The sequence below is a fragment of the Zalophus californianus genome, chromosome 3 (assembly GCF_009762305.2).
Source record: "Zalophus californianus isolate mZalCal1 chromosome 3, mZalCal1.pri.v2, whole genome shotgun sequence".
NCBI classification, from domain to species: Eukaryota; Metazoa; Chordata; class Mammalia; order Carnivora; family Otariidae; genus Zalophus; species Zalophus californianus.
In genome coordinates, this window is record NC_045597.1 from 40,390,003 (window position 1) to 40,534,181 (window position 144,179).

The window sequence follows — 144,179 nt, forward strand, 5'->3', positions numbered from 1 at the left end:
GCAGTTGAATCAAACATTGAATAAAAATAATTATTCACCCCCATCAATTTGAATTTACCCCAGGTATGCAATTCTGGTTTAACATTTGAAAATCAATTAATGTAATCTACCACATATTCAGGTAAAAAATAAAAATCATATGATCATATCAGTAGATACAGAAAAAGCATTGGGCAAAATCTAACAATCATTAATGATAAAATTGTTGGTAAACTAGGAGAACTTCCTTAACTTGATAAAGAATACCTACAAAACCGTACAGATAATATCATAATTAATGGTAAAAAAATCAAAGTTTTCCCACTAACATAAGGAATAAGGCAAGGACATTGCATCTCACCATTTCTTTTCAACATCATACTGGAAGTCTTGGCAAATTCAATAAGGCAAGAGAAAGAAATAAAATATACACTGAGTGGGAAAGAAGAAATAAAACTGTCTTTGTTTATAGATAAAATGTTTCTCTATATAGAAAATCCAAGAGAATCAATTTAAAAACTCCTCATACTAATAAATGGTTACAGTACAGCTGCAGGAAAAAATATTCATAGACAAAAGTCCAATCACTTCCTGCATACCAGCAATTAACAAGTGGAATTTGAAATTGAAAACACAATAATGCTATTTACAGTGGCACTCCAAAAAATGAAATACTTAAGTATATATTTTTAAAAAATCACAGGATCTATATGAGGAAAACTATGAAACTCTGATGAGAATCAAAGAAGAATTAAATAAATGGAGAAATATTTCATGATTATCAATATGAAGACTTAACATGGTCAAGATGAAAGTTTTCCCAACTTGATCTATAGATTCAATGCAATTCCATTCAAAATCCTAGCAAGTTATTTTGTAAATATTGACAAACTGATTGTAAAATTTATATGGAGAGGCAAGACTCAGGACAGCCCAAACTATGAAAGGAGAAGAATAAAGGTGGAACAGTGATGCAACCCAACTTTAAGACTAATTATAAAGCTACAATAATGAGGAAAATGTGGTATTGCTAAAAGAATAAACAAATACACAATGCAACAGAGAGCCAAGAAATGGGTCCACATAAATATAGTCAACTGATCTTTAACAAAGGAGGAATAACAATACAATGGAGGAAGGATGATCTTTCCAACAAATGGTGCTAGAACAGCTGACATCCACAGGGAAAAAAAGTAAATCTAGACAGAGCTTTTGTATCTTTCATAAAAATTAACTCAAAATGAATCACAGAATTAAATGTAAAATCCCAGAACCTAAAACTCCTTCAGAAAACATAAGAGAAAATCTAGATGACCTGGAGTTTGGTGATGACTTTTTTTGGATATAACACCCAAAGCATGATCCATGAAAGAAAAATGGATAAGCGTTTGACTTCACTAAAATTAAAATGTTGAGCTCCATGAAAAATACTGTTAAGAAAATAAAAATACAAGCCACACTGGGAGAAAATATCTGCATAATATATATCTGATTAAGAACTGTTGTCCAAAATATTTCATGGTATTTTTCTTTTATCATCTGTGTTTTGTAACTCTGTATACGACCTATGATATTTACCTACCAGTTTGTGTACGATATATTTAATAAATACTGCATTTCCTGATTTGATGTTTTATGAGTGCTTTTTGATGAGAAAAATGAAACGGATGGATGATACACTGTGCCATAAAAGATAATGTCTTAGGTCTCCTGTGGAACCATTGCTTCAGTTACATCTAGACATTTCAGTAGTCAATTAATGACTGATAAAGCTAAAGATCAATAGCAGTAAGAATAGTACCACCAGATAATGTGTTAAATAAATGTTATTGCTAATTGTAAATGATGTTTATTACAGATCAAGACATAGAATTTAATGTGAAATGCTCACAAATGAAGCTCTGGATTAGGAAATTAGGAGGCATTCTTTCAATAATAAAGAAAATAATTAAAATAGATTTGTTAATGGATAGAAAACATATACAAGTCTATCATTAGGAGAGGAGCAGTGGCTAATAGTAAGTATTACAAATTAATGTAAAAATATTAATTTAAGCAAATATGACAATAAATTATTGCTTGGCAGTATTGATATAAATTTTTTTAATTAAAAACAACATTTTCTCCCTCCCTTCCTTCTTTCCTTCCTTCCTCTCTTTTGGATTCTTACACCATGATCTCTTAAAGAAAGTACCTGGGATACTCTACCACAAATGTTTATCTGTATACTCCAAGTGGAGAAAGTAAAAAAAATTAAGCATAACATATTTACCAACAGCATTATCTGTAAATATAAAATACTATTTGTAAATATATGTAACCATAAAATTTATGCTACTTGCATATTTAAGATGGACAATATTACATATAATTTGTTAAACATGATTTATTGCCCACAATTCAGAATCATAGTTATGTTGGAAGTACATTTAAGTATTTTCCTATCTGAAGAAAAGATAATAGACAAAATGAATTCTTTAAATCACTTCCTAATCTATAATTCTATTTAAATATCAATAAATAAACTAAATTAAAATCAGGCCATAATCATAAACTTCAGTTAGTTTATCTTTCCCCAGGCACTGTAATTGCCAGTAAAACCAATATCTTTGATTGTTTTAAATACAAATTAAAACAATATGCCTGAATATGATTATTAAACTAGAGTTTTTAAAAAGGCATCTGCAGTATGTGAAATTAAGTGATTTACCAATACAAAGGGATTTTTCTTTTCAACTGACGAAAGATCAGATTATAACACAGGTTGTTTAGAATAATGTGAATTTGAATTATCACTCTTAGTAGTTACCAAAGACCTTTCTGTACTTCCTTAGCTATCACAAAGCACATGTATCATATCAAATGCCACAAAAGCTAAATTGATCTTCTAAAGTTTCTATTATCTTCTACAATACAGCCATAATATAGAATGATTGATTTTTATTACATTAATTCAATGTAATGGCATTAAAGTTAAGTAAGCAGCCAGGATTAAAAAGGATAATTCTAACTCTTTCCTATTAACTTCAAGTATGTCATTTTTCTCTGTGATTGTTCAAAGTATGACTGATGAAGTCATTGAAAAGATCCTTTCTCTATGTAGACAATGAAACATAACAATGTAATGTTGAAATATAAAAGCTAGAAAGGGATTCTCCATAGAAAAAAAATAAGACAAACAGTAGAGTTTTAAGGTTTAATTTTAGGTACTATGAATGAACCATATGTTCTCATCTTCAGCATCTGCTAGTTATGGTGATCAGGTTAAGTATTTTTTCAATAAGTGAAAATATTTTGAATTGCTACTTTTTTAAGTAGGTGGAGGCCATGCAATAAACTAAAACTAAATGGAATGTGTTGTTGTTTTGCTTTGAAGATCTTGGTTAGGGATTCCTGAAATTTATAATTTATAGCTCATATTAAAAAAAATTAAGAATGCTCATAAACTTTGGAGTTCTTTAACATTTTCTAACCTATTCTAAGAGATGCTAAAAAAATGCTTAGGTTTAAAATACACATTTTCATTATGAACATTCAGCAATCAGAATAAAAGATCTTTTCAGACAACATCTATCACTGTGATTTAGTATTATACTAATCTGAGGTCATTCGAACTGCTAGGCATTAGAATGTGCTCTTTCTGACAGTGTAATTAAAGGAGTATGTTCACTTCTCTGATGCTTATAAGTTTACATTTATCATGACGCAGACCTGAAGAATTCTCCATTGATTTTTGGAACTAATGAATAAAGTGGATCTTCTTGAGTTTCCTACAGCTGATGAAAAAATTTCAGGGCAGTTGGAAACCTCCTGAAACATTTAAAATGTTCCAATGAATGGGAGATTGAAGACTATACCCCGACATCTGTGGAGGTTTCTTAGGACAGTTAGGAGGGGCTTCAGTGTAAATAAACAGGGATTGTGATGGTTGAAGAGGTCTTGCTTTATGGAGAGTTAGTATTTACGATGAACCATGCTTTTTGCTATGTGAACTATTCTATTCTTCAATGCCAATTGTGTAGAACTTAGTAAAATTTGGATTGAAAAGTGTTCTCAAAATTATATTTTTGGAAAATCTATGATTCGAAAGTTGCATCTCTGAGCACCAAGAAGTACATATGCATGGCAAAAACACATCTCTTTAATGATGCCTATAGGACAAAGATGGCAAACATTTTATATGTACATTACTTTACAGGCTAGTTATTGTAAAACTGCATATATTGTTTATGAATATGATTTTAGATAAGTAGAAGAGTATAAAATTGAGATAATGTTGCAGTATGATTATTTTAAGAAAACCTTAAGAGAGAGACAATGATATAAACTCTAGGGCTTTCTATCTTTTGGTGCACCTGTTGGAGAAACTTTATTTCCCATAAACTTACCTGTCTGCTCTTTTCCATATTATCACCAAAGCAGCTAGGCTCTAATAGAGAAAACTCTGTAACAGAGCAAATGGGTCCTATTCTAAATTTACCAGCCCCTACTTCAAAGTCTTCCTTATTATCATCCAGAAAGAAAGAGTTCTTACTTCTAACGATGATTTTAAATGTACTTAATTTTTCTTACAAGTGCAGATATATTACATGTTTGTTAGAAAGGATTAAAACGGCACAGAAACATATAAGAAATAGTGATTTAGCACTTATAATTTAGCACTTACACCATATGCAAGATCATGTCATAGCATGCCATAGGAGTTTAGGACAGTGGGGAACACGGGCATTCATCAAAACAATCACTTAAATGAATTTAAATTATGAACTATGATAAGTGTGTCAATAAGAGGTACTTGAGGGCGCCTGGGTGGCTCAGATGGTTAAGCGTCTGCCTTCGGCTCAGGTCATGATCCCAGGGTCCTGGGATCGAGTCCCGCATCAGGCTCCCTGCTCCTTGGGAGCCTGCTTCTCCCTCTGCTTCTCTCTCTCTCTCCCCCTCTCTCTCTCCCTCTGTCTGTCATGAATAAATAAATAAAATCTTAAAAAAAAAAAAAAAGAGGTACTTGATACTATGAAACCGGTTGGTCCCTGTTGGAGTTGACAAGGGAAATTCTCCAAAGAAATGAATGGCTTGCTGAGATATGAAAATGAAGAATAATTAAGTGCAGGGGTCCTCATGCAAACAGGCTCTGGAGTGTAAGGAGAAGAACCCATAAGGAAACAGTGTAAGGAAGACAGCAGGATGGGGACTAGAAAAGAAGGAGCTTGGTGAAATTTCATGAACCCTGTAGTGTTAGTCCAGGACCAGATGGCTTTGTTACACCAAATTATTCTTGTACACCTAATACAAGAAGAAAATTTTCACCTGTTCAAGATGGGGAAAGCTATGCTTCATACTGTGTTCTGATGCAATTGTGTTGACCTCTACCCCCTCAGCCCAATAAGGCTACCCTCTTGTGCTAAAACTAGTTGCAGTGCCGACTTGGGCAAAGTCAGCTACATTCAGATATCATCCATGATGCTTCTCTCCATTCAAATGTGGAATTTCATCCAACTTCTGGCTGCTTTTGCTGACACGCCTGTACTTTCAGTTTGTTTTTAAAATTGTTCCGCTTGGATTTTATCGTATTTTACCAGCAGGAAAGTAAGTGCAATAAATGAACAGATCTGTCTATCTATCTATCTATCTATCACCTACCTATCTATCATAAAATTTTCCCTCTTTACTCTTTTTTTAAAAGGCTTTCTCTTCTAGACCTTATAAATAACCAAGCTCAAATTCAGATCCAAGGATACATAATAACCATCAACATACAAAATTTTGTTTTTTAAATATAAATAAGAATGTCCTCATGATATTTGAATCACCTGAAATAAAATATCTGGTAATATTTGGAGCACCAGCCTGGCTCAATTGGAAGAGCATGCAAACTCTTGGTTTCGGGGTTGTGAGTTCGAGCCCCACATTGGGTGTAGAGATTACTTAAATAAAAACTTAAAAAAAAAGATAAACATTAGGGGTGCCTGGGTGGCTCATTCTGCTAAGTGTCTGATTCTTAGTTTTGGCTCAGGTCATAATCTCAGGGTTGTGAGACTGAGCCCTGAGTCAGGCTTTGTGCTGGGTACAAAGCCTGCTTAAGATTCTCTCTCTCCCTCTCCTTGTGCCCCTCCCCCCGCTCTCTCTCTCTCAAAAAAAAAAAAAAAATCTGGTGATATTTCTTCAATGAGATTGAATACATTAATTTCTGAAGTAAGCGGAAAGAACAGGAAATGGAAGGTAAAAACTAAAATAAGAATAACTCTTCAACTGATTAGCAAAGTACTTCTTTGCCAAGGAGCCAATCACTGTTTTTATATTGTAAGCTTCTTTCTACTAATTTTTGAAATTCCTTATTACCCTTATTCAGTCAAATATGTAAGTATTTAGTTAAAGGTGATTAACAAATGCATGAATAGCTGAGTGCTTTCTTTTCCTTCTCCTAATTCTGAGAGTAGAATTTACTTCTGTTTACTTCATGCTTTGCATATATACTCAAAAGATAAGTTTTTGGTTTATATTTAGGGATTTTTCACATACACCAGAAGAAATTTAGAGTAAACCTATACAGACCACCAAACTGAAAAATCATATTTACTTATGTTCTGGATTTCTGACCCTTATTTCATATGAATATCAGTGAGAACACAGTTTAAATTCCAGAGGAAAATAGTTGTAAATTTCTATTTCATTCAGAGTTCTCAGAATCTCCCAGAGTGTTTATATTTTCGTCAATACTGATCTATTCCTGGAATGTCTTCTTGAAGGCCCTGACATATGAATGATATTAGTCTGTTAATATTTTGTTTTTAACGAAAAGTGATATTAGTTATCTTTGCTATGTAGTAAAATACCACCAATTTTGTGGCTTAAAACAAAATTTAGATTCTGTGGGACAGAAGCTTGGACATTACTTGGCTGGATCCTCTACCCAGTGTCTTCACAAATCTTCAGTTGAAGGTGGTGCAATCTCATCTGAGGCTCAGAGTCCTCTCCCAAGTTCACTGGTTATTGTAAGTTTCTTGAAGTTGTGGGACTGAAGCTCTCAGCTTCTGGAGATCACCTGTTATTTCCTGCCACATGGCCTTCTCCACAACATGGCAGTTTGTTCTTTCAAGGTCAAGACGAGTGACTGCTGCTTCCGATCTTTTACCTCTAGAGTCCCTTTTACAGGGTGATTGTCTTACAACCACTACCAAAGATAATCTCTCTGTTGATTAACTCCGAGTCAACTGATGAGAGATCTTAATTACATCTGCAAAATCCATTTACCTTTGCCATGTAATGTAATTTAAGCGAAGGGGGGCTATGACATATTCACAGGTCTGTACTCCACAGAAGGGAATTATACAGGAAATGGACACCAGGGGGCAGAAATCTTGATGTCATCTTAGAATTCTGCCTACCATGTACGTTTAAAAGAAATTTTTTAAATGATACGATTAAGATTATTGTTTCAGGAAAGTGTGCAAATCAAAGTGTTTACTTTATAAGTGATTCACTGTTGTTTTTAGAATATGGTGGTCAATTAAATATTTAATATTTTTCATGTGAAATGACATGCGATTCCTCCAATAGATAAAATAAAGTGCAGGTTTAGGTGATGGGGGGGAATTAAGTCAAAACACTGCTTCCTCATACATGTTTCAATCTGTTAACAATTTGCCAAGGATTTTTAAAGCTTCTACATGAGAAGGAAGGTATTTATTGAATGCAGTTGGAATTAAATGCATTTAGATAAGCTGTGATTTATAATGTTACCAAAATCTCTTCCATTGTCTAGTAAGGAAATGCCTTAAAGTTGGAAGAAGAATCCTGAATTAACTTTTCTGTTACATGAAGTACACTTACTAGTCTCACCCTATTTAAACAGTATATAGGGAGCTCTATCGTTTGTCTTTCAATCCTTGGTCCAAGACTAAATATCAAGTAACTGATAAGGTTTATAGTTTTCTGGTTTATCATTGCCATTACCAAATTAAGTTTCATTGCTTAAGTGTACTTGGATCTGTTTGGCACTTTAGAACATGGTTAGGTTTCTTTTTCACAGATTTCAGTGTCTTAGAAGGGCTTATATTATTTAAACTATTTGTATGACTGAAGATACACTAATTTTATTTTATTTTTTTTTTTATTTTTTTTTTTATTTTTTTTAAAGATTTTATTTATTTATTTGACAGAGAGAGACACAGTGAGAGAAGGAACACAAGCAGGGAGAGTGGCAGAGGGAGAAGCAGGCTTCCCGCCGAGCAAGGAGCCCGATGTGGGGCTCGATCCCAGGACCCTGGGATCATGACCTGAGCCGAAGGCAGACGCTTAACGACTGAGCCACCCAGGCGCCCCCGAAGATACACTAATTTTAAATGTTCTTAAAATTTTAGAGAGATTAATACAGCTCAATTCTGCCATCACTGTTTTGTATTTTTTAAAGATGTCTTGATAGGTGCAAGTCGTAAAAGGAAAATTATGATACAGAAATGATCTGTAATAATATTCACTCCATTGTAAGAGTTCATCTTGCTAAACAGCTTCTCATTAAGTAAATCAAGCATTTGGGGGCATGACTATAATTATATGTTCCTTAATGTTAAATTTATTCAATATCTATTTTTCAATTAGCTGGATGGAATTTTGTCTTCCAATATTTAACATGCATATGGTGCATACTGCTGTGTGAAACCTAAATCCTTTGGTTTTGCTTTACATGATTAACATTTCACCCAGCTTAATCTGTATATTTGATTTTAAACTTCTGGGATGGTCTGTGATGCATGCTTGGAATGAAAAAACAACAGCCTCAACTCTGAGAAGATCATTCTGTTATGGTCTTACTAGCAGAACTGATCCATCTGCTCTCAACTTCTTGCACTCTACAATTCACTTGTATATGTGTCTGTGTGTGTTTCATTCACATTCTGGCTTCTGCAGAAAGCTTTGGTTACCTTTCAAACGCAGTAAGAGATGCCGTCAGTTTATTCATCTGTTCCTGCATGTAGAGGACCAAGAAAGAGACCAGAGAAAGTAATTACAAATTTCTATTTCTGAAAACTTCCTACAACTGTATTGAATGAAACAAAATCAAAATAAGGACAAAAACAGCCTCAAGTGTGGTGTTTTACAGTGGGTGGGTGGGGAGGCGGATTTAATGACCATACTGTGTAAGAGTATGTTTCATTAGGTGAAAATTTCAACACTACTCAAAAAGCTGCTTGTCTTTGCATTTATTCTTTATCTCTTCTTTTTCAAGTACTGCACAGGAACTGTGTGCCTGTTGCCAAAATATTCTACGCAATTTTTAAGCAAGAATAACCTGAAGTAACCAGCTTTTTAATTTAATTTTTAAGATTCTTCACTGCAAAGCTCACAAGGGAATAGAGTCCATGTTTCCAATAGTAAAACATGGGCTATTCTTAGGTATGTATTTTATTTCATCAATTCCCTGTCCCTCTCTCCCAAAGCCAGTTGCTAGTCCGGTTGAGAATATGGCATATACTAGCAGCCTATTTCCTTACAAAAAGTACATAATAACTTCCCACGAACTTGAAAACCAGCACACAGTCTTATAACTCCTGATGCTGATGATGAGTTGTTACTTTTTCAGCAACCATTACAAAGATTCTCAGTTTCTTCTGAACCAAGGCCATCCTCAGAAGTGGGTATAACATCACCATGGATGGTCTTGTGAGCATAAGATAATACACTTTGTTCATGGATTAGAAGATTTATTTTTCCATTCAACAGATATGTGTGCCACATGTACAGTGTATACATCACTATGTCAGTGTCTGGTGTTAAAAAAACAACGTTCAGTAAAAATATGTTCAGGAGCAATAGCTGTTATGGAAATGAAAATTAAAACCACAACAAGATATCACTATGTACCTATAAAAATGGCTTAAATGAAAAAAAAATGTGCTATCACAAAATTTTCTTTTGGGCTTAAAGACTCTGAACCCCAGAAAGCTAAAGGCAAAGTCCAAGGAGACAACTGCTCTTTCAGACTATATCATTCATTCAAACTAGCAAGTGGTGCTTGAGAGGCAGCAGCAGGGAGGCTGATTTAATCCAAAAGGGACTCTTTAATTTGAGAAAATGAGGAGTGACTTATTTTTTGCTTTGTTCCCTCTCAGTGGACTTTTTTTTTATTATTATGTTATGTTAATCACCATACATTACATCATTAGTTTTTGATGTAGTGTTCCATGATTCATTGTTTGCGTATAACACGCAGCGCTCCATGCAGAACGTCCCCTCCTTAATACCCATCACCAGGCTAACCCATCCCCCACCCCCCTCCTCTCTAGAACCCTCAGTTTGTTTCTCAGAGTCCATCATCTCTCATGGTTCCTCTCCCCCTCCAATCCCCCCCTTCATTCTTCCCCTCCTGCTATCATCTTCTTTTCTTTTTTTTTTTAACATATATTGAGGAGTGACTTTTAATGGAACATCAGCTTTCCTTCAGACATAAATATAAATGAGGTTAAAAGCAATACCAAGGTGAGCTATAGATAATATCTAAACATTTAGCATATCCCAGTTGTAGTTTATCACTTTAAACCTCACCGCTCAATTTTTAAATTATGTGCAAGGAAAAAAAATGTTATTCCAAAAGAATGAAAATACTCATGTACCACAGACTTAGCAGAAGAATAGTTAACATATCTGCAGTAGAAATTTGGCATAGACTTGTTATACAGTGACAATTATTATTTTGTGACCATGGGTTGCAGTGTGTTTACTTTAATACAAGCTTATGGATATGGACTACCTCTTAATCACACCCCATTATTGCATCTGTCTTCTTTGTAAACTTTTGTGTTTAATTCACAATGCAATACCAAATTGCAGGTCAATGTAATGGGTCTCAACTTTTTTCTTCATTCTTACCAATAATTATGTTGTAAATATGATCACATAATAAATAGAATGGTGTTCTTTAGCACCATCTAGCTTACTTTTTGAGCAAGTCACACAATGAAATTTATCTTCTATTACACTGGTAATGACAATTTTAGAGAGTATACCTATGAAGGTCTATGAAGATAGGTCAAAATGACTACAAGCATTAATGTCATGTAAAAAATTACTTTATGCACACTGTTGCTTTCTCATCGCATTAAGGGATTTGTCTTTATGTACTGTCACTATGTCTTAAGAAATCATTTTCTTTGTGCTAATTGCAAGAAGTGCTTCATTTAAGTGGGAACATTTCACTTAATTGCTCTTCAGGTGCTGAGAATCTTTAGAACTAGTGTATTTTTTATCAATGGAGATTGAGAGCACTTTATAAAAATAATTTATTAATTCTTACTTTATGTCATGAAATACAAGTTATTGACATTGCCTTGAGAGAAAAGAGCTAAGTCATATACGGAGTAGGGAAACAAAATTAATATGTTGACCTATATTTAGCTGATAAACACAGTTAATCATGGAAATTAACATCTATTGTTTACCAAATACCTCTAGGAGAAAATATTTTGATCAATTTCTGATTCTGATATACTAGGCTATTTTGATATATCCTAGCAGTTTGCATTTCTGTGCCATTTAAATTTATCTAATCTGCTTGAGGTTGCCACTCTTCAATTTCCTTTACAATAGCTGCAAGTTACCACCCAATTTATGCCTGTTTCCAGACCAGCAAATCTATTTAGGAGAAAGCACAGAACTCTGAGAAATGCAAGACATACACTAGTGTAATGTATTGTATAAAAACACTTTATGCGTGTTAGTTAAGAGAAACATTAAAGCAACTGGAATTTCAAAGGTAAGGTTTTAAAAAGTCAGTAATATGGATACTCAAGCAAATATCAAAATGTTTTAATATACTATATTTATAACTATATAATTTGGTTACCTAATGTTAGGTGAATGAAATAAAAGAGGTCTAAAATAATCCATCAGTATTAGAAGTTGCATAATATTTGTTAAGATGGGTACATTTTACAATTTTCTCATTGAAAAAAAATTATTCCTGATATGCCTGGCTTGAATTGAAACTTAGAATTAAATATAATGGTGTTAGTTTGGTTATCAAAATTATATAAAATTTTAAGGTATTAGAATAATTAATCTCCAGTCTTACTCATTCACTTACCCAATAAGTATTTATTGAATAAACATTATTTTACAGTCACTGTCCTAAATGAGAAGAATTTGGTGGTACTCAATGCAATTAAAGTCTCTGATCTTAAAGAGCTTCTGTGCTAATTGGGGGGTACAAAATATGTGTGTGCGTGCATATGCCCGTGTGTAAGTGTGATATGTGAAATAGTGTTAAGGGATGTACAGGAAATTTAACTGAAAGTGATAGTGACTTTTTTATTTTCTTAGATTGGATAGGCAAAGGAGTGACATTTAAGAAGAAATTTGCAGGTCAAAGAATCAACCATACAAAGAGGAGAAGGAAGAATATTCCAGGAAATTAGAACACCTATTAAAAGACTCTTAATGGCTAAAAGTTTATCATATTTGAAAAACTACAACTTCAGTGTGACCTTAACATAGTAGGTAAGATGAAAAGTGATGAGGTATACGACTGGGGCCAGACCTCATAAGGTTTTCTAAACTAGGGGAAGGAGTTTCAATCCTTCTTCCTCCCTTTCCCTTCCTCCCTCCCTCCTAATCCCAGTGGGAGTTCACAGTGGCTTTTATTAGGATCTTGGTAAAACATATGTAACAACAGGGACAGAGTCCATATATGTTTGCAAGTAGTATAAATGGGATTGTTTTATGAAATAAATTTCAGAATGTGTAGTTGGGAAAAGGAAAGTATCGAGGGGAATAAAATTACTTTAGGCTTGACAATTGCGTGTTAGTGTTTTCTTAACAACTGGATGCTGATGTTGCCTTTTACAAAATTGAGAGACTGCTAAGCATGTGATTTAAGTGATGGCAGAATCAAGATTTCTGTTTTGGCTTTTTCAGTTTTGAGATGTTTGTCTTGTTGAGGTGCAAGTAATTATTGATATGTATCTAGTGTTTGGACTAGAAGTCAGGGTAGGAAATATACCTTTAGGAAACATCTTCACATGCATGCACTTTTTTCTCCCAAGAAACAAACCCATAAGCCTACTTAAGATAGGTTCACTCACTGGTTTTATACGAGATGAGAAAGAAAAATCCTATTTTTTATTTTGTTTTGTTTTCTTTCCATTTAAAAATAGCATATTGATTATAGGAAATTTTAAAGCAAAGTAAGGAAAAAAGCAACAGTCTCGACAGGAATGAACATAACGATTAGTAATTTGTTGTATTTATTTATAGATTTTCGATAACAAATTATAAAGGCAAGAATGTTTACTTGGTAACATTGTTGCAACTAAAATATCACCAAACAACTTTAATATAATCAGGAAGTTATTTTTTGTTTTGGTAACTCTAACACTAGTTCTATTCAAGAGGCACACTTACCTCACTCATCATTTCCAAAATTCTGTCCCCCATGCTATTTTCTTTACAGGACTTCAGACTCAACAGCCCAGTACATGAGAGAAGCAGAAGTGAAATGTAGCTACTATGGATAATGTTTAGCTAGATGCAGTGTTCAGGAAAAGCATTACACAGAACAGAATATCCCAATCTGTTCCCCCTACCCAAACATTTAGCATTTTCTCTCCTTTCTCCTCTGTTTTGTAGGGGAGGCAGCTACTCTTCAGTACTTAATTTAATTTATAATATGTTGCTGATGGCCAGGCTTCCATATTTTCCCACATTATCCTCTTAGCATCTGCCCTTTTCATTCCTCGATCATTGTCTATAAGATTAAAAAGTCTTTATTCTGGAGCAAAGCCTTGTTTTTTACCCCATGCTCTGCCAACCTGGAAACAGCTCCAGTTTTATCTCATATTTATACAGAATGCCAAATCCTGTTCCCTTACTTGTCTCAGCTGGGGAGCCAAGAGTGCATAAAGCAGCTGGTGGCAAATGTGTATATAGCAAAGAGGTAGGGCAGACTCTCCTTCTGCAAAATTCAATGCTGTACTAAGATTTTTGCAGTTAGGAGTTCTTCCCTCTGGAGGAAACCAACACAATTGGCTCTGTTAAAACTCATTTACTATACACAACCTCTCCCAGATGGTAGCCTCTGACACCACAGAGTGCCCGAGGCAGAGTTGTGGTTGTAAAGATGTACCTATGAAAGTGATAGCGTAAGGAATACTTTTTTAACAAGCAGCTGGAAAAAGGCATTTAGGAGATGGAGACTTTGTCACTCTGCTCTTCAGACTCAGTGGTAATGCTGTTATGCTTTGCAGTTAGCATAAAAACTGAGGTGCTATTTTGCTCATTTGTACATGTGTTAGAGATCTATTTTAGGTTTTCATTGTTTTTCTATAAATGTGCAACATGCTTTTGAAGACAGAAATGCTACAAAACTTTGCATATTTTGTTCATAATGCAATCTTTTGTTTTGAGGAGATTTCTCTTTCTAAGCCTATGAATTTAGGTCACTTTGAAGTTGAATTCTCGTAGAAAGCCATTATCACATTGCCTATTGTCTTTCTTCTCGTATTTTAACCTTAAAGATTGAAGGTCACATTTACTGTGCATCTACAATGTTTTTGCTCATGCCTCTAAACTCCGTCTATATATTTTCTATTGATTTCAAAATTAAATCCAGACCTGGATGAGTGATATGGGACAAAAAAGGAGGGGGTGTTGAAATGAATAACTCAGTGTGCCATTCCATATTTGCAAAGAAATATATTAATAACAATCACACTTAAGGGGCGCCTGGGTGACTCAGTCATTAAGCATCTGCCTTCGGCTCAGGTCATGATCCCAGGGTCCTGGGATCGAGCCCCGCATCGGGCTCCATGCTCAGCGGGAAGCCTGCCTCTCCTTCTCCCACTCCCCCTGCTTGTGTTCCAGCTCTCACTATCTCTCTCTCTGTGTCAAATAAATAAATAAAATCTTTAAAATAAATAAATAAATAAATAAAATAACAATCACACTTAAGACTTTTTTTTCTTGATTTGGTAATATCTTGCTAATTGTTTTGTTCTTTTAAAATAAATAACTCTCTTTGTTCTTTTAAAATAAAAGAACTGTCTTTGTTCTTTTAAAATAAAGCTGAGTCCTTGGGATGCCTGGGTGGCTCAGCCGGTTAAGGGTCTGCCTTTGGCTCAGGTCATGATCTCAGGGTCCTGGGATTGAGCCCCACGTGGGGCTCCTTGCTCAGCGGGGGGCCTGCTTCTCCCTCTCCCTCTGCTGCTCCCCCTGCTTGTGCTCTCTCTCCCCCTCTCTCTCTGACAAACAAATAAATAAAATATTTAAAAAATAAATACAAATAAAACTGAGTCCCAGAGTAAGTTGCAGATTGATAGTTCACGTATAAAACATGATATAATCATTTTGATTTTTTTAAGTATCTCCCTCATCCAGAAGAGAATAGACTAAAACTAGCAGAATGTAAATTCTTAAGGAACTCAAAATAACTACATTGGGGAAACTAAATCAATTTTAAAATTGATCTTCTAGTGTATAATAGAATTTTTTATCATAGCTTGATTTTTTTTCTGGAATATCAGAGTTTTGAGATTAGGATGTCAAGATTTTGGGCAGATTGTAAAGTCAGTTCATAATGTAAGTGATTTGACAATTAGCTTTATGCATAATTATGTCATTTATTCACCCATTAAATGTACTGATGGTTTACTATGTGCTAGATACTGTTGAAATTGCAAGGGTACATTTTTTTTATAATGTTACGTTAATCACCATACATTACATCATTAGTTTTTGATGTAGTGTTCACCGATTCATTGTTTCTGTGTAACACCCACTGCTCCATTCAGTATGTGCCCTCTTTAATACAGCCAACAAGCACTCAAGTGAGACATTTTAAAAGTATGGCCCATTTGGCATAAAGTAAAAGTTGTGTGAAATAGCTAAAAATTTTAAAAATCAAAAGCCACCTAATCTCACTTTCACATAATATAGATAACAGAGAAACAAGAGAACTGATTCTATAATTTGCTAAGAAACTGACATTCCAGAAAGAGGCAAGAACTTATCAATGTAGAATAATATAAACAGAAAAAATGATTATAGCCAAGTTCTTCCAATTCTCGGTGACAGATTCATTTGATTTTGAATTGCATGGAAACTCTACATCCATCAATTTGCTTTTATTCAGAGATATTTCTGAGGGGGATTTTGCTAGACTGTTGTTCTGGAAATTAGTTTTCTGAGTTGCATATGCCAGAATGGCACTCCTGGAATTTGTTTTTAAGTGAATGCTTTTGAGATTATAAAGAAATACACAATATACACCATCAAAAAGTTATTTTCAATCAAATAATAAAATGTTTTTCATGTATATTTTATATCCCAACTTAATAATAAAATAATTTATATTTTCACCAGATGTCTTTATTATATCAGTCCAGATTTTTCTATTTCTCATGTGAGATCAGCACATTTCATATACTACACATTCGGGAAACAGTAGAGAAAAGTGAAAAATAAGAATTTACAAGCTTGTGATTGTTCCAACTAATAGGACCCTAGTAGATTGTTCAAATAGTAGCTTATCAAAGATAAGTTCAAAATATTTACAAAATTTACAAATTACTATAATGAATACACACTAATAATTAATTGTTTTAATTAAACATTGAATTTGTAAGGAATAACATTGAAATAAATTGAAAATTAAAAGAGACAATTTATGATGGGGTCTTACTTTTCAACAAAAAGAGCTGTGCTTTGACTAAAGTCAAAAACAAATCTATACTCTAAAATATTCTTTCAGCATATATCTGCATCTTTTTGTCTCTTCATTTCTCTTTATAAATATATTCAATTAAATCAATACAATAATTAAGTAATTAGTAAATTGATATTAAGACAATCCAAATATAGATAATATCTATAACTTTAAAAATCTGATATTGAATGGGCTTTATTTCATTTTTAGTGTCTTATTTTGTTGCAAAGTTTTATTTAAATTCTAATTAGTTAACATATAGTGTAATGTTGGTTTCAGAAGGGATGGGCTTTATTTTAAAATAATGTTTGTTGATCCTACAAATTATTACATCTACTTCTATTTTGTTTTATTTCTTTGAGGGTTCCCTTTAATAGTCTTTGATAAAATAACACATGCAGTAAGTTCTGCCACATTAATATAATGTCAGATTGAATGCAAAAATGAAAGCTCAAATACATTGAATAATTCTTTGTGGATCTTTAGCAAGGCAGTAACAGTGGTTTCCACATTTGAAATGCTAACAAATCAGGGTGTCTGGGTGGCTCAGTCAGTTAAGCATCAACTCTTGATCTCATCTCAGGTCATGATCCCAGGGTCGTGAGAGCGAGCCTTGTGTAATCTCACTGGGCTCATGCTCAGCAGGGAGTCTGCTTGAGATTCGCTCTCTCCCTCTGCCTCTGCCCCGCCTGGCCCTTCACTCTTGCACGTGCTCTCTCTCTCTCAAATAATAAATCAACAAATCTTTAAAAAAAGAAATACTGACAAATCACAAAAAGTCCCTTCATACACCTTATGATAAACTATTAGCTTAAATTCCACAGCATAATAAATACAAAAATAATTTGCCTATGCAAATAAATATGTGTTTTCTAATACTGATTAGTATATTATAAGATAAAACTCACAGATACATTTGTCATACTTTGAATTTTTGAAGAAGGATGCTGTAAATTGTGTGAGTTTTAAAAATCCATTTGATATATATTGAGGCCCTACGGATTGTCAGCCTTCTAATTAACTGCTGCCAAGACAAAATAATACCTAAAAACCCTAACTTTGCCAATTTTGAGTTCACAATAATTTATTTTATCATTTTACAGAGAGATAAACCAAAATCCAGCAGGATTAGTGCTTTGGAGAAACAGAGCACACAAGGTTTACAGACAGATGTAGGGAAGCCACAGGGACAGTAGCAGTGAGGGGAACTGTTGAATGGAGGAAGAGCCCTTATCATTATGAGGTCAAAAAGGGCAAGGAGAGGGTATGGTTGATGAAATCTAGAAAGAGAAAGTTGGAAAGGTCTTCAGATTGTGGCTATGGCCTTTGGCGGTGGGGCTCTGCTTGTATAAGGTGAACCCAAAGACAGGACACTGGAGAATGTAATAATGCAACCCCCCACTCCTCCCACCCTCTGATCGCCTTCTTGACTTCTGGTCTTACTCGTTGGCTTAAATCAACTGGAAGCAAGAAGGCATTGGGGACAAATTAAATACACTCAACAGCCAACATCCTGGGGCACTGAGCAAGGTATAGCAGGATGGAGAGTGAATCCAGATTGGCAAGCAAATGATATCCCACATCCTCCATTCTTTCCATTCTTTTTACCCGAAGCATACACCCCCTTTTTTACTTCGGGTGAAATACTGTGTTCCCAGTACCGTCTTTCATCCTCTATTATATATTCATAAGTGATATTAATTTGAACATACTCCTTCCAGAAACCTAAAATATTAGCTTTCCAGGGTTCTTCATATGAGGTAGTGGGAGGGGGTTGATAAAAATGAAATAATTTATTATTTCATAAAGCATATTGCCATAGTCCTCTCTTTTATATTTAGTCATAAGGCTTAATATTGTGATCATATTCACCATCTCCCTCCTCTATGTTCCCTTTAACTTCAGCTGGACAGGGTCTTCTACCTACCAACTCTCCACTCCCACATCATCTGAGTCCTTTGGGACCTTATCTTTATTGAGTTGAATCTTATTAGGACTACTGGGCAAGAAGAATTAAAAAACACCACAGTGAGTTATATTGGTTAGAACTTTTTTTTCATTGTCCCTAGTATGAAGAAATTTTTTTCCAAGTAGAATTGATATACAACCTTCTCCTATGCTGTAGGCTCAGTGGACAAGGACCCCCAAATGCCCAATGAGAGCCTTAGCTTCTATTTTGTCAGAAATGTGACTTACTTCTCTCAGAGAAGAATTCATCCTTCTGGCACTAGAACCTACCCCCATCAAGACCGTAGGGAGAAAAAAAAAAGATTTCCTTTAGTCAGATTATAGTTTTAATAGTGTAATGAGTCAATCCTTTTTTCCCTTGGTCTCTCTTCATTTTGTCTGTGGGATAGATGTCACCAGAAAGAGACCTTTGGTTTAAAAAAGCATACTGTCAGTGAGAATTCAAACTGATGCAGCCACTCTGGAAAACAGTATGGAGGTTTCTCAAAGAGGTAAAAAAAGAACCACCCTACCATCCAGCAATTGCACTACTTGGTATTTACCCAAAGGATACAAAAATACTGCTTCGAAGGGACACATGCACCCTGATGTTTATAGCAATATTATCTACAATAGCCAAATTATGGTAAGAGCCCAAATGTCCATGGACTGATGATGAATGCATAAAGAAAAGGTGGTGTATATATATATATAGATACACACACACACACACACACACACACACACACACACTAGAATATTACTCAGCCACAAAAATAAATGAATGAAATCTTTCCATTTGCACTGACATGGATGGAGCTAGACAGTGCTATGCTAAGCAAAATAAGTCAGTCAGAGAAACAAATACAGTATGATTTCACTCATATGTGGAATTTAAGAAATAAAACAAATGAACACAGACAGGGATAAAGAGAGGAAAACCAAGGAACCGACTCTCAACTATAGAGAACAAACTGATGGTTACCAGGAAGGGGTGGGGGGGGTGAAGGGGAGGTGGGGATGGGTAAAATAGGTGATGAATATTAAGGGGAGCTCTTGTGATGAGCACGGGTGTTGTATGGAAATGTTGAATCACTAAACTCTACATCTGAAACTAATATTACACTGTATATTAATTAATTGGAATTTAAATAAAAACTTAAAAAAATAAAATATATAAAAATATACTCTTATCATGTGGGACAGCATCTCAGTTATATGGTTTCTTAAATTAATATTGTTTGGCCATTTCACCAATGCCAGCTCCCTCTGATGATGGAGAATAGTCAGGCCAGTTAAATTGTGTGGGAATGAACCTATTTTCTTTTGCAGGATAGTCATGTTTGGATAAAGTCACCTCTGTAAAACACAGAAGTGATTAAAACACTTTTGTTTTGAAAGCATTCAATAACTTCTCATTTCCCCTAAAATAAAACTCAAACCTTTATTATGAAATATAAATTTCAAGCTTTAATTTTCCTTTTGTTTTTATTGTGTACTAACAATTTCTGGATTCTCAAATTAAAACTAGATTAAGCCACTTGCTCTTTATTTCTTTACTCTTTCAGACTTTTGTCTACAGTTCTGCATTTCTAAAAATATCCTAATTCACTATTTCTACTTATCCAACATTTATTATTAAAATTCAGCTCAAAAACCTAGCTGTTCTAAATTTGCTAGGACCTAAGGGCACTATATATATATTTTTATAAACTTATAAGTTTATAAACACACACACACACACACACACACACACATATATCCCCCCCCCCCCCCCCGCCGTGCCTTGTTTCTCTCTGTTGAAATATCTGAGAGCAGGGGCGCCTGGGTGGCTCAGTTGGTTAAGCCTCTGCCTTCGGCTCAGGTCATGATCCCAGGATCCTGGGATCAAGCCCAACAAGAGGCTCCCTGCTCAGCAGGGAGTCTGCTTCTCCCTCTCCCTCTGCCACTGCCTGTGCTCTCATTCTTTCTCTCTTTCTCTCTGTCAAAAAAATAAATAAAATCTCAAAATAAAAGAAATATCTGAGAGCAGTTAATATACATAGACTGTAACTCTATGTGACTCTGTGGCTCATTTCTGATTTTAAGCTCCTTGAAGCCAGAGATTACATTAGATAATTTTGTGAATCATGGTACCAAGCTTAATAGGTTTTCATCAGTTCTTTATTGAATTTGAATTAATGCAGAGTTTTATGTTAAGAAGAGTATGATAAAATCATAATGATAATAAGTCAATCATACTTTATGCTTGAGTTACAATTTGTTTTTCATCCTTTTTTTTGAGGAATCAATGTCATAAACAGAGCGCTTAAATTGTCCTATTTGTATTCCTGATGTTTTGTGAGGCATATTTTTTTTTTAAAGATTTATTTATTTATTTAAGAGAGAGAATGAGAGAGAGAGAACATGAGAGCGGGGAGGGTCAGAGGGAGAAGCAGACTCCCCGCTGAGCAGGGAGCCCGATGTGGGACTCGATCCCGGGACTCCCGGATCATGACCTGAGCCGAAGGCAGTTGCTTAACCAACTGAGCCACCCAGGCGCCCATGAGGCATATTTTTTTTTGCACATTTTTATTTTACTATGTTATGTTAGTCACCATACATTATATCATTAGTTTTTGATGTAGTGTTCCATGATTCATTGTTTGCATATAACACCCAGTGTTCCATTTTGTACGTGCCCTTTTTAATACCCATCATCAGGCTAACCTATGCCCCCAGCCCCCTCCCCTCTAGAACCCTCAGTTTGTTTCTTAGAGTCTAAAGTCTTCCATGGTTTGTCTCCCCCTCTGATTTCCCCCCATATTTGATGCTTCTCTGCTATCAATTTTTACTGAAGTGGCTATTCCAAGCAGAGAGGCAAAACATCTTCAAAGTCTCCTGCTGACTTAGTGAACAATGAAAATACTTTTACATAGGTTAGGGAGTACTTAGGACTTATTTGTTATCCATGATGATTAAATTAGTAAACATTTATTAAAATACTGAATAAACCAATACTTTAATAGGATAAAAGCATTTTACTGTAAGCATGTAAGATGGTTGCTACTTTTGTTGACTAAAGTAGGTGTAATCATTTAGTTCTACAATAGACTTTGCTAATTACAAAAGCGTGAAGAGTTTTAAAAATATTTTTAAAATTGAGATGACTGTACAAAAATGTTCATTTGTGTATATTTTCTCTAATTGTTTTATATTGTAAAATGTTCACCCAATAGTTATGTGAAGATGAATGCTGAAAATTTTAGTCCCAAAGACATTTTGAAAAATTCCTGATTATTTCCACTAGATAATAATAATTTGTCAAGAATAAATGCAAAATTGGATGGATATTATAGTTTTTACTAACGTTACATGAGACCATAATGTTCACAAATTTAAGGTAAAACAAAAACTTGTGATTTAAAATTATATTATTTTTTGTGTAATTTTTATCGTATTTTGAACTTTAATAATGTTCTTTGCTATCAATTTTGGCATGAAATATCGAGTTGATGTTGAGTATATTAAATTTTTGCATTGGAGGCACTTGGGTGGCTGTCAGTTCAGCATCTGCCTTCAGCTCAGGTCATGATCCCAGGGTTCTGAGATCGAGCCCCGCATCGGGCTCCCTGCTCAATGGGGAGTCTGCTTCTCCCTCCCTCTGCTCTTCCCCAGCTTGTGTGCAGTCTCACTCTCTCTTTCTTACTCTCTCTCTCAAATAAATAAATAAAATCTTTAAAAAAATAAATCTTTGCATTGAATCAATTTTTGAAAACTTAAGCTTAATATTAGTAAGTGTAAATGTGCTAAAATTAGGAAATTTGGCAATTTATATATATGTATATATCATGAAATTGTTCATTAGTTTGTCAATTTTTCACTCATTCAACAAATACTTAATATATTGACTATCCAACAGCATTGGAAGACTCTGAAAAACCAATGATAAACAAAACAAATACAAACACCCTGTCATGATGCTTAAAGTTAATCAGAATCTTAACAAATGACTATAGATAGATCATAGCTACTTACATGGATGGATGAAAAAACAGATAGATGGATAGATAGATGGATAGATAGACATAGATGTGTAGTTAGATTAATCAATGTAAGTAAACACTGAAGATAAATTTAAGTGAGTATAACAGGAATACCTCCTTGGAATCTGAGAGTCAAATTAAGTCTATTTGAAAATGAAAAACTTAATAGGAGGTCACCAAATGATGAACAGGGAAAGGAAGTTTATGGAAAGAGAAGAATGTTTGCTTTGGTGTGATGCATATTTCATTGTGTTCAAGAAATTTAAAAGAAAGAAAGAAAGAAAGAAAGTCCACAGTAAGTAGAACTGGCACATGAAGGGGAAAGCAACGGCAAGAGAGATGAGATTGGTGAATCAGGCGTAAATAGAAAATGCCACAGAAGTAGGGAGCAAACATGTAGGCTTTGTGAATAGCCTAATTACTATGGGAAATAATTGAATTGTTTGAATCACAGAGAAGTTGGAGTATTATGCTTATTGAAAAATCTCTCAGCTTTATGGAGAATGAATTGGAGGTGGGCCTTGGACCTGAGTAGAATGAGAGAAACATGTTGGGTTGTACTAGAATGATAACAGGCACCATGGAGAACAGTGAAGCTATGGATACGTATTTTAGATGTTAGATGTCTATAGGTTGGTGATATTTTAAAGACCAAAGTAGGAAGGAAATGAACATATAACATTATATCAAAGATAATCCCTAGCTTTTAGGAAGAATCAGCTTGTTAGATACAATGAAACTTATTGAAATGGAGACCATAGGTAGACTAAATTACTTTACTAAATCAGTGGAGGGCCAGGTGCAGAGTGGGGATGGAAGAGTGGTGGAGTGAGAAGTAAATCAGGCATTCATTTCTGAACACATAAATTTTAAAGTGGCTAAGAAATATGTGTACCACATGAATTATCAAGAATATATTTGAATATATGGGTCTGAAGTTTCATAGATAAAATAATATAAATTAAGAGATGATACCAGATGGTTTTTAAAATGCATAAATAAATTCACCTAGAAATAGAGTGAACATGACAAAACAAGAGAGTCTAAGTAGAGGAATTCCAGTATTGACACATCAGATTGAATAGCAATAGCTATGAAAGAAAACTGAGAAAAAATAAAAAGCATCTAATCTGATGGAGATTAAGGAAAGAGAATATTTCAAAAGAAATGTTCATTCAGTTGTGTTGAGTGTTGCTAAGATGTCAAACTAATTGGCTAAATATGCAAAGAAATGATTTCAATATTAAGATTACTGATTACTTTGTTTATATTCCAGACAATGACTTATACAATTTGCCTTCATGTATCATGCCTAGAATTAAAACTAAGGGGGATTTGAAATATTAATGAGTAACATTACATCAATAGATTTTTAGATAAAACCCTTAGAGAAGAATAAAATCGCATATGTGTTTTCTTGCGAAATGAAATTGATCTATAGCATTAATTAAATTTAGGAATTGTTTATATTTAATCAATCTTTACAGAGTGTTATCAAATTGTATGAACTTAGGAAAAGAAAGTAATACGTGGCATTGTTATCAATTCTATTAAATATGGTATAAAAACTGTTAGCTTTTGATGATAATATTTAGAGATAGCTAGTACAAGTGTTAATATTTGTACTAAATGGTTTATATCAAGTAAACTGAAATTTTTAAATGTGTAAGAATTAGACTTATGTTTATTAAGAATAAAAACTTGCATGACATTCAGAACAAAGAGAAATATTCTTTTCTCCATCATCCTTTCATGTTTTACTTCAAATGCATTGATGTTTAATAGCAATTACTTGAATCAAAGCAAAATTAATCCTTGTTTCATCTGTAGTTAAAAAACACCTATGCAGTTTTCACAGAATTCAAAGATAAACATACATGGGATTCTGTTTCCTACCCACTCCATTATTGCAGGATTCCCCAGAAAAGCTCCAGTCTTACAAAAGCAGCTGCTTGTATTTAGTGATAATCCTCTGTACTATTAGTTTTGTCTTTTGAGATAGGAAATTGATTACCTGACCTTAACATAATGAAGACTTTGCATGTGTCTTGCCTTCTGCCTCAGACAGTAAATTAGTTATATAAACAGTGAAAAATAATTAAGAATACAATGATGCTTTAGTTTGATTAGAAAAAAAATTAAGGAAATGAAAAATAGGCTTTTGTTTTTATTTTCCATAATATTTCTTAATTTTATTTACTTTTATTTATTATTCTTATTTTCCATAATAAATTACAAATTAAAATTCTACTGCCTTAAATAATGAATTTTATGGTGAGTTTTTGTAAGCACATCCATAAACATTTTAGCAGAGAGAGATGATGGATAAAGGAGTGACACTTAATAGAATTACCTATCAGGATGCCTGTGTTTCTATCCAAAGGGAGAAGTGCTTTTCAGCTTGGGTACCCCACAGAGTATGACAATACCCGTTCATAAACTGAACAAAACCGATCAGTTACAAAACACAAAGAATTGAACATCTTATCTTACACATACATGACTAGTTAGTACTGAGGAATTAAAAATTAGTCTGAATACCACTCTGAATAACAAATATTTTATGTGTATTTAATTTTCATTTATTTACAAAATAAAATTTATATTGTCCTCAAATATAGTAAACATTCAGCCATAACTGACAAATTCTATTTCTTGTCCTTACAATAAATTCTTAGCATCTCATAAAGTCTTATGTCACAGTATAAGATAAATTCTATTGAGAAAAACTGTATTGAGAAAAAAATCTGTATTTCCTTCTGCTAAGTACCTAGTGTTCTACTAGCCTTGACAACAACTTCAAGTTTTTTCTTGGATCCCAACAGAGATGCAAGTGGAAAAATAAAAACTTCATGAAGGCAGTACTATGATTGTGAATTCTTGGAGTGTGTGGAAAATAGACAGTATATTTAATATATTAACTATATTAAATATATAATATATTAAGTATATAATTAAATATATAGTAAATTAAATAAATATATATATACTATATGTTAAATACACAAACATACACACACACACACACACACACACAGACTGGTATATACTAGTTTGTTTCAAATGTGATTTGAAAATGTGATTTTTTTTTCCCTCCAAGTTTACCTTTTCTTTCAAAATGTAACCTTCCAAACATCCTAGAATTCTTTTTAAGTCTTCACTTTTTACCTGATGTAGGCCAGAGGCTTCACTTTCTCCTCCATCACTTTCAACAATACAAATCATGTCCCCAGTGCTCCTTAACCCTCTGGGTTCAGTAAAGCTTTATTTTAAGTTTCTGTAGATTGCTCTTAACTTCTAATTTGTTTAGATATGCACTTTAAAGGATGTTTGTCTTGTCCAGTATTTGCCTTATGCCAGTATTACTAGGTTTTTATTGTAATAGCATTTCTAAGCATGTAGCTTATTATATTTTTGAAATCAAAGTATCATAGCACTATGATATCTGTTAATAGATGTGGAAATTTTCCACATCATTTTTTTTAATTTAAAAATTATCTTGTTTCTCTTTATGCTTGTATTTCCTTCACTCATTTTAAGATAACATTTTTCTCTAAGTGTTGTGAAAAAGTAGCATTGAAGTTTTTATTCGATTGTTTTTAAAAGTTTGGATATATTGATCTGTTCATAATTTTGAATGTTGCCATCCATTAACATGGGCAATCTCTCCTTTAGTCGGATTCTTTTTAAAGTGATATTTGTAATTTCTTCATAAATGTCTACTAAAATTTGGTATTTTCTAAGAAGCTTATGTTATTGTTGATGGAAAATTTATCCTGTTGCTTATTTTTTTTTAGTTAATGTTTTTTATTAATCCCTATACAATTCCTTGTCTTCTGGTTTGTTGAAGCAATAGGTCAGACATTTACTACAATGATGTCTGTTAAAGTGGTTAGCCATAAAATCTTCAGCACCACATTCATCTGTAGGGCACTCCCCACAAAGACAACTGATTTTGCTATTCTCATCCACTTTAAAATATTTCAGAACAGCCACTTTAACCTTCTTTTTCTTATTCTTATTCTTGGGAGTGGTGTAAGACTTACTCTTCCTTTACTTGGCACCACGAAGTCTCAACACAAGATGAAGAGTGGACTCTTGGAATATTGCAGTCAGACAAAGTACATGTATCTTCCCATTGCTTACAAAAATCAGTCTCTGCTGATCAAGAGGAATTCCTTCCTTGTCCTGGATCTTGGCCTTTACCGTTTTCTATTGTACCTGGGGTTCAACCTCGGGAGTGATGGTCTTCCCCATAAGGGTTTTCACGAAAATCTGTATCTTGGTGGTGGTTCCACCACAGATGGTAGATCAGAAAGGGATTCTATTGTATTTTTTAAATTAGTTATTGCAATTTTATAAACTCAATGATCATTTGCATATGCTTATCCTCTATCCACAAATTTTAATTTTGATTTTAAAATACTTCTTGATATACTATTTAGGCAGTTATATTTTCTGCAAATGATATTTTCATTTCTTTCTTGCCAATAATCATGATCCTCATTTCCCTTTTCTTGTCTTACAGAATTAGCTAACTTCCAGTATAATGTGAAATGTCTGAGGTATAGTAATTTTTGTTCCCACTAAGCTGAATTGAAATGTTTCTAAAGTTTGATCACTATGGATGACCTTAACTCTACATTTTTAAGATCCCCTTTACTAAGCTAAGTTCCCTTCTATTCTTAGTTTTTAATGATGTATGTATTTTGGGGTGCTGGATGGCTCAGTCAGTTAAGCGTTCACTTTTGCTTTGGCTCAGGTCATGGTCTTGTGGTCATGAGATCTGGCCCCTAGTGGGGCTCTGTGCTTAGTGCAGAATCTGCTTCAGATCCTCTCTCCCTTTCCCTCTCCCTCTCCCGCCAGCTCCTGTGTGCTCTCTCTCAATCTCTCTCTCTCAAATAAATAAGTAAAATGTCTAAAAAAATAATAATAATAAAATGTATGTATTAAAAAATCATCTATACACTTAAACTTTAGTTATTTTTTACTTTGGTTTTTACCTTTATATGTTTTGTATTTATTCAGTTAATGTGGTATTTATTAATAAATGTTCTCATGTTTATCTAGAAAAAATACTGCTGAATGTGATATGGGTGGATTCTTAGAAAGCTAATAAATAACACCCTTTCCTTCATCTAAACAATTAGAAAAAACAATTTGGTTGATTGATGAGAAAGGAAGATCAAAGGAAATCAGATTATTATTTATATTCCCAAAAAAGACAGTGATAGGATACTGTGGCTTATTTTTCTTACCCATGTAGACTTGCTAATTCTTCTGTTCAAAATTAGATAGATTTCCTCTTGGGGTCATTCACACTGCTGGAAAATCCCAAGTCTTTCCATTAAGGTTCTGCTGTGGTAGGTAATCTTTGGGTTTTCCTTGTTTACTTTTTTTTCTTTAATTAGATTTCTAATTTGTCTTTCTATGTCTATTATTGTCACATTTATTTATGTATTTACATATTTAAATATATAAATATATCTTTATGAGAATGGAAATCTCTAGTTTATTTGTAGTATACATTTGCTTTATCTAGTAGGTTTTATTATATATTAATTCATTGAAATTCAGTTCTGTTTCAAAAGTATTCTGATTTCTATTGTAGACTATATATTTTTTCTATTTTTCTGTTCAAAAAAGACTATTTCTTTTTTTACTCTATTTGTGTGTAGATCAGATTAGTATGTCCTGGTAGTTTTAAAACTTTTTATTTATTATTAAGATGAGTATTTATTATTATATTTGTGGTTACAGAGTTTGTTCACTGATTCAAAAAATATTTATACATCACCCACTCTGTGCAAGATACTTTTCTAAGAACTAACACTACATCAGCGAATCAAACAGATACAAACCCATAATTTAATGGATTGCATATTCTAGGAAGAAATTTGGGAGGGGAAAGCAAGATAAAGAAGCAAAATTCATTGTATGATAAAATCTAAGAGAAAAAAAAAAGAGCCTATAGGGAAAAGGAATAAGAATATCAAGAATTATAATGGGTCCAAATGTTTATCCTGCTTACAGACCAACACATTAGCTCACCACAATATTATGGATATTGATTAAAGAGATGAGACTCCTGGGTCAGAGGTAAATGACATTATTACTGACGGGATAGCAAAAATCATGAACATTAGCATATTTGCCTCAGTTCTGCTTGAACCTGAGTCCCACAGGGGCAACACTGATAGGCCAAGAAAGATGCCTGTACCCACAGTTTGTTAAATTACAGAAGAGGAACCTGGAGCATAAAGAACCTGAATCTTTTATAATAGAGAGTAAAAATACCTGTCATTTGTTCTGAAGGAGACACAATATTTTCCAAGATTGTTCATCATACAAATATACCAGAAAGATAGTCCAAAAAAAAAGCCAAAACAAAACAGTTTGTGTCTTTGTTCACAAGACCTGCAGAAATGTAAAAGACTCAAGTGTCTCCCCGTAATATTCACCTCTTGCTTTTACAACATCTTGGCCTCAGTTTAATTTCCTCATGTGTAAACTGCTGTTGGGCATTCTGCATAATGTGACTAACAGTGGCTGAGATCAAATCTGTTCTATATGTCTCACAGGGAACTTAATTAAGGCTGTCCTCTACAGGACTCCAAGCAGCAGAATTTATCAGAGAACAGTTCACCAAGGGACCGTGTTTAAGCTCATTTCAGAGAAATCATCCTAGTCATGTGAGGGCTACAAGATCTACTAGTAATGTTTCTTTAAATATTTGCAAGTATTTCATGACCACTTGTAAGGTGTATGTCACGATTTAAGGAGGGAAATAAATTAATTCCTAGGGTTGAATCCAGAGCAGAAGCATAGTTCCCGAGGCCCATAGAAAGAAAGTGTTGGTTACAACTATTGGGGCCTTGAAAGTTGTACTTACATCTGCTAAGAGGCAGAAGTTGACAATACCTCCAACATAACCTCACAAATGAGTGGTAGGTCCGAGGGTTTCCGGTTCAATTGAATAATTGAGTTCAGTTCTTGTTTTTGGAGGGAAAGTTATTCCAACCTGCCTAACTTGCCCAAACCAACAACCAAATGGCGTTCCTTCAGCCCATGGAAGGACAGAGAAACAGCCAAGAGGATAGGAGTGAGAAAAACATCCTGAGGTATTGACAGGAATTTGTGGGGGACATACAGGATCCAGGGCCATCCCTTTTGTTTCTGACAGACACTTCAAAAGCTAAGGAAAAGAGTGATCAGATTGTGACAGGGTTTTTTTTGACTGCCAGAAAAAGTGAGCATTATAAGTATGCCCACATAATCCCAAGGAACTTTACTTAGTGCGCAGTCCTCTCTGAATTGTGTCAGCAATTACCATCTACCTCTGCTGGTAGAGGTTTGATAAAAATGCAGTCAGGACTGAGGCAGCTGAGGCTCTGACTTGCCCACTAACAGGGCATCATCTAAAGAATGAGATCTTAGGACATCAGAGATAGAGACACACATGCTAAATTCTGACTAACCTACTGGGGGGAAATTCCAAATAGAATTTGTCTCATTAACATTTCTCCACACGAAACTCTCCATTATCATGATAATACTCCCTGGTACTCACGGTAGAGTGAAGTTCAAACATGTAACTCATTAATTTCTGTTATGCCCTCAGATGTAGAAGCAACAATAGTTTATTGATTTGGCCTAAAGGATCTCCCATACAAGGTCATGTTAGTGCCCCTTTCCCACTGTGAAATTTGCCAAACCCCATCCACTGAATTTGGGCACCCCTACTGCCCGAGTATAAGGCAGGATTGTAACTTTGGTGCCTGCATCTAAGAGAGACACGGAAGTTTTATTTCTTCTCCCCCCCAAAGTTACTCACAATACACAGACCAATGTATATGGTTTTCAGTTTTTATTGTGAACAATGTGTCTTTGGCCGACCTCTAATCATCTCAAAGTATGTTAGATGTTAGATCAGGGTAGAGAGAGAGGGAGAGCTCAGGGTTGTAGAGAATGTGGTTCCTTACTCTTCTCTAGTTATCAAGGCCTTTGAGGCACAGTGGCATTCCAACATTCTAAGAACAAAGACTAACAACGAAAATTTGTTTATAGGTCCAGCGTCAGTATGATAAAGCATGGGAAAATGATGGATTTGAAACAAATAGAAACTAAATCAGTAAGTGACATGGCCCACTCTTTTGGCCACTCACCTCCCATATATACTATTCTTGAAACCTAGTAAGATGCAGCTATTTCTCTTTTAGATATGGTTTTACTTTCTTCCCAAAATACAGAGGCAGAAATTCTCAGTACTAATTGTATACATCTCCAGTTATATTAATTACTTAATTCCTGTCAAATTATTACTGATCATGGTGTTCAGTAGTACTTTAACAGAAATTTAGTAGAAATCAATAAGACTTAATTGTGGAAGTTAACAAAAATTATGTATGAAATAAAAATGGGGGGCACCTGGGTGACTCAGTTGGTTAAGCATCTGCCTTTGGCTCAGGTTGTGATCCTGGAGTCCCGGGATTGAGTCCCACTTTGGGCTCCCTGCTCAGCAGAGAGCCTGCTTCTCCTTCTGCCCCTCACCCCGTTCATGTGTGCTCTCTCTCTCTTGCTCTCAAATAAATAAATAAAATCTTAAAAAAAATAAAATAAAAATGGAAAGAAACACAAAGAACAAAATTGTATATATGCACACACATACATGTAAACATAACAAGCAAGGAGAAAATATGCAAAGCTACTAAGGTCATCATTGTGAGGCCATAGTCAACAGCTATGACTTCATTCTTCTACCATCCATTCCATATTTCCCTTGACACTGGTAAAATCTTCAAATGGTCTGAGTTCCTTACTTCGTTGAGTTACATAAATCTTCATTTTTGAATGGTGTGGCTTTCACAATTTCTGCCTCATTTTGGATTCTATAGCTTCCTGTTGATTTTTCCTATGGAAATGGAAGTACTAAGAAATGTCCTAAGAGAATCCCCTGGTCTCCAGACATTCTCTTTCTTGTATTCATCATACAGCTGTAATCCAATTTCTTTTGGGTAACCAAAACTAATCATTCTGTCCGGTAGAACTACCCCTTTTTTGACATGATGTTTTAGTGGCATAAGTATCCCAAAATGACTAGGTGCTGATCTCATCTTCCAAATCAATGGAACCATTGTTGTGTCCATTAGTGGAAGGACTACACAAGTGAGAAATAAGATATCCAAACTGTCAGGTAAAAGTCATTGGTATAGGAAGCAAAACTTTCCTGATTGGCTGATTAAGAATAATGGAAGACTTACATGTACTTCCATTCCTTGATTCCCAGACCCATGTATTCGGGTTATGGGGGGAGACTGCACCATATTATGGTCCTTCATTGAAAGCAAATCCTTATTTGATGGAGTCAAAGCTCCATCCATTCAGAGTGTTGTGTCCTGATAGGTGCCATAACTGAGTCTGAAGACATTCATTCGGAAGGTTCTGAGTAAGGGGATTTGTATTAAGATCAGTTAATTGAATGGGTGTGAACTCATTGTTTTATTTCCTTTTCAATAAAAGTAATTTCTTCATCAGAAACTGTACTCTGTATAGTATATAATGATAGATAAACATTCTGGATGTGCGTGGATGGTGGTGCCAGCAGAAACATTACAGGCAAAGAAGGCAAAACTGTATCCAGAAATTGTGTCAATTGTAGTGAAGACAAATCTCTGTCTCTTAATAATGGAAGATATCCAATGAAATCAGCTTGCCACAGATTGCTGGCTGGTTCTCTGGGTAATGGTTCTATATTATGGGTTCAATGTTGGACTCTGCTCTTGATCCGTAGCTGAACAGTAGTGGTAAGAGGTAAGTCTATGTTGTTAAACCCATTACTAGACTCCTTTCTGCCAATATGACCACTTTATTTATGAGCCAGTTGAACAAGTACTTAAGATATCTGGGGAAAGAGTATGACTCACATCCACAGAGCATATTATTTGTCTATATGATTACTAAAATCCTCTGATTAAGCAGATGCCCTTTGGTGGGCATTCAAATATCTTTAAAGTCTGTACCTTTTCTGAGAGATTCGTCTACATATCTGTTTTTTTTTTAATCCACATCTTTTCTCACATTCAAATGTGGTATAGGTTGCCTTCAATCCAAAAAGTTTACTATGCATTATGCTGCAAGGTATAGCAACTTTTCTTCACCTTAGAGGGGTTGTCTTGGCATGCTGCAGACCACTGAACCCCCAAAAACTTCATTTAAGTAGCAAGCCCCTAAGGTTTTGTTGTGTTTATCTCCTACCCCCTATTTCAAGGGTTGAAAAACTTTTTCTGCAAAGGACAATATAATAAATATTTTAAAATCTGTGGTAGGTATGATGTCTGTCACAACTACTCTGCTGCTCTAGTATAAAAATAACCAAAGACAATATGTAAACAAATGATCATAGTTTCGTCCCAGTAAAACTTTATTTCTAAGTTTGAGATTGTCCATCTCTCCTCCAGTTGGAATATGTCATACTAAGATATGACATATTCCATATCTTCTTACTCATTACTTCTTACTCATTAGATCTAATCAAAATGATGCCATTGGTAATGAGCAGTGGAATGTGAAAAAAAATAAAAGGAAAAAAATCAAAATATTTACAGACAATAGTAGGACAAAGAACAGAATTGACATTGCCCTGAGACAATTGTGAAGCCACACTGTTGGCCCTACTAGGTAAGGGAAAATTCCTTCTCATATTCTATATTGATATAGGGAAGCCAGTATTAGCCAAACCAATAGCTGCATACCAAGTGCCCGGGGTGAGGATTTGCCCAATAAAGGTATTACATCAAAACAGCAGTTGCAACTCAAGTTAAAACCAGAATAGGCTGGAAATAATACAGTTATTATTCAAGTACCCTCTGACTTGTGTGCAGACTAAACAGGTGACATACCTTGAATTTAATAATTGTTACTATGAATGATTTTTTAAATACATTTAAAAATTAAAATTAAAAAATGGCATTATCACCTGCAGTTTCACCAAGGACATGACAGTGCTTCTGTTTAATTATCTTGGTAGAGGGGAGACTAGGAGGAGTCTCATTATGATAGAAGATGACTATGACAGAGTTGAGGACAATGGACATACACTTGCAAGGCATGTGCCCCAGAAAAAAACTCATGACAGGTTTTCAAGTATAGAAAGGCAAGTTGCTGAGAAGAAACACCACGGCATGACACTTCTATTAGCAAGGAAGGCTGTATAATTCAGGGTCCAAAATCCTGAGGTTCATCTGGGTCCAAAGTTTCCATTCCAAGTTTCAGGGTCCCTCATTTTTCCTAACCTACACCCTATTTATCACATGAGAAACTTGAGGCTGTAAATCCAGCTGTCATTGCACACAATTAAATTTTTTTTTGAGATTTTATTTATTTATTTGAAAGAGAGAGTAAGAGCGAGCAAAAGCCAGCGAGAGAGAGAGAAAGAGAGAGCATGAGCAGGGGAAGCGGCAGGCAGAGGGCAGAGGAAGAAGCAGGCTCTCCACTGAGCGGGGAGCCTGATGCAGGGCTCGATCCCAGGACCCCGGGATCATGACCTGAGCCGAAGGCAGACACTTAACTGACTGAGCCACCCAGGCACCCCCACAATTAAATTTTGTATTTCTTTTTAACAATGTTGGTTCTGATGATACAAGAAGTAACAGATCATTTTATGGCTGTTATGGAAGTTCTGTAGTTTTCAGACTGATTTTAAACTGAGAGTTAAAGACTTGAGCTGGTCATTTTCTTTCTATAAGCGGTGCATTCAAAGGAATGCATGTAACACCACAGTCAGACAGTGGTCCGTAATTACCCCGGAAACAGTCAAGTGGAGCAGCCTCTTGGGCTCTCAAGGTACCTGTTTCTGTTAGAATTTTATCACGATCAACCCCATGTGATGACTTGATAAATGAGATGCCACTCCATGCTGTGCATTACTAGCTTCCCAGTGACCATTTACAAGGAGCTCAGCACTGCACTGAAACCCAATCCAACCCATTGTAGAGAGGCTGTGGGCCAGAATCACTCCTAGTGTCAACTCTGTATCAGTCAGATCCAATCGGGAGTCAGGAAAAGCTCTTATTTTGAGAAAGGGAATTTTAACAGAAACAGTGTTCAATTAGGCAAAGGTGGTTGACTACTTAAAGAGGTAAGGAAATACTCAGGAGATCTAAAATTAGTGAAGGCAAACACAAAGCTACTATCTATAGTCGAGTGATGACAAAGGAAGATGCCCACCCAAAGACAGATTCAAATTTCTTTGAAAAGGGTTAGACAGGGGCGCCTGGGTGGCTCAGATGGTTAAACTGCTGCCTTCTTCTCAGGTCATGATCCCAGGGTTGTGGGATCAAGTCCCGCATCGGGCTCCCTGCTCCTCAGGGAGCCTGCTTCTCCCTCTGCCTCTCTCTCTCTCTCTCGTGAATAAATGAATAAAATCTTAAAAAAAAAAAAAAGGGGTTAGACAAACTCAGAAGCCAACAGCCTTACTGGTGTCAAAGCAAGTTGCCTGAGAGGGCAAGCTGGAGCTACACTGTTGGAGTCACCCATGGTTGTCACAAGGTGTGGTCTAGAGACTTGGTGTGCCTGACCTGTACCTAGCGGTCACTAGGTGGGGAGAGTTAATGGAGCGCACTGCCACAGCTGCTATGGAAGTGGCTCCTTGCTAGGGAAACGCAGGTAGTAAGAAGCAGTTGTTAGGTACGGAAATAGTTGTCTCAGGGGTGGTAGAAACTTACTCATAGAAATAGCCCACTGACTGGGAGAGTGTGGCCTGAAGTGGTAGCAGGGATGCTCTTTACATCAGGTCCTAGGGGTAGGTAGACAAATGTCTCTTGACAGCTTGACTAAAACCTGCCATTATAGCATCCTCGTGTTGGGAGAGTCTGTGAGGTCTACTAATATTGTTGGGAAAATATAACTGAAAACTAAATCTCCTGCTACTCGAGAAAACCTCTTTACAAAAGGAGAAGAGAAATAAAGCCAGTTTTATTATTGAAAGAGTATGAAACCATCATGTGATGTGCATCACAGGCATTTCCTAAATAGATTGCAAAAAAAACCACTACGAAATCTTACCATTGTACATAGCCAAGTGATATATTTTATACATTTTCAGGATAAATAATAACTAATCCTTGATTAAGAGGACTGTACGGCACCATTTGTTACATATAGCTCATCCTAAATCACCTGGTAATTGGAGTAGCCACTTGTTTTGCTAAATGCTTTTAAAAGAAAAAAAAAATATTTCTTGTATCTTTACGACAGGAGAAAGGCTAGGTTTGGAGCTTGGAGCCAGGAAAGTGGGAGACAGGGCTGACATCTTGCATTTCAAGAGATGGCCCCCAAGCCTTGACAGGCTCCCCAGTTCCTGGGATACTCTTTCACCCATTGCATAGATTTACTTACAGTTCAAAGAGGCAAAGAAAGAACGTATGTTTTCTAAAGTAAACACTTCAAAAAGGGGAGGAAGTTGGAAGTCTCTTCCCTTATTTTTAGCAAGGAGAATTAAACTTCCATTTGCAATATGTGTTTGTTCTTACAATATGAGCATCAATGGGTCTCAGCAACCATGCTTAATAAAGGAAGCCTGGAAGCAGGACCACAACTGGGAAAGGAAGTGGCGTCCTACCTTGGTCTCCTTCCAGTGTCCCTAGAGTGCTCTCTCTTGACAAAGCTGAACATGTTTGCTAGCTGTAAAGAAGAGATTTTTAGGAAGAGGGTATTGCTCTAGACAAAGAAGGGTTGATTAGGAGCTGAGGGACGATAAATTGATAACCTTGCCCACATCCTATACACACTTTGCTTACTCTACTTTTTATGTCTAAAATCCCAAGATATTACATCATAAAAGCATATAGATATATAAATTATTACTCTTTATTGCGACAAGGGCCCCATGTGGGACCCCACTGTTGTGTGGTACTATCATTTAATCTATCGATGGATAATAAGTTGTATCCACAATGCACAGTTTAAAACTGCAAACACTACTGCAACAAGATATACTTGCATATGTGTATTTTTGGATTTTTGCCCGTGTATTTTAGAATAGATTTCTTGAAATGAGATCTCAGTGTAAAAGGGGAAACGCATATGTAATTTGCCAAATTCCCTTCCATAAGGTTGTACCATTTTGCTTTCCCAACAAAAATGTGAGTTCTTGCTTCTCTGTAGCCTTGGCAACCAAGTATTTTTGCAAACTTCTGAATGTTTGCCAATCATATAGATAGGATATGGTGTATAAGCAAAGCTGTAATTTGCATTTGTATTTAGTTATATCGTTTAATCCTCTCTTTTAGAGAGTTTATTGTCTTTACTCTTAAAGTAAAAGAAGTGAACTTAGAATTTGAATTTGGAATGCTACCCTAAGCAGTCTTCTTTTAATCTCCTAGACATATGGATCTTTTTTTTAATATTGATTCAAACACAATAAGGCATTTATTAATGAGTAAGATATACTTCAGAAACATGCATTGTTTCTGGAAACATGGTTATTATATAAAGAATTAATATAGAAACAATTTATTAATAGATTTAAGGGGATTGGCAAAGTAAGCTGAGAACTCCTTATAAAAAGTAGGAAGATAAATATTAGAAAAACCGCCTAAGACACGTGGAAAAACAAAAACAGATACCTGTGAATCTTGGAGAGAAAAAAAAATGTGAAGTTCAAATGAGAAGTCAGAGGAGGTACAGTAATATTGCTGATTAGATCTGTCTTAAGGTAAGACGCATTACTTGTTCTAGAAAAAGTAGAAGAGGACAAGATACAGATCTTTCTTCAAAAAAGCATCTCTACAATAAGTTTCAACAGTTACATTTACATTTAGAAATACAAGTTAAGAACTATTTTCATAAGGAAAAAACAAAACACACCACAACAAAACAAATCTCCACTCAAGCATTTCAATCTTAATGCCACCCAATCATAACCAAACATTTTGGACTAGTTTGTTTGTTTGTTTCTTTGTTTTTTGCACGATTAATTTAATGGTCTGTTTCTTCTTCTCCATTTCCCCACAAAAGACTACTATTTTTAAAACTTACTTTTACTAGGGTATTTATACTCCATTTAATTTTTAGAAATAACTGGCTTTGACTACAAATATCCGCTATATCGTTATGATGGCAAACTCATGGAAATCAAATCTAGTTTATGTGAGCTTATATTTGTTCACTTAACTACCAAATTGACCTGGGCAATAACCAATCCCACTTTTGTTTGGTGAAAATGCATAGAATATATATGAGTGAAGTAGTGTGCATTAGGGTGGGTGAGGTGTAAGAGAAGTGTTTATAAATTCTACAACAAAAAAAAAAAAAAAGAAAATTTAGTTAGATTTAATAGAAGCTGACATACTTCAGGTGTTTTTTAACCCCATCACTTTTTATGTGGGTGTGACTCTCAGACAATATCTCTGAAAGTATTGTTTCTTTTCCAAATTCATTCACCTCAGTCTCAGCAGAATAACTTAATTAATACACAAAGTATGAAAATAGTGTCCCTCATATTTATAAATAAATGAATTTTAAATACTTATGTACCTTGGGTCATCATCCTCTCAACCAAAATTTTAATTTGCATTTGACTTAAACACAGTTGTTTTTCAATGAGTTTCAGAAACATCAACTTCATACATACAGAAAAAAAAATGTAAACTGATTTCTCCATGTGAAAAAGATTGGAGTTTTTATTTAAAACAAACAATATTGGGACACCTGGGTGGCTCAGTCGATTAAGCGTCTGCCTTCGGCTCAGGTCATGATCCCAGAGTCCTGTGATCCAGTCCCACATCAGGCTCCCTGTTCAGTGGGGAGCTTGCTTCTCCCTCTGCCTGCCATTCCCCCTGCTTGTGCTCTCTCTGTCTCTCTCTCTCTCTCTCTCTGACAAATAAAAAAATTAATTAAATCTTTTAAAAAATAAAACAAACAATATAAATTTGTCAGTGTAATTTGATGGCCGCTTTAAAAAGCAGATGTAATCTTAGGCTTAAGTTATACAAGAATAAAATATAGATCTAGGGAGGAGATAGCCTCATTACATAGTTTGATGGTTAGAATTTATCTAGAGATGATATAGAAAAGCCCACATACAGTCTCATTGTAATTATACATGCAAAGAGTTCACTACCAATGTTAATTTGAGATGGTGAGGACATAAAAATACTTTCACTTGTGACCTTCAAGTACTCACTCTAAATCAGGTATCAGTAAATATAGACAGGTCTCAGAGATTATACCAGATGTAAGAGGTTCTAAAAATTTACAAACAGTGATGAAATGAATGAATTAGTAAGAATTTGCACTTAAAACATGAAAAATGGGAGGTTTCTAAATGACATTAGAAAAATGATATCTGCTCAATATAACCTTTTGCAAATATTTAAAACAATATTAGAATTAAGACTGACAATCTTTGTGGTAGACTGTGTTTATTAAATGAGAGTGGATTGGCCATCCCATTTGTTCCTTCTTGCTGTTAGCCAAGAGATGGATGGTCCTTTGCTTGAGGTAGAGGATATAAGAATCTACAAGGCACGGTTCCTGCTCCCCAATTTACATCAATCCATTTTTGTTAAAACAATTTTGGTACGTTTTTCAGTAAGTTAACCAGATGATTTTCACTGGTTCTTTGTTTTTTTTTTCTTCTTAAGAATACTCCTTCCCCAACACACACACACACATACACACACACACGTACACATATGCACAGAGCCATGAGTTTGTAATTGTTAACTTTCTTGACACTTAACATATATTTCACCCGGATAGCATAAATTTAGATTGAATTTCCAGTGTAGAGTTTTTCCGATTTGTAAGCACTTTTATTTCCTTGTTTTTACCTTGTTCCTTTTAAGAGTATGTCACTATCATATGACCTCACTGATATGAGGAATTCTTAATCTCAGGAAACAAACTGAGGGTTGCTGGAGTGGTGGGGGTGGGAGGGATGGGGTGGCTGGGTGATAGACATTGGGGAAGGTGTGTGCTATGGTGAGCACTGTGAATTGTGCAAGACTGTTGAATCACAGACCTGCACGTCTGAAAAAAATAATACATTATATGTTAAAAAAATGAAGAAGAAGAAGAAGATAGTAGGAAGGGAAAATGAAGGGGGCAAATCGGAGGGGGAGACGAACCATGAGAGACTATGTACTCTGAAAAACAAACTGAGGGTTTTAGAGGGGAGGGGGATGGGGGGATGGGTTAGCCCGGTAATGGGTATTAAAGAGGGCATGTACCGCATGGAGCACTGGGTGTTATATGCAAACAATGAATCATGGAACACTACATCAAAAAGTAATGATGTAATGTGGGGTGATTAGCATAATGTAATAAAAAAAGAGTATGTCAAATACCATATATATAGATTTTGTCCATGTTGAAACTCTACTAGCATGGCTAAGACATACTAAATTCCTCTATCACTTTACAAATTCTGGCGTGTGTTTGTTTTTCTATTCGTAGTTTACCTGGGGAGATACAGATAACATTTATGATCTTTACTTGCTCATATGAGAATTGCTGCTGTTAAAATACCCTGAAAACAGCATTTCAAATTAAGCCAAAAATGATTTGCCCCATGCTGTTGTCATCTTGTGTGAGACTTAAACAAGAAACAACTGTGAAATAAAAGCTACTAGTAATGCCCAGAAAACTGAAGTGAAACATAAAGAAACTCAACCATGACGGGATAGTTCATTTTCTTTCCCCATGCTTCTACTAAATGAAAAGGAGATGATAATGTGTGACATAAAGTTGAAAGAGATCACAAAACAACAGATATTAATTCTAAATATAGTAAGAATGTATAAAATGGATCATTTCTCTAGTAGTTTGGTCTTCATATAATTAAATGACTATGCACTACTGGTGTATTAAATGGTGATCCATTGAATGTGATATTCTTTAAAATTAGAAGAAATGACTTCTGAATAATTGAGTTTTTTACAACATGAGTATCAATATTGGAAGAGTTATTTCATATTCTGCTTGTTTCAATTAAAATTACTGCATATTTATTACTGGACCAAGAACACTAGTTTTTAGAGTAATATTTTTCCAAGTCTTTGACTGCTATAGGGGCCATTTTCTTGACAAGTTTTGCTCTATTTTCTAGGTTTTAAACCTCTAGACCCTGCGGTCATGTTAATGCGGTACCTGGTGGAGTAGAAAGAAACTGAACATACTTCAAATCAACTACACTTCAACACAGTGTTCTCTTAAGTTACATGAAGCATGATGAAAATTGTTAATGTATGTGAAATCATTAGTTCCATTTCCAACATTATCCTATTTAAAAGAATCAAATACAATTTGTAATTAACATGGGACTATCAATGAAGTTGTCATTTGGAAGGGTGATTATTAGCCATTAAAAAGTGAAAAAATCTATTTACTCTCACATCTGATATCCTGTGTGGGCATTTTGAAAAGTGCAATAGTATTTGAAGCCATGTTTCAACTCAGAATTCATGTGTTAATAACCCTGTGCTACAATAGCAATTCAGAATAGTTCTATAAAAATCAATTTACAGTTAAATTTATATTTAATATTCACTCTGTGATTTTCTCTTATGAAGTTCTTAGGAAATCTTACTCAAGTTGCACTTTGTTTAATGGAGAGTGAAGCACACATCTGTTTGTACTATTAGCTTATTATTAGGTGAACCATGAGCTTTTAAATTAGTGGCCCCAATATCTAACATTTTAGTATATAATGTTATATAAAAACAAATGAGAATTTTATGGATTTTCTGTTTTTAAACATTTCTTAATATGTGATTGATTCCAAAATTAATTTAGGCTTTTTTAACAATTAATAAAATGTGGCATAGGAACTATGCTTTCAAAGCTCGTTGGGTGTTATTACACTATTCTATCAATTGCATTTTTTATGCATATGTATTATTGAATTTGAGCCTTTTAAAAACTTTATTAAGTTAGTACTATATGCTTAGACAGGAGACACGCCAAAGAAATCTTCCCTGAGCTCCAAATGTTAGTAATGACAAAGTCAGGATTCTTTAAAGCAGGCTTGTCTGGCTCTAAATGCGTTATTCTTTGCACTGTGAGGGAGTATTTATTATTTAAAGCTGGCTCTGGAACCTTTTATAACATTTAGTCAATTAAATCTAAATCAGTAGGGTAATATGTTAAACACATAACAGGAGGGTATTTAGTCTAACTGAAGTACAAGAAGGGAACGTTTTGACAAAGTCAATATATTTACAAACACAATAATCTCTCATAATCTTTAGCCTTAAAACTTTCCTCTTATTATGTGTTTGGTTTTCTTTTTATTCTGATACTACAAATATAGATTACCAAAGCTTTGTTTCCAAATAGTGTTTACAAATTAGTTGAAATCATTAAATTAATAATTTTAATATACTTACTTGCTAATGTCTGTGCTAACCCATATATTTCTTCCTAAGACAAGTAAAAATGTTATAGCATTTTCAAGGTTAGAAGCTTTCAGAGAAAAGAAGTTTTCCATCTGTATTTTTTATGATGATATTAGTTGATCTACGTCTGGTATCTCTAACAGATATGCCCTGTAGGGACCAGATTCAATTGAAAGAAGCGGGGGGGGTTGGACATGAGAAATAAATGGAAGACATTGATAATCAATCATGGAGTTCTTTCCTACTTAGTGTGGACAAGACCTCAAAATCCTTCTCAACAAGTACTCCGGGAAGCCACTACCAATTGATCAGAGTTGGCATGTCAGTTGAAACCTATTTACCATCCCTGCCCTCAATTCCATTCATAACACAGTTGCCAAACTTGTCTTTCTAACATTTCATTCCCCTACTAAAATCCATCGTTGACTTGACATTCCCTTTAAAATGAAACACAAACTCTTGAATATAGCATAAAATGGTAACACAGCTTCTGCTTATTTCTTCAGCCACGACGCCAATCCTACTCTCCCAAATACACCTCAACACAGACACATGTATATACCCTTTCTCTCACTCTCTCACACACACAGTGCATTCCCAAATAGACACACACATACACACATATACCACCACATACTTTAACATACACTTACAGACAGACACATAAAGAGACACACATTTGCACTCAACTCAAATAAGAAAATTAAAAGATTATTCCAAATCTTTCAAAAGTTGCATATTTTTTTGTCTCTATTTCACTCCCCATCATCCTTCACACTTTTTGAATTGTGTAATCCCTACTTAGCCTTTCTGACAAATCTCTTCCTTGATTATTGGGCTGAGTTCTGTGTCCAAGATGCCTCTTTTATATTGCTTTTTAGAAAACCATTAGCACTCAGTATTTACTATTGTCATCATATTGACTAGATTGCATTTATTAATATTGGTTTAATTGTCTATATAGACTGAACATATGTGAGAGTAATATGGGATAATTACTTGTTTTCTAATGCATAGAATTTGTATACCATATAATAAACATTCAACAGTTATTTGTATTAATTGAACATATATTGTTTCACTATTTTATAATTTATATACTAATACATATTTATCGCATTATATGTGTTACTATTATAAGTGTTTTGTACGTACTAATTCACTTAACCCTCACAATAGCCTTTGACTTAAAGACTACATTCCAGCTATAGAGATGAGAAACTTGATGTCTTTATTCAATTTTCCCCAAAGGAGACTGGGATGAGGATTATTAAGCAAATGATTTATCTAGAAAGTACTCCCAGGAGAAACCAGAAGGAAATAGAGGAAGCAGGTTGGGAAGGTAAAGAAGCCAAGTAAGGTGTAATTTCTAGCTAAGCGTGACCTTATCCCAGGGGGAAGTTCTAGAATATAAATTAGGCCTTATATATTGTCCTGAAGGCAAATGAGCTGAATTTTTACCCTACTGCATCAGTTAGTCCTTGGCTAACAATACCCCAGGCAGTTATAAGCTTCCAGGCACGTCCTCTCTCTCTACCTACAGTCAAAACAGCTTTAGATGCAAATGGGAGTCTTTTGAGTAGAGTTCCTAATGTTGCAGTTTGAAGCCAGTAACACATAGGTGAAGCTGGAATGAACAAAACAGTTAAAGGGATCTAGATCCAAGGAATCCTGGATGGGTTCCTACAGGCTTCATTATAAGGAAATTAAATAACTTGCCCAAGTTCTCCCAGTTAGACAGTAGAGCTGGAATTGGAATGCTGAGCTTCCTGTTCTCAATTCTGTGTCCTTAACTACTGTACTATACTGTTATTCTTCCTTTATGTTAATTTAGAACTTTAATCATTCAGCCTGGTTTCTACCCAATTGACTAAACTATCAGCTAAAATATGCTACACTCTAAAGTCTGACCAAATCATTCTTTGAGGTTTATATTTTGCAGGGTACAATGTGTATTTTGGTAAGAGTAGGGGCTTTGGGATCAGACAGTTCTGGGTTATAATCCTTGATCCACTCTGTATTATTCAGGGTCTCCAGAGAAACAGAATCAATAGCATGCGTGTATATACAAAGATTTATTTTAAGGAACTGATCCACATGGTTATGAAGGCTAGCAACTCCAAAATATGCAGGGTAGCCTGAAAAACTGGAAGAGCTGATGTTACAGTCCTGGCCTAAGTGTCATCTGTGGGTAGAATTCCCAGTTGCTCGGAGGAACTCAGTCTTTGTTCTAGTGAGACCCTCAACTGACTGGATGAGTCCCAACCAAATTACAGAGGGCAATCTGCTTTACAGACAGCTCACAGATTTAAATGCTAATATTCACCCCAAACCATCCTCACAGAAACATCCAGAAATGTGATGTTTCATCAAATGCCTGGGCATCATGGCTCAGTCAAATTGACACAAAATATTAACCATCACACACACTTTTATAACTACCTTTAAGAAACTTACTAATTTCTCAAACTGAGTTTCCTCTTATATTTTTTTCTTGTTTTCTTTATCTTCTACTTGTTTTCTTTATCTTCTTATCATCATTAGTAATGACAACATTGTTAGTTCAAGCCAAGAATTAAATGGCATAGAATGAGAATAGGACAAAGCACCTAGCAATGTAGCCCATAATATATATTCCGTAAATGGCAGTATTTACAGAAAACAGGTCTAATTACTTCATTTTTCTCCCTCAAAATTTGTGGGTTTGGAGATTCAAAGCTTGAAAAGGTACATGTTAATGATTAGCTTGTTTGAATGATTATAACGGATCAGAGCATACGATTGTTCCTTTTATACTGCCCATTTCTTTGCCTTTGTAGAAAAAGGAGAAAAAAATACATAATGTTAAGAATCTTAAAAATAATGGTATCGTGAATAAAAGACTTTAATTTTCAAAAAAATAAGAATGTTCCCCTGCTGAAAATGACTCATTTATAATAATCTAAGTTTCAGGAATATATTAGCTGTCTCAGAACCCTTAAGAAATGTTTAATGCAGTATTGCTTTCCAAGTGTTAAATTGTTTTTACTTTTTCTTTTTTGGTGACTGTTAGAAAAGAAACTGAATATCTTATATTATCCAATGTCTACTACACACAGAATGGACAATGCAGAAATGTTTGCTTATAGTATATTGAAAGCAATATTACATTAAAGTTTCTTAAGTTTTATATTCTCATGATGAAGTGAGACTTACAAAAAATAAAAAATGCACACAACACACTATAAAATCAGCCCATCAGACAGGAATTAAAAAGGGGATTCAATAGACAATTAATAATGAGTGTGAGAGGCAGCAAATCAAGGTGATGGGAGGTAAGGACTGACTTACTGTAGAGACCCAATCATGACCCAAAGGAATGGAAGAAGTTGATCACCCAAGAACTAGGAGATAAGTTTTTAGACATAAGGGAAATCAAATACAAAACACCTGAAATAGGAAAGAAGATAGCATGATATAGAGTCTCAGAGAACCAATGATGCTAGAACATAGTGAGCTGGGGAGAGTAAAGTAACATTAGAGAAGCAGAGGTAGACCAGACAAGAATTGGCCCAATTGTCCACTTTATTCTAAGGTTTTTTTAAAATTTTTTTATTGTTATGTTAATCACCATACATTACATCATTAGTTCTTGATTTAGTGTTCCATGATTCATTGTTTGTGCATAACACCCAGTGCTCCACATAGAACGTGCCCTCCTTAATACCCATCACCTGGCTAACCCATCCCCCCATGCCCCTCCCCTCTAGAACACTCAGTTTGTTTTTCAGAGTCCATCGTCTCTCTTGGTTCGTCTCCCCCTCTGACTTACTCCCCTTCATTCTTCCCCTCCTGCTATCTTCTTCTTTTTCTTTTTTCTTAACATATATTGCATTATTTGTTTCAGAAGTACAGATCTGTGATTCAACAGTCTTGCACAATTCACAGCGTTCACCATAGCACATACCCTCCCCAATGTCTATCACCCAGCCACCCCATCCCTCACAACCCCTACCCCTCATCAACACTCAGTTTCTTTCCTGAGATTAAGAATTCCTCATATCAGTGAGGTCATATGATACATGTCTTTCTCTGATTGATTTATTTCACTCAGCATAACACCCTCCAGTTCCATCCACATTGTTGCAAATGGCAAGATCTCATTCCTTTTGATGGCTGCATAATATTCCATTGTGTATATATACCACTTCTTCTTTATCCATTCATCTGTCGATGGACATCTTGGCACTTTCCACAGTTTGGCTATTGTGGACATTGCTGCTATAAACATCGGGGTGCACGTACCCCTTCGGATCCCTACATTTGTATCTATGTGGTAAATACCCAGTAGTGTAATTGCTGGATCGTATGGTAGCTCTACTTTCAACTGTTTGAGGAACCTCCATACTGTTTTCCAGAGTGGTTGCACCAGCTTGCATTCCCACCAACAGTGTAGGAGGGGTCCCCTTTCTCCACATCCCTACCAACATCTGTTGTTTCCTGACTTGTGAATTTTAGCCATTCTGACTGGTGTGAGGTGGTATCTCATGGAGGTTTTGATTTGGATTTCCCTGATGCCGAGAGATGTTGAGCACTTTTTCATGTGTCTGTGGGCCATTTGGATGTCTTCTTTGGAAAAATGTCTGTTCCTGTCTTCTGCCCATTTCTTGATTGGATTATTTGTTCTTTGGGTGTTGAGTTTGATAAGTTCTTTATAGATTTTGGATACTAGCCCTTTATCTGATATGTCATTTGCAAATATTTTCTCCCATTCTGTTGGTTGTCTTTTGGTTTTGTGGACTGTTTCTTTTGCTGTGCAAAAGCTTTTCATCTTGATGAAATCCTAATAGTTCATTTTTGCCCTTGCTTCCCTTGCTTTTGACGATGTTTCTAGGAAGAAGTTGCTGTGGCTGAAGTTGAAGAGGTTGCTACCTGTGTTCTCCTTTAGGATTTTGATGGGCTCCTGTCTCATGTTTAGGTCTTTCAACCATTTGGAGTCTATTTTTGTGTGTGGTGTAAGGAAATGGTCCAGTTTCATTCTTCTGCATGTGGCTGTCCAATTTTCCCAACACCATTTGTTGAAGAGACTGTCCTTTTGCCATTGGACATTCTTTCTTGCTTTGTCAAAGATGAGTTGACCATAGAGTTGAGGGTCCATTTCTGGGCTCTCTATTCTGTTCCATGTGTTCTATGTGTCTGTTTTTGTGCCAGTACAATACTGTCTTGATGATGACAGCTTTGTTAGAGAGCTGGAAGTCTGGAATTTTGATGCCGCCAGCTTCTTTTCTTTTCTTTTTCAACATTCCTCTGGCTATTCGGGGGTCTCTTCTGGTTCCATACAAATTTTAGGATTATTTGTTCCATTTCTTTGAAAAAAGTGGATGGTATTTTGATGGGGATTGCATTGAATGTGTAGATTGCTCTAGGTAGCACTGACATCTTCACAATGTTTGTTCTTCCAATCCATGAGCATGGAACATTTTTCTATTTCTTGTGTCTTCTTCAATTTCTTTCATGAGTATTTTATAGTTTTCCGAGTACAGATCCTTTGCCTCTTTGGTTAAATTTATTCCTAGGTATCTTATGGTTTTGGGTGCAGTTGTAAATGGGATTGACTCCTTAATTTCTCTCTCTTCTGTCTTGTTGTTGGTGTATAGGAATGCCACTGATTTCTGTGCATTGATTTTATAGCCTGCTACTTGACTGAATTCCTGTATGAGTTCTAGCAGTTTTGGGGTGGAGTCTTTTGGGTTTTCTACATACAGTATCCTATCATCTGCAAAGAATGAGAGTTTGACTTCCTCTTTGCCGATTTGGATGCCTTTGATTTCTTTTTGTTGTCTGATTGCTGTGGCTAGGACTTCTAATACTATGTTGAATAACAGTGGTGATAGTGGACATCCCTGCCACGTTGCTGACTCTAGGGGAAAAGCTCTGAGCTTTCCCCATTGAGAATGATATTGGCTGTACGTTTTTCATAGATGGCTTTTATGATATTGAGGTATGTACCCTCTATCCCTATACTCTGAAGAGTTTTGATCAAGAAAGGATGCTGTACTTTGCCAAATGCTTTTTCTGCATCTATTGAGAGGATCATATGATTCTTGTTCTTTCTTTTGTTAATGTATCGTATAACGTTGATTGATTTGCAGATGTTGAACCAGCCTGGCAGCCCAGGGATAAATCCCACTTGGTCATGGTGACTAATCCTTTTAATGTACTGTTGGACCCTATTGGCTAGTATTTTGGTGAGAATTTTTGCATCCATGTTCATCAAGGATCTTGGTCTGTAGTTCTCCTTTTTGATGGGGTCTTTGTCTGGTTTGGGGATCAAGGTAATGCTGGTATCATAAAATGAGTTTGGAAATTTTCCTTCCATTTCTATTTTTTGGAACAGTTTCAGGAGAATAGGTATTAATTCTTTAAATGCCTGATAGAATTCCCCTGGGAAGCCATCTGGCCCTGGGCTTTTGTTTGTTGGGAGATTTTGGATGACTGCTTCAATTTCCTTAGTGGTTATAGGTCTGTTCAGGTTTTCTATTTCTTCCTGGTTCAATTTTGGTAGTTGATACATCTCTAGGAATGCACCCATTTCTTCCAGGTTATCTAATTTGCTGGCATACAGTTGCTCATGATATGTTCTTATAATTGTTTGTATTTCTTTGGTGTTGGTTGTGATCTCTCCTCTTTCATTCATGATTTTGTTGATTTGGGTCATTTCTCTTTTCTTTTTGATAAGTCTGGCCAGGGGTTTATCAATCTTGTTAATTCTTTCAAAGAACCAGCTTCTAGTTTCGTTGGTCTGCTCTACTGTTTTTTTGGTTTCTATTTCATTGATTTCTGCTCTGATCTTTATTATTTCTCTTCTCCTGCTGGGTTTAGGCTCTATTTGCTGTTCTTTCTCCAACTCCTTTAGGTGTAGTGTTAGGTTGTGTATTTGAGACCTTTCTTGTTTCTTGAGAAAGGCTTGTATTGCTATATACTTTCCTCTCAGGACTGCCTTTGCTGTATCCCAAAGATTTTGAACAGTTGTGTTTTCATTTTCATTGGTTTCCATGATTTTTTTTAGTTCTTCTTTAATTTCCTGGTTGACCCATTCATTCCTTAGTAGGATGCTCTTTAGCCTCCATGTATTTGAGTTCTCTCCAACTTTCCTCTTGTGATTGAGTTCTAGTTTCAAAGCATTGTGGTCTGAAAATATGCAGGGAATAATGCCAATCTTTTGGTACTGGTTGAGACCTGATTTGTGACCTAGGATGTGATCAATTCTGGAGAGTGTTCCATGGGTACTAGAGAAGAATGTGAATTCCGTTGCTTTGGGATGGAATGTTCTGAATATGTCTGTGAAGTCCATTTGGTCCAGTGTGTCATTTAAAGTCTTTATTTCCTTGTTGATCTTTTGCTTAGATGATCTGTCCATTTCAGTCAAGGGGGTGTTAAAGTCCCCCACTATTATTGTATTGCTGTCAAAGTGTTTCTTTGCTTTTGTTATTAATTGCCTTATATAATTGGCTGCTCCCATGTTCGGGGCATAGATATTTATAATTGTTAGATCTTCTTGTTGGATAGACCCTTTAAGTAGGATAGAGTGTCCTTCCCCATCTCTTATTACAGTCTTTGGTTTAAAATCTAATTTGTCTGATATAAGGATTGCCACCCCAGCTTTCTTTTGGTGTCCATTAGCATGGTAAATGGTATTCCACCCCCTCACTTTCAATCTGGGGGTGTCTTTGGGTCTCAAATGAGTCTTTTTCAGATAGCATATCGATGGGTCTTGTTTTTTAATCCAATCTGAAAGCCTGTGTCTTTTGATTGGGGCATTTTGTCCATTTACATTCAGGGTAACTATTGAAAGGTATGAATTTAGTGCCATTGTATTGCCCGTCAGGTGACTGTTACTATATATTGTCTTTGTTCCTTTCTGATCTGTGCTGCTTTTAGTCTCTCTCTTTGCTTAGAGGACGCCTTTCAATATTTCTTGGAGGGCTGGTTTCGTGTTTGCAAATTCCTTTAGTTTTTGTTTGTCCTGGAAGCTTTTTATCTCTCCTTCAATTTTCAATGAGAGCCTAGCTGGATATAGTATTCTTGGCTACTTATTTTTCTCATGTAGTGCTTTGAAGGTATCATGCCAGTCCTTTCTGGCCTGCCATGTCTCTGTGGATAGGTCTGTTGCCAATCTAATATTTCTACCATTGTAGGTTACATATCTCTTCTCCCTAGGTGCTTTCAGGATTTTCTCTTTGTCTCTGAGACTCGTAAGTTTTACTATTAGATGTCGGGGTGTTGACATATTTTTATTGATTTTGAGAGGGGTTCTCTGTGCCTCCTGGATTTTGATGCCTGTTTCCTTCCTCACATTAGGGAATTTCTCTGCTATTATTTGCTCCAATATACCTTCTGCCCCTCTCTCTCTTTCTTCTTCTTTTTCTGGGATCCCAATTATTCTAATGTTGTTTCGTCTTATCGTATCGCTTATCTCTCGAATTCTGCCCTTGTGATCCTGTAGTTGTTTCTCTCTCTTTTTCTCAGCCTCTTTATTTTCCATCTTTTGGTCTTCTATATTGCTGATTCTCTCTTCTGCCTCATTTATCCTAACAGTTAGTGCCCCCATTTTGATTGCACCTCATTAATAGCCTTTTTGATTTCGATTTAGATTTTAGTTATTTTATTTCTCCCAAAAGGGTTTCTCTAATAACTTCCACGCTTTTTTCAAGCCCAGCTAGTATCTTTAAAGTCATGATTCTGAACTCTAGGTCCAACATCGTACTAATGTCCGTATTGAGTAGGTCCCTGGCTGATGGTACTATCTCTTGTTCTTTTTGCTGAGGTGATTTTTTTCGTCTTGTCATTTTGTCCAGAGGAGAACAGATGAATGAGAGAACAAAATGCTAACAGGTTAACAATGCCCCCAGCAAATATACTCTATACAAATCAGAAAAGACCTGAAACCAGGGGAAAAGAAAGGGAAAGAAAGAAAAAAGAAAGAGAAAAGAAAGAAAGAAAAAAAACAAAAAGAAAAAGATTAAAAACAAAAACAGAACAATACAAAAAAAACGAATATGATCAAATATGATCAGGCTAGTGCATAGATCAATGCCACACACTAGATTTTGGGTGTATTTTGGTCTGTGAGAAAAAAGTGCCTCCTAAAATTTTAAAGGAAGAAAGACTTATATATGTACAAAATAAGGGTTGGTAGAATGAACGGATGGAAGATGACTGTAAAGATGAAAATTATAAAAGATTTTATAAAAGGAATTGATACGATAAGTTGTTTGAAAAAAGAAAGAAGAAGATTAAAAAAAAAAAGGGAGAGACTGTGATCAGGCAGGAGACTAGAATAAAGCCATACACTAGTGATTTTGGGTATATTTTGATCTGTTAGAAGAAACTGTATCTCAAAATTTTAAAGAGAGAATAACTTATATATATATATATATGCCAAAAATAAGGGCAACTACTATGAAGGGATAAAATATGACTCTAAAATGAAAAATAAAAAAAATGTTTTCTTAAAAAGAGGGATTGATAAGATGTTGGTTGAAAAAGGGAAAAAGAGAAATTAAAAAAACAGTTAAAAAATTAACTTTGAAAAACTAATGAATCATGGTAAAAAAAGCCATGAATTCTATGTGCAGTATTCCCCTAGCGCTGGAGCTCTCCCGTTCTCCTTGATTGGTAAACTTGGTCTTGGCTTGCTGGCTATTCGTGCTGATCTTCTGGGGGAGGGGCCTGTTGCCATGGTTCCCAAATGTCTTTGCCGGAGGCGGAATTGCCCCGCCCTTGTCGGTCCCAGCTAAGCAAGCTGCTCGGGTTTGCTCTCAGGAGCTTTTGTTCCCTGCAAGCTTTCCGTAAGGCCTTGGAGGATGACAGTGAAAATGGCGGCCTCCCAATCTCCACCCCAGAGGAGGCAAGAACTCGGGGCTCCACTCCCCAGTGTGCCCCCAGAGAAAAGCAGCCAGTCACTCCCGTGTCCCCGGTCTCTGGCCGCACTCCGTGCTCACCCGGCCTGTGACCGAGTGTTTCTATCTCTGGCACCCGACCCCGTGTGGAGTCTCCAAACCCAGCAGATCTCTGCGGTGTGCTCCCGCTCTGCTCCTCCCGGGGGGAGGAAAGGGAGTCTCCCTGGATCTGCCGCTTGTTGGGTCCCTGCTGGAGGGGCAGTGTCCCGAGTGGGCTGCGGATCACAGTTTATGGCCACCCCGAGCTGAGAGCCCGCGCCTCAGCTCCGTCTCTGCAGCCGGCTTCCCCGCTCCGATACCTGGGAGCTCTGCCGCACTCAGGCACCCCCGGTCTTTCTGTGACCCCGAGGGTCCTGAGACCACACTGTCCCACAAGGGTTCCACCTCCCGCTTAGCCACTGGAGCGACGTCCCTCCGCGGAGCCGACTTATAAAAGTTCTGATTTTGTGCTCCGCGGCTCTATCACTTGCCAGAAGCGGCCGATGGAGGCCCCCTCCCCCGCCGTCTCTCCTCCCGAATATCGCCTCGGATTCACTTCTCTGCACGTCCTACCTTCCAGTAAGTGGTCGCTTCTCTGTTCAGAGAGTTGTTGCTACTCTCCTCTTCGATCTCCTGTTGAGTTCGTAGGTGTTCAGAATGGTTTGATCCCTATTCAGCTGAATTCCTGAGACCAGAGGAAATCCAGGTCTCCTACTCCTCCGCCATCTTGCTCCGCCCCCCACTTTATTCTAAGTTAATGAGAGCTAGGTGGTCGCAGATCAAGAGTGAAAGTATAATGTAAGTTTTGAGAACCAAGGCGGAGCATGGGAGTATGCAATTTAGAACACTGAAATGAAAATAGGAATCCATTTGACAAAAAGGAAAACAAAAAAACAGGTGTTCAAGATTTTTGTTAGAGGCAAAAGCATAGAGGGATGTTAGGTGTAATGGAATAACTTTTTTAAAATTAAGGGAATTTAGTTCTAGAATCATGGTATTAAATACATAAATCACATGGTGTCATGGCCACACATTCTATCTCCACTACTACAAGTTGGTGGAGATATGACTTAGTGATCTCCTCTTTGGTTTTTCCTAGAACGGTGAAAGAAACACACACTCCCCTTCTCTGACTCACAGCACAATTCCCAATCTCCCTATAGGTATTATCATGACAAAGAAGCCCTCTTTCATAAATAAGAAGCCTTTCCTTATTTTGGTAGCTCTTCCAGCCACATAGTTTCCATAGCAAATTTGTGCTAAAATCAAGTTCTTTATTCACAATTCTTTGACTTTGTCAATCTCTCTAATCCATTTATCTCACCATTGGGTCAATATTTATGAAGACATCCTGTCTTCACTTCTTTCCATAACTCACTTAAATTTTATAATCCATCATAAGTAGTGTTAAATCCTTTCTACTTAACTTATTCCCCTAACACACTTTAATCACAATTGTTTGCTTAATTGTTTAATTTCCTTGACTCTATGCTTCTTGACCTCAAGGATATTGCTTATTTACTTGACAGTTCTTTCTTTAGCACTAAGAAGGCACTATCTATATTTATACTTATATCTTTGTACTAATGTTATAACTGAGTCCAATGATTTATTGATATAGCCAACTTGCCCAGTAAAAAATATCTAATCAATAAGAAGCAGTGTATTATAACAAAAAACAATGATTTAAGAACCTGTTCTGGGGCAAAAAAAAAAAAGGTTATACACATATCTATCTCCTAATTTCCAGGCATACAAAAAATAGGCAAAGTGGAGAAACAAGTTATAAACTAGTAAGTAGACAGATAATACATACATTGCTAATAGTCCCTTTTAGCACTGTAGCTATAAAAACCTAAATAGCAAATAATTCAATTTCAAATTAGTGATGGTATATTTTTATTATGTTCTTTATCAAATTGCTATAGAGAGAAAGATTCTATTAGAACAAAAACTAACATGCTTGCTGCAGCAGCACATACATTAAAATTGGAACTATACAGAGATTTGTAAGGCCCTTGGACAAGGATGACAAACAAATCCCTGAAGTGCTTCATATTAAAAAAAATAACTTATGAAATGTCAATTTAACTTTTATATTAATTTAATCAGATTTGGGGTGACATATTTTATTTTGGTTTTTATTTTGTAGCCAAGACTACAGTGATTTTAAAATATCATTGGTATAATTGATCCCTTTTTTCTGTGTAACTTCACAATGAAATACATAGTATTCTATATTTCAAGACAGAATGATGAAATTCAGTCTCTCAGATGACTGATGAATTCAGGCTGGGAGTTTGATTATCTTATTATTTTGGTCTCATATATATATATTGACATATTATGTGTATATATATAATAGATATATGATTAAATAATATATATTATTACTAAGGAATTTATTTGTGCTTGAATCTTATCCTTTTCTAAAATCCCTTCTGAGACAACTGAAGAATAGCTTTATCAACACTGAACAGACTCTTCAATGACATGTTTGAAATTTGTTGTAGTATTTACAAATAAAAATTTCTCTTTAGTATGTGTGTCATGGGTAATGAATATGACCACTTTCTATGTTTTAGCAAAAGAAATGTATTACAGTTAAAGAGAATCATAATTTCTGGGACCAATAACATGCCATTTTCTCTTATCTTTTGTTATTTAAAAGGATTTACAGAAGACAGAGCTGAGGTTAATAAGACATTTCATAACCCAATGTATTCATTATTCATTGCTGTGTAACAAATTGTCCCCAAACTTAGCAGCTGAAAGCACAGACCACCTATTATCTCATAGTTTCTGTAGGGCAGAAATTTGGGAACAATATAGTTGGATGAATTTAACTAAGGGTATTTCACAAAGCTTCAATCATGATGTTATCTGAGACTACAGTCATTTCAGGCTCATGTGGAGGAGAAACTGCTTCTAAGCACACTTATGTGGCTGTTGCCATAAGACAAGTCCTTACCATGTGGTTATTTCCACAGGAATACAGACACTGTGATAACCTTTCTTTTTCCAAAGCAAAGTAAGATATAGAGACAATTAAAGCTAGAGCAAGAGAGAAACAAGAAAGAATTCCCAAGATAGAAGACTCTTTTTAAAACCTAATACCAGATGTGACATCCCATTATTTCTGCCATATTTTGTTCATTAGAAGCAAGTAAAAAAAGAAAAATATATATAGCCCACATTTAGTGAAGGAAATTATACCAGAGCATTAACCAGGAGTCAAAGTTCATTGGGGGCCATCCTAGAGCCTGCCAACCGGAGTCTTTCCTCAGGTAACCAATGAGTCATCTTTCTACTATGCAAATGTATTCTATCCCCTCCAAATTACCTTGAGTTTCATCCTTATAGCATCATTTCAAAGTCCATAAACCCAACATCTAAATAAGGTCTAGATACAAATAAAGCAACCCAAATGTAGTTGCTTACGTACAGCACCTCAAGTGGGACCTCTCCAAATCTATGGATCTGAGAAAGTACAGAGAGAAGTAACCTGCCTCCTTTTCCCCAACGAACACCCAACATATAATACCAGGATAGGCCGAGGGTGGCCACTACAAGTATTCTCATTCAAAAAAAAAAGAAAAATTGGGAGGACAAAGGAAGAAACTAGTTGATAGTAATTATAACATCCAATTGGACAAATATTGGCAGTTCTGTGAGTAGGTCTCAGGCCAGGGAATATTTTTCTATGAATTTCAATTCTGCCCTCAGTGTTCTTGGTACCATCCTCTTAGTCATGTTCCCTTTTTTTTTCCTTTTTTCATGAAACATAACATGCATCTGCAATGATAGAGTAGGCAGTTAGCTAGATATGAGTGGGGAACAGGTGTTTTATGACTGTTAAAAAGTTTCAAACAGCTGGGAGAGACCTCGGGGAACACACATGCACTCTCCCCTATGCCCAGTGCCCTACAGTAATCTATAGCTTCATTGTATTATATTTACTTCGAGCTTTTGACCCCCCATTGTGGAGGATGGCTGCCATGACATTTCCAACAAGCAGCATATGGGGCCAAAAACTCCCTAATACCAGACAGTGGGAGGAGTCCCTTAGATGACTGGAGGCAACCTTAGTCAGAGACTGCCCTGGCTATGACCCACAACCTATCCAAACATGAAAAGAAAAGATGACCCCGGCCCCCATGCTGTTGCCACCTCTGGGCTTGCCTGCACTCCCACCTTCAGAGTGTACTCTTGCTTTGAGAGTTGTAAATGTTTACTTACTTAAGAGTTTGGCTCTGAATTCTTTCTTGGCTGATCTCAAGAACTGAGGCCATGGAACAGGATTTGCTACTGACACAGCTGAATAGATCTCTCTGTGTCCTTCTTGCTAATACAGTATTGGGGATCCAAAGGTCTCTCCTAATTTTGTACAATCTCTGACTCTCAGTCCAAGCCGGTGATGTTTTTGCCCCTCAAATACCAAATCAGTATCTTAACCTTCTACCTTAGCCCACTAGAAAAAAGGAGCAAACTAAGCTTAAAAATAGCAGAAAGAATGAAATAATAAACAGGCTCTTCACTTTAAATGTACGTAGTGTGAGGGCGCCTGGGTGGCTCAGTTGGTTAAGCGACTCCCTTCGGCTCAGGTCATGATCCTGGAGAACCGGGATCAAGTCCCGCGTCGGGCTCCTTGCTCAGCGGGGAGAGTCTGCTTCTCCCTCTGACCCTCCCCCCCTCATGTGCTTTCTCTCTCGCTCATTCTCGCTCTCTCAAATAAATAAATAAAATCTTTAAAAAAAATAAAATAAGTGTATGTAGTGTGATTGTAAATTATATCTCAATATAGCTGTTGTGTAAAAAATTTCAATCAGATGTAATTTGTGTTTTAAAAAATGAAAGTAATTTCAACATGTTAATGATCACAGATTTTTTCACTTTAATCCTCTTACTTATTTAGAAAATAAATTTGAAAACTTTTCAAAACTCTTAGCCAATAGCAAGTATAAGGATGTGTCTGTGAGGAGAGATTGGTGATGGTGATAGGTCTCCATATTGGTTAACAAAATTGTGTCTATATTTGTCCCAATAATACAACATCCAGATATTTGGACAAAAAATGGGCCTACTTTCTTCAGCCCAATACCCCTTTTCTCCCCCCTCCCTTGCATTGATTGGTTATTTTTATATAATCTCTTCCAAACCACAATCCTGGTCCAGTACTAAGCTGCCCTCTTGCACTAAAGTACAGTGATTATGCTGTGGCTTTATTTCTCCTCTGCACCCTTCTAAGAGAAGGCAACTCCACTAACATTCTAGATATTGACTCCAAAGTATGAAGGAGAGCTAGAAATAGCTGCTAAAAGACTCCAAGGCAGGAAGGAATTAATAAATCACATATGAAAAAAAATCACATATGAACCAAGAGACTGAAATTTTAGAAAGTGAGATGAGAGGGAAAATGGGGAATGAGAATCAATAATTCTGTCTTCAAAAGTAGGTTCACCTGTGAATGGGTGTGTGTTTTGGATTGCAAGGGGGTGGTAGTAGGAACATGATGATAATTACCTCGTGTGATGCTTAATTTTATGTGCCAACTTGAATAGGTTAAGGGATGCCCAATAGCCAGTAAGTTCTGGGTGTGTCTATGAAAGTATTTCTGGAAGAGATCGGCATTTGTATTAGTAGACTGAGTGAGGAAGGTCTGCCTTTACAACGTGAGTATCCTCCAGTCCACTGAAGGCTGAAAAGAACAGAAGAGGAGGAAGGACAAATTCTCTCTTCTTCCTCTCCCCTCCTGAGCTGAAATGACCATCTTATTCTGCCTCAGAGCTATGGTTCTTAGCCTTCAGACTCTAAGACTTAGACCAGAGGCCCTCTGTTCTTAGGCTTTTTTTTGGTCTCAGACTGGCTTTAACCATCTGTCCTGGTTCTCAGGTCTTCAGGCCCCAGATGAATTACTCCACTGGTTTTCTTTGTTCTCCAGTTTACAGCTAGACCTCTCCACCTCCATACCATGTGAACCAATTCCCATAATATCACTCCCCTTATATGTATTTTTATATATCCCCTTGGTTCTGTGTCTCTGGAGAACCCTGACTAATACACTTGGCAATATCTGAGAATCTACTAACAATAAGAAAGTTTGGAATACTAAAAATTCAATAAAACGAGATAAGAAAAACTGAAATTTTGGTTTAGTTATACAAAGGCAACATAGATCATAATCACTTATTTGAAATGCTTATCATTTTTTTTCTAATTACTCTATAATATATTTAGGGCTGTGAATATCAATATGTGTCAAGTTTTTTGTATAGTTGAATAAAAAGCATACTTTGTTCATTTTACCAAGTTTGCCGCTCAGTTTGTTGTGATTTTCTATCTACAATTGAAAAACTTAGAGAAGACATTGTTTTCAGTCTTATATTTTTTAAGAGGGCAAAATCTGAGTTGAACTGCGTATTTTTCCATTAATATTAGATCACTCCTCTCTTAATGCACAGTTTTCAATAAAATGTTCAGCCTTTTAAAATATGCATTGTTTTATTGTATGGTTTTGTTTCAGATAAGCTATTATTCAAAGCATACCCTATTAAGCATAATTCTTTGTAACTTCAGTTGCCTCTCATATGAAAGAGCTCATTCATCCTCCAAGAAATGACTTAGTACTTATTGCATGTTAAGCATTGTGTTAGATTCAACCAGCTGCTGGGAAAAGACAAAGGCATTGCCCTGAGGTAAAAGACCTTACCAGGTAATGTGCCTCATCTTTAAACCCTCTCTCTCTTTGAAAGAACTCAAAGTGCTTTCTTCCAATTTTGTATCATGGCTGGATTTTTGACTGACAGTTTAGAGAAGGTCCTAAAGACATTATTAATAATAAAATAGTTTCATCTTTATTCAGTTCTGATCAGGTACTAGTCACCAAAGCTAAATACTTTTCCTTTATCATGACGGAAGCATCATGTCCATAATGGCAGTATGAGTTGGGCTCTACTTTTTAATCACTGTTTTAAAGATTTTTTTTCTAACATCCAGAACTGTAAGAGAATAAATTTTTGTCATTTTAAAATAAATAAATAAATAAAATAAAGATGAAATGAGTAAATATTAATTTATAATGATGTCATATGTTCAATGTAAAGACACTAAGTGACTCGGGGCTCAAGAACAACATCATTTTGATTAGAAAATTCATACTTCTAACTAGTTAAACAACTGCTTGTAATTGTTTCTACATCCTTGTGTTCATCTGTTAGACACCATCGGTTTATTATTATTGTTTTAATATTAATGGTTCATTTTTTATTTTTTTTAAAGATTTTTATTTATGTATTTATTTGAGACAGAGAGAATGAGAGAGAGAGAGAGATAGCACATGAGAGGGGGGAGGGTCAGAGGGAGAAGCAGACTCTCCGCCGAGCAGGGATCCTGACACGGGACTCGATTCCGGGACTCCAGGATCATGACCTGAGCCGAAGGCAGTCGCTTAACCAACCGAGCCACCCAGGCGCCCTTAACGGTTCATTCAAATGTACGTTTAAGACTATTTTTTTAAATGTATGCCACTTTGATATATATTTTTTAAATGAAAGATGTATAAATATGATAATACTACATTTAATCAATTTCTAGAATAAGGAACAAAGTGATCTAAAGTCGAATAAAACTTCTAGGTGTGAAACATGAACCTTGCAAGAAATTTCTCTGCATTCTTTCTCTCTCTCATTTATTTTATTTTTATCTCTTGTTCTTTTAGATATTTAGTCCTGACTATCCTAGCATATATATACCTGCAAAATATATGATTAAAACTCAAGTGTTAATCATTATGTTAGGGCCTACCTGCTAAGTACTAAGATAACTGTGGTTCGACTCAGTTTCTTAAATGTTGTATATTTAATGAGTTTTTGTTAGTGGTAGGAACAGTATTAGCAGCACATGTGTATGCACAGGGTGATGGTGGCAGTAGAGGGTAGAATAGTTACAGTCTCCTTTTGTCCTGTATTTCTGTTCTTCAGTCGTTAGTTGTCATTGCACAATCATGCTTAATTCTCTTGAAGAGCTGTTCTTTTCACGAATGTTCCCATGGAATGTAAAATCTGGCTTCTAAAAGAAAGGAACGTTTTGCAGAAGAAACAAACATAGGTGTAACATCCGATAACACAGACATAAATATATATGTATATATGTAACATAATATATAATCTATATAACAGATATAAATATGTAATAGTTTTTATTCAGAGACATAATTAGTTAAAGCAATAACTCTTCACAACAGTGGTAGAGGACAGATATCCCCTTTAAAAATAATGAGTGGTAAGATGCTTTGGAAAGTATGAAGCTAGTTTTGTTTTATCTGTGATTTTTGCCTTTTTTAATTCTATGAGATCATGCTATATTCTTGGGGAAAAATGATTTTACTCCTCTAGATTTCATTTCACCTTCTAATTATGTGGTAAATTTTGAATGAGGTATTTAATGTAGTATCTGAATAGAGCTCTGGTCTATAAGAGAACTAGATGGAAACCAAAAATCATCCTACAAATGCTGCATAAATAATTCATTATCAGGACTTAAAAAAGCAAAGAAAGTTGCTGGTAAGTTTTTTGTAATAATTATCAGAAGAACTGATGATTGGAAAAAAACTTTCTAAAAATGTAGGACACCACAACCTAAATCTTTTCATGGAGGTAGTCGCTGGCAAAGCAAAAGAATAATTGCAAAGAAAAGTATGCTGGAGGACAATGGAAGAAAGTGGAAAGGCTATCATATGAAGTAGAACAATTGGAAAGTATGTTTGATTTTAGCTTAAAGAAAGGCAAGGAATAGTAACAAAGCTAGAGAAAATGGTGAGACATTCATAGCATCGTGGTTAAACAAAGTTAGAAAGCATGGAAAGAATTGAGGAATGTTAGAGGGGGTCTGAGAAAAATTATGGTGATAAATGAATAAAAAATGAAGGATTTTAAAATTGAATGTGAATAAGATTATGAGTGATACTAAAACACAAGGGAGAACTACATTGCAAATAACACTTATTAAAAATAAGGATTATTTAAATTTATTAAAATTGTTGACCAATCTATTTTAGATTAAAGAACGTATACAGAGTTACTAAGTATCACTTATGAATATCATTAAAACTCTTCAAACACGTGGATTTGAATTTACTCATGAAGTTGGCAATATTTAGTTCCTTACATATTGTTATCATTAAATGGTTGTTTCTCTAAGTGAGCACAGTTAATCAAGATTGAAAAATTTACTTTTAAAAGGATTTATATAATTTAAAATGGATTTTTTTTTATTTAAAAAAATGCCTTTGGGGGTACCTGGGTGGCTCAGTCCGTTAAGCATCCAACTCTTGATTTTGTCTCAGACCATGATCTGAAATCATGTTGTGAGATCAAGCCCTTCATTAGGCTCTACATTAAGTAAGGAGACTGCTTAAGATTCTCTCCCTCTTCCTTGGCCCCTCCACCTCTTAAAAAAAAAAAAAAAGCCTTTTATGTTGAAGTTATTCAAAGTCATTTGATTTGTCAAAGAAAATTTGGTTGGCCCCTCAAAAAGTATGAGCAAAATACTTTTTTTTCCTTCTCAATCTTCATGGATATTTCTAACAGCATGTGAAAACACATTCTTCTTTAATCCTTACTTTGCTGGGTTTGAGAGACTTGACATTTTTCTCAACATTCAAAAAATACATGGGGAGGAAAGACTTTTTTTTTAAGAGAAAGTTGAAAATGTTATGAGGATTTGGTTGATCCTACTCTGATAAAGCATTATAAATATCCAATGGCAGCCAGCAGAAGTTGTGGTCAAGTTAACAGAAACAAACAAACAAACAAAAACTTTCTTTCTTCCAACTGTCTTGAAATCCCAGTTGTCTAATTGATATATATTTTCATGATCAAATCATCTCACTTGAAATGTCATAAGCAAAGGCACAGATGAAGTACTGTTATGTTATTTGTGGATAACTTGTTTACAATGATTTTATTTTCCTTCTAATCACTGATGTAATTAATGTAGTATATATGACTCCAGCCCATGATAAATAGAAATGTAAAGTTCTGTGGTGAAATTTCATGACAGTTTCCAGCTATGAGGCAGTCATCTGACGGATGATGGATCACATAGATGCTTATGTATGTATTTGGAATATCATGAAAATGAGCACACAGAATGGAATATCCACTCAGGGTAGACATTAGTAAAAATAATTAAAGCATTTTATGAAAGTGTTTTATCATTTACAAATCTATAAAATATCATGCCTACAGTCATATCCTTTATGTTCATTCCCTGACTCCCAAATATATCAGAACTTTTTGCTTTACATATCACCTGAAAATTCATCTTCTTTCTTCTCTCTATTTAACTTTAAAAGATGCCAAAGAGAAAGAGTAAAAGATCGTGGCTTAAATTTTCAGGAGTAAATATTTATTCTTTGAAATTATATTTACCCCTTGACGATCATTTGCTATTTTGGTGCGTGATTGTGTTAGCAGAAAATCAGGCCAAATGAGAGCCAAATTGATGACTTTTTTGTATACACTTGATCAAATTTGATAAAAAGTGAAACACAAAACATGGAAATTTAGGCCCAAGCCTGCCTATGTAGACAGTGAAAAATTACTGAAGACTAAAGCCTTTTGAAGCATTATATGTATTAAATACTCACTATGACAATGTGTCCACAGTCACTGTCACCTTTATTTCAGAATTAAGCATAAAATATTTTTGTGCTATATTTTCCCCCAAATTTCTTAAGAACAACTGCTAAAGTCTGGACTATTTGGTTTAGGTTTTGCTATTTAATGCACTGATTTCTATAAAATGTACTTCAAAGTCAAATGAAAACTTTGAAATTATCTCAGTAGAGAAGCGATATATAACAATACTTGAGAATCGGTACATTTTGGATATCGGTCTCTTATTAAAATCCAGATTCTCATTTATAGCTGTCAGTGTGGTTTCTGTACATGTAACTTGCTGGCAGTGAACTTATGTTACAGAGAGAAAGATTCTCAGGTTGAAAGTTAGCATTTGCAGCTTTGCTCAGGCTTTTTTTTTTTCTCCCCTCTTAACAAGCCATCTGTATAGTCTCATAATTACATCACTAGCAGTGACATCCTTTAAATTTTGATTACTCATGGTTTTGAAATATGCTTAAAATGAAAGTAAAGAGTATAAAGCAAAACTAGACAGAAAACACAGAGAGTAAAAACAACTAATTGGATGTAAACTTAAAATTTAGGCATGAAATAGCAACAGTGACAAAAGTAAATGGGGGGCACCAGGGTGGCTCAGTTGGTTAAGCCTCCGACTCTTGGTTTTGGCTCAGATCATGATCTTATGGGTGATGAGATTGAGCCCCACACTGGACTCAACTCAGCTTGAAGATTCTCTCCCTCTGCCCCTCCCCGCACTCACTGGTGTTCTCTCTGTCTCTCTCAAATTAATAAATATATCTTAAAAAGAAAATAAAAGCAAAAGGAAGACTACAATTGGAAACATTTATCAGCTATTTTAAAATACATAATGATAAGTGATTTTATACACATCTGGAGTCAACTTTGTTTTCAAGCTGCCATTGTAACTCTTCAATAAGAATCTAAGATGTGCATGGGATACCTTGTAACAATGTCACTGGAATAATATACATGTATTAAGCACTTACTGTGTTGCCTTCACTATTCTAATTTTATAAACATTATTAAATCTACTTGTTAGAGTAAAGGCAGAACTTGGCTGAGGTACAGCTTACAGCAGATTCTCTGGGTCCAAAGACCTATCCATTATTCATTTCCCTGGTTGCCAAATGTATAAATATAATGGAAATATTTGGGAGTTGGCAGAATTCCTAAACTGATTACTTGGCAGATGGTATAAGGATTTTTGCAACAAGGAAGGCAACATGGAAGTCTCTGATACTTCTCTCACCCTGGTCAGAATATTTAACAAAAAAATAAAAATATATATCCTTGGATGAATGACAGTGATTATTGCCATCCTTGAATACCTATTGGATGCAGGGTTCATATTCCCCATCAGACCTCATTTAGTCATTATCTGTTCCCCCAGAAAACAAGATGGATACTAGAAGATTACAGTGGATTTCAGGAAAGTCAACCAAGTAGTAATTCTAATTGCAGTTGCAGTGATAAATGTATTATCTTTTCTAGAACAGAATAACATGGCTACAGGTGTGGGTAAGAGGCCATTAATCAAACAAATATGTTCTCTAATATTCCATAAGGAAGGACAAGAGCAGTTTTCATTAACAAAAGACAGACAATAGTATTCGTTGATAGTATTGCCCAAGGGCTGTGTTTTCTGCCCCATCCTCTGCAAATTATCATACAAAGGGATGCAAACCATCTGGATATTCTGATGGTACCATGTTCATTGGCAATAAGCAAAAGTGAAAAGTAGCCTTGGAAGCCTTGTTAAAAAGACATGTGCTCTATAGAATGAGAAATAAAAATGAAAAGGTTCAGTATAATGTCCTATCATGGAAGTATTTAGAGGTTAGTGGTTTAGGCCATGCCAGGCAGTCACTGCTGGTGAGGTTATAGAATTAGGAATATTATACATTGTCAGTGGGAATGCAAGTTGGTGCAACCACCCTGAAAAATGGTTAAAGTTTATAAAGTTTATAAAGATAAATATGCTTACTGAATGGCATGGAACTCTCACTCCTGGGTATTCTCTCTAGAGAGATGGAAATACATATTTATACAAAGACTTAGACACAAATCTTTAGAGCAACTCTTTAATAACTATAATAAAATACACTGGAAATTACCCAAATGTCCTTCAGTTGGTGAATGGGTAAACAAACTGATATACACACATGCAATATTATGATTTATAAGAAATATATATTTGGTCATTCAGATGACCAAAATATATTTTTCATGTGTATTTGGTCTTTGTCCATAGTTCCTGTCCCACAGTACCTAAAACACTTAGAATTTCCTATAATAAGGGCCATAAATGTGTCTTTTGTTTTATTAATAAAGGTGACTTTTGGACCCCACCCAAAGTCAGGGGCTGATTGCCAGGAGGACCAAACATGTATTTAGAAGATTGAAATTTTCAGTTCTACATTCCTACTTCCAGGGAGGGGAGTAGGTCTGGAAGTTCAATCAGCCAATGGCCAAGGACTTAGTCAATCATACCTATGCAATGAAGCCCCTATAAAAATGCAAGAGGATGGGGTTCAGAGAGCTTCCAGGTTGGTAAACATGTGGAGATTAGGAAGGGTGGTACATGTGGAGAAGGCCGAGGAGCTCCAAGCCTTTACCCCATACCTTGCCCTATGTATCTTTTCATCTGGCTGTTGATTCATCATCTTTATCATATCTTTTAATAAACTGATAAATATGTTTCCCTGAGTTCTATGAGCTGCTCTAGCAAATTAATCAAACATAAGGAAGAGGTTTGTGGAATCTCCAATCTGTAGCCAGTCAATCATAAGCACAGGTAAGAACTGGGAGCTTGCAACTGGTGTCTGAAGTGGCGGTGGGGGCAGTCTTGTAGGACTCAAGTTTTAACCTACTGAATCTAATACTATCTCTGGGTAGATAATGTCAGAATCGAGTTGGATTCTCGGACACCTCACTGATGTCCAAGAATTGCTCGGGGTGTGTGTGGGGATCCCCTATTCCCTGCCTACTATGTTGAAATTGGTCTGGGAACTTTAAAACGACACACAATAGAACGTTTCTTGGCATTTAATAAAATGACTATGCAACAACTTGGATAATCTCAAAGGCATTATCCTGAGTGAAGGAAGGCAATTTCAAAAGGTTATATGCTGTATGATTCCATTTATAGGACATTGTCAAAAAGATAAACCTATGGTGATGGAGAACAGATAAGTGGTTGCTAGAGATTAATCTGGATCAAGGGAGACTGCTGTAAAGGAATATAGCATGAGGGAATTTTGATTGACTGATGAATATTTTATGTATCCTGACTTTGATGTTTATTGCACAAATACTAAAATTTGTAGACATATACGTCAAAAAGTCAAATTAACAATTTAAAATATGTTTATTGTAATAAAAATAAATTGCAAATTTTCCTCCAACCAGTAAGAATTTAGCACAAATCTGAACGTCCTCTTTGGCTTCTAGAGATAGGGTACTCCACACATAGGAAAACTGTTCTGACCTATCTACAAAGTGATAAGCAAAACTGCCAACTGAGTTCTACCTATCCCAGGAAAGTTCACTGGAGGAAGGCTGTGTTGTGATCCAAGCAACCATTCCTCTTGAGCTATATAACCTGGCACAATTTGAGGTTAGGTGCCTTAAAGTGTGAAGCACTTAGAAGGTTAGGATATAACCTTCTAGTGTAAATGGTAAGATAACTTGTAGAATTTATGGCAAGCCTCAGTAGAAAAATCACAGTGAAAATTCTTAGGCTTATGGAGCTAGGCAATGCAATTTGAGTAGTAGAGAGTTAAGCACCTTTTAAAAACACGAGTTGGCCTGATATTGGGTTCTGGTAGAGAGAGTGAGCTTGACAGGAGGACATCAAATAATCATGCATCCCAAACTGCCTATGATGAACAGGGCTGTTTAGACCCTAGAGTCATAAAGTTGGAATAGCCCAGCAACAATCAATAGGCAAATAGAAGTGGTATTATCAGGATCAGGCGTGAGCAGCAAGTATCACATGCCAGCAGTATGGACAAGTAGTCCAGACACTTAGGCCATTCACCAATATTGCATCAACACTTCTTCCAACAGTTTATGACTGGATCAATGTGTGTGTGTGTGTGTGTGCGTGTGTGTGTGTGTGTGTGTGTGTGTGTGTGTGTCTAGTTTAGGTTTTAGGAGAATGTTGACCTCATTGCATGAGTTAGGAAATATTTCCTCTCCTATTTTCTGGAAAGGTTTCTACAGAAGTGTTATTTTTTTTTCCTTAAGTGTTTGGTAAAATCTACTAGTAAAAGAATCTTGGCTCCAAATTTTCTTTTTCAGAAAGCTTTTTAACTACAAATGTAATTTCTTTTATAAATATAGAACAATTCAGATCATTCAGTTATTCTTGGGTTAGTTCTGTTAGTGCGTCACTTTCAAGGAACTGACCCATTTGTTCTATGTGTAGAATTTATGGATATAAAGTTGTTCGTAACATATTCCTATATTACTTTTAATGTCTGTGGAAGCAGGAGTGATGCAATGTCCTCTGTTTCATTTCTAATATTGGCAATTATGTTTTTTCCTTTATTGGTTAGCATGGAAAGAGATTTTTAGTAATCTATATAGTCTAAAATTACAAGGTTTTTGGGATTTTTCAGGCAATAACGTTAACTTTCAACTATAAAGTGGGCATCAAAAAATGCCATTTCCTTAACAGTGGTAAACAATGAGTAAATAAAATTACATGTTTTTTTTTCTGTATGACTAGCTAAACACAAATTAATGGAACACTTATGACTATGGGTATCTTCTTTTTTGAGAGTATTCAAATTTTATCTGCGGTGTTGTGCATGTTGGGATGTCCCAACTTCCTCTGTTATATGACTAAAATATCATATAGGCAGAACAAGTGCCTATTTTCCCATGAATTCAATGGCAAATTTATGGAAATAGCCCAGAAAAAAAGTGCTCTGACAAATCTCAACTCACTGGCTGATTGTAGTAAAGGGAGTTCTGTGGCATTATCTGAAGGATAATGCCAGTTGTCTGCTATGTTCAGATTAGATTTCCACAGTATTTTATTTCTTCCTGTAAAATGTGGTTTCTACATCAATATCATGAATTTGTCCTTCATCTGAATTCTTGCATGCTTGGGCTCTGTGAGATTTGTGTCTCCTTTTTAACATCTGTCTACTCATATCCTTGTGGGCATGCCCTAATTCAAACCTCTTACTTTCAAATTGCATGCTAATGTAAACCGTATCAATCAACCTCTATTGTTCCCTTGGTGAATCTGCTTACATTTTCAGGTCATACGTGTACAACCGCACTTTAATTATCAATTTAGTTGCCACTGGCCTGTCTCATAAGGCCCGTTTCTTCTGTGTTTAGTGCAAGGATTGACTGACAGCAAGATCAATGGGAAATAGTAAATCAATTCCGTAGTCTTTGTAAAATGCCCTTATTTAGGATTGAAAGCATATTTTCTAGTGACTCTCACAAAGAGAAAGTCTTACTATTAGAAATAAATCACTGTGACTTTTCCATTATTTTTGATTTTGAAATATATGAATAAAATTGCAATAGGTAGAATCTTTGCTCTGTCCCTCTGTCTTAGTATCTTCTCTCCTGACCTCAGCCCGGCCCTCCCCCTTCTCCAACCTCTCCCCATTTGTCCCTTCCTTCTCCCTCTCATGTCCTCCTTGCTCCCTCTAAAGGGTGATTGAGATATCTATTCTTCTTTCAACAAAATGGAAAATATATGATTACAGTTATTAGCACAGCATTTCTTTTCATTCTGTTTCAAATCAAAATGATAAATTCAAGATTTTGAGAGAATATAGAATTTTATGGTCATTTAAAAATATAGGCATTGGAAATAAATATTTTGTATATAGACTCCATTTATACAGGTAAACTGCTAAAATGATGGTTTAGAATTATTTATCTGGTGATTACTTGTCTTTAAATCTGATTCAATATGATACACAACTTCTTAATACCTTAAAAACTCAAAGTTTTAAAAGTACTTTATGGTTATTATGAGATCATATTTTTAGTTATTCAGCTATTCCCATTCAATACTTACATGCAAAGAGAATAAATTTTTCCCCTAGAGAAATTAATCAATATCCCAAATTTTTGTGGAAGAAATTATATGACATACACCTTAAATCTTGCAAATAAACAGGTGGGTTTTTTTGGGTTTTGTTTGTTTATTGTCTTTTTTTTTTATCTCAACTGCATAAAGTGAACATGGCAGTCTGACTGGCTGGCACTTGTGTTTTGATTATCTCCTTTTCACCCTGCTGATGAGGGAGGGATTCCTGCCCTAGAATAAGGGGATGGCCAAGCTCATGACACCCACCACTGGTCAGAGGATATTGACAGCAGTTTATTTATCTTTCTTTTTAAGATTTTATTTATTTATTTGAGAGAGAGAGAGAACACAAGAAAGGGCAGAGGAAGAGGGAGAAGTAGACTCCCTGCTGAGCAGGGAGCCCAATGCGGGACTTGATCCCAGGACCCCCGGATCATGACCTGAGCCGAAGGCAGATGCTTAACTGACTGAGCCACCCAGGCTCCCCTACAGCAATTTATTTAGCCACATGTTCTCACAGCTCAGGGTGGAGGACACCACCTACCATGTACTCTGGAACAGAATGAACAGGCAGGAGCTGGGGGAGGAGGCTTTACAGGAACCAAAAGTAAGGTGCTTCCTGCTTCCCATGGGAAGATGTGGTTGACTTTGAATAATTCAGCAGGCTGGCTGGGACTGGAAACCTGCTATTCAGCAGTAAGCCGGCGCCATGCCTGATCCCCATTATGAGAAGGATTATTTGGCGAGGGGTCCTTATTCACAAGAGTTCAGTGGGAGAGGGAAACATGGGCTCTGCTCTTCAAGGCTCTCCAGCTTTCAGATGTCAAGGCAAGAGATAATATTGAATCTTGATTTCCAACCTTCACCACAACTTGTAATATGGAGAGAGAGATCAAGAAAGATTTATATTTTTATTGAAAATATGTAACTTTTTTCCTTTCAAAATCATATCAGTTGCCTTCTTGACTGAAAATTTAGGAAATAGTAAAGATACACTTCTTGCCATCTCACTTTTTCCAACGTTGGGTATTTGTTAAAAATACATTTGTGTATCGTTTTGAGCTTAACAACATACACATTCTGGGGTTTTTATTTGTCCATAATTCTGTTTAACCTCAGTTGTATATTTAAATAAATGCAAAGTGGGGCGCCTGGCTGGCTCAGTTAGTTAAGCAACTGCCTTCGGCTCAGGTCATGATCCTGGAGTCCTGGAATCGAGTCCCGCATCGGGCTCCCTGCTCAGCGAGGAGCCTGCTTCTCCCTCTAACCCTTCGCCCTCTCATGTACTCTCTCTCTCTCATTCTCGCTCTCTCAAATAAATAAATAAAATCTTTAAAAATAAATAAATAAATGCAAAGATCACAATTGATTTTTTTTTACCAGTGCTTGTATATTAAGCAATTCTTCATTTTGATTATTACTTTCTTGTCTAGATAGCATCTCTGCATTGTGTTGTGTTTTGTTTTGGTTTTCTTCCAAGAAAGTTTTCTGGGTGCTCTAATTCCTTGACTCTTATGTCCTTCAGTCTGTCTTAGTTTATGTTAATGCACATATTTTTCTATATACATTAATTTTTCCCACCCCCTTTCTTGCAATATGTTCTGCCATCAAGAATTCATTTCTTTTAATTTTCCTAGCAACAGGTGGTATTTTTCTCAGCAATGGGTGTTCTGAGGCTGCTCATCTCACTCCATCCAACCTGACCGGCCTTTAGGCCTGCTGTGTGGCTGTTTTTCCTTATTTTCTTTGCCTTTCCCTCCCTTCCTTCCCTCCTTCCTTCCTTCCTTCCTTCCTTCCTTCCTTCCTTCCTTCCTTCCTTCCTTCCTTCCTTCTTTCCTTTTTTTTAAATAAAGAAAGCATTGTTTGGGTTCTTTCTTGATTTACCCATTCTTACACATTGACTGAAGAATTTTTTAACCTTGTTTTCAATACCGCCCACCTAAAAAACCTTTTTATACCTTTTCTCCCCCTAATCTCCCTCTCATACAGAATTTTAGTACTACAGATTACAGTGCTTTTTGATCATAAGGGTAATGTTTTTTCCTATGCCAAGAACTAGTTTTCACCACCTTGGAAATGATATTGTCCCACTGAAAATTATTGCTCGGTTAGAGAGCAATAATTCCAGAACCTTCTGGAGAAAGGAAGAATGAGTTAATTTGATTAATACATTAAAAAATAATTATATACAATGATTCTATTTGTATTAGTTTAAAAATCCCTATTCCTTCCACCCCCAAGAAAAAGAAAAAAAACATTACTTAACTATCTGAACAATTTAAGGAAATCTTTAAAAAAATAAAAAGGACAAAGAAACACAAAATTCAATAAAGGGCAGGGGAAAGGAAAAGGAATGTGAGATATTTGTGGCCAAGCAGGTAGTTTCAAAACTATTGGTTGTGCTCTATTTCTTAGTCTGGCAGACTGGTTATACGCTGTTCATTTTATCATTAATCTTTATGCCATTTAGGTTGTTAAAATGTCAAAAAGGGAGTTCCACATTTGTTCTGTGACTTCAGTCTGGCCTCTGCCTCCTTCTTTCTGCTGTGCTTGCTTAATTTCAGATTGTTATTCAATTGCTATGCACACCTACATCCTTACCATTTGCTAAACCATGAAGCCACTTCCATACTGGCACATATTTGCTGCCGTGAGTTCCTGGGTTCCCTCTCACCCTGTGGTTGTCCCACCCCCCCCATCAAGATACCACACCCTTTCCAAATCTAGCACTTAAATGGTTAATACTTGGCATAAGAGAGGGTCTCCTTGACCCCGTTCTGGGACTAGAACAATATCTATTCTGATTAACTGGTAATATTGCTAGTCTGATTGCTAATTATGCTAAACATTATTTTGGTTTATATCCATGTCACCAGCTGTGTCCATGATGCCAAATTTATGGGTCATTTTGTTTCCCCCATCTAACTTTCCTTTATGATAGTATCACAAGTGGTTGCCTCCTCTGTCTTGAAGGTATCTGCCTTCTAAGCTCTATTACACCACACCCTTCTGAGTTTTCTTTGAGACTTTTCAATAGTTTGTCTTTTTCTTGAACTCCAAACTTTGAGTTTCCTCATGACATACATTAATAGTATTAACTATTTATCTGCCATTCATAATATATATAACAACTACATTCCCTTTCATTCATTCATACAATATTCACAAAACAAGTATTTATAAGCTGCACCAGGTGCTGAACTAAACAAAATTGGCACTGCCCCTTTCAGTCTGAGGGTGTAGTGAGGGAGAAGGGCAAATAAGAATAAATCTTATAAATAAAAATGGTGAAGGCTGCTGTAAAGATCTGGGTTCTGTGAAAGATATAAATTGAAAAGGACAATTTTAGATAGGCGTCAATGATGGATTCAATATTAAAGTTATTATTTAATTCAATATGTTGCTTAGTTTATTTATTTCTATATGCATATGCCCTGACATTTATAGTTATGACATAACCAGTGCATTAAGTGATCATATCATGTGGATTTTTTTAAATGTTTATTTATTTAATAATAATTATTTATTTATTTGAGAGACAGATCATGTGCATCCTGGGCAGAGCGGGGAGCAGAGGGAAAGACGACGAGGGAGAGAGAGAATTTTAAGTAGGCTCCACACCCAGCCTGGAGCATAACTCAGGGCCGAACTTGTGATCCTGAGACCAAGACCTGAGCCGAGGTCAAGTCTTACGCTTAATCGACTCTACCACCCAGGAGCCCCATATTTATGTAGTCTTTTAAAGTTGTTTAGTTTTTATTAGTTTCTTCCTGCTTTTCTCCTACACTTCCTTTGCTTTGATTATCATCTGCCCTTCATCTATGACTTTGTGTCTCCTTTCACATCTTTGTCTGTGCTTTTACCATATCTACACTTATGTCTCACTGTTTTTATTTATTTATTTTTTTAGAGAAGGAGAGATGGGGGAGGGGCAGAGAGAGAGGGAGAAAATCTTAAGCAACCTCCATGCCCAGTTCAGGGCCCTTCATGGGGCTTGATCACATGACCCTGAGATCATGACCCAAGGTGAAATCAAGAGTCACACTCTTAACTGACTGAGCCACCCAGGCTCCCTTATATCACACTTTTAAAAAAATATTTATCATATTATTTTCAGTAGTCTAAATCTAGGTTAAAAAATAACTTGGAAAAACCTCTCTAGCTTAAATGGCGTAAGTCTAACACGTGCATTTTAATGAACATGCAATATTCCATGGGATGAAAAAATGTCAGTCATTTCTCTATTGATGTGCACAAACTTTCAGTTCTTGTGTATAAGAAAAACTGGTGTATCAAACATATTTATAATGAAGCTTATGTATCAGTGCTTTTATTTATTTTGAGATCTATCTGCAGAGGGTTCTTTTGGGTGTTTTTTTTTTTTAAATTTTAGTTTCTTATTTGAGAGAGAGTGAGCAAGAGAGCTCACGAGCAGGGGCAGAGGGAGAGAGGGCAAAGCAGACTCCACTGCTGAGCAGGGAGCCCAACAGGGAGCAGGGAGCCCAGCCCAGGACCCTGGGATCATGACCTGAACCAAGGTAGCCACTTAACCAACTGAACCACCCAGGCGGCCCTCCACAGAGGTTTTTGATCCATCAATGTGTGTATGTCTTTGTGTTTTAAATAGATATCGCCAATGTCCTTTATAAAAGAGCTGGGACGTGACATGTGTTCACCAGTAGAAGAACAGTCCCTGAACATCTTTAAGAAAAGTCTTTACCGGCCTTTTCTAGTCTGTTTGGTCCCAGACTAATAAGACACCTAATGTTGCCATACCCCATAGTGTCATTTCTATATTTACAAGAATGAAATGTGGGACCTTTTCCTTTTGGTGTCTATGACAATTGTCCATTCTGTAAATCACATAACATATTTTTTTCTCCAGATGAATTGATTCGTAGTCTCCTTTACTCATAGTATTGGATGGGGTAGGCATTTACATTTGTATGATGTCAACAGGCCATAGATGTTGATAAACAATTTCTGTCCCTTCAGCTGCCACCAAGGAAAAGAGGAAATGAGAGTGGAAGCAAGATAGAGAAGTCAAATGATTTTCCACAATTGTCTTGATTCCTGTCTTCCTAACCACCTCAAATCAGAACAAAAACCTCTCCTAAAATAATAAAACTCATTTTCCAAAATTTGGTGGCTAAGAGAAAAGGTCAGCTTCTTTTCCAATGTAGATTCCGTAGTAGCCGGAATTAAAGAAAATGCTTTTTTATGACCTAGACATATGGTATAGATTAGGAAATGGATAGAAATTGGTTCTGATTGGCTGGCTAATATTCTAATGAGATAGATTAATCAATGTAAACCACATAGCTCAGTTAAAGCTGCCTTTCAAATTGCCAATTTCATTTTCTTCCAGCAGAGAAAATGCCAATCTTTTCCTATGTAGTGAAATTGTCTTGTTATAACAATGAAGAAACTCCAGAGTTACTGTTATTGTGGAACATCTGGTACCTACAAGATGTGGCTCCTCAGAGAAAACCACATCGCTGGAAAATAAGAACTTGCTCAACCTAGTCGTATTTCATGTTTTGTTACACTCTAGAGTATGGCTGCCTCATAATACAGTAATCACTTTCCTTCAGCACCATAAATGAAGCCACAGATGCTACAATTTGCTCTAATTGGAGCAGCTTACCATAAATAAATAATCAAAATAACAATATATGCATAAAATATATGCAAGTTTTAAAGGTTGGATTGAAAAAAATTATAAAATGATTACCTAAATACCATGCTTATCACATTTATTCTTTAAGAAATAGGGAGATAGTCTGGATTTTTCTCCTGAACCTCATTATTTTTCCAAACTGTATCATTTATTTCAAAATTTATCCCAACAATGAAATTACAACAGATCTGGAAGTGTAGCAACCTCTTTTATATGATTGTCAACTGCCTAATTTATCACATTTGACTAATTTATCAGGAATCAGATTTATGATTTGACGTCACAACAATTTAATGGTTTGCCATGTTTCTATTTTGAATAAATGTTAAACTTATTCTTATATATGGTATTGTCTTCTATTCCTACAAACATTTCTTTTTTGTATTGATTCTATACTCCTAAAAAATAATCAAATTTTATTTTGTTGAGCTCAACATTGAAACAGATAAATACAATTGATCCTGTATTTTGTTTAGTAAATTCTTCTAGAGCTTAAAATAAATATTTTTTGCATTCTTTGCTCACATAACCTTGTCAGTTTGTTTAGAAGCACAAAGCCATTAAGAGTAAGATAGTAAGCAGTTTGGATATCATGCATCAATGATGAGTTGTTTTTGTGTGTGAGAAAAACAGTGTTTGAGAATATTTAGGATATAGATCATATCTGATTTGTTTAAATCTAATAGAATCTCTTAGAATAATAACATGTAAAATCTAAAATGTTCAAATACCATTTGAGAACTTTTTAAAAACGTAATTATGTTTCTCAATGTAATGACATAAACTTTCCCTTGGCTGGAATGCATGAAGAAAAATCCTAGAGTTGAAGTAGCAATAAAATGGTAATAGAAATGTTTGTTGTTGTGGTTGTTGTTTTTAATTTCCATTATCAGTAGATTTTTATTTTTCACTTGAGTGTTTGGCCACCAACATACAAACAAGTGTCAAAATATTGTGTATGTGTAATTGGTAAAGATTTGGCACTAGTACTTAATAGGCTATATACATATATACATATATATATATATATTGCATTTGGCACTTCTAAGCCTTATGTTGTGCTTATGTGCTTGTCTTGTTTTTCTTTTTCTTTTTTTTTTTTCTTTTAGGCCAATAGCTTTGAGAGCCTAAGCCTTAAAGAGTAGTAAAACCTATCTTGAATGAGTTCCCAAGGACCTAAAAATTGTAAGAACCATTGTGAATGCAACATAGTCTATCATTTTTCTGTTGTTTCTTGATTAGTAACATCAGCAGCATGGTTATATGTTTATACAAAATTATAGTTGAGAAATAAACTTGAATAGCTTTAAATTTTGGAAAAACACCATGCATTGATAGTTCTATAAAATATACATACAGATTAAAAAAAAACTTTCCACAAAGTCTATTAGGCACTGTTCCCAGAATTAGCATATGTCTACTACTTCCTAATTTATTCCGTACTAAAAGTTTTCTATATTCCAAAAGACAAATGACCAATTAGTCATTTAGGTATACTCCCAATTGCATTATTGTCTTAATATCTGTCTGTGTGAAACATAGTAACTAAAACTTATTTTTGATATATTTTTCTGCATTTTGACAGTGTGATAGGTGAATCACACAAACTAAGTAACCTTTGAAATATTATGGATAGAAAAATGGTTTAATCTTTGATTTTTCTAAAATAAAATCTGAAACAATATACTTACTCATTTTAATTTTCCAATAATTTGCCTTACTTTTCTTCACTTTTAGAATTACATGTAATCTTATTAAACCTAAATTAAATAAAATATTTGAAGATCTACAAAATCCAGCATACACTCTAATTCAGTTCCAATTAAAACAGTGTTCTCTTTATGCATGGAAGAAAACAGTGTGTTCATCTTAGTTACTTATCCATTAAGATTTGGTCTGTGTCATTAAGACTCCTTCAAAGCAAGGGTATAATTCTTTCAACTGATGAAGCAGATGTCACATTAAAAGAATGTGAAATTTGTGTCATCATTTTATTGACTCAGAGCTTATGAAAATTCAGCGAGTTATTGTATTGCTCACAAATGTCTTCTTTCTGCAGTTATGACAGACATAAATTAGCAAGGCCAGGACAAAGTAGAGCAAGTCATGATCATTTTAAATTAAAACATTCTAAATATTTCTGTACTAAAAATTTCCAACTACAATCCAGTGGAAAGATTTTATGCCTGAAAGGTGACATCCGATTGTGACGAGAATATGGATTATGTACGATTTAGTCTCTAGGGCCCAGTCTGCCTTTCCTACCATCTGATTAGTATAGACAGGTTTTCAAGGAAGGGAAAAATGCAAAGTGAGCTTTATTTAAGTTTTAATGAAATCGTTTGCTCCTCCTAGCAGTTTTCTATCATATTAGCAATGTTTCTTCATAATGCATGAATATTAAATTTATCTAACACAGTACAAAATTATCTTATTAAGAACTCCCATCTTATAATAGTGGGAAAGAGAACTAATGCAATAGAGCACTAATTCAATTTCATCAAAGTCACTGATACAGAAAAGCAGCTCATTTTTCTCCACAGATGTCAAAAATATTTACCATGCTTCATTTCTAAGTATTTCTCCTATAAAACTGAAAATATTATTCTAGCTCATTGTATGACAGACTACGGACCTAGCTATAGTCTAGCGAGATAGGCCAGTACAGACTTAGCTCTGATTAAGAGGGTAGCTGTTTATTTAATGATCCAAGGAATATGTAAAAGGGAGACAAATCTGGAGAATGAAGAGTGACATGAAATTATTCAATGGAAGTTTTGCAATGGGTTTGGAATATTTGGAAATGGTTAATTTTGCTACCTCAGGGAATGAGAGAAATGAAACATAAGAATTCCAAAGATAAATTTGTTTTATAATTGCACTGGAGATATGGCTGTAAAAGTAGAGGTCATGGGTATATGCATGTCCATATTGCTACAGGGATGTACATTTCTCAACTAGTCCTCAACATTACTCCTACTCTATTTCTGTTTAGTTGGATAGTCTGCATAAAGAATTCCATACATGCCCTTTATCTCCAGCTTACAAAGTTATTTCTGCTAAATAAGAAGGTCTTATTCAACCCCAAATAAATGTCTTTCCTCATTCAAAATTCTGCTGAAAACTTTATTTTTTCCCTAAATATAGTTTTTACACAAGAATGGAGGCCCTATGTATTTTCTAGGAAGCCAATGGGTTCTGTATATACTGGGCTACAGACAAAACAAAGGGAAAGGATTAATATAACTTGATTATGGAAATAATATGCCTTGATTATGAAAGTGTTATCTGTAAATACACCAAGGATAAAATGAATTTCAGAATTAAATCAGATCAGCTTTAGCAATATGTGAGAAAATTATGTAAGGTATGTTTTACCTGGTTTTACCTGTCTCAACTACTATAGTTGAAGATGTATCAAATGTGTCATTTTTCTTTATTAAATATTTTAAAAATTTACCACCTTCCATTTCCTCCACTTTACATCACATTTCAACTTCCTTTAATTTTTCTATTCATATCCAAAGCCCAGTTTAAATGTTATATATTTTTTTAAAGATATTATTTATTTATTTAAGAGAGAGCATTAGTTGGGGAGAGAGACAGAGGGAGAGGGAAACAAGCAGACTTCCTGCTGAGCAGGCACTGCCTCCCTCCAATGCGGGGTTCCATCCTGGACCCTGAGACCATGACCTGAGCCAAAGGCAGACACGCTTAACTGACTGAACCACCCAGGTGTCCCACTGTTATCTTCTTAATATATCATTTTGAAAATCCAAGGTTGAATAGTATTCTCAATGTACAAATAGCTCCATTATGATCGATACTACTTTATATTATAGTTATTTATTTATGACTGTTTCTCTCCCATTAAAATGCATTTCTGTGAGGTAATAAATGTTTTTCCTATTCTCTAACCAAAAGTATCCGGCAGAGTGTCTGACACATAATACATATTCATTAATTGCTTTAATTTTATTTTAATTGGCAACAAGCATTCGTTCAGCCTTATTTCAACAGGAAACTAATTTCTGGGATGCCTGGATGGCTCAGTTGGCTAAGCACCTACCTTCAGCTCAGGTCATGTTCCCAGGGCCCTGGGATCGAGTCCCACATCGGGCTCCTTGCTCAGCAGGGAGCCTGCTTCTCCCTCTACCTGCCGCTCCCCCTGCTTGCGCTCTCTCTCTTTCACTCTGTCTCTAACAAATAAATAATTTTTTTAAAAAATCTTAAAAAAGAAAACTAATTTCTAATGTAACCTTTACTATTGTAAATATCTGTGTGGTACTAAAATAAAACGGATTATTCATCTTTTTAAATGTTTTTCTCTTTACCTTCTGGTTATCCCATATGATGCCCTTTTAACATTCCACATTTGCTTTCTCCAAGGCTGGGCTCAAAATAAATGGACATAAAACCACTATTCCTATTTAGTTTTACATCTCTGTACATCTTGCAAAAGACTTAATACGATGGCATGCACACAAGGGTGGTAATAAACACCTGCTTACTGAAGAAAGGCTCACTTAGTGTTTGCTTATGGAGATTTGCATTTAATAAGACATTTAAAGCAAAAAAATATGAAATAAGAACTGACATTTCAATTGCGTAGACTAATACTCTATGTAAGGAAGAATCCATGATTTAATCATTTGGGGCCTCAAATAAATTTGAATCTATGTTAAATCAGGATTAAAGAGATTAAATTGTATTTAGCTTTTTACTCTATATGTGTGTGTATGTATATATATGTTTATATATATATATATATATTTTTTTTTTTTTTTTACACTAGTAATCTTACAATTGACTGCTGGTCATGCATGTCTTGTTTTATTTTATGAGTTTATTGCACCCTTCCTAATGATGAAATACTCAATGTTTTATTGAGAAAAAGTGGATAAAGTAAACTTTTCACAAGAAGTTATTCCTAAAACACCTAGGATAATGGGGAAAAAAATTGTGAAAGTTTTTTAGATGTTAACAGAGAGAGGAAAGGAGACTTATTAGGAAATTTCTATTTTAAGTAAGAAAAATAACTCTCACCCATTCTTTCTAGGCATTTTCTCTGAACTGTACTCTTTATCCACATATTCTTTGACCAAGAAAATAGACTAAAATATTACTGAGGCTTTTTATGCCTTAGACTAAGAAATATTGGTTTTACCCCGCTGATTCTCTTTTAAGTTTAAATATGCTGATTTTTACTGGGACATGTGAAAATGAAGGTAGAAGAACTCTCATTCTGTCTCTCCATACTTCACCAGCTCAAGAACTTCCTGTTAAATTAAGTAATGCCCATACTAAACTACAGATATTTTCCGAAGTCTAGATAACAGAGAAATTTTTAAAATTTATTTTAAGATGAAAGTAATTTTCATTTACAAATTTTAAGTTGACTCCACTTTGGAAAATTTAGACTTCCTCTTTTTTATTTAAATTCAACAAATATTCTTTGGTTTCTTTTGTTGTTTTTGTTGTTGTTGTTTTGTTTTTTTGTTAATCATGAATAAATCAGTTTTCAATAGCACAAAGTATACATACATGCCTGCTTCTCCCCTCAAACACTACAATCTGTTTGGCTGGAGATAAGACAAACATATAGCCCATATAAAATAAACATGTAAGTTTAATAAAATATATTACATAAACATAATTTAACACAATTGCTATTGTTTTGTAAATATCTTGATGCGGTAACTGTAAAATAATATTCTACCCTAACTTCCTTGAAAGGATAAGTCTCCTCCCTCCTCCTCCTCTCTTATCATCTTTTTTTTAAGTATTTTATTTATTTATTTGAGGGAGAGAATGAGATAGAGCATGATAGGCGGGAGGGTCTGAAGGAGAGGCAGACTCCCTGCTCAGCAGGGAGCCCGATGCGGGACTCGATCCCGGGACTCCACGATCGTGACCTGAGCTGAAGGGAGTCGCTTAACCAACTGAGCCACCTAGGCACCCCCACTCATACCATTCAAATTACAAGTTGTATCATACCGGTGAACTTATTTTTTTTCCACTATTTCAGCCCACTTAACTGAGTTTTGATTGAATTATTATTGTTATAGGAAAAGAAAAACAACCACCAGTTGCGAACAAAAGACGTGAATCTGCTACAACTTATTCACTCCATTTACTGTTGATGGCATTTTATATTATTTCCATATTTGGTTATTAAAAGCAAGTCATTTTGGACATTTATTACTTGTCTACTGGGGCACACATGTACAATTTTTCTGTTATAAATATGCAACAGCAGAATTGCTGAGGCATTAATAAAAAGACTGAGATTTTAATACGTTATGTTAACTTTTTTTTTTTAAGATCTTATTTATTTATTTTCAAGAGAGAGAGAAGAGCGTGAGCAGGGGGAGGAGCAGAGGTGGAAAAAAATCTCAAACAGACTCCACGCTGAGTGCAGAGCCTGACTGGGGGCTCAATCTCATGACTCTGAGATCTTGACCTGAGCAAAAACCAAGAGCCAGTCACATAACCGACTGAGCCACCCAGACGCCCAAAGTTATGTTAACTTATTTTCTAAAATAGTACTAAGTCTTTTTCTCACACAGAGTATAGATTTCCTGTTGCTTTACTTAGTATTTTCAGACTTTTACTTTTTACCAACTGAATAGATGTTTTATGTACCTTACTGATTGTTGATAAAATATTGAGTATTCCATTCAGCTGTTATTTATTATCTTTCCATAAAGTTGTATAGTATTTTACAGAAAGACCTTGCACTCCTTTTGGTTCTTGATTCAACTGTGGTTCAGACTGAAAACAGAAATACCCTATATAAAAAATAAATAGATTTAACGCAGGGAATTAGATACTTATCAAATTGTCTTATGGGCTGAAGGATTAAATTTTAAGAAAGCCTGTCACTGCATCTGCGGTTTGGGATATCAGGAAGCTGTTACTGCTGCTGTTGCCAAAGGAAAACCACACTGGACAAGTGTTGAAATAAATGCCAAATATGGAGATGCTCCTGCCCCAGGTGCCGCATCAGCAAACAGATTAGTGCTCCTGTCCCTTGACCAGAGACACAGGCAGCCAATCTCCAAGTGCCAAGCCAACTCTGTACTGTATAGTTACTTCTGTATCTTTTATTCTTTATTCTATAAAAGCTTTCTGCCCACTAGTTGATAAATTTAATCATCTAAGAAAGTCTGCTCTGTTTTTTCTGCCCCATAGACATGTCTGTTTTTAGTTTTCCCTCTGGTCTTTCTGCCAAGCTTCTCTATGGCAAATAAAGAAGGCATGGCTTTGTTTCTGGTGAAATAATTGGCCCCAAATGGAAAGCTTTTTAATATAGCCATAGGCCCTACCAGCCTAAGATTAATAATAAACTTTCGGGCACCTGGGTGGCTCAGTTGGTTAAGTGTCTGACTTAGGCTCATGTCATGGTCTCAGGGTCCTGGGATCGAGCCACACATCTGGCTCCCTGCTCAGCAGGGAGTCTGCTTGTCCCTCTGCCCTTCCCCCTGCTTGTGCTCTCTCTCTCTCTCAAGTAATAAATAAAATCTTTAAAAAAAAATAATAATAGGGTGCCTGGGTGGCTCAGATGGTTAAGCGTCTGCCTTCGGCTCGGGTCATGATCCCGGGGTCCTGGGATCAAGTCCTGCATCGGGCTCCCTGCTCCTTGGGAGCCTGCTTCTCCCTCTGCTTCTCTCTCTCTCTCTCCCTCTCTCTCTCTCTCCTCCTCTGTCTCTCATGAATAAATAACTAAAATCTTAAAAAATAATAATAATAATAATAAACTTTTTATTAGATGCCTGTAATATCATCTTTTAGTCTCTCTGCCTCTCCCTCATTAGGACCCAGCTTATAGATATGAAAAAAAACTTGAGAAATGCTGTTAAGGAAGATTCTGGCCCAATAAATATTAAAAGTATATTTAAAGAAGCAATCTATAAACAGAATGAACAAGTAGGTTTTGCGTGCAATCCAGTAGTTTGGAACATAGAAAATATCATAGGGAATATAGTCAGTGATATTGTGAACATAGCATAACATAGAGAGAAGTTGAATCGCTATGTTGTACACCTGAAACTAATATACCATCATGTGTCAAATATACTCAAAACAAATAAAAGCACATCCTGGATGGACCAAGAGGATATCATGCTAAGTGAAATAAGTCGGTCAGAGAAAGACAAATATCATATGATTTCACTCATGTGTGGAATTTAATAAGACAAATGAACAAAGAAAAAAAGACAAACAAAAAATGGACTCTTATAGAGAACAAAGTGGTGGTTGCCAGACGGAAGGTGGGGGGATGGGAAAATAGATAAAGGAGATTAGGGCCACACTCATCTTGATGAGCACTGAGTAATGTGTAGAATTGTGGAATCATTATATTTTATACCTGAAATTAATATAACATTGTATGTTAATTATACTTTGGTTAAAAAAAAAACACTAGGCCGCATTTGTCTACATACTATACTTTTAGTCTTATTATATCAATTATGTTGAACTTCATCTGATTCTCTGGGCTATGAGTTCATTCTCAACAGTCAAAATTTTAACGATAATTTTAGTTCCATTTGAATGTTACAGTAGATGAGACATTTATGGGGCAATAGGCACAGATATAAAATTGATATACTTGACAACTGTGGTTTATTTTAATTCCCCAATGAAAGATTGAGAGCCTGTTATAAACATTCTATGCGGTGTAGGAGATTTTTGAAAAATGGATATAATTTTTTACCATCATTCATTCTATCACTGCATATCAATATATTGGTTTTCTTTCATATACATTATTCCTTCTTTGTTTGACCTCTGAGAGACTGAATATTTCTAGATAGACAATTAAACAGATTTTGGCCCTCAAAACTGATAATCCTATTTTCAATTATAGCAATGAGAATAACAGGCCTTCAGTAGCTAGATGCATTTTCTAGATGGTATCAGTAACTTTCCTTTCTTTGGGGTCTAAGCCCAAGATTCAGCCTTCCAAACTAGGGCTACATTTCCTTAGTTCCATATCTACCTGCTGCATTCCGTGACTGCATAGCTATTAACAAATGCATGGCATGGATACTGCTGTAGAGTAGGAAGGGAAAGAACTTTAGTTATACTTAAGGATTTTAAAATTATTTTTAATCAGTCTCATGAAGAGACAGACACTCTGGGTCAAGTTTCACCTATTCCTTTTTCTTTCACATTTTCCTTTGATTTCTTTTCTTGCTTTTATTTTTCATTTCTATTTTTCTAAATTGCTCTAAACTTTTAACTGAAGTATATGTATGTGAAATATAATATTACATTAATTTCAGGTGTACAACATAGTGATTCAACATCTATATACATGATTGCTCCCCATGATAAATGTTTGCCATCTGTTACCATACACAGTTATTACAATATTATTGACTATAATCCCTAATGTTGTACTTTACATATTGTGATTTAGTTATTTTATAACTAAAAGTTTGTACCTCTTAACTGCTTTCACCTATTTCACCCACCCACCCCCAAGTTCCTCCCCTCTAACCACCACCAGTTCTCTGTATCTGTAAGTTTGAGTGTGTTTTTGTTTTGTTTTGTTTTGTTTTCAGTTTCTGCATATAAGTAAAATCACACAGTATTTGTCTTTCTCCGCCTAATTTTTTCACCTAGTTATACACTTTAGGTCCATCCATATTGTCACAAATGGCAATATTTTGTTCTTTTTTTAAAAAAACTTTTTATTTACTTATTTGAGAGAGAGAAAGTAAATAAGAGAGCACGAGTAGGGGGAGGAGCAAAGGGAAGTCTCCCCGCTGAGCAAGGAGCCCATGTGGGGTTCGATCCCAGGACTCTGGGATCGTGACCTGAGCCGAAGGCAGCTGCTTAATGACTGAGCCACCCAGGTGCCCCTAATTCATTCTTTGTAATATTCCATTGCATATATGTGAGTGTATATTTTATATATTCACATCTTCCTTATCCATTCATCCTATTGATGGACATCTAGGTTGCTTCCATATCTTTGCTACTGTAAATAAGGCTGCAATGAACATAAGGTTACATGTATATTTCCAATCAGTGTTTTCGTTTTCTTCGGGTAAATACCCAGCAGTGGAATTGCGGGATCAGATGGCATTTCTATTATTAAATTTTTGAGAAGACTTCATACTGTTTTCCAGAGTGGCTACACCATTTTACATTCCTACCCACAGTGTATGAGAGCTTCTTTTTCTCCACACTCTCCCCAGCACTTAATATTTCTTGTCTTTTTGATTTTAGCCACCCTGACAGGTGTGAAGTGATACCACATTGTGGTTTTGATTTGCATTTCCTTGAGGATGAGTGATGGTGAGCATCTTTTCATGTGTCTGTTGGCCATCGTACCTTTTCAGGTTGCCCTCATTTAAACTCTATTTTCTGAATCTTTTTAATAGTCTTATCTTTAATCGAATGCAGTCAATAAATTTTTTTGCAATGTTTTGAGTATGGTTAAAATTTTCAGGTTCCAGATTTTATTCTAATGCTTAGTTCTGTTCAATTTTAAGTACTAAGTTTAGCTGAGAGAATATTAGGTTAAAAAATTTTATCATAGAAACACAAATTTATCAACATTACTATAAATTTCTCATAGTACCTGATCTACTGGAAAATGAATTAAATGTATGTATGTACACACACTCACATTTAAATACTCCTTTATATAGGCTTATGTTGTATGATTTATGTATTATAAATATAAAGCCCCAAATGACTTCTGAATATCCAGATGCTTGGGACTATATTTTAGTTTTACTGATACACTAATTTTCTTTAGAACACATTCTAGGCCATATACTGACATTAAAATCCTGATTAAGTGTAATTTTTAGAATTGAGTATCCCCTTTCTACAGAAAAATTTCCTTTGTTCCATTCTACTAAGCCAAAGCTCACCTTTAGGTGATGAATTTTCAGTGCAGTTCAAGTCTGTTAACTTTAACAGGGGCTTATTGGAACAGTCATAGTGAACTATGTAAGAATTGTGCCACTGAGACTCAATTATAAGGTAGAATACTGCTCAATCTTGATGGTTACAGTGCAGCTGGGATTATTTTTTTCATCTTTCTTATCTAGTTCTATGTCTCAAGTTGGTATTTTCATCGAGTCACATGGATAAATTCAGTTATCTTTAACACTTGTAATTTTAATCCATATTTCTATTTTATTTCATTCTTTCTTATTCCTAAAATATTACATGGAAGCTGACTAATGTTTTTTTCTTTTACTCTAACATTTCTAGCTACACTATGGCCATTTAAAATATATTTTTTACACAAGTAGGACAATTTCAAATGTGAGTATGAACATCTATCGACATTTTGGTTGCAATACTAAACAGTACCAAGATAAAAAGTACCGTTTTAGTGACTCTTTTTGTTGTTCTTATATCTTAATCTACAAGATGTTGAACCTCTTGATATACTACTATTTCAACAATTTAATGTAAAAATAGGTATAATCATAAGTACATATTGGGAATCAATGACTGCATAAAGATGCATTTTTATCTATCTTATGTTAAAAATAATCTTTCATGAATAATGGATCATTATGAAATGGAATACTGGATAAAAGAAAAATAGAAGTGGTAATTCTTTATATTACCCTTGTATTTTTCCTTCATTAATATGGAAATAATGAAATAAATTTAGTTTATGTGACTATTCAAGCTACAAGAATGAATGGAAACTCGAAGAGAGAAGGTACAACAGAGTATAGAGGAACTCTGGCATCCCAAAGCTAATTAACAAAGGAATTGTTGACAAGTAATATACTAAGAAGTGGTTATGTAATAATCAAGGAAATTTCATCATCGGCTAAATATTAAGAGATTATTGTTAATTACTTCTCTGTTTTATAATACTATCATGGTTGCATTAAAACATTAGTTATTTTAGGAATACCTAAAAAAGGATACTGGGTAAAAATAATATGACATCTTTGATTTTCTTTAAAATCTAGATTGAAGGACTGAGTTAGATGGCAATTAAATAAGACTGATAGTATGTTCCTAATTTTAGAGGTGTTGATGGTTAATGTGGGTTTATTATACTAATCCTTATTTTTCATTTTAAATATACCTGGTCTAAAATTTTCTAGCATATAGGTATTGACATGCCTATTTCTGGATTTTCTGATCAAAAGTTGGAGAGTGGAAAGATCATGACCTTTGGAATAAAAGAGACATAGATTTAAGTCTGCAAGCTTCTCTAGTTACCGGCTGTGGATATTGAGGACATTAGTGAACATCTAGGAATTTTACATTTTCACCTGTAAAATAGGAATATAGATAGATGATAGATAGATGATAGATAGACACAGATATAGATATATGAATGTGTGATACACACACACAAACACACACACACACATACACAATTGAATCTTGAACAACTTATGCAGGGCAGATTAGGGGCACCAAACCCACACCCAGTGTTCACTTCTGGCCAACAATGAAAGAACTGAGGAAGACATCCAAGGCAAAAACCATGTGGAACTAGTCAAAAATTGGCCATATGGAAGCCTCAGAAATGCAGAATGGTCAGTGTCCAGCAAGCAAACCACAGAAGTTTGGGTTGCAAAAACCTAAGATGCAAAAGTCAATGGCATTAACCTCAGCAAAGACAAGTATTTTTAACAAGCATGAATTTTGAGCAGACATAGATTATCTAGCTCTCAGGCTGCTGACCCTGAACTACGTGGAAAAAATTTGGCTTAATATTGTAGATGAGGTTCAGCCTGACTCAGGTCATTTTAGGTATGAGTTGGCAGGACATAATTGTTGCCTTTAAACTTCAAAACAGCTGAATTTTCTATGCTAAAGAACACAGGGAAATTATTGAAAATTTTATTGTGAGCCTACGTAGGCATCTTTGGTTGTTCAAATTCCATTGTGTTTGGGCCAAGAAGGGAAATTTGGATGAAGCTAACTGAATTCACAGACTCAACAGTAACAGGCTATGCTCTCTGTATTGTTTGGCATCTACAACATAAAGGTAATCTTAATGCTAGCCAAACTCCTGGCCAGAGAGAGGAGGAAACCACTATAGCACAGGAATAAACACATATGTTTCACAGTTAGGTGTAGAAATGATGCCGTTATCGAAAGCCCACAATTTATAATGGGGATTGCAAAAACATGGAGTACAAAGAGGAAATAAAAAAAAAGAATTTTAATATACTTAATGGAAATAAAAACCACTCAAAGAAAATATTTTGACTGGAACAACTATTATTATTCATTTCTAAAACTTGGGAGAAAATGGCAATGTCTCTAGCCTCTGAGGGAAGAGAGGGCATACATATAGAGCATGCATCCACACCCCACTGTTTAAAAATCTGTAATATCAAAATTAAGTACTTTCTTAGAGATTTCTGCTAGTTGACTTTGAGTTCACACTGGCAAATCCTGACTTTTTTCCCCCCTGGTCTGCCTTCTCCTTTCAGAGTCTGAGTCATTGGAACCTATTGGGTTAACACTAGGTTGGAATTCTGGGTTAACTTTTTTTTTTTTTTTTTTGGACTGGAAGTGTTTACTTTGGATTACTGCAGTAGGGGTTGCAAACTGACTTATTTTCTACATTGGTGTTAGAGCTGAAAAAATCAAGTGTGTCTTATTAATTCTCTGAGCTCTTTAAAACATAAGACTTATCAGACACTTTTGGGGTGCCTGGGTGGCTCAGATGGTTAAGTGTCTGCCTTCAGCTCAGGTCATGATCCCAAGATCCTGGGATCGAGCCCCACATCGGGCTCCCTGCTTGGTGGGGAGCCTGCTTCTCCCTCATCCTCTACTGTTCCCCCCAGCTTGTGCTCTCTTCTCTGTCAAATAAATAAATGGAATCTTAAAAAAAAAAAAGACTTATCAGACACTTTTAACTAAAATAAGTCAACTGCTAAGATTTAGAGAGAACTATATGTATTCCCAGAGGAAATAGCCCAGAAGCAACTTCTGAAAGACTTGATTCCTCCTAGTTGACAAGAACTTTTTTAAAAGATAAGGCCAAGCAGAAGGTAAAATTATAATGCACTCAAATTTCTTTATCCTTTTTAACTCAAATATGGTTAAGCATTGGTTTCAGATTTTAATTCCTTCATGTTTGACATTATTATATTTTCATCTGCAAGATAATTGAGTTTTTAGACTCTTTTCCCCAGGAATTTGATTAGGAATTTGATTTTTTAAAAAATAAAGTATCCTGTGGTTGACATGTTATTACTGGAATATTTTAACATTATAATTTGATGTTTTGCAGATCCTTTGCTAGACTATACTGGACAAAGTGGTTTAAAAAATTTTGGATGGGAAATTGAAAGATGTAAAATTTTGACTTTGGACATACAATGACTTGGAGAAAAAAATGCTAGCTATCACATTATTCTAATATAATTTCAGAAGCATTTGTATTAGTCATAGGTAGTCTTAGGACGAAACATAGAGGAGCAGTGGGTGATATTGACAAACCTCTTCTTGAACATATCTTAAATGACTCTCTAATAGATTGCTGGATTCCTCTGAGGAAGACAGCCACGTTGCTGGTTGATCATGTCTAAAATGATTAAGTTCAGTAGGCTTGGATTAGAAAAAGCTGTAGAATGTTTGAAGAGAACATAATTTTCCGTTCTTAAAATGTCCTTCCATATGGAAGGAATTTCACTAGAATAAAATACCTCAGGGAGATTGTATTTGTTATGGGAAGCTAACTGCTATCACAATTAGCAATACTCCCAAATTTCAGTGACTTAACACAATAAATATTTATTTTTTAGAAGAAGTCAAAGTGCCCTAAGGCCCTGCACTATGCAATCCTTCTGGGACTAGAATCCTTCAATCCAGGGCTGATCTCTGGTAGATCCTTGGGATTCTTGAAGTCAGCAAGTGTTCAAAGCAGGTGAGGGCCAAGTGGGAGGTAGTCATGATTGACCTGAAATTGACACAACTACTTCCACTCACATTCCATTAGCCAGAATTCAATCAAAATGATACAACTCATTGGGGAAATAAAAGAACAATGGCACAACTTATGCAAAAGAGACTGAAAAGGTGCATTCTACCTGTGCACCCAGTAAGAAAAGGAGGACAAGAGTTTTACTGAAGAGTAACATGCTCTCACAAAAAAATGATTTGTTATAGTAATCCCAGAAGAAAATATGCAGACATAGCCCAGCCTCTTACTATTCAGTTTAACATAGGGGTTAGAGTAAAGTCTTTGGAGTATAACTACTTAGCTCTGAGCTGTAGTTTTACCACTGGCAGACTGCGTGTGCGTAGGTAGGCCACTGAACCTCTCTCAGCTCTCTAATTCATGAATGGGGATCAGAGTCCCTGTCTCATAGAATTGTTGCAAGTATTAGCATTTAATACATTCAATGGCTAGGATAGTATCTGCTCTGTGGTAGTTTCATATGCTCGGGTTGAATTAGTAGGCACTGTCAAATAGGCTCCTTCTTTACATTGTTTCCTTTATGTCTGTGTAACAAGCTCAGTTTTAGTTAAAGTGTTCTATGTATGTGTGAAAAATGCATACTGTTTACAAAACAGTATACTCTGAATACCTACTAAATCTCCATATCAATCAAAGCATTAAGTCTCTTCTTTATTTTTTCATTTTATCACAACTTTGTGATACTGAAATTGATTAAACATCCTCTTATAATTTTATAATTCTAGAAGTTCTTCCATTTCTAAGGAACTTTATTTAATTATTTTCTATGTGTGTTGGTGCATGCATACCGTTTTATATTTGATGTATCTTCTTCCTATAATACCCTTCTTATCTTTATATTACATGTGTCTTCCTTAGGTTTATTTTTTGTAAGTAAATTTTACCTTGAAAACATCAATTATTTACTTAATTGTTATGTGTTTCCTTTTCTTTTTAGTTACATTTTCTAGTAACTCTGCTTATTTTTTACCTATCCCTCTTTCTAAGTTTTTAAATAAAATTATATAACCAAGTTTTGCATGTTAGTACAATCTATCTCTGTAAAAACCCATTCCTCTCACATTTTTTCTAATTCTAGTTAAAAAGTATATGTTTCTAATATAATTTGGTTTACTGTAAATTCTATTTCATGATTTCTTTTTATTTTTTGGTAGGTTGATCAAATTTTATTCAAGTTCCTTATTTTGTCATTTTTGAGGAAGTTATTACTCAATCCTATTTACCCATGCTAATTTATAAACTATTGCATAGTTATCTTCTCCTTTACTGATTACTGCTTACATTGATAGTCATAACAAAAATATACTTCACTAATCTCATATAAAAACAAGATAACATACATCTTAACCTCAAATGTTTCCTGGGGGCTTTCACAAATCTAATTAAGATGTAATTCCATGTTTAGTTTTTTTCTCTCCCTCCCTCCTTACTTCCTTTCCTTCCCTTCCCTCCCTCCCTTTTTCTTTTCTTTCTTTCTTTCTCTTTCTTTCTTTCTTTCTTTCTTTCTTTCTTTCTTTCTTTCTTTCTTTCTTTCTTTCTTTCTTTCTTTCTTTCTTTCTTTCTTTCTTTCTTTCTTTCTTTCTTTCTTTCTTTTTCTTTCTTTCTTTCTTTCTTTCTTTCTTTCTTTCTTTCTTTCTTTCTTTCTTTCTTTCTTTCTTTTTTCTTTCTTCTTTCTTTCTCTCTCTCTCCTTTCTTTCTTTCTTTCCCCTTCCTTCCTTCTTTCCTCTTTCTTTCTTTCCCTCCCTGTGCTTTTTTAAATTTTTTCTTGCTTTGTTCCTTCCTTTCTTCTCTCATTTTTCCTTTCTTCCTTTTGTTTATGGCTTTGTTGTATACCATTCTTCAAAGCATCAGTTCTTTCTTAAGGCACAAAGTAAAAGCCTTTCTGTATTTGTAATCCTTTATATTAGAACCCTGGGTAAATATGATGTTATATTTTTAGTTCCCCTTTGAAACTAGAAGCCTAGGTATAGACCAGAAGATACCCTTTATGGGATGGTGACTCTATGATTCACTCCATGATTCAGGTGACCAAGTTTTCTCTTCAACATTTTCTGCAGGCTGGCCTTTACTGTAGGGTTGTTAATACAAGTCCATCTCATTTAACCCAGAGTGGCAAAATATCCTGTCTTATTCTGTGCTTCCAAATTCATTAGTACAAAATAATTATGGCACAATGTGGGACAAAGGATTGTCAGCATGAAAACATTGTGTCTCAGCTCTTGATACCAACACAATAAAGAATTAGAGAGTGGTGCAAACTGACAAACTTATTAAAACAGTAGTACACTCTCTAGGGGCACCTGGTTGGCTCTGTTGGTTAAGGATCTGCCTTTGGCTCAGGTCATGATCTCAGGACCCTGGGATCCAGCCCCGCATCAAACCCCTCATGAAGCCTTGCATCAGGATCCCTGCTCAGCGGAAAACCTGCTTCTCCCTTTCCCTCTGCCTGCTGCTCCCCCTGCTTGTGCTCTCTCTCTCTCCCTCTCTCTGTCAGCCAAATGATTAAATAAAATCTTTTTTAAAAAGCAAAACAAACAAACAAAAACATAGTGCACTCTCTAGAGGAGTGGGCAGGTTCCAACCCCTAGGTTGTTTTGGGATAGGATATTTATTGGGTCTTTCTGGGCCAGGAGGAACTGTGTTGTATAGTAGGGTGGTCTCTAATGGAGGCTACTTCCAATCATTTGGGGGACTCCTCCCACAGGTTGAGAGGGGAAGTTTTTGACCCTACAAGGTTTGTGCAGAACCATCATAGCACCCTTTCCCATTAGGGTGGAGGCTATAACCACAATGCACATACATTATAATGAGTCTAGGGGTTACCCTGGGGCAGAGATGGAAGAGAAGAGTGCATGTTCTGCACCTATGGCCTTTGGTCTGTTAGCCCCAGGATCTTGGAAGCCACAATGTCAGGATGTTGTGCTCCTGGGGTTCTAATGTGTAACCTATTTATCACTGTCCTTGTCTCCACATTTAACTGTCTATCAGAATTTCTACAGATAACCAATCTATGAGTCTTAGATGCCCCAGATGCTATTTGCCCCAATATCTGGGGATTTGTTGTTTTGACAAACATGTAATCATTTGGGGTGTGACAGCAGGAGTAGAAGTAGTGGAAATAACCTAGTTTGAACATTTCGGCCCTGCCTTCCTGAACAAGCAGCTCTTCATCCTCTGAGAGTTTGTCATTAGATGATTTGCAGTTGGTAGAATAGAACAACAGGAAAATGGTCAAGTCATCTTGTACACATGAGGTTTTCTAACATAATAGGATTTGTTTGAATCATTCAGTCTAAAATTTATCCATGGTTGCTGTGCCCTTTTCATCACAAGATTAAAGTCTTTTTTCTTTTGAGACACATTTGATATTATATCTTAGAGAAATTTTGTGTTTTAGTTATTCTTATCTTTTTTCCACTTTCTTTTTCTTTTTAGCCTTCTCTTTTACTAATTATTTTGTAGTTAGGTTTTCCAAGTCTGAATCCTTACTATGCATATTCTTTCAAACAATTTAATTGCTTTTATTTTATGTTTTATTTTATGTCATTTGCCAAAATTTCTAAACATTTACTGAATTTTCTTTTAAAAGATAAATATGTTGCTAGACTTCATGTTTTTAATCTCTGCAACATTTTGATTTTTCTCTTCTGTTTATTTTACTGATTTCTATTTATTTATATTTCTTTTGTTGTCATTACCATTGTGGATTTTTAAGTCTTCATCAGCACATTTAACTCATTTTAAGGTATTTTTTAAAGATATCATCTGTATTTTTTTAAACCATAAGGTATTTGTCTGAAATCTTCATGTGTTCCCTTTTTATAATTCAAATTTTAAAATTGTTTTCATTGGTATTCATTTTAAAAATTTACTATACAAAAAAATGTGAGTTGTTTTTTTTTATGATTATTCCCTATCTTTAAAAATGTCTAGCTGCTTATTTTCCCAAAACCTTTAACATTCAGTATTCAAGGAAGGATACTGCTTCTACTTCTTTTGACAGTTTCCCTCATTTTGATTCACACTTTTAAGTGTCTGTTAGGAGAGAGAGGCAAGATGGCAGAAGAGTAGGGGACCTTGTTTCATCTGGTCCCTTGAATTTAGCTAGATAATTATCAAATCATTCTGAAAACCTGTGAATTCAACCTTAGATGTAAGCAAAGAATTGCTGGAATTCTACAAATAGAAAAGCAACCACTTTTTGCAAGGTAGAAGGTGCAGAGAAGGGAATCGGAGTGGATATGTCAAAAGATAAATGGTGGGGGGAGGGAGCCTCTGTTAGCCAGCTGTGGGAAAGTGATATAACCCTGGAGTGCAAAACTGGAACCTTTAGAAGTCTGCTCCACGGAGAGACATCCCTGCTTCAGAGGTGCTCAGGTGGTGAAGTGGAACAGAATTCTAGGTGAGAGAGTGTGGTCTCAGGATCCCCAGGGTCACAGAAAGAATGGGGGGGTGCTTGAGCCAGCAGAGGTCCCAAGCATTGGAGCAGGGAACCCAGTTAGGGTCAGTGAGCCAGGGAGTGGGCTCTCACCTCGGTTTGCCATAAACTTTGAAACCCCAGCACAATCAGGCATCCTCTTTCAGTATGGGGACCCCGCAAAGGGCAAAAACGCGGCAACCCTCATCCTTCCCCTGGGAAGGGCAGTGAGGGTGTGGACATGACCAGGCGACCGTCTCCCTGCAGGGCCCTGCAAGCAGCAGGTCCACAGTGACCCTCCTCCCTCCCCTGGGAGGATCAGCTCAGGTGCACACCGCAGGCGTCTGCGGAGTTTGGTGCACACAAAAGTGAAGACTGCTTTTCCCCGAGGGTTTACTGAAGTGAGGGGCCTGTGATCTTTGAGCTCTGGGGCTGGAGATCAGGGTGTGGCCATGTTTATTTTCATCCTCTAAAGTGGCAGAGAAAGCCTTCAGGGAACAAAAGCCACATAGTACAACCCAAAGCAGCTTACACTGAGCCCGGCTCCCTGGCAAAGGGTGGTTCAACTCCACCCAGGTAAAGACACCTGAGAATCAGCACAGCAGGCTCCTGAGCCAGAATACCAGCTGGAATATCAGGGGAATACAAAGTTTACTGAGTACACAGAACTGAAAACCTCCTGCGCTAGGGGAAAATAGTATATAAAATTAAAGGTTTTTTCTCATGATTTTCTATCTTTCAGTTAAAATTTTCCTTTTATTTTTTCTTTTTTTCCCCCTTTTCAATTAGTATTTTATTTTATCAACTCTTTGTTTTTAAGGCTTTTTTTAACTTTAATATTTACATTTACACTTTTTGATATATTGTTGGCTTCCTTTCACTGTATTCAATTTTATTTTTGTATATATATATATATATATATATATATATATATATATATATAAGTTTTGCTTTCTTTACAATTCTGGGATTTATTGTCTTCTACCAAACAGATGAAAATACACCCAGGACCAAGTGGGTCATCCTGTTTTGTCCACCTGGGACAAAATTCTCTCCCCCCCCCCCGCTTTTTTTCTTCTTCATTTCTTTTTTGGTTTCTGACCTCTTCAGATTTGTCTAGTGTGTATTTTGCTTGGGTCATGGTTGATATTTTTGATTTTGTTCTCTCATTCATCTATTATTCTCCGGGCAAAATGACTAGAAGGAGGAATTCACAACAAAGGAAAGAACAAGAGGTAATACTCTGTGCCATAGATCTAATTGATACAGTTATAAGTAAAATGTCAGAGCTGTAATTCAGGATAACAACTATAAAGTTACTAGCTGGGATTCAGAAAAACATAAAATACACCAGAGAATCTCTTAGTGCAGACATAAAATCTAATTAGGGTGAAATTAAACATGCTTTCACTGAGATGCACTCTAAGATGGATACTGTAACAGCAAGAGTAAATGAGGCAGAAGAGAATAAGTGACATAGAAGACAAGTTGATGGAAAGGAAGGAAGCTGAGGAAAAGAGAGAAAAACAACTAATGGACCATGAGGGGAGGCTTCGAGAAATCAGTGACAACATAAAGCAAAACAATATTAGAATTATTGGGGTCCCAGAGGAAGAAGAAAGAGAGAGAGGGACAGAAGGTATATTAGAGCAAATCGTAGATGAGAACTTCCCTAATCTGGAGAAGTAAACAGGCATTCAAGTCCACAAAATCAACAAATATCCATCAAAACCCTGACATATAATAGTGAAGGTTGCAAATTTCAGATATAAAGAGAAAATTCTAAAAGCAGCTCAAGACAAGAGGTTCCTAACCTACAGGGGTAAGAACATTAGACTGGCAGGAAGCACCAGACCTATCCTGGGAGGCCAGAAAAGGCTGGTATGATATATTCAGTGTATTAAATAGGAAAAATATGCAACCAAGAATACTTTATTCAGCAAGGCTGTCATTCAGAATGGAAGGAGAGATAAAGAGCACAGGACAAACAGAAACTAAAAGAGTTTGTGACTGCTACACTAGGCCTGCAAGAAATATTAAAGAGGATCCTGTAAGTGAAGAGAGAGCCCAAAGAACAGATCAATGAAACTAGAAGCTGGTTCTTTGAAAAAATTAATAAGATCAATAAACTACTAGCCAGACTTATCAAAAAAGAGAGAGAGAGAGAGAGAGAAAGGACCCAAATTAACAAAATCATGAATGAAAAGGAGAGATTGCAACCAACACTGAAGAAATAAAAACAATTATGAGAACATATTATGAGCAATTATATGCCAACAAATTAGGCAATCTTAAAGAAATAGATGCATTCCTGGATACGTGTAAACTATCAAAACTGAACCAGGAAGAAATAGAAAACCTGAATGGACCCATAACCAGCAAGGAAATTGAAGCAGTAATTAAAATCTCCCGACAAACAAGAGTCCAGGGTTGGATGGCTTCCCAGGGGAATTGTACCAAACATTTAAATAAGAATTTCTGAAGCTTTTCAAAAAATAGAAATGGAAGGAAAACTTCCAAACTCATTCTATGAGGCCAGCATTACCTTGATCCCAAAATCAAAAACCCCACCAAGAAGGAGACTTACAGGCCAATATCCCTGATGAACATGGATGCCAAAATTCTCACTAACATCTTAGCCAATAGGATCCAACAGTACATTAAAAAGATTTTCACCAAGTCCAAGTGGGATTTGTTCCTGGGCTGCAATGGCAGCTCAACATTTGCAAATTAATCAGCCTGATACATCACATTAATAAAAGAAAGGATAAGAACCATATGATTCTCAAGAACTAATGATGTAATGTATGGTGATTAACATAACAAAAGAAATTTAAAAAAAGAACCATATGATTCTCTCAATTGATGCAGAAAAAGCATTTGACAAAGTACAGCATCCTTTCTTGATTATCTCTCCACAGTGTAGGGCTAAAGGGAACATACCTCAATATCATAAAAGCCATCTATGAAAAGCCTACAGTGAATATCATTCTCAAGGACCTTTTTCCCCTAAGGTCAGGATGCCCACTCTCACCGCTATTGTTCAACATAATCCTAGAAATCCTAGCTTCAGCAATCAGACAACAAAAAGAAATAAAGGCCTTCAAATTGGCAAAGAAGTCAAACTCACTCTTCACAGATGACATGATATTCTTTTTTTTTAAGATTTTATTTATTTATTTGACAGAGAGACAGTGAGAGAGGGAACACAAGCAGGGGGAGTGGGAGAGGGAGAAGTGGGCCTCCTGCCAAGCAGGGAGCCTGATGTGGGGCTCGATCCCAGGACCCTGGGATCATGACCTGAGCCAAAGGCAGATGCTTAACTATTGAGCCACCCAGGCACCCCCCCTTTTTTTTAAAGAGATGACATGATATTCTATGTGGAAAAGCCAAAAGACACCACCTCAAAATTCCTAGAACTCATACAAGAATTCAGCAATGTGGCAGGATATAAAATCAATGCACAGAAATCAGTTGCATTTCTTTACACTAACAATAAAGAGAAAGAGAAATTAAGGAATCGATCCCATTTACAATTGTGCCCAAAACCATAAGATACCTAGGAATAAACCTAACCAAAGAGGTAGAGGATCTCTACTATAAAAACTACAGAATTCTTATGAAAGAAATTGAGGAAAATACAAAGAAATGGAAAAACATTCCATGCTTATGGAATGGAAGAATAAATGTTGTTAAAATGGTTATGCTACCTATAGAAATCTATACATTCAACGCAATCTTTATCAAAATACCAATGATATTTTTCACAGAGTTGGAACAAATAATCCTAAAATTTGTATGGAACCAGAAAAGACCCCAGATAGCAGGAGGAATGTTGAAAAAAGAAACTGGGCCATTTTCTTACATAATAAACAAAGATAAACTTAAAATGAATGAAAGACCTAAATGTGAGACAGGAATCCATCAAAATCCTAGAAGAGAACACAGGGAGCAACGTCCTCCACTTGGGACACAGCAACTTCTTATTAGACAAGTCTCCAAGGCAAGGGAAACAAAAGCAAAAGTGAACTATTGGGACCTCCTCAAGATAAAAAGCTTCTACAGAGCAAAGCAAATGGTCAACAAAACTAAAAGGCAACCTATGAAATGGGAGAAGATATTTGAAAATGACATATCAGGTAAAGGGCTGGTATCCAAGATCTATAAAGAACTTATCAAACTCAATATCCAAAGAACAAATAATCCAATCAAGAAATGGGCAGAAGACATGAACAGACATTTCTCCAAAGAAGACATACAAATGGTCAATAGACACATCAAAAAATGCTCCACATTACTTGGCATCAGGGAAATACAAATCAAAACCACAATGAGATACCACCTCACACCAGTCAGAATGGCTAAAATTAACAAGTCAGGAAACAACAAATGTTGGTGATGATGTGGAGAAAGGGGAACCCTCTCACACTGTTGGTAGGAATGCAAGCTAGTGTAGCCACTCTGGAAAACAGTGTGAAGGTTCCTCAAGAAGTTAAAAGTAGAGATACCCTATGATGCAACAATTGTACTATTAAGTATTTACCCCAAAGGTACAAATGTATTGATCCGAAGAGGCACCTGCACCCCCAGTGTTCATAGCAGCATTGTCCACAATAGCCAAAGTGTGGAAAGAGCCAAGATGTCCATCGACAGATGAATGTATGAAGAAGATGTGATATATATATATATATATATATATATATATATATATATATATATATATATACACACACACAATGGAATATAACTCGGCCACCAGGAAGGATGAATACTTACCATTTACATTGACATGGATGGAATTGGAGGGTATATTGATGAGCAAAATAAGTCAATCAGGAAAAGACAGTTATCATATGGTTATAAAGAAATAGTGTAGAGAATCATAGGGGAAGGGAGGGAAAACTGAATGGGAAGTCATCAGAGAGGGAGACAAACCATGAGTGACTTTTAACTATAGGAAACAAACTGAGGGTTGCTGGATGGGAAGTGGGTGGTAGGATGGGGTAATTGGGTGACAGGCATTAAGGAGGGCGTGTGATGTGATGAGCATTGGGTGTCATAGGCAACTGATGAATTATTGAACTCTACATCTGAGACTAATTATGTATTATATGTTGGCTAATTGAATTTAAATAAAAGGATACAAAGTGCTTGTCAGGTATCTTTCATAGAATATAAAAGTTTTATTTTTTTATTTTATTTTTATTTTTTTGGTAATTCCATTAGGATTTGAGAAGAGTAAAATAACAATAGTCTTTCTCCATTATTAGGAAAACAGGCCTATTAACCTTAAAAAAATATAATCTGCCAAAAAATAGTAACTCACTCTGTTAATATTATATCAAGCTCTGTTTGTTTTCTCAGCCTTTCATCCAATCAATTAGTTATCAGATTTCTGAAGTACAACCAATCTAATTAACCCCAGATAAACAATTATGACCAAAAAATATAATTTTTGCTCTGATAACAATCAATACCTCTTTGATCAAATAATCATAAAAATTATGTATAGGTAATTAAAATAAAATGTGTTAAAAAGAAAATGCATGCCTTGGGAATAACCAACAAGGAGAGTTAATTATGTAAGGGGAAGTATCAAGGAACTCTCCTGAGCAATGTGTTCAGCTGTTTGCTAAGTAGAATTTTTTTTTTTTAAGTGGGGGTAAGTATTTTAAAGAAATAGATGGAAAATGATGTGTTAGGAGCTATTGTGCCATCTTTGAGATCTGAAGGAAGGCCAACACAGTTTCAACACAGAGAGATACTAGAGGAATGATGTGTGAGATGATGTAAGATCTAGAGCATATAGGGCTTCACAAGCCATAGTGGAGATTTTAATTTTATTATAGGGAAAAAAAAGGAAACTGTATTGGTCATCATTAATTGCTTACCAATTATCCCTTCTTATATTGTAACAAAACAGATTAAAGACTTCACCCAGCCTCTCTTGCAACATGAAGTAATAATGTGACTAAATTCTAGTCAATCACAGTAAGATAAAGTATTTGTACAAAATGTAGAAAGCCTACTTAGAAGAATCTGAATCAGCTGTGAGGAACACATTTTCTTCTACCAACTTCCAAGAATATGGATACAGTTGCTGGTACTGTATCAGTCATTTGTATTATGAGGTGGTTTTGTGAAAGGCACTCAGTAAATGAAAATGGTAGAGTAAAAAAACAAGAGCCTGGTTTCTTGATGACACCATAGAGTTAATGAATCAGCCCTGACAGTTTTACTTCAAAATTTATTTTATGAAAAAATATATTTTATTTTTAGACATTGCTATACTTACAGTTATATTTGGCCAATCTAATTTTGATTAATATTTATATATATTATTTAAAGAAAATTTTGAGAAATGGAGACAATGGAATGAACAAAATTGCAGTTTCAAAATATCACTCTCATATGTAGAGAAGGACTCGAAGAGAGTAAGAATAGATTCAGGAAAACTGGTTATCAGGGCACTCCACTGGATGAGGTGGGAGATCACATTTACTTGGCTCAGAAGATACAAGTAGAGAGGGGCATGGATTAAAGAATGAGCTGAAGAGAAAACTGACATGAACGACCTCTGGCTATAAACTAATTCTTTATGAGCAAATTCTGACACCCAAATACATATTAAGTTTTTAAAAATAAGAAATATTTTCAGGTAATTTCCATGTCATAAATCTTATAAAATTTATATAACAAAACTTCAATGTCATTTGTATACTGTATTTAGAGTTGCAGAGTATTTTGAGATTTTTATGCGGAAATCATAAAGTAAAACCTAACAGCATTATTATAGTGGCATATAGTGAAATAATAAGTATGTTTAATTTGGTGTCCATTAGTCAAAGATTTATTCTTCTCAGGATCTTTGATGGGCATATTTTAAAAGCAAATAATGTCTTATCCATTTTCAAATATACTAGGATAAAATTTAATAGATGGAATCAACCAAACACATTTTCCATGTGGAGAGTAATATATTTTGGCTTTTATATTTCTATTTCTTGCCATTCTATCTTTTGTATATATTCCATAAAGATACAAAAGTAGGTACTACTTAAAGAAAATGGAAAATAAAGTTGAAAGTTTTAGCTATAAAAGCCTTAATAATTAACTAAAAATTGCTTTCAGGCGATTTTAGCTTTTCCCAAAAAAATAGGTGACAAAAAACATTTCTGTCAATATATCCATTATCAATATGAAGTATTTCTCAATCTCATATTTAAAAGGTGGACTAAGGTAAAGGGATATTAAAATTAAGTTGTTTTTAGGGGTGCCTGGGTGGCTCAGTCATTAAGTGTCTGCCTTCGGCTCAGGTGAGGATCCCAGGGTCCTGGGATCAAGCCGCACATTGGGCTCTCTGCTCCATGAGAAGCCTGCTTCTCCCTCTCCCACTCTCCCTGCTTGTGTTCCCTCTCTCGCTGTGTCTCTCTCTGTCAAATAAATAAATAAAATCTTTTAAAAATAAATAAATAAATAAATAAATAATCTTTAAAAAATTAAAAAAATAAATTAAAAAAAACTAAGTTGTTTTTGGATGGTTTGGGTTGTTTTCCCTGAGAAGAACTGGAATTCAGAAACATGAAGTATTTCTCCATGGACCTGTTGTCTTGAACAAAGGATAGTATAGAAACAGGAATGGACTAAAGTTGAACAAGAGACTGAGATTATCAAGAGCATTGGAACATTAGATTATTAAATTTTAAGATAACATTAGTTTTAGGTAAATTTTAAATATTTTTAAATGTTTTAAAATACTATAACATTTCAAGACCAAAGGAGTGGGGGGGAGGGGAAGCATACTTAATTCATGTTGTATTACATGGGAAATTGGGGGATTTAAAAATTCCAAATTTTGGACCATAAAAAGGTTTCAGAGTTTATAGTAAATATAACCAAACACATTTAATAAAGGCACAAAATACTGAACATAGAAAATACTGAGGGCAAACTGAATTAGTCTCTGAAAATGCCATATTTATACTCTGAACTTACTCACTTAGAAAATTATGAGAAAAAACAAGAATACACAGTTAAACATTCCTTTAACATTTAGAAAAAGTATATCATCACATTTCATGTGACCTCTGAAAAATTCTACTGAGCATTTGTGAGTGAAAAGGGAAAGTGATATTTTAGAATAATGGTAAAAATAATTTTGACATTCCAGACCCTAGAGGAACTTAGGGATTCCAAAAGACCTTGGAGCACAATTTGAGAACTGCTGACATAGAAACAAACACATACGTTTTGGGGAGAAGGAGTTTTGAGGGGGATTGCTATAGGCTATCGCAGGCAGAAATTTATTATAGGAGTGTGGTGTTGCTGGAAAAAATAAAAATGAAAAACTTTGAGTTTTGGGTTTTGAGACCAGGTCACTAGCAGAATCTGGCAAAGTAGTGAAGAGCCCCACTTACAGGAACTAAAAAAGTGGTGAGAGAACTGTTACAGAATGCTGGAAAACGTGTAACCCTATGATGGAGTTGTGAAAAAAAAAAGGATAAGATTGATATTTGTGGTACCTTGAAGGATAGAACAAAATGTACCTAATGAATTTTCAAATTGGAGCAGTGATATTTCTGAGAAGAATATTGACATAGTATATGGATTTTACTAGATGAATATAAATTACTAGAAGAAAAGAGAAAAACTAGAGAGAATGGGAGAAATTGCAAGTAACATGTAGAAGAAATAAAAAGAGCTCCAACCTCTCCAGGTTGGAAAATAAAATTTTCTTATCTCTAGTCCCTTTCAACAAAAAAAGACTCCTCAAAGCAAGATACAATCTGGGGGAAAAGCCCATATTGAAGGCATGGCTGTAAGTTCCTTTGTCAACACCATGGGAAAAGTTAAAGTTCTACGTGCTGCCAGGCAAAGGGTTTCTAGAGACTTGAGGGCATTGTCTCCAGCAGCACCTCAAGAGTAGCAATGGTTAGATAGATAGATAAGGAGAGGCACGACTTTAAAAGTTTGTGAATGTGGCTGTTGACACTTGGAATAGACTGAATTCAGATTTATCAGAAACACATTTCACGGGCACTGTATTAGCAAATGTTCATCCACCTTGGATGAAAAAGGACTAAAAGTTTCAAGATAGAAATGTAGCTTCAGCCTCTGAATTTCTCCAGGCTGGAAACATGCTGAGAACACTGCTTAAAGAGTATAGAACCCACTGCTCTATTCAAAAGTGGCCAAGAAGGGTAAAAAGGGATTTCCCAGAGAACAGAAGCAAAGGTTATGAAGAAAAATAGACTGGAGAATCCATTTCCAAGAGGCCAAACCAAACTAACATTCCTTGCTCCCATAGTTTGGGTATTTGCCAAATGTTCCTGCTGGACTACAGAACATCTCTGGGCCAGGGACAATAGCTGTCTCCCATTTTCCCCCATTCAACTGGAGTGCTGATAAATGACCCTCTCCCTTACTGCCCATTGCATTTTGGGTGTGTGAGACACAGAGAACTGGTCTCTTAAATTCATAACTATCCAGATTAAGAGGAACAGCACACATGGTGCTTCCTCTGGACCAAATGTACATCACAAGACCTTAGACTCCAAGTTCAGTGCTATGATTTGATGAGATATTTACGGTGTTAATATATACCACAAATGGGAAAAACATAAGAAATTGTGGCCAGAAAGTGAATTCAGGTAGATCAATTTCACCAAGCACTGATACTTAAAATCTGCTTGGCTCAGAAAGTGGGAGGGCTCTTCTGTGTGATTTGCTTTGCCCAGTAGGAAATTGTCAATAGTAACATCATCAGAGGCCTGATGTAAAGCACTTGCTAATTGGTGCATTTTTCATTTCACAGTGTTCCATTGCCATATCCATTAAAAAAATGTCCAGGATGACTGATTGCAGGTATACGATGGACACGTGGAAAAGAGCTAGAAATTTGTTTTAAGAAGGTCCTAAATTTTATTTTAAACAATAGCAATGAAGATTTAGAAAACTAAAATTTAAAATACACCATTTTAAATAGGAGTAAAACATGTCAAATTATAAGAATAAGTATAACTTAACATGTGTATGATTTTTCATAGAAATTTTCAAAATACTATTAAAAGATCTCTAAGAAGATCTAAATAATGGAGGAATATACCATGCCCACAGCTTAGAGCACTCAAGTTACAAAAACTTTAACTTGTTCTAGACAGATTTACAAAACCAGGGAAATGCAATGATATTCATGGAAGTCCTTTTCTTTTTCTTTTTAAAGACTTATTTATTGGGGCACCTGAGTGGCTCAGTCGGTTAAGTGTCTGCCTTCGGCTCATGTCATGACCTCAGGGTCCTGGGATGGAGCCCCCAGGTAGGCTCCCTGCTCAGTGGGGAGTCTGCTTCTCCCTCTCCCTCAGCTCCTCCCTCCCCTCACTTGTGTGTGCTCCCTCTTCCAGATAAATAAATAAAATCTAAAAAAAAGGGATTTATTTATTTATTTGAGGTAGGGGGAGGGAACAGAGGGAGAGGGCATGAGAGTCCCAAGCAGACTCCATGCTCAGTGCAGAGACCAAGGCCAGCCAACCCCACAACCCTGAGATCACAACCTGAGCTGAAATCAAGAGTCAGATGCTTAACCAATGGCATCACCCAGGCGGGCCTCGTGGAAGGCTTTTTATGTGTTTGTGTGTTAAAATGGACAATAGATTCTACAAATTATGTGTCAATGTGAAGTATAAAGAATAGCCAAGACAATTATACAGAACAAGATGGAATTACTAATCTAACTAAATATCAAAAGTTCTTATAAAGTGTTAGCCAATAAGATAGTATAGATTTGGTACAAGAACAGGCAGAAAGACCATTAGGGTAAAATACAGTCCAAAAATAGATGACTGCATATCTGATTTATGAAAAAATAAACATAAATATGCATTAGGAAAGAGTGGTTAATGACATTATCTTCAAAAAACAGAGTGGGTCAATTGGACAGTCACATGGAAAATAAAGAAATTTTGTCTATACCCTATATCATACACAAAAATTTAAGCCCATTAGATTACAAACCTAATGTAAAAGTTAAGGCAATAGAGTTTTCGTGTATGGTATAGTTGAATATTTTATCTCATAGCAGATGAGTTTCTTAAATAAAATACTAATTGTAAATGAAAAGCCTGGTAGATTGACTAAATTAAAGAGAACTTCATGCCACCATAAGAAGATAATCAAATGATCAATAAGCATACAGCAGTACTCTCAATCTTAGTAGTCAACAAGGAGACCTAAATCAATGCCTTCCCCCACAACTGCAGGACCTAGAGTTGGGGAAGTTGTGAAGAAATTGGGAAACTCACAGTTAAAAGAGGAATGTAGAAGTACACAACCTGTGAGGACAGCCAGTTATCTGCTTGAAATAAAGATAAGCATCTGCAATGGCAGAGAGATCCCACCCCTGCCTGTATACTCAACAGATATGCATGCACAGGTATGTCCAGAGAAATACACATCAAGTACAATAACAGCATTATTTATAATATCCCCAAAATGAAAACAATCCACTTATGCCTCAAGAGTAAAATGGATACAGTGTAACTGCAAACTAAAAGCAATGAAAATTTTAAAAAAAGAAAAAAATCTACATAAAAACACAATGTGTGTTCTTTTGGTAAAAGTATAGAGAACACCAAATAAGTATGAATAAATGTGAGGGCATTACTTAATATGAGAACAAAATATAAGATAATGAATGAAAATGATATGTAAGGGGCATCTGGGTGGCTCGGTCGGTTAAGCATCTGCCTTTGGCTCAGGTCATGATCTCAGGGTCCTAAGATCGAGGCTTACATCAGGCTCCTGCTCACTGGAGAGTCTGCTTCTCCCTCTGCCTCTCTCTCTCTCTCTCTCTCTCAAATAAATAAATAAATAATCTTAAAAGAAAAAAAAAGATATGTAAGTGATGAATCACTAAATTCTACTCCTGAAACTAATATTACACTATATGTTAACTAATTGGAATTTAAATAAAAACTTGAAAAAAAAAATAATAATATTTTGGTGGTTCCATGTTTTGGTACCATATTACTTCTTTATCTTGGTGTTGCTCACTTAGATGTACTGCTTTATTATATCGCTGAGCAGTGACATTAAAATATCAAAAATCTAGAAATAAATCTGACAAAAGATGTGTAAAACAGACTATTAACCATTGTTGAATTATACCAATACAGAAAACTTTTAACCATTATTGATATATATCATGTTTATTAATTTCAGGAATTAATAATGTAGAGATGTCAGTTCACATTAATCTATACAACCAATATATTTTAATTAAATTTAGTAGGAACTGAAAAATTGGTTCTAATATTTATGTAAATGTTAATATCAAAACAGCTAGGACACATTTACAGAAATACAAGGTAGTCAGCCAGAATTAAATTTTGGTGATTGGGATTTTTCTTAGCAAACAATAACATTGTTGGAAACCAAACTGTGAAACTCAGAAAAGTCTACATCAGAATCATATTCACAGTATGACAGACAGAAGGCCACTTAGTAACCACAAAAATAACGAAATAGCTCCTTTTCTGACTAACCAAATTCAACAGCCACCCTTTTAGCCTCTTGTTTTATAGGTAAAACTTATTAAGAATTAGTTACTGTATTGCCCTCATTTCTTGACAATATCCAACTGAAAACCATCTCTCTTTTACTTAATCCCTCCTTAAAATTCTCTACCACAATCCTAAATCCTAGAAGAGCTCTCTGTACTCCAACTTTCTTGAGACATCCTCATTTCCTCTAGGGTATATTTTCCTTGCTACAGTAGACTCATAAACCTAATTTTATTTAAACATAGATGTATTTCCTGTGGTCTTTTTTTCTTGGCTTTAACAACTGACGAGAAAAATGAGAGAGTATTTGGTCATCTTCACGTCATCGTGTGAATGGGTTCTTTAAGTATGTGACTGGTTTTTATACTTCTAAATTCAAACACATATCGTTATAGTATAAAATAGTGCTTTCCATCTCTTCTCAAGAACAATGTTAAATAGTTTATTTTACTAACTACTTAGTGATTTGGTCAATGATTGAAATGTTAAGCTATCGTTCCCCAAATAAGCTTTTAAAAGACACATTTCTGTGACTTAAAAATGTTTGAATTCACAAGAAAACTCATGTCTGCCAAATTACAGATACATATTTAGAATACAATTTGTTGTAATTATATGTCTCCTTAGGGAGAACATGTGTATGCTACAAGAGTGTGCCGGCAATCATTTTCAGTGTTCTGATTATACCCTTTATAATGTGCCTTCCTAATTCAGAGGGCAGGCACATTTTTTCTTCCTATGTTAATTAGTTTCTCTTCAATAATCCAGATGTTTTGTTTATGTAATTTATTCCTTCCTGTTGACTTTTTGTAATGAGATTAATCTGTCTGATTTCCCGCCTTCTAGCTCAATATTATGCTTCTATAATCATCTCCTTTAAAATGAGAGTGAAAACCTTATTCTACTGGCTTCTCTATTCCTCAGACATGGAAAGTTTTTCTTATTTAGGGAAAGAGCACTGACCATACTTTTTAAAGGTTTTTACATTATCCTCACCTTATAACTGTACAACAAAAATCTCATACCAGTACAAACAGAAATAATGAATGCATCGTGCCATTAAGAGTAAAATGTAGAATTAAATATTCTCTTCAATGTGACTGAATAGTGATGTAAGAATATAAAACCAAGTAAAATGTGTATATTTCTTCCTTCACATTTCAAGAGCAAGTATCCTGTTCACTGTCTGCCAGCCCAGTCTTGTTCCATTTTAGATTCCCTCCTTTTGCTCATGAACTCGCGTTTCCTAAGCATCTCCAGGCCTACAGAAGACTGAGCTTCATAAGACTTTCAACCAAACACACACCCAAAAGTAAGAGTGGCTCATTTCAGCAATGATATTTCAAGGTGTGTATGGTTTAACTGGTGTAGTTTTAGTTAATTTGTTTAAGATTACTAATGGGAATATACACAAGGAGATTCTAAATATAAACACCTGTCAAACAATTAAAAGTTATTTGGGGTGGAATGTGCCATTTAAAGTTTCCAAGATGTATGACTCTCTAGATTGGCATAACAAACAACTCTCAATCTGTACCCCTTAATGATAAATCTGCTATATTTAACCCACTTTATAATGAAATTTTGTTTTTTCAATTTGAAGCTAATTAAAAGGGAAAGTTAAAAAAAAAAGAGCCTCGTGAAGATACCTTATTTTTATGCTTTCCAAACATAAGATAATTTCAGCACTGGGATTAGTAATTTTTTTCTCTTCAAAACATTTTATTCCATTATATCAACATCATCTTTTAATGATTGCTGTTTCAGAATGCATTTAAATATTTTTTAAAAATAATCATTGATAATCCTTGTTTATTCATACTAACTTTAGCTGCTGCATTCAGTAAATTTTAGATCATTATTTAACTAGCTCTAAAAAAATATTTCCTTGATTTTGATGGAAATGTAAATATAAAATGTAAATGTAAATCCTATTAATTACTGTTTGGGGAAAGAAAATAATATATATATTATATATTGTGTTGTTATATATTATATTGTGCATTATTATGTTATAGATTATATGCCATGTATCTATAACATATAAATATTAAATATATTTTCAATTAACTATATATTGCTCCCAATTTAAGAATATGTTACAGTTACCAGGTAGTCTTTAGTTTCATGCATATTCTCATCTCTCTCTCTCTCTCTCATTAAAACACCCCATTTACAGTTTAATATATTCCTCCAGATTTTATAGCTGTATCATGTATATCATATCTATGATAGGAGTAAGCATACAATAATTATAAACTATAAGTGCGTGTGTAAGTGTAAGAGTGAATAAGAAAGCAATTATTAATAATTAATAAGAGACACGTTGAGATGCTTAATTTTATATGTCAGTGTGGTTGGTGCCCAATTTGGGTCAAATCTAGGTTAAATGTCACCGTGAAGGTAAACAGATATGATTAATATTTATGGTCAATTTCATTATCCTCCATAAAGTGAGTGGGTCTCATTCAATCAGTTGAAGGTCTTAAGACCAAAGAGCAAATTTGCCTGAAGAAGAAGGAATTGTGTCTCAAACCTGAAACATAAAACTCCTGCTTGAGTTTCCAGCTTAATGGCCTGCCTTTGGATGTTGGATTCAAGACTGCAACCTCAACTGTTACCTGAATTTCCAGCCTGCTGGCCTGCCTTAAAAATCTCAAATTTGCCAAACCCTACAATTGCATCAGTCAATTCCTAAATATCTCTCTTCCCCTTCCCTCACTCCTATAAATACATTTAAAGTATATGTGCTGTTGTTCTCCTTCTCTGGAGAATCTTAACTGATACAAACATACATTTTAAGCAGAGAAGCCCACACTTACTGGAAGATCATAAGGTTTTAAGACTGGGAATATTGAGGGCTCACTTGAGGAGTGGGCTTACTAATTTAACATAAATTCCACATAGAAGGTAGGCAGTTTTCTCCGTGAATGATGCTCAGGGCAGACAAAGAAAACATGCACAGTTCTATTTCTGTCTGTTGATTTTTATAGGGCACTGTGGCACAAAGGTAGGGAAGCTATTTACAAAGAAGTATTTAAAAGGGATAGACCAGACTTGCATGGTTGGTCCCATTCAGATGGGGCACGTTGCAATACCGGAGCCAAAAGCCTGCTTCCCACGTGACCCAAACCAAGGAGAACTACAGCAACGAGGGCCGCAGCGTCGGAGAGGTGGGGGCTCTCCAGGCACGCCCGTTCCCCTCATCTCATTTGGTCCTTTGGCCCGTGAGGAAAGTGAGGCCTGGTGTGCACACACTGACCTGTGGTGGAGTCTGGAGGCTGAGGTCTCCCGACCCTGCCATGGGCAGGGGGTGGTGACGGGGAGCCTTAAATGTGACTGCAGCAGCCAGATGTGATAGTCCCTTTAAATTCCAGCATCTGTCACTTGCTATCTGTGTCCCCCGAGGCAAGTAGCCTGCCTCTCCTCCTCAGATTCTGCACCTGAAAAGTGGTGATGCTAACAATTTCCTCTGAAGTCATTGTGAGGTTCACAACGTAGCCTGTGGAGAAAGGTTACAGCACAAAGCAGGCTGCCACGGCACTAGGGGATGCAGGGTTCCTGTGCATCCCCTGCTGGCTACATTTCTGGTTTGCATCAGTTGTGAGGAGGTGAGGGTCCTCAGCCTCTTGGCAAAGTTCAGAAAAGGTACGTACCTGGGAGGTTTCTAGGCTCAAAATCTTTCTTGTCTTGTGCCACTCTGCAGGTATGTTACCTAAAGCTCTCAGGAAAGGCAGAGGCCCACCTTGGGTTCGTTTAAGAAAACAAAAAGGATAGACCAGATACTTCATTCTTGAAACATCCAGAAAGTCAGAGTAGTAGAATACTGAAAACAAGATTGAATCAATATGTTTGAAGGAATTATTTCAGTGATGTTTCTAGTGATTACTAGAGGATTCAAGATTTTGGAATTTACTGTTTTGGTGCGGACAATTTAATTGTGTGACTTTGGGAGCAAGTGTCAGCAGTAAGAGGGAAAAAAAAAATATCCCTAGAAGCACAGAGATGAAACAATTATCACACCAAGGGTTGAAACAGAAATGCATATGGGTAATTGGTATAGTTGCATCTCTCACTTTCGTGTGTGATGGCTTCTAGATTTCCTGTCTGACTTAGGAAAACCTCTACCCACTAAATCTTTTTTTTTTTTTTTAAAGATTTGATTTATTTATTTGACAGCGAGAGACAGAACACAAGCAGGGGGAGTGGGAGAGAGAGAAGCAGGCTTCCCATGGAGGAGGGAGCTTGATGCGGGGCTCAATCCCAGGACCCTGGGATCATGACCTGAGCCAAGGCAGATGCTTAACGACTGAGCCACCCAGGTGCCCCAACCCACTAAATCTTAAACCATTATCTCATACATGAAAATGTATTTTCATTTAGCTTTTGTTACTTCCTGATATTAAGTAGCTCAAGTTTATTTTTATAAATGTTATGAGGTAGAGATTTAACACAAATTGTTGTTTCAAATAGATTTTAGAACTCTTTAAAAATTGTGGTTCTTTAGATGGTAAATACTGTTTAACAAATTTTTCAAATAAATATGTTCATTTATTCTTTAGAAAGAATAAAGAGCATTTAGGAAGAAAAGCACATTATTCAGGAGGATGTGATGAACTCTTCTTTCAACATAGCCACTCATTTCATGAGAAATTTGCATAATTATGTTATTTTCTCAGATTTGGTTGAAACTTTTTACCTGGGCCTTGCAACTAAAAATAGTTGAATTATACTTCTGATAGCAGATAGACATCTAAAAATCGTGTCCTCAAAGTTAACAATAGTCTTTTTTTTTTGTAAAAGAATACTTAAATTATAATTTAAATGGTTTGAACAACTCACAAAAACATTATAATTCTGTTTTTGGAAAAGATTGGGATTATCTTGCAGTAGATCAACTAACTTAAAGTGAACAGCAACAGAAGCCAGTTAATATGCAAAATCAATAAACAAACACATTAAATATACTCAAGGCATCAGAGATCCTCAAAGGCAGCAAGGCCTTGATAGAATACAATTTGAAGAAGACAGGAGTTGTGCTGGAATCAGGTATGACACTCTTGCAGCAGCTCTTCCCCTCAGGGCATTTTCCGATGTTGAGAACAGAGGGAAATCTAAGGATTGCATCACTCTGCCTGGGGAATCCACTGATACTAATAAACAGAGAAAAAAAGATCTTGTAACAGTTTTTCAGACCCAAAGGACAACAAATAGATACTTGAGGGAGCTGAATCACAGTGTGGTTTGGAGACACAACAGAGTTGCTGAACACCCCAGGCTCAGCTGGAGGAAGGTTTTGGGACCAGAGGTGAACCAGAGAGTAGAAACTTACCCAAAGTATAATACAACTTTTACTCATTTTGGTCTCGATTGAATTAAGGTGATTAGTCACTCTATCTTTCTAGCAAAAGGTAAAGGTAATTTCTCTTTACCTCTCTGTTGAACAGCAACATTCGGAGGCTACAGAATTTTATACATAAGCCCTGGCATTCACCAAAAACATTTACCCATTGCATGAGAGAACACCAAGTGATCTAAAGCCAAAGCAAACAAACAAATAAAACTATCCAGTGGTTCTACACTTTGGAATTTGTAGACACATCTTTCAAGGGGTTATGGTTAAAATGTGCACAAAATTGAGAGAAATATGAAAAAATAGAAATGAAGATCGTTTACAGCATCAGAGAATCGAAATGTGCAAAAACAAATCCAAATACACATTGTAGAACCAGAAAATACAATAACCCAAAAAAGTGCTTGATAGATTTAACAAGTAAGTGATAGCCGAGCAGAATATAAATAAACTGAAAGATCAGAAAGATATCTGGATAGAAGCCCAGATAAGGAGGGGCGCCTGGGTGGCTCAGCCAGTTAAGCATCTGCCTTTGGCTCAGGTCATGATCCCAGAGTCCTGGGATTGAGTCCCACGTGGGGCTCCCGGCTCAGCTGCTTGTGCTTGTGGGCTCTCTCTCTCAAATAAATAAAATCTTAAAAAAAAAAAGCACAGATAAGGAAATGGTACAAATAGAAAAAAAATGTGAAATATAGATATAAGAGAAGAGGGAAAAGGTCTTTCATATTATTAAATAAGGTCCCAGAAGAGGGAAAAAATAGAGAGAGAGAGAATGAGACTGAAGTAGTCTTTGAGAAGGTAGGTCTGAAAGTTTTCAAAAAATTCAAAAATGGACCTAAGATTGAGATACAAAAAGCTGGCAAATATCAATCATAATAAATACAAAGAAAACCAGAGGCAAGGAGAAATATCTTCTAAGCAAAGAAAAAATATATGTTACTTTATAGAACAAAAATAAAATTGAAAACTAAATTTCAGAAATGTTGAAAATCTTAGGTTAATGGATAACAACTTTTTTTTAAAAGATTTTATTTATTTGAGAGGGAAATAATGAGAGAGAGAGAGAGCATGAGCAGGGGGAGGGGTTCAGGAAGAAGTAAACTCCCCTCTGAGCAGGGAGCCCAAAGTAGGGCTCCCTCCCAGGACCCCAGGATCATGACCTGAGCTGTAGGCAGACGCTTAGCCAGTTGAGCCACCCAGGCACCCCTGGACAACATCTTTAAAGTAAATTGTATAAAAGAATTGTATACCTCCCAAAAAAATGTCTTTCAAAAGTGAAGTCAAAATAAGACATATTCAGTCAAACAAAAGCTGGAAGTCTTCAACACCAGTAGATATGCACTAAAAAGAAAGTCTAGAGAGAATCTTTTAGGAAGAAATAAAATGATCCCAAACCAAAGTATGAAAATGCAGGAAGAGAAACCTAAGGTAAATATGAGTATAAATATAAATAAATATTGAATATAAAAAAAACTATTAATAAAATCAGTAATGTTAGGTTGGATTTAACATAAATGTATAATTAAAGACTATGGCAGCATTTGAGAGATAGTAAACATGATCATTAATATTAATTTTTAACTAAGAATTTTCTTTATAGTAAATAGAGAATAGTAAAAATAAAAATCTATCAGTATAATAGAGGAAAGTAACTTGAATAACAAGAAGGATATCAATCCTATGTGACTTTCAGCCACTACTGATTTTGAAATGATTGAGGTATATGCATGGCTCCTTGGAGCCTAATAATTAAAATGTATAGCAACCTCTGTAGGGATTTGAATTTTTATCCAAGTTTAATGAAATTTTTCTATTAATATGTTTTTATTAGACATCTTTGAATGTGTATGTGTGGCAATCACTTACATTTTCTCATATATAACATTGATTAAAGATATTTTTTCCTCCTGAAGTCTATTTTAATCATGAGAATTATTTTTTGATCCAATACATTCACTTTTCACATCGTTTAAGCCACATTGTTATCTTTATTAGAATGAATAGCTAAAACTGATCCTATTATCACAAGTTTTCAGAAAATCTGACAGTTGATAACTAGAGGGAGATTATATTAATTTACTTGCCATCGGCTTTTGACATAACTATTTCTTTAGCATTTTACCTCTTATTAAAGTAAGGAAAGGCAAAGCTGGATAATGGGCCTTTCATTATTTTTTTTCTCTAAGGCCAATGATAAAGACTCTTGTAGTAATATCTCCAGGTTCTAAAAACTCATAGACTTAACCTGATTCTTTTCCTCCTAAATCACATCTTTGATACTGAGTAATGCCAATTTTACTATGTTATACTGTATTGTTTTATCAGATTGGCTTTCCAGAGAAGTAAAATAAGCATGATTCAAGAACTTCTTGATACTTCTAATTAAATAAGAGTATTGTCAAACAAGTTTGCTATTATATGATACATTGTATGCTAAGGTTTGATTAAAGAGAAGATTGTTAATGAGTATTGGATTCTATTTTCTAACCTAAAGCAAATCATGACTAATAAGTTTCATGGTATCACAAGTATGCCTCAAATTGTATTCTTTCTGCACTTTTGAGATTGATTGGCTAAAATGTCTCTCGATTCCAAGAGATATTTGTATTTACATCTCCCAATTACAAGTTTAGATCTTGGGTTTCAGAGTTTAATATTTGTTAACTATCAACTACTTTTGTGAATTTGGATAATAAATTTCTATTTTTTTAATCCTTAATCCACATTGGAATACAGTCAGGTATGTAAATATACATATATATATCCCTCAATATATTAAAATATTTCCTAACTATATTAAAATATTTTAATTTCACATATAAGGCATTGAACAAAAATACTAACAAAAAGATGTTATTTTAAAGAGAATTGTGGTATCCTAGCACTATAACTAGTTTGTCTAGTAGCAATAGGACTCTAGTAGAATGGGAAAAAAAGTGTTGTGGAATTAAAGTTATAAGGAGAGAAGGAGCAAGACGGCAGAGGAGTAGATCTAAATTTCATCTGGTCCCAGGAATTCAGCTAGATAGGGATCAAACCTTTGTGAACACCTACAAACTCAACAGGAGATTGAAGAAAAGAATAGCAGCAACTCTCTGAACAGAAAAGCAACCACGTTCTGGAAGGTAGGATGTGCAGAGAAGTGAATCCGAGGCGATATTCGGGAAGATAGACCACGGGAGGGAGGGGGCCTCTGTCAGCCGGCTCCCCGGCAAGTGATAGAGCCGTGGAGCACAAAATCAAAACTTTTAGAAGTTTCCCCTGCTGAGGGACATCGCTCCAGTAGCTAAGCCGGGGGGGGGGGGGGAGGGGGGGAGGGTGGAACCATTGCTGGGACAGTGTGCTCTCAGGACCCTCGGGGGTCACAAAAAGACCAGAGGTGCCTGAGAATGGCAGAGCTCCCAGGTATCACAGCAGGGAAGCTGGCTGCATGGAGGGGGTCAAGGGCTGGGTTTTCAGCTCGGGGTTGCCATAAACCATGATCTACGGCATAGTTGGGCCACTGCTCGTCCAGCAGGGACCCAACAAGAGGCAGATCCGGGGAGACTCCCCTTCCTCCCCCAGGAGGAGAGGCGCAGGAGCGCACTGCAGGGATCTGCTGAGTTTGGAGACTCTACATGGGGTCACGTGCCACAGAGAGAAATGCTGAGTCAGAGGCTGGGTGAGCACGGAGTGCGGCCAGAGACTGGGGAGACAGGAGTGATTGGCTGCTTTTCTGGGGGCACACTGAGGAGTAGGGACCCCAAGTTCTCGGCTCCTCTGAGGCAGAGATTGGGAGGCTGCCATTTTCACTCTCATCCTCCAAAGCTGTACAGAAAGATGGAAAGCTTGCAGTGAACAAAAGCTCTCCAGAGCAAACCCGAGCATATTACTTAGCCAGGACCCAGCAAGGGTGGGGCAATTCCACCTCCAGCAAAGACATCTGAGAACCATGGCAACAGGCCCCTCCCCCAGAAGATCAACAAGAAAAACCAGCCAAGACCAAGTTTACTGAGCAATGAGAAGGGCAGAACACCAACACTAGGGGAATACAGCACATAGAATTCATGGCTTTTTCCCCCCTGATTCTTTAGTCTTTCAAAGTTAATTTTTTTCAATTTTCTTTTCTTTTCCTTTTTTTTGTTTGAATTTTTCTTTTCCCCTTTTTCAACCAACATCTTACCAATCCCTTTTTTAAAAATCTTTTTTATTTTTCATTTTTAGAGTCATATTCTATCCCTTCATAGTAGTTAATCTTATTTTTGGTATATATATTGGTGTACATATATATATATGTATATATATAGTGTATGGCTTTATTCTAGTCTCCTGCCTGATCACATTCTCTCCCTTTTTTTTTTTTAATTCCTCTTCTTTCTTTTTTCAACCAACTTCTTATCTCATCAATTCCTTTTATAAAATCTTTTATAATTTTCATCTTTATAGTCATATTCTATTCCTTTATCGTATTTACCCTTCTATTTGTACATATGTAAGATTTTCTTTCTTTAAAATTTTGGGAGGCAGATTCTTCGAGCAGACCAAAATACACCCAAAATCTAATGTGTAACACTGATCTATGCACCAGACTGATCATATTTGACCATATTCTTTTTTTTTTAATCTTTTTCTTTTTTTTTTTCTTTTTTCTTCCCTTCCATTTCCCTCTTCTGGGACCTTATTTAATAATATGAAAGACCTTTTCCCTCTTCCCTTATATCTATATTTCACATTTTTTTTTCTATTTGTACCATTTTCATCAAGATAAAAAGCTTTTGCACAGCAAAAGAAACAGTCCACAAAACCAAAAGACAACCGACAGAATGGGAGAAAATATTTGCAAATGACATATCAGATAAAAGGCTAGTATCCAAAATCTATAAAGAACTTATCAAACTCAACACCCAAAGAACAAATGATTCAATCAAGAGAAGGGCAGAAAACGTGAACAGATATTTTTCCAAAGAAGACATCCAAATGGCCAACAGGCACGTGAGAAAGAGCTCAACATCGCTTGGCATCAGGGAAATCCAAATCAAAACCTCAATGAGATACCACCTCATACCAGAATGGCTAAAATTAACAACTCAGGAAACGACAGATGTTGGCGGGGATGTGGAGAAAGGGGAACCCTCTTACACTCTTGGTGGGAATGCAAGTTGGTGCAGCCACTCTGGCAAACAGTATGGAGGTTCCTCAAAAAGTTGAAAATAGAGCTACCCTATGACCCAGCAATTGCACTGCTGGGTATTTACCCCAAAGATACAAATGTAGTGATCCGAAGGGCTACATGCACCCCGATGTTTATAGCAGCAATATCCACAATAGCCAAACAATGGAAAGAGACAAGATGTCCATTGACAGATGAATGGATGAAGAAGTGGTATATATATAATGGAATATTATGCAGCCATCAAAAGGAATGCAATCTTGCCATTTGCTGCAGATGTGGATGGAACTGGAGGGTATTATGCTGAGTGAAATAAGTCAATCAGAGAAAGACATGTATCATGTGGCCTCACTGATATGAGGAATTCTTAATCTCAGGAAACAAACTGAGAGTTGCTGGAGTGGTGGGGGGTGGGAGGGATGGGGTGGCTGGGTGATAGACACTGGGAAGGTTATGGGCTATGGTGAGCGCTGTGAATTGTGTAAGACTTTTGAATCACAGACCTGTACCTCTGAAACAAATAATACATTATATGTTAAAAAAAAAAAAAAGAAGAAGAAGAAGATAGTAGAAAGGGAAAAATGAAGAGCGGGGAATCGGAATGGGAGATGAACCATGAGAGACTATGGGCTCTGAGACACAAACTGAGGGTTCTAGAGGGGAGGGGAGTGGGGGTATGGGTTAGCCTGGTGATGGGTATTAAAGAGGGCATGTATTGAATGGAGCACTGGGTGTTACATGCAAACAAAGAATCATGGAACCCTACATCAAAAACTAATGATGTAATGTATGGTGATTAACATAAAATAATAAAATCAAATTTAAAAAAATTTATAAGGAAAGATGGAACAGAATTAGTACATAAATACCAGCAAATAAAAAATAATATTTATAGAACTTCCACAAACAATCACTTGCTTCTCAAAATATGGGAAATTCCACTGTCTATTTGTACATAAAATTTGTGCCATTGGGCCTGGTTTGTTGATACTGATTTAAAATATTAGCCCAGAATTGTGGGTTCTTCTGCATATAGGAAGAATGTAGTTGAGCATAATAGATCAATGTTTCTACTTCAAAAACTAGAAAGAAGTAGATAAAATTACATTTGTGCTTAAAATATATGAAATATATTAATAATAAAATTTATAAATATTATATATAACATATAATTTTATATAAATTTATAAATATTAACATATACAGAAAGTTATTTATATATTTATATAACTATATGTGTAGAGTTTTATTTATGGTTAAACACTCCATAGATTTGTGGAAACAAAGAGTGTAAATCCATTAGTTAATATTCCAAAGAAAGAGAATACTTCTGAAAATTAAAGATTATAATCCATTAGATTTTAATTAAAACACCTGGTGGAACTACATGAAAAACAAAATAAGTAAATAAAATCTTAGAAATAAAGAACGAAAATTAAGACTGGCATTTGGCTTTACAAAGAAACTATAGAAACCAAAAGAAAATTTTAAAAAATATCTAAAATGAGAGAAGAGAAGAAAATTTTGCCAACATGAATCCTTTAACTTTTTTCAAAATAAGCCCCAAACTATTATGTTTTAGAACAAACAAAAGTTGATAAAACTTATGGTCAGTAAACTTTCATTAAATGAAATACTAAGGAAGGAAAAATGATTCCAGCTAGACTTTAAAAGGAATGATGATGGCTGAAAAAGATAAAAATGTGAATGACTGTAAAAACATATTCACTGTTGAAAACTATAATATTAATAGTAATAATAATAACAATATTATGTATCTAGAACTATATGTAAAACTGAAATACCTATTCATAATAGCACAAAATTCAGATTGAAAATAACCTAAAATATTTTAATGACTTTCCATTTTTCATAAAGTGTTCAGAATACAATGTTCAAGCAGTCACTAATATGTCGACTGTCAATTGTAGAGTATCATTAGTCAATATATAACAAGTTGATGAGAAAAATGAAATTCTTCAAAAGAACATCTTGATTAATCCAAAATGAAGGAAAAAAAAAAAGAAAGGAACAAAACACAGCTGCGGCAAATAGATACTGGAAGAAAGCTGACAGACTTAGACTAACTGTAGCATTAATTTCATGAAATGTAAATATTCTGAGTTATCCCAAATATTATGTTCCAAGATTATGAAAAGTAATTGATAGAATGGAAGTCAAGTCTGCGTCGATGTTTCTTTTTTTTTTAAGATTTTATTTATTTATATGAGAGAGAGAGAATGAGAGATAGAGAGCACGAGAGGGAAGAGGGTCAGAGGGAGAAGCAGACTCCCTGCTGAGTAGGGAGCCCGATGTGGGACTCGAACCCGGGACTTCAGGATCATGACCTGAGCTGAAGGCAGACGCTTAACCAACTGAGCCATCCAGGCACCTTACGTTGATGTTTCTTAACAGCAGGTGACGTAAGTGGGAGTACGGAAACTCCCGTGGCGTGCAACTGCGTCAGGAGAAAGCTGATGTGCAGGTCTCACAGCAGAGGAAGAAGACTTACTGACAAGAAGCACACGATTGTAAAGAGGACATAGCACATGACAAAGGCTCATTTCATAAATAAGATAAAATAATTCTTAATTTATATATTCTCTATAACATAACTTTACAAAGGAAAACTGACAGAACTGATAACAAGAATTAGAAAATATATATTTATTTACTGTCAGTGATTTTAACATACCTTTCTCGTTAACATTAAACAGTCTGAAAAAAGTCAGTAGAGATGTAGCAGATCTGACAAACATAGCTAACGAATTTGTAACTGACATCTAATTAACATGACACCCCAAATCTGTTAATTATGTATTCATTTCAAAATCACCAATTGCTGGACCATAGAGAATGGCTCAACATTTTTTAAAGTAATATGATTATACAGAGTATATTCTCTGACCTTAATGGGAATTAAGTTGGAAACTAATAATAAGGGGATAACTAGATTCTCACCCCAAATACTTAGAAATTAAGCAATACATATGCATATACTTTTACATATGTATGGAGCAAAGAAAAAAAATCACCTGAAATCTTAGGAAATAGTTGGAAATGAATGTGAATTGTATTGAAAGCATGCCATTTCAAAATGTATGAAATACAGCTACTATCTTCCCACAGCAAGAAATTATTGGCTATTTTGAAAAAAGTTGGTATAAGTTTTGTGACAGATTTCCATGTGGATAAGTGTTTTACTTTCTCTACTGTAATTATATAAAGTACATTGCTTGGTTGTGTGCTGCACTAATTACACCCAGTTGGATGAAGCAAAACTTCATGAGACTGCATGGGCTTGAGCATCTCTAAACCACACTTCTTGTTTTACTTCCTCTTATAACCAGTCATAAGAAGGAATACATTCAAAGGTCACCCCATCATGTGTTCTCCAACATAGATTTCTGTGTAATGTGGAAACACTACTGTGAATCCTTTTTCTGCTGGACTAATGCTTTGGCATAGCCTAGGACCTAGTGGTAACTTCAGGTGTCAAAATAATTGTATGTTCTTCCATAATATAATCAAATTCAACTAAAGCCAACAGTAGGCCATTCAAAGGCAAGTGTAACTTAAAGAAACATCAGGTATTTTTTAGTCTAAAATCTCAGTGGTCACCACTGGGAGTCAGATAGCTTTCAGTCAAAGGCTCAAATCAGCATGATTGAGCATAACAGACACTTCCAAAATTATTTGAGCATGGGCGGCCAAATGTACCAAAGGGATTGAGTGTGATGTCTCTTTGAAATGTTAACAAAAGCCTTCTGTTGTTCAGAGCCTTTTTTTTTTAAAGATTTTATTTATTTATTTGAGAGAGAGAGAGAACACATGAGAGGTGGGAGGGTCAGAGGGAGAAGCGGACTCCCCAATGAGCAGGGAGCCTGATGTGGGACTCGATCCCGGGACTCCAGGATCATGACGTGAGCCGAAGGCAGTTGCTTCACCAACTGAGCCACCCAGGCGCCCCTGTTCAGAGCCTTCTTATATTCAGTTCTTTTCCTGGTAACGTTGTGAACAGCAGCTAATAAAATTCCCAGATGTGTTATGTGATTTCTCCAGAAACCAGCATCTCAATCAATAACTTTGAAGTTGTCAGAGACAATATGTTTTTGTTTTTGAAAGAATGTTTCTATTAACTCCAATCAAAGTTACATAAGAATTTTCCACATTCGCTGGGACCTGTACTTTGGTCAAGTTAATCAGCACCAGCACTCAACAGTCCCTATGAAGTGTCTTCACAATCTTCAGTCCGTTTTATCCACACCCGTGCAAATGGCCTTAGGTTCTACTGGGAGTTACACCAAGAGGTCTTGCATCCTGTCACTGGGATCATAATTCTCTCCTTTGCCGTGCACCCATTTTAATAAGCATGGGTTCTAAAAAAGAAGTTTCTCCTTTTTTGACATCCTCATATTTCGAAGTTAGGATAACTAATATATTAAAATTCTTTAACATTTTGAGGAGTTGTTTGGGACAGCAAGATTACCTAATGTCTTATGGTGATCCATTAAAATTTTAGTAACCACCAGTGTTCAGATGGCTAGTTAGCAGTGAAATGAAAAAAGGAGAAGACAAATGAATAATATTAAACACTCTCTCATCATTCATCCCCATTGGTTGGAGCTGGACAAAGAGATTGGCAATAACTTTTTCACATTATTCTCCCTACTTCCCCCCCAAAACCAGAATCTCATGAAGAGCTGAGATGGAACCCCTTTTATCACAGCATCAAGAACCACTTGGGTCAAAGACATAGAATTAGGGGAAACTTTACTTGCATCAGATAGAAACTTAAAAGTTGACCGCATTTTCAATTTTCACCAGCCTTAGAAAGAAATCTACTGGTATCAGAATGTAGAAGAGGAAATACATCAAGGTACATGTTTGGACTCTACCTTTATCCCACTCAGTTGGAATTTTTTCCCACCTATCCATATTTCTGCAAAAACTGCATCTAACTGTGGACCCTGAGAAAGACTGAACAAGCCCTTCTATTTGACAATATCTAAGGTGAGAGAAATAACTTCCTTATCACTGATATATAAAATCCATTTCAAGAGAGGCTCAGTAAAAATATCTCAGCAGAACGTTACTTACAGATGTCTACAAAGTAACTTATCTATTGCCTGAATATTCCTATATTTCAGTAGTTCCTTGATTAATTAGCTGCACTTGTAAACTATGCAATCTTTTTGTTGATTACCAAGCAGGATCACATACATATCATGAGAGCAACTGTCCCTTGGAAGACACAGCTCTTCCCTTTTTAGACTGAATTACCTGCCATAACAAGGTGGCTCCGGAAGCCTAGAGCTGTTTTTCTTTTACTTTCCATTTCACCAAAACAGACAAAAGCAGACAACAGTACAGTATTCTTTGTTTACCTTCGCTTTGATTTTTTTTTTTTCTAATGCATTTAGCCATCTCCCCAGCCATGAATTTGCCACCTGCAAATACCACTAATATGTTTCCATTGATCATAGTGCTTGAACAACCTCAAACCCAGGGTGTTCATGAAGTGTCCCTATGTTCATGAGGCATACTGTTTTGCAGCTTACTTTACTTGTAATGTCTTTGTCTGACTTTGAAATCATGGTACTATTGGCCTCATAAAATGATTTTTTCATCCTCTTTTATTATTTGGATTTATCTATAACAATAACAGGAGACTGATTATCTTTGAATATTAATGACTGGGAGAAAATGCAAAAGAAGTCTTCTGAGGTGCTGATAGTTTTATATTTTGATCTTGGTAGTAGATACATTGCTATGTTTGCTTTATCAAACTCTAATCTTATGATCTGTATACTTTACCTATGTTATATAGCAATAAATATTTTGGAAAATATCAACCTAAGTTTTCCATTTCAGGAATAACTTTTTTTTATTTTCACCAGGATATCTTACTACTTCGAAAGCCACTCTACATAGGACAAAGGCTTTTCTGCCCTGTCAGATTTGAATCTACTAGGCCTCAGACTCTATTTCCATTAAAATTTCTTTAACTTAGACAAACCTCCCAATGTCCTACATCTCTAGAAAATCTTTTCTTAATGGGCTATTTGGTATTTATAAAATCATAGTGGATATTCTTCTTTCCATAAAATCCAGATGCCAGGACTATGACTATGGCTTATGGGCGAATCTCTATAAACACTAACTTAGCCAGCCAGAAGAACACTGTGTCTGCCTCTTGACTTGAACAGAGACAATTTCTATAAGTTATATGCCCCTTCCTGGAGCCCACATAATTAATCTGGATCAATGCTGACTCATTTCAGAGGAATGAAAAATGTTCAACCAGTAGACACAAGATCTATCTATAGTGTGGAATCCTGAGAGGTCACAGAAAGTTTTTTTTTTTTTTTTTATCACTTTGAGTACCTCCTCATCTATAAGGAAAAATATTATTCCCATTTAATTTATTATTATTATCTCTAAAACTTAAGCTTAGATAAAGTATGTCTCACATTTTGGTTATTCTTGATCACTGATCAAGTCAAAAGGTCTTTTAACTGTACCTATTCTCATATGCCTAAATGTCCTTAGTATTTAATCACTTCTGCCCCAAACCAGCATCTCAATGGCAGGCTTACATTCAGATTTTTCTATTATGTATGCAGTAACACCTGTTTCGTGACTAAGAATTGAGCTTACAGATGCAAACTCTCACCAAAAATTTCCCTCGACATTTTTTGCCAAAAAGTAAGCCTATGCTGAGAACACAACCCTTTCAAGGGAGGGCTGTTCATTCTCATGGAGTTAGAGAAGAGGAATCTTTTGGTCTCCTGAATCCTCACTCTCTCTCCACCATATTGTGTCACTCTTTACCCTTCCTAATCACTTCTTTCTATCCACTGTATATTTAGTTCTAATTCATCATTTTTACTATTTTTGCTCAAGATGAAATTAGCAATCATGGGAATGAATTCTACATGTCATTTCCTTGACCTCGTCAATCCTCAACACTTTAGCTCAACTACACCTTAGCTTACCACTTCCCTGTCCTTGCTGACATTTTTTGTTATCCAAAATCACTGTACCTCTGAAATCATGAAGTATTATCATTATAAGCTCTAATATTATAATATTAAACTCTATGTTAGTAAACTCTGATATTATAAATCCCTTCCCTTACACCCCTAACACTCATTTACTCCTATTTATTAATGTCTTCCTTCTTAGGTGTGTTAGATTATACAATGTCAATGTGATTGACCTGGGAACATTTCCTAGAATTTCCCTCCCCGTATGGTTCTGGGAGTTGACATGAGAACAAGTGGAATTTAGAAGACAGATGTGAAGCTGTAGACCTTAGTGTCAGAAGATCATTGCCATCAGATATGTCGATGGACAGATAGAGACCTTGGTCTTATTTACTCTTTCATCAGTTTGACTACTGGTCTTGATTAACAGTGTCTTCAGGCTCACAACCAAAGTGCAATAACTATGCAGAGGCAACATGCCAATTTTCCTAGGACTGAGAAGTTTCCTCAGACATGAGACACTCAGTGCTAAAACTGAAACAGTCTCAGGAAAATTGGATGGCCTGGTCACCTCCAAAATGGTTCCTCAATGGCTTTTTCATGAACAATGGCCTTGGCATGGCTTGCCTAGGAATGATGCTTAAGAACTATGACCCTAGTCAGTTAGGGTTATCTATTTAATTAATAAGTAAATATCATTACACCCTACTTACTTGGGTCTGATGCTAAATTTGGGATTTTCCCTGAAGGGTTCACTTAATGTTATAGCAAATATATGGGCAGTAAATATTGATATATATTGATACATGATTTGATGCATATAAGCTTAGTTATGGGAATTATGATTGCAAAACAGAATGAAAAAGTATACCTCAAATTTAAAATAATTAGAAACATAATAATATGAAAATTATAAAGAAGAAGGTAAAGTACAAAAAGAAAAAATATAATTCCCACATAATTCATAAAAGGGTTTTAATATCCTTAAAAATTAACGAGTGAATAAGTGTGTTTTATAAGTATACTTTATAAAGGCAGAAAGGTAACTGCTAAAGAAGTGTAAAAGATAAAACACTGGAAAACAAAGCAAAAATAAAAAGGACACAATAAAACCCAGACCACATATTAGAAGACCGCAAATGCTAAAGCATTGAAAGCAAGAATTCACATAAAAACAAAGCAAAATTTAAATTAAAAAATTTACATATAAATGCGGATGGGATAAACTTACCTATTGGATCAACAAGAAGAGGCATTTTTGCATTATATGCAAGATATTGATATAAAACAGTGATTTGAAGGTTTGAAATTACAAGGATAGATGAAAAGAGCAGGATAATACTGAAAAAAAGAGGTTAGGTTTCTTTCATATAAATATCAGGCAAATTTGATTTCAAGGCAAAAAGTGTTAAATGAAACAGGCAGGCACAAGAAGCTCAGTCCATCTGAATGGTTTGCTTTCATGAAATTTAAGTTCAAAAGCCAAATATCATAATATGAAAATATATCATGAAAATCTATAGAAAGTAAACAAAGAAATCAAAGGAAATTCAGTGTTAGTAAATATTTTTGTTTACCCCTCTCAAACATTGTTTTAGTAGAAAAGAAGTTAATAAAATATAAAGGATCTGATATAAAACAATTATTAATATTGAGGCAATTGGTAAATTTTGAACTTTATATTCGAATAATCCTATTTAGGGACATAAGGAACATTCACCAAACATGACCACATGTTACACCAAAAACAAAATTTCCATACATTTCAGAAGGTAATTCAATACAATAAACAATTTCTGGGGGCGCCTGGGTGGCTCAGTCAGTTAAGCGTCTGCCTTTGGCTCAGGTCTTGACCCTGCGGGTCCTGGGATCCAATCCTGCATTGGGCTCTCTGCTCAGAGGGGAGCTTGCTTCTCCCTCTCCCTCTGCCCCTCCTCCATGCTGTGTGTGTGCGTGCGCGTGTGTGTGTGCACACATGCACACACGCTCTCTCTCTCTCCTCCCTTCATCTCTCTCCCTCCCTCTCTCTCTCTCCCTCTCTCTAGATCTCTCTCTCTCTCTCAAATAAATATATAAAATCTTAAAAAAAAGAAAAAAAATAAACATTTTCTGAACATATGTCAATAAAATGAGAAAAGAGCATTAAAGTCAGTTACAAACAGATAAACATAAAAATGATCTGAAAATTAAAATAGCAGTTGCTATTTTAGCAATTGCCTTTTAAATAACTTTAAGATGAAAGAGAAAAATCAAAGGTGATAACCCAGCATGGTTAGAAAATAGTAATAAAATTACATGAGTAAATGTAAATTTAAAAACATGGCAACACTGCATATATCATATATATGTATCATATATATGTATATATAGAATGGTTCAAATATAGGTGATTCAGATGCAATCTTTTTTTATTGTCTCTTTAAGACATGTAAGAATCTGTGTTTGAATTTATTTGTTCTTGTTATATTTCACTTACTCAACAAATATTTATACACTGGGTGTCATTCTATATATTGAGAACAAAGTGGCAAACAAGAAGTACAGAGCACGTACATGACGGCAGGGGGACTAGTCCTCAAATAGATGTAAATGAACAAGATAGTTCAGTAGTGTCATAGGCTGAAAATAAAGGATGGAAAGAAGGGACGGAAAATGGGAAGGAGAAAAGCCACCCAGATTGATGTGGTTTAGGACAGTTTGGCAAGAGGACATCCAAAGTCTGATTTTGATTGGGGGTCATGGGAGCATCTACTTTTGAGTTTGGTCTTAAATGTCAGTGAGTGGCCCACAATGACAATACCCAGGACAAAGAATTACAGATAGAGGGAAACGTGCAATGTGCAAAGAAACATACATAAAAGGAACTTGCAGATGAGAAAACGGGGTTGTTTGGTGAACACAGTGTGGAGGGAATCACAACTGGGGCATACACCATTCAGGCATTATTTTCCATAAAGCAAGGTTTGGAAACATATAAATCCCTTTCCCCCTTTTAAAACCATCTTCCTTCTTTGTTATATTTGATTTATGAAAAATCCTCTTTCCATAAAAATCTCTTTCTAAAGAAATTTCCTATTCTCACACCAAAATATATTTTAAAACTCCAAAACTGCACAACTGCAATGCTTTCCATAATGGTAAAAATATATGGTAAACTATTATGGTGTGATAAGTATAAAAATATGGTAAAAATACAATAAAGCTAGGTAATATTAATAACATAAAACCAATGTATTTGAAAGCCAGTTTGTTCTACTTAGCTTCTCGTGGCGGTCAATAAAATTTAATTTCCCAGTGTTGAGGTTCTTTTAAGTGAAATCACAGAGTCACTGAGGAGACTCTCCATGAGAAATCATAAAATCTTTGCGGTGTAACATGGCACTTTTTTTAATGTTAACTCTCAGCTTCTTCTAATTAAGAAACTGAAATGACCATACCAAGTCCCTCAGGAGGCTAATGCCTTTTGCACGTGTCTTTTTGTGCCCAAGGAAATCAAACTGGGAGCATGGTCAAACAATAGAAGCTACTACCTTGATTGGGAAATGGCTCTAAGAAAGCCTCATGCCCTTGGTTGTATTTGATGGATTATCTATTCAGTATTTCAGCACTCTGTTCATCTATAATTGACCAAGAAAGTGATGAGCTCCAGATGGTCCAGGTTTTTTATGGCACGGAGGCAGAATGCAACAGTTTGTTTGCTTTTGCACATGCAAGCAGTTAAGTTTCACAAGTAAAGCGTAAAAATAACTTCTGTGCATAGATAACACAGTTCATCTGTTAAAATATGGGGTAAAACCAAACCCAAAGAGCCTTTTGGTTGAACAAACAAAGAATTATAATGAATAATGTTGCTGCAACATAACAGATGTAAGACAATGACAGTCTGGCTGATATATGAACATAAAAATGTTTTAGACAGGAAGCCACAGGGCACTACAGTTTCTCATTATTTATTTTTAAAAGTTGGAATCTAAAATCAAGTTAGCGATATTTAAGAATTAAGTCTCTGCTTGTCTTTGTGGTCGGGCTTTTATTTGTTGTATTTTAGATTTCAGAAATAGGCCTCCTTAAAAGTAAAACTCTATCTTTCAAATAAAACGAAGTAAAAGTAAACTAATATTTACATTGAAGTTATGTGAAAAGCTTTAAAATGTAAAAGTTTTGATATGGAATTTCTTTTTGTCTCAAAGCTTTCAAATACAAACATATTGCTTTGGTAAGTTTATTTTCTTTTTTGATTCACTGTCACTTAAAGTATTTTTCAAGGTGATGAGACTGGTTAATGAAAAGGTTGCAGAGACTTGATCTGTTTTATTTACCTCTATAATCTCTGCACTTAAATTAGTGTCTAAGCATTTAATAGATACCTTTTGTTTAAAGGAATATATAGAACATATGTAACCATTTCAAATGGTGTTAATAAAAATCTGTTTATGTTGTACTATAAAGAGGGATACAAAAGTACAGGAAATTATATTCCCTGGTAAAAAATATTATGCCAGAGGAAAGTAAGGAAAAAAAAAACCCTAAAAGGTAAAATTATTTTCTCTTTGAGGTAATTAAGAATAATTCTTTTCTTCTACATTATTTCTTGACTTTTGCATTTCTATGAAGAACATATGTTAAATTACATATGTGTATTTTTTCAACCCAGGGAGATATTTTAGAGTTTATACATGTAACCCACCAGGGGAAACATATTTTAGAATTTATGTAAAAATATTATGCAACTTCTTAAGCAATGCTTTAATTTTATTTTCTGTAGCTTACATAAAATTTATGTCTTAAAGAAAAATATGTAAATGTATTAAATATTGTCCCAAGGTACATAACAGTAAGGAAATAAGTAAATAACTAACAAAATAGCTATCTTAATTTATTATGTTAATTGAATAAAATTATTCAAATTTAATTCAAATTTAAACAGAATATCTTTTTATCAGATATTTGAAAGGATAAGGCTTTTGGTGACCTTTTTTTGGTTACTTTTATTTTTATATTAAACTTTATCATTAAATTTTTTTTATATTTTTATAACAACATTTATATTTTTTGACAAGATGAAGGAGAATTTAAGACATAAGTGTTTCCTCTTTTCATTACACTAGATATTATTACTCACACTCTCTTATAAGAATGTATCCTTTGGTTGCTTGTCTGAGAGTATAGATAATCTTTGCTGATCTGTCCAAATTTCTCACAGAATTTCCCTTACTGGATCAAGCATGGACTTCTGAACATGTCAGTTGTGCATAAAGGCGTAGACAGTGGTGGGACTTTAAAGACACACTCTCCTTCACCTCATAGATGCTTTATTCACTTATTCATTTAATGAGCAACCATTTAAGTCCCTATTATGTGTTGTACACTCCGCAGATGTAAAATAAAAAACCCCCACAGGAAATGGGCCTGTAGACTTGGCTTCTTAAGTGCATTGCTTTGATTAGCTGAACTGCTCCAGACAAATCCATGAATATAATCTATAGACATATTTTTGCTAAGATCACACACAGAGGCACCTATCCATTTATAATTCATATATTCAAATATAAAGTCACTACTAGCAAATATACATCACTCACCTAAATACATCCCATGAGCCAGAGGTTTCTCAGCCTTTAGCCAGCCCACAGAGCAAGCAGCATCTGCAGCTTCTGGGCCCATTATCAGTTTACTTAGCAGTTTCAAAATGTAACATTGCCCAGCTGATTCAGGCGATGTTCTGACCATAATACTTAGTACCCACAGCCAAGAAAGGCTGCTGAGACTGAATCTTTCATGCCTTTTAAACCTGTTTGTATCAGTCAATGATGACTGATATGGACTTTCTTACCTTTGACCCGACCTTCTCTTTCTTACCCAAACTCAAATCCATCAACTTTGTCCTCTGGGAATATCATCCCACAATTAATTAAGTTTCCCATATCCTTATGCTCTTCTCAACAAGTTTCCCTTACCTTTTGGTCTTAACTGAAATCTGTCTCACTCTTGGTGATGCTACCTCCCCAGAAGTTCCTCCCAGATACCTTTCATACATGCCTTCCCCTTCCTTTAAGAAATCCTGTTCCATGGTGCCACTGATGTCTAAACAATTGGCTATATTGCTCTTAATCTGTCGTTTTATTTACTTATTGACATCAATTGACTTTGAGTTAAGATCTATACTTTTTGAGAATCTAAAAACTGGCTCACAGTCCTTATCCATAATCCATGCAATCAATTGTCTAGGGGTGTCTTCAAAATGCACTTTGATTATTTTCAAATTTCTAGCCTCTTAGCTTCTTCATCTCCTTTTTTTTAAAGAACAGTTCTCACTACAGCCCACTAGTCCCTGCTCACTCTTAATACATAGGTTTTTTCCAAATCTCTATTAAATGTTCTACTGTATGACAAACATTACACTTTGTGTGGGGTACTTTTTAAAATATTTTATTTTTTAAATTTTTTAAAAGATTTATTTATTTATTTTAGAGAAAGTGAGAGGGAGAGGGAGTGTGCACGTGCACACGAGAGTGAACAGGGGGAGGGGCAGAGGGAAAGGGTGAGAGAGAATCCCAAGCAGACTCCCTGCTGAGTGTGGAGCCCCATGAGGGAGGGGGCTCGATCCCACAACCCTGAGACCATGATCTGAGCTGAAATCAAGAGCCGGATGCTTAACACACAGAGCCTCCCAGGCTCCCCGTATTTGTTCCAATATAAAAATCTGGGCAGGTAGGTGGACTCCCCAGCCTGACATCTTTTAGAGACATAGGCTTAAAGTGCAACACTGCCACCCTCAGCACATAGCTTGCACTATTATTTTACACATTATGGCTTTCTGCTCTGCCAGAAGGGATAGAGTAAGAGTCTAGAGTAATTTGTCTTTGGGGATGTGTTCACATTTCACTGCCTGAAAATCACTCATGTGGCTACCATTAGCACAAGGGGGCCTGAAAAATACAATCGGAGGCTAAGCAACTACGTCCCCAGTTAAAAATTTAGGGAGGGGCTTCTAATACTAAAAGAATGATGACAAGAATTCATACAATACAAGTAAGTCGTCTATGCCACAAGGAATGCGGGGAAAAAAAAACTTGTCAAGAATTTACAGCCATATTGTGGGTCCTTATGAGGATTATGGTCATAAATTAAATGTTATATTCCTCAACTGCTCTCTAAATAATTTATTGAAGAACAACTATGGTCCAGGGGATGTTATCAGCACTAAAGACAGTACAGTAAACAATTCATAACAATTCATACAATCTTTTGTTTCATGGGGCCTTAGTTCTAGTAGGTAAAACATGCAGTAAACTAATATACAATCCAATAAACACCAAATATATCAGAAGATGAAAAGCACAATGAAAAAAAATTAAGTTGATGTGTTTGCAAGGGAGGAAATTCCCTTTGCTAGGTTGGTATTTAAGGTAAGATGTGAAAGAAAAAAAAGAAGCTGGTCGTGCAACCATAGGATGGCAGAGCATTCCTGGAAGTGGGCTTCCAGGACCTAAGGAGAGGGGCGTCTGGGTGGCGCAGTCAGTTAAGCATAGGACTCTTGGTTTCAGCTTGAATTGTGATCTCAGGGTAGTGAGATTGAGCCCTGCGTGGGGCTCCATGATCAGTGCAGTGTGGAATCAGCTTCAGAAAATCTTTCTCTCTCTCTGCGCCTCCGGCTGCTTCTCTCTCTCTCTCTCTCCAATAAATAAATAAATCTTAAAAAAAAAAAGACCTAAATGAGAAATAACTTACGATAGAGGAACATAAAGAAGGGCAATGACGTTAAAGCCCCGCAAGCAGAATGAAGAGGGATGAAGCTAAAACTCTACACGGGGATAGAGGTAAAACCTGCAAGGCTTTAAAGAGTAAATTAAGAGGCTGGATTTTATTTTAAGTGAAGAATGAAGTCATTTTGTGAATTATAGAGTTTGAAATATAAGATCCAACTTTATTTTAAAAACAACCAAGATTAGAGTTTTACAAAAGTAAGCTGACAAAAGTTTTTCAAATGTAAGTAAAGGGGTTCAGCCATTCACATTTTGATGTATTAGCCCCCTCCCAAAATGAGAATTTTTGTCCATAAAACCACTTGTATACAAATATTTATAGCAGTTTCATTCATGATAGTTCTGGACTGGAAACAACCCAAATTATCTATCAGCAGGTAGATGGATAGACAAATTATGTTGTATTTGCATACTACTCAGCATTAAAAAAAAAGTTATGAACTATTGATACACATACAAAATCTATGAATCTCAGAAACAAAAAGCAGGTCAGATGTTGCCTGGGTCTGGAGTAGGGTGGAGGCTCAATTCAGAAAGGCATGAATAGTTTTGAGTTGAAAATGCTCTCTAACTTAAAACAAACTGAGGGTTCTAGAGGGGAGGAGGGTGGGGGGATGGGTTAGCCTGGTGATGGGTATTCAAGGGGGCATGTTCTGCATGGAGCACTGGGTGTTATGCACAAACAATGAAGCATGGAACACTTCATCAAAAACTAATGATGTAATATATGGTGATTAACATAACAATAAAAAAATAAAAATTAAAAAAAATGTTCTCTAACTTGATTATGGTGATAGTTACATAGGTGTATATATTTGTCAAAATTCATTAACCTTGGGCGCCTGGGTGGCTCAGCTGGTTAAGCGACTGCCTTTGGCTCAGGTCATGATCCTGGACTCCCAGGATCGAGTCCCGCATCGGGCTCCCTGCTCAGCAGGGAGTCTGCTTCTCCCTCTGACCCTCTTCCCTCTCGTGCTCTCTATCTCTCATTCTCTCTCTCTCAAATAAATAAAGTCTTAAAAAAAACAAACAAAATTCATTAACCTTTACACTTCAAAGTAGGCATTTCATTGTAGTTAAATTATATCTCATTAGAGTTTGTATTTTATTTTGTTTATTTTGGGTTTTTTTTGTTTCTTTTAATGTAAAAGATCAAGAAAATTAATCGTGTTTGGAAGTTCTTAAAAATCCTCAAAGGATGTGGAACAACAGAAACTCTCATTTATTGGTGGTGGGAATGAAAAAATGATACATCCACTTTAGAAGACAGTCTGGTGTTTTTTTATACCACTAAACCTACTCTTACCATGTGATCCAGCAATCATGTTCTTTGGCATTTACTCAGAGAAGTTGAAAACATATATTCACACCAAAACCTGTGTGCAGATGTTTGTAACAGCCTTATTCATAATTGCCAAACTTGGAAGCAACCAAGATACCCTTCAGTAAGTGAATGGATAAATAAACAGTGGTACATCCAGACAATGGGATATTATTCAGCACTAAAAAGAAATGAGCTACCAAGCCATGACAAGACATGAAGGAACCTTGACTGCATATTACTGAGTGAGAGCAGGCAATCTGAAAAGGCTACATACTGCATGTTTTCAATGATATGACACTCTAAAAAAAGTAAAACTATGGAGACAGTAAAAAGATCAATGGCTGCCAGGGGTTAGGGGAGAGGGGTTGTAGAGGGATGACTGAGTAGAATACAGATGATTTTTAAGGAGTGAAAATACTCTATATGATACAGTAATTGTGAATACTTGTCATTTTAGGTTTGTCCTAACCCATTGAATGTATAACACCAAGAGTAAGTCATAATGTAAACCATGGACTTTGAGTGATACTGATGTGTCCATGTAGGTTTATCAATCGTAACAAATGTATCATTGTGGTGGGGGATGTTCACGATCGCAGAGGCTATGCATTTCTCATTAATATAACTTGGCTTCTTAATTTTTCACCTAGCAAGTCTGTGACCTTTGATATTCATAGATATATTGTGGTTTAATTTTCAGATACATGAAATGTAATTTTGGCTTACGTTTGTTTAAGATACAACCCAAGACATTACAAGCAATGTAATAATGAAGAAATGAATAATTAAATAATGAATTCAATCAATTCATAAAGTTCAAACCCAAACTCTTCCTCTGATTGAAACATTTGTCTTTTTCCTTCCATTAACTGCTAAAAAATTGACTCAGTTAATTTTAGGTATGTATGTCTGTGCATATATTTATGTAGATGTATGTAGATAAATCTTCAAATTGTACTTTTTACCTACTATAGTTCTACCAATAGCCGTAGACATGCTTTTTTCTTTTGAATTTTTTCTTGCTTATTTTTCTTTTGCTTTAGTTTTTTTCATCATCTATAATGAAGCTTATTTTAAATAACCTCTGTTTTTCTTTCAATTATTTCATTCAGCCCAATTTCATCGATCCCAGTTCCACCTCCTCTAGTTGCATGCTACAACTCCCACCCAACCACAGTTTAGCATACATGCCTGCTAGCATATATCTAGAGGGCTTATGTCAACATTGTCGTTTCTTTGGCAACATTCTCACTGCCAGAAGTCAATCTCAGTTGTGAAGGAGAATTGGTTTAGGTACAAATAATAGCTGAAATACAATTTTTAATGAAGTAAAATGCATGTATCTCCTTTAAATCCATTAGATTTGCAGATAAAAATTTAAGTCAAGGTATTTTTTGTTTTTCTCACAAATCACAAGATCCTTTCAATTTAAGAAGTACTATTTTCCCTTCCATAAGGAATTCTAAACCCTTTAGTGACTCAGATCCAATAATTTACTCCTTTCCACAGATCAGGCTAAGCAAACTCCTCTGGGAGTAAGCCATCAGAAATTCCAGTTGCAGTGTACTGTGGTATTTTTCATTAAAAAGGGCCTAGAAAGTTCTAACAATGTCCTATTCCTCTGAACCATCTCTAACCCTCACCCCAAAAAAGGGGAAAGGGTACGTGAAAATATTTGGTATGGTAGATTTTAATGAAGTAAAGTGGAGGTGCCTCGGTGGCTCAGTTGGTTAAGTGTCTGACTCTTGGTTTGGGCTCAGGTAATGGTCTCATAGGTCATGGGGTGGAGCCCCCACGTGGGATCTGCACTTGGTGGGGCGGGAGTCGGCTTGAAGATTTGCTCCCTCTGCCCCTCCCCCACTCGTGTGTGTGTGTGTGTGTGCGCGTGCGTGTGTGCATGTGTGTGTGTGTGCACACACACACACGCTCTCTTTCTTTCAAATAAATAAATAAACCTTTAAAAAGATGAAGTACAAATGTATACTTACATTATGGACCAACCAATTTTCAAAGTATGTTCTGCCTTATTTTCTCAGATATAAAAATATTTTAAAGTAGTTTCAATAAATCAGATGTCAAGAAACTACTAAAAAAATCCTTTATTAATAGTCCATTTTACTTAGGAGAAGCATAGTAAATTCTTAACATGGAGAATAATTCCCTGAATAATCTGATTTACGCTTAACTCTCCAGCCTAAATAAACCTCCGCAAGTTATGGCTCAGTCTGAGGGCGTTTATATATCTTCTTCATTCTAGCTTTTAAAATCCCTTCTCATCTAGTTAGTTCCTAGTCTTTTTTCAGATCTCACATCAACCTACACTTCCTCAGGGAATACCTCCAACTTCCCCTCCTAAGTCAACTTCTCAAAGAACATGTTCTCACCACACATTGATTAATGCGGGTCTCCATTAAATTATAAACTCAAAGAACAAGTTATTTTTTTCTCATCACCTTATCTTCATCAACTAACAGATTTGGCAATTAGAAGTTTCGGTGACTATCACTAGATCCACTGATACTAGGAGTCACACCTTAAGTCTAGGCAATAACTTGCATTGCTTACCTTTCTGAACATACATTAGCATAGAGATAGCCATGCTATAAAGATTTTGAATGTTTCAGAACAAAAGGAGACTTGGGTCAGGTGATGAGTGAATACAGGCTTAGGTAAAAGAAGAGCTAAATGGAACTGAACAGATAGACAATTCATTGAGAATTATAGTCGTTATATGAACTGATAAGTAAAGGATATGGATTAACAGCATTACACATTTTGCACAATGAAATATCACCATTTAGAATCACTGAAGAGGGGCATTTTTACTCTCTCATTTTCTCAGAGACTTCCTGCATGATGCAATTTAGAGTTGTAAATATCTGAAAATTGAACAGTAACTAAATGGATGGCAGTACGGAAAGAAAGTTTCAAGACTAGCCTCCGTAGCAAAGGCTCAAATGCAAGAGGAAGCAGTGAGCATTAGGACCATCTAAATGAAATCTTACATTAATTATCCATGGAGAGAATGTAAGAAAAGAGATGCACCTGAAATCTGGAATAGCCGTCTAAGCTTTCTACTAACTCCAACCTTCTAATTCTCTAGTGGTAGTTTTGAATGATTGAAAAAAATTCCAGAAAAATAAATTTTTGTATCCATGGAAACCTTCTTATAAGTTGCTTGGGATAAAGTATGGCTGTCTATATTTTTGGTAGAAGATGAACCCAGCTACCTGTAAAAACAATATTAAGAGTCCCCTCGGGAGAGGTAAATAGAATGAGTGATTTTATTTTTTTGTGGTAGGATTATAGACATTAGTCTTTTAGCTGAAAATAACCCTGTCTTACAGGAAGTGGAAAAGTGCACACTCAAATACCTGGTAGCTTTGGGAACAATTACACAAACATTTGAAGGCCGGTTTGTACATCTGATGCATCATTCCAAGTGAAGTCTCTTTTTCTCATAGCATTACATTTTTACTTCTTTTAGTGCTTTCTTGATAATTCTCACCCCCCTTTACATTTGTTATGACCTGCAATTTATGTTCACTAAATATCCACTGTGTCATGCCATGTTTTATTTTATGCAAAATAAGTGAAATAGCATGAAGATTTCATTTTCAGTAAGTTGGGGATCTAAAGTAGATATGCTTGTGCAGATTTACACATAATTGAGCATTCAGCAACTCTACACTTCAAAAAACAGAGTGATATTAATGGACTGAGTTTTTAAAAATACAGTGGATTCTTGTTATTCATGTTAGTTATGCTCTATAAAGTCACTGCTAACACTGAATTAGCAAATACTAAATCAAGGCTCCTGAAGTAGGGGAAATGTATTTTTTATACTACATAAATGTAAATGTAAATATGTATATACACTATATATATATTTACTTATTTATATAATATATATATATTTCACATGGATTATAATCTCAAATCCAAAATCAATTCATCCTGGTAGGTTCTATTCCCTTTATTTTGCAAAAAAGAAAAGTAGGTAGAGAAGGGTTAAGTGATGTCTGAGGTCACCCTTCTAACAGGTACCAGAGTTAGGATCCAAACCCCATCCACCAGAGCTTCTTGCACAACACTGCACTTCACTCTGTCACTTTCATCCTCCAATCTTCTCCGCATGAAAGCTGAAGCCTTAGTGACACCTTGTTGAACATGAGCTGGAAACATGCCCATAGGGCAACTGAAATTTTTCATTCCTCTGCACATGTCCCCCGAATGACTACAAATACCCACAGGTATTGGGATTTTGGGGTAACAAATAATTTTTAGCAAGCAGGTGAATTTTCAAATACAAAATCCAGAAATAAGGAGGATTGACTGTACAATTTTATGAATTTGATTCTGTCATCGTTATGATTTCTAGGCAGCTCAGTCTGGGAAATTTTATCCAAATTTATAGAATAATTATTTTCTACATAGGATATTATTCATTCTAACTTCAATACATATTTGACTTACTTTCTATAGGCACATCAAACCTATATGTACCTTAGATCAAACTATTGCAGAATAATGAAGACTTTAGTAATTGGAAGATTATTTGAATGCTCCCCCTCTCTCTTCTTGTTTGACTAATATGATTTTAGTGACACTGACGCTGACATCATCTACCACAAGCATGAAGTACGCTGGGTTAGTTTGGGGACCAACCAAGCATCTTTTCAGCTTTTCGTGTGTATATGGCCAGCCAGTCACATAAGGAAAATTATCGATAATTTATTAGACATGAAGTGCATCAGATGTTTTTAAAATACATAGAATACACACAGAGTTTACAACAAAAAATACACTAATCCTTTATAGATTAGGAGACTGAAGTGGAGAAGTGGTAGGTGTTTCATCTAAGGTAGATTAGTGGTAGAGATAGAACCTGAGGCATTTCCCCTATCTTTCATATTTGTGGTTCAATATCACTGCACACTACTTCTGGGAAGAATTATTTTCCAGAAAACAGTTTATTTAACAGAAATATATGGAGAATCAAGGAGTTTTAGAATCCAGTATTACCACTTCAATACTTCATTTAATTGTGAAATGATTTTCATATAATAAAATGCACAGAATTTAAGTATGTAGTTTTGAGTTTGACTACACTTGATGAGTCCAAACTCTATATCCTCTGACTTAGACCCCTATAACACTGGCTTTCCACTTGAACCCTATGCAGTTCTACACTGTGGACTGAGCAGACCTCTCATGGAAACAGCCATATAAACGTGGACTTCATCCACTGTGTTCTCTTCTCAGAAGCATTATAATTACTAAAGTTTCTGCCTGCTTTTTACCTGCTTTTCAAGTGCCTTCAAAAATTGTTTTCCATATTTTTCTAGAGTTTACTATTGCTATCAGTAGGAGCATTAGTTCAATAACAGCAACTCTACCATTCCTGGAAGTCTAATTTATTTTTTAAGACTGAGCAAATCATGACGGAACGCTATTTGACTTCCCATCTGTGAGAATTTGCTAATGTCTGCTTATTTTATTCTAATTAGGACTATTATGAGGTAACTTAGATAGCTTAAGGAATTACACTTCAAGATATTTAGAAAAAAAATTGGTGCATAGATCAAAGCCTCATTGTTATTCTTTTTCCAACTCTCCTCTCTAACTCTTCAGTTTTCTAGAATAATTGCACACCTTCCTCTAAGAATGTGAAAAAGTGCAGTTAAACATGCTTAAAATACCAAGATCATATACACAAATTGGAAGATATATCAGGAATTATTAAGAGTCCATTTTTAGCTGTTGCAACCATAGTATGGATTTCAAAAATAAGCCCAGAATACATACAAGGGAATTGTTCACCCAATTTAAAAACTATTGGATTTCATCATTTGGTTATTTGAAAATAACCACACTAATCTTAGTTTTATTCCTATTTCACAGGCCTGACTGATCTACTTTTAGAGAAGCATTAACTTATTGGCAGTTAAATAACTTTTACCTAATAAAAATGTAATGACTTAAATGGCAGCATATTTTTCTCAAGCACAAAGTGAGTTTCCCCCCATGCCCTGGCTTACATTTAAAAAACAGAGTATGGTGGTTAAGGTGAATCACAATGAGGAAAATAAGGATGATGTTATTTTAATAATAACTCAAACTGTCTATAATATGTTTTAGTTTACCCACAGTTTGAAACTATCATGGGCAATTATATAGATTCTTAGTGGCATTTGGAAACAATACTCATTGTCTCAATAAATTAAGTATTTAAAATTATCTATTATAACTTGACATTTGACCTCAAATGATTGTCTCAATGTCAAACCACTTAATCAATAACATATGACATTGAAACGACCTGCTCTTATTATATGAGTACCTTTGATAAAATGAGGATTTTCAGCGTTAAGTTCTAGTTTTCTTTTAAGCACTATGACTTGTTATATAAAGTATGAATTTTGAGTTTGGACCACAGGATATGTTATCAATCAGAAATAGTCTTCATCTCTCAGATACATCTAAAAACACCCTCCACTTTATACTACTTTTCTCTACTATCTTTTCAGATTCTACTCTTAACTCTTCTCTCTCCTCACCTATTGTAGAGCCAGAAAATTACATTTTTGTTGGGCTTTTACAATTTCTTTTTGGTGGAAAGAGTAGAGGTCAGGAAGCATTCTATCTCAGGAAGATACTTAAATGGCTGGCATTAAATTGTCTGCCAAAATGATGGAGTAGTATTCATTTTTATTTTTCAGTGAAACCATATGAAATCACAAATAAAAGCACCCACTACCTTTAATGCAGAATTTAAATTAAAAATTCTTTCATGTTCCTGCCTTCTGAATCAAAACTTATTATGAGCAATTCATATTGACTCCAATTCTTTTTCATTTTAAAACAGTTTCAATATTTAAGTTACAGCAAAATAATTTTAAACTCAAATTTAAAGCAATTTTATTTATCAGGAAAGTAAGTGTTTAAAACTACATGTTTAATATTTAATGTTTAACCTTATTCATTATTAAGTGGTTGGAAAAAAAATTAAGATGCAAGTGGGTCAAATATAATATGATCTACATTCTATAATGAAAATCTGGGAAAGTTTCTTAATGTTTAGTTGACAGTATGTCAAAAAGAAAAATATATAAACCATTCTTTATCTTGTGATTTTGTTTGTTTGTTAAACCATTGAATATTAAATCTAAATGTAAGGAATAATAATCACTATAACTGCGATGATGAAAATTATAAAAAATAAAAACCACCAGAATAACAGTTTGCATTAACTGAGTGCTAATTATAGGCCATGCACAGTGATAAGTGATTTGCTTAAATGAGCTTCTATTTTTTAATAATTCTAATATCTTTTAATTGATATTATATAAACAGTTCTAGAGTCCGGAAAAAAAGAAATAATGCTTTATTCATATAAAAATAAATTAATTTTAAAGTTCTCAAACTGGGAGCACCTGGGTGGCTCAGTTGGTTGAGCGTCTACCTTCAGCCCAGGTCATGGTCCCAGTGTCCTGGGATGGAGCCCTGCATTGGGCTCCCTGCTCATTGCGGGGTCTGCTTCTCCCTCTCCCTTTGCCTGCCACTCCGCCTGCTTGTGCTCTCTCTCTCTGTCAAAATAAATAAATAAAATCTTTTAAAACAATTTCTCAAACTGGATAGAGATGTATCCTTCGGAACTCACAATTCAGTTTGGTTTCACAGGATCAATATGAGTCTTACCCTGGACTGAGAGGCATGGAGTACTACATAACATGTTCCCTGCCTTTAAGAATTAAAAGTATAACTAAGAACTCAAAACTTAAAAAAAGAAAAAAAAACAAGAAATAATACAATAAAATTTGTGTATTACCAAATTAAAAAATTTGTGCCAGGCTTAACAATTCCAGAGATCGGGTTTCCTCATTTATTGTTGTTTCATTTTAAGAAGTGAGATCACTTTCCAGGAGATATTAACTCCTTACCATATGAAAACAAGCATGTCATAAGGAAAACTTGCCTTTAAATAATGCATCAACTGATTGATCATTTATTGAAAACCTGTTTTATGCCAGATAATATTCCATTGAGGGGAATAATAGAGATAAGTGAAATATTTCCATTGTTACTGGATGCTCGCAGAAAGAGGAAACAGACATATGTACAATTATTCTGCAATTTTACCTATGTACTGGGATAGTTTGAGTAATTCTATGCTTCTTAAGACCAGGAGTTCTTCCTTCTATCTCTGGTTATGGGAGAAAAGAGGCACAAAGAAAGTAAAATAGAACTGTATCTTTAACAAAGTTCACCAGGCGAAGAAAAGGAGCCAGAGGTGGACATACCAGAAAAATTATATTCAGGTAGATATGTCCTGCAGAGTGTTAGAAATGTGGGTATGGATCTCAGAAGAGAGGTCATGAACAACAACCTACCTTTGCCAGTACCAAGTTTTCTGTGAAAATTTCACTTTGAGCTTTGTGATATCAGTATTGTTATTGCCATTTTACAAATAAGAAACTGAAACTCAGGGAAATTAATTCATTTAGGGTTGCATAACTAGTAATTGGCAGAGTTAGGCATTGAACCCAGCTAGTCTGGCTATAGTGTCTGACTCTGCTATACTGTTTCTTCGTAAGCTTATGAAAATATCAAATATGCACTAAATCTGTATTAATCTAGTGACACTAGCTGTTGTATTTGGGTAAACCTGAAACATTGGTATTTTAACATAATAAATGTTTAGTTTCCACTCACTACAAGTCCAACTTAAAGCAGGCAGTTGAAGAGAAAGGGTGCTCTACTCTGGTCACCTAGGCATCCTGGCTGATGAATTCTCTGTCATTAGCAACATGTGATTTTTAAAGTCATTTTGGATGTCTACGGTCAGCTAGAAAATGAGAAGATAGAGCATAGAGAATAGAGTCAAGGATTTATATGAACCAGGCTTAGAATTAGTATATGTGGCTTCCATCTACAATCCAATCACTAAGACTTAGTCACAGGATTCCTTCCAGATGCAATTTTACAAGTGGGAAATAGTCTCTGACTTGGGATAAATTTTCAAATAAAAACTTTGTTTTGTGCAATTCTTTCTGCCACAAGCACTCCATCCCTTACATTATAGATTCCACTCTCATCCTTAATGGAATACTTTCATATTATAAAAAGACTTTTAATATGATATAAAACAAACATGGATAATCATCCATGTATAATGATATTTCTCATAAAATTAAACTTAAAATATTATAATTTTTAAAATTTTATTTTATTATGTTATGTTAGTCACCATACATTATTACATCATTAGTTTTTGATGTAGTGTTCCATGATTCATTGTTTGCATATAACACCCAGTGCTCCATGCAATATATGCCCTCCTTAATACCCATCAATGGGCTAACCCATCCCCCCACCCCTTTCCCCTCTAAAACCTTCAGTTTGTTTCTCAGAGTCCATAGTCTCTCACGGCTTGTCTCCCCCTCTGATCCCCCTCCCTTCATTTTTCCCTTACTACTATCTTCTTTTTTTTTTTAAACATATAATGTATTATTTGTTTCAGAGGTACAGGTCTGTAATTCATCAGTCTTACACAATTCACAGCGCTCACCATAGCACATACCCTCCTCAATGTCCATCACCCAGCCACCCCATCCCTCCCACCCCCCTCCACTCCAGCAACCCTCAGTTTGTTTCCTGAGATTAAGAGTCTCTTATGGTTTGTCTCCCTCTCTGGTTTCATCTTGTTTCATTTTTTCCTCCCTTCCCCTATGATCCTCTATCTTGTTTCTCAGATTCCTCATATCCGTGAGATCATATGATACTTGTCTTTCTCTGACTGACTTATTTTGCTTAACATAATACCCTCTAGTTCCATCCACGTCATTGCAAATGCCAAGATTTCATTTTTTGATGGCTGCATAATATACCATTGTATATATACACCACATCTTCTTTATCCATTCATCTGTTGATGAACATCTTGGCTCTTTCCATAGTTTGGCTATTGTGGATATTGCTGCTATAAACATCGGGGTGCATGTAGCCCTTCGGATCACTACATTTGTATCTTTGGGGTAAATACCCAGTAGTGCAATTGCTGGGTCATAGGGTAGCTCTATTTTCAACTTTTTGAGGAACCTCCATACTATTTGCCAGAGTGGCTGCACCAGCTTCATTCCCACCAACAGTGTAGGAGGGTTCCCCTTTCTCTGCATCCTCGCCAACATCTGCCGTTTCCTGACTTGTTAATTTTAGCCATTTTGACTGCTGTGAAGTGGTATCTCATTGAGGTTTTGGTTTGGATTTCCCTGATGCCGAGAGAAGCTGAACACTTTTTCATGTGTCTGTTGGCCATTTGGATGTCTTCTTTGCAGAAATGTCTGTTCATGTCTTCTGCCCATTTCTTCATTGGATTATTTGTTCTTTGGGTGTTGAGTCTGATAAGTTCTTTATACATTTTGGATACTAGCCCTTTATCTGATATGTCATTTGCAAATATTTTCTCCCATTCTGTCAGTTGTCTTTTGGTGTGGTTCCTGTTGCTGTTCCTGTTCCTGTTGCTGCGCAAAAGCTTTTTATCTTGATGAAGTCCCAATAGTTCATTTTTGCCCTTGCTTCCCTTCCCATCACCAAAGGGTGATGTGTCTAGGAAGAAGTTGTTGCGGCTGAGGTCAAAGAGGTTGCTGCCTGTGTTCTGCTTTAGGATTTTGATGGACTCCTGTCTCACATTGAGGTCTTTCATCCATTTTGAGTCTATTTTTGCGTGTGTTGTAAGGAAATGATCCAGTTGCATTCTTCTGCAGGGGGTTGTCCAATTTTCCCAACACCATTTGTTGAAGAGACTGTCTTTTTTCCAATGGACATTCTTCCCTGCTTTGTCAAAGATTAATTAACCATTGAGTTGAGGGTCCATATCTGGGTTCTCTATTCTGTTCCATTGATCTATGTGTCTGCTTTTGTGCCAGTACCACACGGTCTTGATGATTACAGCTTTGTAATAGAGCTTGAAGTCAGGAATTGTGATGCCACCAGCTTTGCTTTTCTTTTTCAACATTCGTCTGGCTATTCAGGGTCTTTTCTTGTTCCATACAAATTTTAGGATTATTTGTTCCATTTCTTTGAAAAAGGTTGATGGCATTTTGCTAGGGATTGCATCAAATCTGTAGATTGCTCTAGGAAGCATAGACCTTTTCACAATATTTATTCTTCCAATCCATGAGCAGGGAACGTTTTTCCATTTCTTTGTGTCTTCCTCAATTTCTTTCATGAGTATTCTATAGTTTTCTGAGTGCAGATTCTCTGCCTCTTTGGTTTGATTTATTCCTAAGTATCTTATGGTTCTGGGTGCAAT

General features: G+C 35.5%; 1 long non-coding RNA gene and 2 pseudogenes across 1 annotated transcript; 1 reads left to right on the forward strand and 2 right to left on the reverse strand.

The window, feature by feature from the left end:
• Window positions 1-26,454: 26,454 nt before the first annotated feature.
• LOC113920469 lies at window positions 26,455-32,024 on the reverse strand (annotated as a pseudogene).
• A 21,900-nt stretch (window positions 32,025-53,924) lies between these two features.
• LOC113921155 lies at window positions 53,925-54,024 on the forward strand (annotated as a pseudogene).
• Window positions 54,025-59,821: 5,797 nt separating this feature from the next.
• On the reverse strand, window positions 59,822-109,705 carry LOC113919201. Its single transcript, XR_003518888.1, has 3 exons — window positions 109,547-109,705; window positions 64,607-64,642; window positions 59,822-60,028 (listed from the first exon to the last, which is right to left on the reverse strand). It is a non-coding gene; the product is annotated as an uncharacterized LOC113919201 (long non-coding RNA).
• Window positions 109,706-144,179: the final 34,474 nt, after the last annotated feature.